The 144179-nt window shown below is 32.7% G+C and overlaps 5 protein-coding genes and 1 long non-coding RNA gene across 7 annotated transcripts; 4 read left to right on the forward strand and 2 right to left on the reverse strand.

The window, feature by feature from the left end:
* Window positions 1–18980: 18980 nt before the first annotated feature.
* LOC129974837 (uncharacterized) lies at window positions 18981–33852 on the forward strand. Its single transcript, XM_056087603.1, has 3 exons — window positions 18981–19094; window positions 27169–27345; window positions 33581–33852. Exons 1-3 carry the CDS (start codon window positions 19062–19064, stop codon window positions 33698–33700), a joined length of 330 nt encoding a protein of 109 aa, XP_055943578.1. The 5' UTR covers window positions 18981–19061; the 3' UTR covers window positions 33701–33852.
* A 6014-nt stretch (window positions 33853–39866) lies between these two features.
* Window positions 39867–49969, forward strand: LOC129976702 (uncharacterized). Its single transcript, XR_008785171.1, has 3 exons — window positions 39867–39986; window positions 46340–46507; window positions 49663–49969. It is a non-coding gene; the product is annotated as an uncharacterized LOC129976702 (long non-coding RNA).
* Window positions 49970–60956: 10987 nt separating this feature from the next.
* On the reverse strand, window positions 60957–90973 carry LOC129976393 (uncharacterized). Its single transcript, XM_056089929.1, has 8 exons — window positions 90846–90973; window positions 86121–86210; window positions 84819–84908; window positions 79610–79702; window positions 74694–74891; window positions 68914–69141; window positions 67354–67548; window positions 60957–61165 (listed from the first exon to the last, which is right to left on the reverse strand). Exons 1-8 carry the CDS (start codon window positions 90876–90878, stop codon window positions 61142–61144), a joined length of 951 nt encoding a protein of 316 aa, XP_055945904.1. The 5' UTR covers window positions 90879–90973; the 3' UTR covers window positions 60957–61141.
* A 4705-nt stretch (window positions 90974–95678) lies between these two features.
* LOC129976533 (uncharacterized) lies at window positions 95679–101502 on the reverse strand. Its single transcript, XM_056090154.1, has 3 exons — window positions 101289–101502; window positions 99656–99838; window positions 95679–96091 (listed from the first exon to the last, which is right to left on the reverse strand). Exons 1-3 carry the CDS (start codon window positions 101319–101321, stop codon window positions 96005–96007), a joined length of 303 nt encoding a protein of 100 aa, XP_055946129.1. The 5' UTR covers window positions 101322–101502; the 3' UTR covers window positions 95679–96004.
* A 17871-nt stretch (window positions 101503–119373) lies between these two features.
* LOC129976518 (uncharacterized) lies at window positions 119374–125425 on the forward strand. 2 transcript variants are annotated; one of them, XM_056090124.1, is made up of 3 exons: window positions 119374–119528; window positions 123288–123446; window positions 125148–125425. In XM_056090124.1, exons 1-3 carry the CDS (start codon window positions 119436–119438, stop codon window positions 125337–125339), a joined length of 444 nt encoding a protein of 147 aa, XP_055946099.1. In that variant the 5' UTR covers window positions 119374–119435; the 3' UTR covers window positions 125340–125425. The 2 variants fall into 2 exon arrangements, with proteins under 2 accessions (XP_055946099.1, XP_055946100.1); XM_056090125.1 differs by lacking the exon at window positions 119374–119528 and adding an exon at window positions 119775–119884.
* A 6627-nt stretch (window positions 125426–132052) lies between these two features.
* On the forward strand, window positions 132053–138946 carry LOC129976369 (uncharacterized). The gene is made up of 3 exons (XM_056089904.1): window positions 132053–132246; window positions 134667–134783; window positions 138551–138946. Exons 1-3 carry the CDS (start codon window positions 132130–132132, stop codon window positions 138851–138853), a joined length of 537 nt encoding a protein of 178 aa, XP_055945879.1. The 5' UTR covers window positions 132053–132129; the 3' UTR covers window positions 138854–138946.
* The last annotated feature ends 5233 nt before the right edge of the window (window positions 138947–144179 follow it).

The raw sequence follows: 144179 nt of genomic DNA on the forward strand, positions 1-144179 counted from the left end.
GCATCGAAATATTGAATTTTTAGTTTTAAATCTGCAATTAAGTGAAAATATTAAATCATTTAAATTCCAAAAAACACATAAACGCTTCAATAATTCAAATGCCCATATATTATTATAGGAATTAAACTAACAATAAATGTCTCAAATAGGAGGTGTTGTTTTTAAGATGTTAATTAAATTCATAACTCTAGAGATTAAATTATCATGGTTTTCAAAAGTTAATTTTACGGATTTTTTTAATGTCCAAATTGTTTTTTTTATTATTATTATTTTTTTTTTATTTTGAACACCTTTTCTCAGATTAATATTTTTAGAATTCAGTATAAAAAAACTGGTATTTCAACTCTGACCATTACTCAGTCAATTCAACAATTTAACCAATGGAATTGTTGTTATATATTTTTCGCGTATCATAGATAATTCGATTACCTTAATTATTTTTTATGTAAAATTAATTTTTTATATAAAATTTAATTTTAAAAATATTATATATTAAAACATTTTTCATCTTAGTGAAAACAAATGCTACAGCATTCATGCCCTATTACGTGCCTTTCTTGCAAGCTAAATTTCATTCATTCGTTTATTATATCAGGGCCGCTGTGACCTGGTGATACGGTCTCGGCTTCGAAGCCGGAAGGCTCCGAGACTCGATTCCACCAAAGAACCATTGTTGAAAGAGGGTCTGGTGCACTGTAAATCCGTCGGGGAGAAATGTAATCCAGCTGGTATAGTGCGGAAGTTTGGAGAGGGGTTCCAGATCAAGCTCCATCCACGCCATCTCAGCATGATTCAAAATTACGAGCTCCGTACGAAAATAGCCCTAGGGTTGCTTTAAAGCGGACGTTAATAAACTAAACATTTATTATCAATTATTTATATCATTATTATTATAATTATTTATATCATTATTATTATAATTATTTATATCATCATTATTATTATCAATTATTATTATTTATATCATTATTATTATTATCAATTATTATTATTATCAATTATTATTATTTATATCATTATTATTATAATTATTTATATCATTATTATTATAATTATTTATATCATTATTATTATTATCAATTATTATTATTTATATCATTATTATTATAATTATTTATATCATTATTATTATAATTATTTATATCATTATTATTATTATCAATTATTATTATTTATATCATTCAATTTATAAGTAAGAAACTCGTAAGTATTTTTAATAATACAACAAGGGTTCTTGTTTTTTTTTCCAACTTTTGAATCAAATTAATGAGAATAATTTAATATATATATAATTCTAAAATAATTTTTATTTTAGAATTCATTGTATTATAATAAAACATAAATATATTATTTAAATATTATTGTTAATAGATAATAATGTATAATTGGTCACTTTCTACATTGGTCACTTGCTCAACCATCATATGAATAAAATTAATTTAATCATATCAGCCGATTTGATCGAGCCATATTATAGCACAACAAATGAAAAAAAATATTTAAAATTATCCTTACATAATAAAAGTAAAGCCTCCTGATAAGGTAATTATTTTTACAGATAAATTGGCGAAATCAGTCCAGTTATTGAAGCTGAGGCTTTATGAGAATTTTTTTAGATGTCTCTAGAGAAGAAAAAAAGATGGAAATCGGGGGCTGGAGATTATTGAGAGCCTATGTAAGGATGAGAACTTTCATATGAAATAGAAATTCATAAAATATCCAGTGTAGATGTGGTTTGGAGCCCCAAGTAGCCAAATTGAGCAGAAAGAATGTCCTGTTCTTCACTGGACACGGCCCATTCCTGACATACCTACACAGAATTCCATCTGGCCAACTCTCCTTGCTATATCTGTTTGGAAGATATGATCCTCAATTCATTATGCTACCAATTGCTTGCTAACTTTGTCATGGCACATGAGAAATCCAGAAACAAGTCTCAAGAATGAACTGTATGCAAGCAATACCTCGACCAAAATGCTGTTTGCAATGCAAGTTTTTACCATGCTGTAAACTTGATGGGGCCGTTGAAAAGTAACTCCACCTATCGCGAAGAAACAAACGACATTTGATGATATTGAACACTTGCAAACAACAAAGGACAACGCATATTGGTCTTTTTACAATAGGAGAGATCTACATACAAAAAAAAATCACAGAAATGTTCTTAATAGAAGATTTAATTCCCCGGGGGCACCTCGATATGAGGATGAGATTTTTTTGGCCTGGTGGTTGGTTCTCGCCACCCTCAAGGGTACACGGAAAGGTGAGGGTCTGACTCCTTCCATTGATGAAGGGACGTGCTTCCTTAGGGTAGGGTTGTAACTTGGCCAGTAATGACCCTTAGGATTCAACCGCAGTTCCCGCTTCCCCACCTACTTAAAAAGGTTCAATTTAGCAGACGAACCTTACTGCACCTGCGGCGAAGTGGGGTCACCACTCCACTACGCAACAGAATGCATTTTAACTACATCTTATCACCTAACGAAACCATCAGCTAACCCTCAACAGGTCTGGTTCTCCAGGGTAGCAGATAACTCTCTCAGCAGGGCCAAGATCAGAAAAATGGTTCAATTCCTGCATGAAGAGTCACAGCTGCTCAGATACTGACCACCACTCCTATAACATCGGAAAACCCATTTCACCACCTGCACGACAAGACTTCCACCCAGGCCCGGAAACTCCAACCACCAACGCAGCGCATCCTCAAGCTCAGACAACTCCATTCAGTCCTGCATAGCCCATGACATCCCTGCTCCAACCCAACCTAAAACCAACCATTCCTGCTCTAACCCAGCCAAATCAGCTCCTCACCAGTCTAACCGAATTCAGCTCGCCTACTCCAATGCAACCTAAAAATCTTTAACCCAGCCAACTACAACTCTGCCAACATCAGCTTCACATCATCAGCCCAATCACCATTACCTCCACATCATTAGCTTAGCCATCGGCAACTCTCACTCTCCATGTCCACTCAACTGTTTAAATAATCGTTAAGATTATAGTCGCAGGGGCATGGAGAGGTGTTAAGTGTTAAGTTATTTTATCCGTGTGTCTTCAGGCGGGTCAGAGAGTTAGTGATATGACTAAATAGAAGATATAATGACTAGAATTTTTAAGAGCTTTTTGGCGTTCAGAGACATCCAATTTCTTGGGCATCTGGGTTTATGTTCTCACCATAGTGCACAGGCTCGTAAGAAAGAATGGTATAGTAGAGTTACATCGAATACCTTTAATCGCGACAAGATCCACACCATAGTAAATCATATTCACAAATGCTAAGATCTCTTCAAAACCACTCAATAGCCCTTCTGCCATTCGTCAAAATAAGCCTAAATTATTTCCCCGCAACTGTAATATCCTACAGAAAGATCCGATTGCATCGAAGAATCCTCGTGCAAGCCGGTTTGGTGCACGTTAAATCCGTCGGGGCCAAACGTCCTCCCGCTGGTGTGACGTGGAGGTTTGGACAAGGGGTGCGAGCTCAGGTGTCGTCTTCGTCATCTGACCGTGGTGTCAAAAGTTCAAGGTCCATCTCAAAATAGCCCTAGTGTTGTTTTAAAATGGGGCGTATTTATAAATACACTAAACTATACACTCTTATTTTTCCATCTTGTTGTTATTCATCTGGTTAGATAATTCAGTGTTATAGGTACCGGGGCACAGGATGGCGTTATATTGTGTGGCTTGGTGATTGGCTTTATGGCTTTCCCAAATATTTTAACCCTTTGCACTCGGAGAAATAATTCGATGCGTAATTATTCCCCTAATACAAAAATTTGCTTATTGTTCTGAAAAATAAATACGCATAATTGTTTTATGTCGAAATTCTCTGAAAAATTAATCTACATCTTTTTAACATTCCGTAGGCATTTTTAACAATCAAAATTGGGAAAAAAAAAAAAAAAAAAAAAAACGTTCAAAGTAATGCTCCATCTGGAACGGTGAGTAAGAGGCACCATCCGAGTGCAAATATTTAAATTCACACCTTATATAGATTAAGTATAGTTACGAATTAAAAAAAAAGTCGACAGATCTATATGGTAACCAGTTCCGATATGCCAAATATTTCATTAATTCTGAGCAAAAATCAGGTTCAAGTTGAGTTCTTTTGTAACTCATCTAAAAGATTTCATTCTTAAGAAATAATTAAGTTTTTCTCTTTCTTGAAGTGAATCCTAAAATAGAAAACAGATTTCTTAAGAAAAAATTTCAATTAATTTAGAATTAAGTTTCAATTAAATTTTCAATTAAGTAGGAAGGAAGTTTCAATTAAATTTTCAATTAAGTAGGAATGAAGTTTCAATTAAATTTTCAATTAAGTAGGAATGAAGTTTCAATTAAATTTTCGATTAAGTAGGAAAATGAAGTTTCAATTAAATTTTCGATTAAGTAGGAAAATGAAGTTTCAATTAAATTTTCGATTAAGTAGGGATGGAGCTTCAATTAAATTTTCGATTAATAAGGAATGAAGCTTCAATTAAATTTTCGATTAATAAGGAATGAAGCTTCAATTAAATTTTCGATTAAGTAGGAATGAAGTTTCAATTAAATTTCCAATTAAATAGGAAAGAAATTTATTGATAACGGTGCAATGTTTTTCTGTATCTTTAATTTATTGATTTGTCAAAGATTATTTTCCAAGTAGAACTCTTTCAATTTTGACAATGAAGTATTTTTTGCATTTCACACAATTTTTATCGATATTAACCACTTAACCGATACATTTTCTTTTTTATCGACTTAGACTATCTTTCCGTTTCGGAAAGTGATGTCCTATAGATTAATTTAAGAATCCATAGAACATAAGACTTGCTTATGAATTCCGTATAATTTTTGGATCTAATTATGGTTTCTTTGAATGATTTAATTTTTGCCTATAAGTTTGAGAAATACTATGCCTATTTATTTTACTGATAAGAGGCTTAAGGGGTTAATTCTAGAGCCATAATTATCACATGGCCAAAGTGATCATCTTCTTGTACGTCACTTTAAGGATGACTTCCAGTAAGAGATATTATATCTCAACATTAAAGCTTGAAGTAAAATGTTAAAATGAGAACCATTTCTGTATAATTATTGTATAAAATGGTATAATTATTATAAATATTTTTTGTGTAAATATTTAATTTCCAAAAGCAATACAAGCTACCGTTAGTGGTAGGTAAACAACATATTGAGAATCCTCTTTGTAAAAACTATTGGGTCAATAGGAAAACGCGTTTCCCAATCAGAAGTTATCAGCTCGATAAGCTAAGAAAACTAAGGGATTCATTTATAAGCATTTAAAAAAAAATACCAATCAAGGAAGGTTGAATAAGAAATAATTTTGAATTTTCTATTCCAGGAATTCTTAATGCCCCAAATTCTACCTTTTGCATTCTATATTCTGCATCTACTTGCTAAGCATTTTGAAATAGTGAAAATACTTGATAATTATGTGCAAAGAATTGACATTTACTACTTCACCGGTGCAATTCCGTTTTTAGCTGGTGTCAAGTTAGCCTACTTTTTCGTAAGTATCGGTTTAATTAGTTAGCGAAAATTTATCTGTTAAAGAACATGATGCTTTTAAAGACGATATTCTTTATTCGCTTTACTTTGTTTATTTACTACCTACATTTCTGCTGTTTGGTGAACACTTATTTAGAACTTTGGATAAAGGAAGGTATTCAATATTTTGAAGAATTATTGGAGAATTTCTGTTAGTCTGTCTGTCTGTGGCAAATACGGTCCATTCCCGACATACCTACACAGATTCCATCTGGCCAACTCTCCTTACTGTAGCTGTGGGGAGATAGGATCCCCAATTCACTATGCCACCGAATGCCTACTGACTCTGTCATGGCACATGAGAAAGCCAGAAACAAGTCTCGAAGAAGAATGGTACAAGAGAGTTGCATCGAATACCCTTTCACGTGGCAAGATCCACTCCATAGTAAACCATATTCACAAATACCAAGACCTATTCAAGACTACACATTAGCTGAGACCAAAATGCCACATGTCAAAATCAGCCGAAATTATAACTTCAAAAGTGCAGTTCTCGCGAAGGAAATCAAAACCACAGGATTCAGACGGGCGCCACAGATTTCTGACTCTTTAGTGATTACTTATATGCTAATATATGTCATACAGATATTCTCAATGTAATTTATCAATTTTTCAGTTAGTAATCTCATTTCCCTGTAAGTTCAACTCAAAGTCACCATTTGTTTAAGTATTATTTTCCCCTCTATCCAGTTATTACATCACCAAAAAATTGAATATAGTCATGTAGGATTTGACACCAATGTGATTCTCTCTGGAGAACCCTGGATGGTCTGTCGTCTCTTTCTTTTTATCTTCTTTCTTTTTTTTTCTTTTTTTTCCCCTCCATCTTGTGCTCATCCAACTGGTTAGATAACTTAGTGTTATAGGCACCGGGGGCACAGGATGGCGTTATGTTATGTCTGTGGCAAATATAAATCAGAAGCACTTTGAGCTAGACGGTTGAAAAACAACAAACAACTTTACAACACATTTGACGATTTCTATCAAATTTTGAGTAAAATCTGTTCAGAGGAAGTCCGTCTGTCCAACTATTCTAATATGAACTAACATGATAAAAACAAAACCAAGAACGCTAGATAGATAAAATTCGGAGCACAGATTTAAGATCTATATTGCAGATACCTGCCAAATTTTGAACCAGGTTTTTTGATGGCCTGAACGCCTTCCGGTCTGCACTTTCAGTGTTGGAGTTTTTCTCAACAAAAATAGCAGAGTATAAGGAAGACGAGGCATTTAGATTAAAATCAAATTCTTTTAATGAAAATCTAAAAGGTCTGCATCTTGCAGAGTATACAGCTACGGTATATACACACAGGCGGTGTCTGTTCTTTTTACTTAAAAAGAATAAACATCCAACGACAGTTCATCCGGAAATACAACGTACTTCGGGTTACAAAATGATTATCCAATAATGTTGCTCCTCTGGGACCGACCTCTGCTTGATTTGAATATGCAACATTCAAAAACATTTTAAGGTGATAACTCAAAAATGCCTTGACTTAAATGTATCGAATTTAATATAGCATTTTTTTTTTTTTTTTACTACTAGTACATTTTTTGTGTGAAATCTTGGTTCAGCTGGTTGAGAAAAACGTACCTAAAACGCAAATTCGATTTTTGGATACTATTAACGCATGCCAGTTATTAACTACCTAATAACTCGCAATGGATGGCATGACAGATTCAATGAAAATGTTAAATTCAAGCCAAAGATTAATATTTCTTAACCATTGTACTTCAATGCCATGTAAAGTGTTCTCTGGCATTACTACAAAATTATTAAAAAGCGCGTGCCTCAGACAACCCCTTGCGCGTCAATTGCAACGAAGACAACGACATTTCCCACATCTTATTAAAATGTTTAAAATATACAGTCTACAGAGACGCGCTAGGGAAAAATCTTAACATCGCACAGCTGAGCATTTCTTTTGCCTCAAGCTCTCATCTAAGCATCTTGATTCAAGCCTTCGAGCATTTTGATATCCATTAACTGTAACTTTTTTGCTCTTATGGGATAATTATCTTTGTCGCTATATCCCTCCCTGTTTGTGTTGAAGTTTAAGTTCAACAGAGAGCACGCGAGAAAGATTAAGGGGAGCGCTCCCTCTGTTTTTTTAGTTTTTTTTTTTTTTCAAATAAATTGCTAGAAAAGATTCTCAACCAAGATCCTCTGCCAATTTTTAAAAACGTGTTCGTATAAAGATTTTCAAATATTTGTAAAAATTGTTTATTTCTTTATTTAACAGAATGTGTTCTCCCCAGTGCAATATACAGAAATATCTTTTCTTTGCAGCTCCGGTGGTATGAAACTTCGCACGATGTAACATTTCTAATAGTTCCTGAATCGATAATTGAAGACAGTAACGATAATGAGTTAGATGATGGGAATGAAGAAGTTTGGCACATTATCAACTTAGAAAACCCAGAGTTTCATCATATCATTATTAATCCAATAAAGGCCAATTGATAGATTTCTATTCTATCTTAAACACAAAAATTTCAGAATTTTTAATATTTTTTTTAACAGTAGAAGCTATTGTTATTTTATAGTTAATATTTGTTTATGAAATATCTTGACATGCTTGATTAATGTTAAATAAAAATTGCCCTTCTTTATTCGCTTTAGTCATTTTGGAATTTTTATGTATTTTCAATGTCACACGTTACGTGTCACGTAATTATCGACGACCCACTCTGAACATTCCGTTCCGGTCGCCAGAGTCAGTAGTAAAAAACCACACATTTAATCCACCCCGTCTACATAAAGGCCTTTGGATTAAAGTTGAATGACTGGACCGCCGTGACAGCAATGTTTGAGTCCTAAGGCCCATCACCGACCATGGTACTCTTTCTGAGGGAAGTAGGTCCCGTCATAGATAATAAGTAGCCGACCCCCTCCATTTCTGTATCCCCCAGATTGGCAAAAACCAACTACCATACCGTAAGCTTTATTTCTGAAGTACCCTCTGTAATGTCTTGATCCTGGTCTATAAATAAGAAATTAGTGTAACAAAAAATTCCTTTATTTACAGCCTTATATATACAGACAAAAACAACTTATTTACAACCTTATATATACATACAAAAACAACTTATTTACAACCTTATATATACAGACAAAAACAACTTATTTACAGCCTTATATATACAGACAAAAACAACTTATTTACAGCCTTATATATACAGACAAAAACAACTTATTTACAGCCTTATATATACAGACAAAAACAACTTATTTACAGCCTTATATATACAGACAAAAACAACTTATTTACAACCTTATATATATATAGACAAAAACAACTTATTTACAGCCTTATATATACAGACAAAAACAGCTTATTTACAGCCTTATATAAGCAGACAAAAACCACTTGTTCTCATCTAAGTTAATATTATTTAATAAATTCACACAACAATTGAAAGTTAATCATGTTACTGTTTTTAGCGCAATAAACACCAAAGAAAAACCGCTAACAAGCTGTAAGCTCAAACGGCAGCACCAGGGATATCTCCAGAAATCCACCGATCTTTATTGGATGGACCTTAACACTGAAATCCGAATCACAAAATAAGGAACACCTTCTTCGAACACTCGTCTCTCCGATTCACTGCTCTTCTCTGTCAAAAAAATACGGCATTTTATTTCCTCCAGATTTCTCCCTCTGATTTTCTCATTGGTGCACTTGAGCTCCTTATCATCCAATAGCTGTTCAGAAATGCTTCTTCAATGGTCTTCAGTCAATCGTGGAAATGTCTATTAACCCTTAACTGGGGAGGTGAAATTTTAGGACTTAACTGGGGAGGTGCGGTCTAAGAGACGGCATTTCATTTAGACTCAAATTAAATTTTCTAATGAATGTATTAGTATGAAAAACTGCCAATATATTTTGCAGATATTTTTTTTTTTGATATATAGATATGTTTTGGAAATTTTTCAAAATGTATTGTCATTGAAAAAAGTAAATGCGTTGGAGCATACATTTTCTTTTCAAATTACATGTTACAATAAATAATATTCTTGAAAAAACATATTACTTTTTACTTTTTAAATCATATTTATTTTTGCAGTATATGAAGGTATATAGAAGACAATATAATGTAAAATTCAACAATTATATGAAAAATAAAAAAAAATGACAATGGGTAAAATTGGCCCTTTTTTTATCGGCTTGTGTGACTCATAGCACAGTTTTCTAGGGCATTTTAAATATACAGGTTAAGAACTAGTATAAAAATCAATCTAAAAATTCTGTATATACATCTCTTGGTATATTAATACATTTCATAAATTTTTCAAAACAAATTATCACTAGAAAAATTGATTATGTTTGAACATATATATCAAAATCAGTTCAATGCAAACTTTCATCGAAAAACTCTTTTGTACAATTATCCTTATCACTAAAATCACTTTCTGATTCATTTAAAAGTGTCTGGAGCACTGCTTCATAATAGGATCAGTAAACTGGATGATATTTCGGGCCCCAAGTTTTAGCGCTATCTGCTAAGCCTTGTTTATCACTGGGACACTAACAGGGAGATGCGGTCTTAGAGACCGCGCCCAAAGAAATAACTGAATTATTTTAAAAAGCATCCGCTGAAATCGGTTGAAAAAGTGCACGTGTATTGAAGGTCACAAAAAAGGAAGCTACAGTGTCAATCCATTCAATTGAGCTAAAAATAGAATACGGGTGATAGAAAATTCATCGCTAGCGGTCTCACAGACCGCACGTCCCCAGTTAAGGGTTAATGATTCATCTTTGTAACTGACCCTTCCCGAACATATGCTAATTATATTCAATTCACAGCTAACACCGGCTAAACTCCACCTGACTTCGACACTTCATGACAACGGTTTCTTTCTTTCTGCCGCCACGGAATATCCCTGAACTTGGCATCTCTAAGATTCCCTGTCGGTTAAAGAGATATACGTGGAAATATTTATTTAAAAAAATTAAATTTACATACGGTACACAGAAAAAGTAACTATATACAATTACTAACTATATTCAACAAATGACCAGACACAATGATATGATTCCACTGGCGAAAAATATCGCCATATGGCTGTCCGGAGTCACTTAACGATCTATGGGTTTGGTTTGGTTTAATTATATTAACGTCCCGTTTGAAGCAACACTAGGGCTATTTTGGGACATACCTCGTAATTTTGAACTGAGGTCAGATGACGAGGACGACACCTGAGTTGGCACCCCTCTCCACACCACACCAGCGGGAGGACGTTTGGTTAGGATGGATTTAACGTGCAACAGACCCCCTTACACGACGGTTCTTCGGTGGAATCGGGTTTCGAACCTGGAACCCTCCGATCCCGAAGCCGAGACTTTACCACCAGGCCACCGCGGCCTAACGATCTGTGGGAGAGCAGGTGATATTACATCTGGCGGGAATGTCCATTATGTCAGGGAAACAGGAAAACATTACACCTTCGGTAGAAGTCACCTGCCAATAACGTTAAATTTTCCGCACAGACGGTGACAATCGTCAGGGACAGACACTATAAAGTATAATATAAAACAATAATTGGATTCTCTTAATCAATAAATAAATATACCTTACTTTCCCTTATCAAAATATTTTGATAGATTTCATTAAAACACTGTAACATCTAGCTTGTAAGAGGAATCGAAACATCGAGATCACGGTGGAGAGAATGGGCCAAATGGAAAGATCAGAAATGTTGCGTTAAATTCTGTTATATGTTAACACTGCGTTTTAAAACAACACTAGGGTTATTAGGGCTTTCTCTACTACAATAATTTTGAACCGCAGTTAAATGATGAGGGCTACATTTGATCTTGCATATCCTCTCTGGCTAGAGGGACTATGTTTGGTTCTGACGTATTTACTGTGCTCTAGTTCCTCTAACAGGATGGTTTTTAAATGGAATCGGGTCTCCAAACTGAAACCCTCCAGTTCCGAAGCCGAGAATTTACCCCAGGCCACCGTAACCGCCCAAATGGAAAGCAGACAATATTGTCGTAGCTTGTAACATGTTGGCTGCATTTTGAATCGCCTGTGAATCATTTCCACTTTCTAATTAGATGATACTTTAGTAAGATGATAGTATTCGATAATACTACTACAGTAAAGAAAAAACAAATTACGAGTCATTTAGTTTGATGGCTCGAATCACAGGAGTTACTCGAGGCAAAGAAAAAGTTAAGAAATGTCAAAATGCGTAACTCGAATGAATGTGTTTTATAAAAATATCAAAAGTACAGTAAAATATCAAATAATCGCATATAAACTGAAAAAAATAAAGAGGAAAATATCAGCATTGGCAGCATATCTGAGATTTCATAATTGTTTAAATTTCAACGATATATTTATTATTTACAACCACATTTAATGCAACGAACAAAGAATTTTGGAAAAAAATTATGTGTACCTATTACAATGAATTTTTAAAATATATTTTTAGTATTAAAAAATACTTCATAAAAAAATTCGAATTTTAATAACTTGTTTCGTTTCAGTCTTTCTTGAGTTCCAAAAACTCATTTTTAGAATTATGTCCATATGTGAAAGTGCTAACTTAAAGTTGATTTGACCTAGGGGAATGAATATCTTATCAAGATCTTTGAATTATCAAGATTATCATGAATATCTTATACCTTATTGCCAGGTTCTCCGCTGAACACTCTCAATGGGTCCCCTCGTATGTTGGTTTAAATGGTAATGAGATAGCGGATAACTTGGCTAAGACTGCCTCAGCTGACATATTTCATGGTGATGCAACACTAACTTATTCTGAAATCTCCTCAATCAAAAAGAGGGAGTCGGGTGCACTTTGGAGAGTCCTACCTGCTCACCCTTGGTACTTTGGTAAGAGTCCTGGTTGGTGTCACCGCCTGAATATATATAGAAAACAGAAAATGGCTCTCTCACTTTTTGAGCAGACACACCAAATCCCTCATTTTCCAACACGGACGTAGGATCTTTGCTGAATGTATTTGGTGCAAGGCAGATCGAGCCTCCTCCAATTACATTCTTAAATGTTTAAATTTTACGATGTTTGAGATTTTAAGGGATCCGCTATTGTGTTTGGACTTTTTAGAGAATTTTGGTTTCATGGAGGTGGTATAGAGCAGTTATAACACCTGGGATTAGAAAGAACAACATCTAAAGTATAAATATGTACCAAATTTGGATCCAAATTCTTCAAGGTGTTGGCCGCCTATGGATCTTCAATTTCAAAAGTATGTAAACGGTATAGCTCAAAAGTACAGGGGCTTAAATAAATGGCTTAGTGCAGGGGCTTAGTCAATAAGCTTGTGGTTATAATTGCAATTCTGCGTCAAATTTCAGTTTTAACCAATTAGATCGGTCGGCGTCCCAAATACAAATTTGATTTTTTGCTTTTGTATTAACCACAATCCAGTGGTTAGCCAAAATAAAATTGCCGAAGATCATACGTTATTAGTCTCTTTTAAAAATATTCTTCACCAAAAGCATACGCCGACGTCCTGGCCTAGGGGTAGCGCGTCTTCCCCGTGATCTAGGCGTCCCAGGTTCGAGTTCTGGTTCAGGCATGGTTGGTCTCTTCCTTGTGTCCTTTCTGTGAGGTGCGTGAATGAGTCCACCCCCCTGTAAAAAGGGGTTGTGCAAGCGAGTGTGTGTGTGCTTTCTTCATTTGAGCTAGAAGTCAGACTTCTGCCCTCGGGTGCTCAGGGGTATTTACGCTCAGAAGCTACTGCTTAATATTTGACTTAAATAGTCACAGGACCAAAACAAAAAAAATAATAAATACGGATAATAATAAATATTTTTTAGAGTGTATGTGTGAAAGTTTCGTGGACACCACCCTCGCTGGTTTTCAAAACTATCCTTTCAAAACCGTGATTTACGCAACCATGCTTTGTCTTAAAATAAATTTATTGTAAACAATGCAATAAATGATTAAAATGTAGTTGAAATGAAATAACTGAATATTTAAAATGAAATATTTTTAGAGAGTCTAAGATAAAGTTTCGTAGACACAACTCTTGCTTGTTTTCAAAACTATCCCTTGCATAACCGCGATTTGCATCAATCGTACTTTGTCTTAAATGAATAATTTATTGTAAGCAATGCAATAAATAATTAAAATGAAATTCAAAGCCAAGAGAATTCGAACCCTAAACATTCATAAAAATTAAAACGCATTAAAAGTTTGATTAAAATTCCAATCCCAAAATGTATTATGAATCGGATTAAAATTATTGTTTACTTAGAATGTTTAGTCAGTGTCTAGTGTCTTTACAATTTAGTTATTGACCTTCAGATTTTAGATTAACAAAAATTAGTTATTCAAAAATCTCTGTTAATTTACTTGTATTTAGAAAATAATAAATTATTTGATTTAATAAATGTAAACTTTAACTTAATAAAGTCTTTAATCTATTTAAGGCCTTTATAATAATAATAAACCTTAATTGTTCTCAGTTCCTTTTTCTTATCTTGGTATTCATATAGAGTATTTATTTCAACTTAGAAAATACTGAGTTTGCTGAGTATTTTCTGAGTACTGTTTGTTTCAGTATCTTGAGAGCCACTTTTCGACGATTCTATCTCAGTAAGGGGTGAAATGCGGATGGCTGAGCACAATTCCGAAATTCTTCGGCACTTTGACTTCCACCCTATAAAATACTTTTTAGTTCATTTTTGTCACATGTATTTGAGCATTGTTTCTCACCGCATCATTTTATTTTAATTCAAAATTACGTATTAATTGATTATAGGCCTTGTTCATGTTCAGGTTCAAAATATGCTATTTCATGTAGTATATTTAAAATAATTATATTTAGAATTATTTTAGAATAGGGTTTTAGAATCCGCCGGCAAACAATACTTTCAACTGAGTATTTTCTAACTTAGCTACAGGATCTTGATATTCAACAAACTCTGTCTTCAATTGATGTCCAAAAGTCTCTTTAATTCCCCAGTTGAAACGTAGGAATGCCCAGTTATTTATTTGCTTTGTTGATTTTATAATTTATTCTGGCTTTATCGTAATATACCAACTGTTTTTCCTTAAAAAATCGAAATACGAATGTACACCAAGGAAATATTTTAACATTAAGTTTCATTATTTATATAATTATTTACATTATTAACATTATTTAAGTTATATATTTAACATTAAGTTTATTAAAAAAAACAAAAAAACAATAACATCAAACGAACCTGTATTTGCTATTTAGAAATCATTTTTTTTTATGTCAGAGATGCAGCAAAACTCGACCTAAAAAATATTATTAAAAATGTTGAAAAATAAGTTTCAATTTAACGATATTCAATGATATCATTGCTGTTTGTTTCTTATGGCACTTGCCACTGACAAGCCCACTGTTACGAAGACAGCGATTTAAGCCTGAGGGGGACGTCTCTTATTTTTTATAGCAGCGCCAACTAGGGCCAAGAGTACGACTTTGCCACTCACGCATCACTCATTCGCTTGCACAACCCCTTTTTACAGGAGGGCACATTCACACATCTCACAGATAGAACAGCAGAAGAACAACCATGCCCAAACCGGGACTCGAACCCGGGACGCCCAGATCACGTGGAAGACGCGCTACCCCTATGCCAGGACTCCGGTAATGATATCATTAAAACCAAAAACTATGGCATATGTGAAAGAACTACAACAAAGTCAATACTTTTTAAAACCTTGGCCTTGACTTAAGATTTAGAAAATTAATTAGCCTTATCCTCTGAACCATTCTTATTAAACTGGAAGATACATCCCCTTTGATGGATTCTTATCTTTTTAACATCTTCGACATGATTACCCCAAATTAGCAAACGAAAGTTTTTGTAGAAATTTTATACATATCGGCAAAGTGATTAAGGAATAAAAGAAATACATTATTGGCAATACAATTTTGATATAAATATACAGCAACCTTAAAAGATTTGTTTCCTAGCAGTGGAATCTTTCCTGATAATGCTTACAAACATTAAAACTAATTTGCTGAAATCGATTTGAAACAATTAGAGATCCACTAATAATAATAAAAAAAAATGTAACGTCAAACACAAAATGAAAATAATGCAGAAGAAACATTTGCAATAACTTCCAACTGAAGAGAGAATATTATGAATTAGCAGACCTTATTGACATTTGCTAGAATTCAGCATAAATAAAATGTGATGTTTGCATCTTATAACTATTTTTTTCTCTTTTCTTTGTCTTACCCACTGTCGAGCTATTCACTCTCTTGCTAACCTTCGTTCCTTTGTTTCTTTGGGGTAAAATATTCTCTATACATAATACTCAAGAATAATCGAATTGTAACTAATCATTAAAATCGGAGTATAACAAATATATATAAACTAACAAAATAATGCATTGCAAATGCAAAATAAAGAAAAATCGTGGGGAAAAATAATAGAAATAGCTTCAAGTAGTTCCATGAAATAAAAAGATTATGAATAAAATTATAAAAATTGCAGAACTCGGATTATTGATCTTTGCTATAACCCTATCATCAAAAATTTAAATAACACATGAAAACGATCCTACAACTAATTATTATTTATTATTCGCAAGCATTAAAAAAAGTTGTTGAATTCGAAAACAGAAGTCGGAATTTCACGTCGCAGAGGATGCATTTAAGCTGCGCTCAGCGTTACAGCGTTAACGTTCAGCAACTCTATGTACTTATAACTACAGCGCAGAAATCTGTAGAAGAGGCTCTCATTTTTATTAGTGCTAGATGATATTTCTATGTAAAATTGGATCAACAAATAAACGTCTAGAGCACGAATTATAATTTTAGAGAATCAGGAGTTCAAGATCAGTTGCGCTTGTGTTAGTTGCAAGTTAAATACGATGCCATATATCATTTGAAAGCTTGGAGAATGGACATTTTGCTTGAAAATTATTGATTCTAATTGATAAATAAATCAGTTAAGTTATGTTCCATTTAGGATTACAACAGTCTTATAACGTTTCCCCTTTTTCCTCACATGACAATTAGCATTCCTGCAGGATGTAACGTCACCGTTTTTCCACACATATTTAAATGTGTACGGACCACCAGATGTGGAACCGTTTTATTAATATGGTCATTGTGTCTGGTCATTTTTTTGTATCCAGATATAGGACCCTAGATGTACTTCGTCTTTTCAAGGAAATCAATCCTATTTTCAAGGTAAAAGAAATTCAAAACATCCATATGTTAAACTTTTTCCCATTATGAAAATACTCCTCGAATCTTCGAGAAACGGTCAACCACTGGCAACCGTTGTCATTAAGTGTCAAAGTCAGTTGGACTTAAGCCCTGTGTTAGTTGTGAATTGAATATAATTAACATATGTTCGGGATCAGCTACAAAGATGAATCCTGAACAGACATTCCCATGATCGACTGGATACCATTGTTGAACAGCTATTAGGTAATAAAGAACTCAAGTTCACCAATGGGAAAAATAGGCGGTAATTTTAGAAGTAAGAGGAAGAGAATAGAGGAGAGCAGTAAGAGGCGTGGAAGGAGAAGTTCGGCGAGACGTCCGTATTCGAAGAATGTGTTCCTGATTTTCTGAAAAATTCCATGTGACTCGGGTTTCTGAGTTAGGATCCACCCGATGAAGATCGATGGATTTCTAGAACGCCGCTCCCCTAAAGTAGCCGTTTGAGCTAACAGCTTGTTAGCGTTTTTTTGTGGGGTTTATTTTCTGAATTGGTCGATGAACTATTTCATGATTTACTTTCAACAGTTATGTTAATTTTTATAAATGATATTTACCTAGATGAGAACAAGATTTTTTTTTGTGTGTACGTATATTAAGTTGTAAATAAAAGAATTGTTTGCTATGCTGCTATCTTATTTGATAGATCAGGATGAAGATACTACAATCCTCTTTATATGCATGATTTTGCAAGACTGTATTTCTGAGCTTATTAATTCCTTTGAATTAACGTTATTATTTTTTTAATTTTATTAATTAGAGCCAATTTTTGCCAATACACTGGAGATAAAGAATACAAGAATACTCATATGATATAAACCTAATATTGAACCTTGTTCACATGACCTGCACGGTTAATCTTTAAATTCATTTGTCACACTAAGACTGGAAGTTTGCATCTCGAATTGAGACATATGGTGAACCAGATTTTGATTCTAGAAAAAAAAATCAATGAAGTTTACAATCTACAAACCTATTATATAGAAAAGTAATTCGATCGAATATTTTCAAATTCATGTATCACTAAGATTAAGGTGTTTGCTCTTCGAAATAATGCATATCATACATCAAATTTGGTTCAAAGAAGATATTTAACCTCTAAACTTTTTTTTTGCTCTTTTCATTATCTAATTAGATGAATATTCCATTTAGGGGATATGCAATCTTACTGATTCAGTTTAAAAAAAATCATAGAATATTTGAGGTATGTGGAAATACTACGTAATATTTATAATGAATTAAAAAGTCTTCGATGATTTAATTTCAACCTATAAGTTTGAGAATCTTCACTTCGATAACCTATGATGCTTGGACACAGCTATTAACCGATTGATTGAATACAGTTTGCAATTAATCTTTTATAGAAAATGAAATTCAATCACACACCTATCATAAGATTTTCTTCTGTAAAGCTGGCTTCACAGGAAGTCAGCTATTGAGAGCAATGGAAGAAAGCGTCTACCTCAATAAGATCATGTGACTGCAATGGGACAATGACAAACAGTTGCCCCAATGAGATAACCAATTCGCTTGTCCCGTTTGTGTCACGTGATGTTCGTGAAGTAGGTGTGGCTTTCCATTGCGCGCAATAGTTGACCTCGTGTGAACGACGCTTAAGGAATGAGATCAGCAGAATGCCTTACTTTTCTGGATTCTGAATTATAGGTAGAATTGTTATGGTCAGGATAAAAAAAATGGAATATCAGATTTCGACGAATCTCCACATTTTAATCTTTCTCAAGTTAAAATATATGGCATTTTTCTGGAATTTTGTCTATTTAGGATCATAATTAAAAATTCAAACATAAATATAAATAAACTTCTGTGTATCACCTTGACATGAAAATTGCTTGTATGAAATTGTGGACATATTTAGTTGATTGGTATATTCAGAACTGCATAAACAATTCTCTTCAAGTGCTTTATGTAACAATGCTATATAAGGTATATATGCGAAAAGTAAAAGGGACAACATTTCAAAGGGCTTTCTTCCGTATTATGTTGTCTCAGAAAACTGATTACAAAATCTCAAAATTATTTATTATATATCACAATCTAATAAAGATAATTACTTACAAATTTCAACAAATGTGTTGAAATTCAGCCGAAACTTTGTTGGTTTGTAGCTGATGCGCATTTATTGTTTGATAAATACTCTCAGAAGGATGCGTAAAGCCCTAAAAGTTGTGCTCAGGTAATATGCAACAGTCATGCGCAATAAAATGTGTTATAAGATTTTGGATAAAGACAGAATTTGCTTCGCTTAAATTTTAATACTTGTGTGCATTAAGACAAAGTTAAATTTTTAAAATGGATGCTCGACAAAATAATGATGAAGAAAGGGTAAGAAGAGCTTTACTTTTGGTGTTATATCTGAAAGTTTTTACATCTTTGATGTATTTGTGTTGTATAATTTCAATTCTCTGCAAATTCTATATACTGAATTTGCATGAACTTTTATACTTTATAATGCAAAAATACTGCATAGATTAATATTCTAATACATCACTTGTCAAGAATTGTTTTCTAAAACGCACATTGAGATCAAAAAATTATATCAATAATTTTGGAAATACTTGGCAAGATTTTTTTTTTTTTTGTAAAATTAATTTGTTTGCTAACACTTTATTAGAAAGAAAACTATTTTTTGAAGAATATGATTTAATCTGATAAATAAAATCCTAAATGTTAGATTTTTTTTCAGACTATGTAACAATCATGGCTGTAAAAGTTCTTTTTAGATGAATTTTTAGCATCGTGTATTAGCCTTCTGACCGGAACAATCTTCAAATATCCGTTCATTAATATGTGATTGAGTCGTCGTTATTACCGATATTCCTATCGGATGATTAACATTTTCGCTGTATGAGTCACGCATGTGATTCGGACCATCTTTTGACTTAGATGACTTCTTCATTATTGCCTCTTGAGTGCAGTAAAAAAGTCATCTGATTAAATAGGTGTGATTCACAAGGGCCAATATATTAAAGCTAAAATCTAAACCGATAGCAATTCATTACTGATTTTTAAAAACTTAATTTACATTGATAATGTTGCACCAAAATGGCACAAACGATAAGTGACTTGATTCGGACCATCTTTTGACTTAGATGACTTCTTCATTATTGCCTCTTGAGTGCTGTAAAGAAGTCACCTGATTAAATAGGCGTGATTCACAAGGGCCAATATATTAAAGCTAAAATCTAAACAGATAGCAATTCATTACTGATTTTTAAAAACTTAATTTACATTGATAATGTTGCACCAAAATGGCACAAACGATAAGTGACTTGATTCGGACCATCTTTTGACTTAGATGACTTCTTCATTATTGCCTCTTGAGTGCAGTAAAGAAGTCATCTGATTAAATAGGTGTGATTCACAAGGGCCAATATATTAACTTGTATATATAATTGACTTCTTTTAAAAAAATTTCAGCAAACGGCAACTGCGCTTATTAAATATATTCTTTTTAAGCAATACTTTAATGGTTTTTTAAAGTTTTAATTATTTTAAGTTTTAAATATATATATTAATAGCATAATTGAATTTGGATGCATATTTACATATCTTAATAAATGATTTAAAATTTAAATAATGAAAAAAACGTGGTCAATAGCAAAATATTTTATTCTTGTCTCTTTTTGTTTTCTAATAAATGATTAGAATAAAAGTGACTCAGATGGAAAACAAGTGTAATTTTTAAATAAAAATCGTTGCTTAGAGTAATTCTAACTGTTAAGATACTCCAAGAATTTTGAAAATTCATTCAAATTTATGATACATTTAAATTTTTGATGAATGTTTAAAAATTCTTTCGTTATATTAATTGGAATTCGTGAATGTATTTTTTGTGACATATTGCCTTATTCTGCGAAAGTTCCTTAACGATATTGAGTTCAAACCCAAGAATTAATACATTAAGACAATAGTAAAAATAAACAAAGGGCAAAAGAAAAAACTAATAAAACGCTTAAAGAATAACCAAACTAAATAAACATTAGTTTTAATTTCTACATTGTGTTTTTGTCAATTTTTAAGTCGGTAATAAATTGATTTTAAGATCAATGACTACATTAAAAAAGTCATTTTTTTTTTTTTTTTTTTTGCTAATTTACGAATTTTTTAAATTTAGTATTCTTAATGCTTCAGCAGGTTTCTTTATAAAGTCGTTAGAATTTTGTTTCTAAGTTTGTTTTTTGGGAAGCTACACTGATTTTTATATTTGTATTTGCATACGTTTTAGTGCTATTTTACGTCTTTAGATGCTGCTTTCTAAATATAGAATATGATAGTTTTAATTTATGACGTTTTTTCGAAGAAGAAACGTCATAAATTATAAAACCTAATGAATATTTTTTATCAAATTTAGTATAAAAAATGTATCAATATGTTCTGCAGTTCCTGAACTAAAATAAGTAATTAGGAAATACCATCATTCATTAGGAAATATTTATGGTTATTTTAAGGCTTTACAATTTTTAAAAAATTGCAATTTTTGTTTTATTTATCAGTCGATTGCGTATTTAAAGAAAGGATAAATGCAGCTCATGTCTTAGTTCAGGATCTAAATAATATATTCCTTAAGCTATCTGCAAAATCTTGAGTGAATCATTTGATAAACATCTTAACTAGATCTTTGTTTTATACCTATTTTTAGCAACAAAAAAATGATATTTTTTTTCCAATTTTTAAAAACCCTTTTGGCACTTAACTGATATACTTTAGTTTTTTTTCTAATCTTTTTTTATACAAATATTCAAAAATATAATAGTATACGAAAATTCCTCAAAATATTCATCTCAAAGATAATTACCTTAAAAACTTGTTAATATTGTCTTTTTATTTTATTTTTATCCTGTATTTCATAATTCATCTTAATAAATATTCCGGCATCTAAAAATGTCTTAAATCTACAGATGACGATACTCTTATGGAAATAAATTTATTTAAAATAAACCAATTTACTGTAGTTTGACTTGAAACACTAAAAGAATTTTTGTGTGTGTCATTGTAAATGCTATACGATTGCGTTTTCGGAGCTCTAGTATATCAAAAACTGAATAAAAAAATCAATTAACTTTTTGAACAAGGATTTATTTGAAAAAATCCTTGCGTTTCGAATGGATTAATAATTGTATATAAAGGTTGTATAAGAAGGCAAATTGCATATAAAGGATTGTATATAATTGTATATAAAGGACAAAAATTGCATATAAAGGATTTAGTGTGAGAATTCATTTATTTGAGAGATACGATATACATATAAGTTAAAACATCTGAAAGACCTGGCTTCGTTCGGCAGTTTTTTGTAAATTAATCGTGTTTTTTAGAGGGGAGGATATTTAAATACGAAATCATATACTGATTACATATGAATATTTTCAAATCCTACATATCTTGGTCATTTAAATAAAAAAAAAGTCATGAATACACTTAGTTTAACATATTATTCGAAACAATCTGCCATGTTATAGTATTCATTTTACAGTTAATCTGTTATATTTTTGAACTTGCATTCAGTTTTACCATGATGCAATCGGGCCGGATATGGCGCTAAATGACATTATCAGCATGAGAGCAGATTGAAAAAGGTTCCAAAAGTTTTTTTGTGTGTGTGTGTGTGTAAAATCGCTTTTTCAGAAAAGAAACCTATATAGATAAATTTAAAAAGCGAAATCTTATTTAAATATAAAATTTGTTCCGAGATACACAAAATGAATTATATAAGAATTGCTCGTTTAAAGTTATAAAATTTTAAAGAATGTCCTCTTACAACTGAAACCAATCATATTTGCTATGAAAAAGAATGTACATGTTTAATTTTATATTAATTTCTATGTCATATAAGACTCATCATCCGTAACTTGGGCAAAGCAAATGCATGACGTGTCTCAGTCGTCAAATATACAAAAGGAATTAAAATATTCCATCTTTGTAAACAGGTTAAAATAAAAGAATAAATTGATATAGGACCTTTAAACATTTAATTTTTCGAAATTCTTTTATGATTTCTTTTGATAGCCAAAAACATTCTGTACATTATTTATTGGTATTGAACATGGATGGATGTATGTTAGTTTAAATGGTACAACCAAAAATGTAAAGGCATCCGTTGACTTTTCACTCAGAAACATTACTTTTATACTTTTCACAATATCACATTTTCAGAGCTAGAGCGCAGGATTAAACAAAAATGGTTCATCTTATCAATATGAAATTTTCCAGGTATGCTTATATATACATAACTATCTATTACCCGCGACTTCGTTCGAGTGGAAATTTTGATGTATATGTATAAGAACTGATATAGGTAATGCGCCTCAATCAATATCTAAGCTCCGTTAATGATAGGTCATTGTGAGTGCTATCCAGCCTATGCATGATATCTTCTGATAGTGTCCTTGTATTTATCCCACAGCTGGAGGAAGTTTGATAGTCCGCAAGTGCTCACTAAAATTGCAAACAGGTCATTGTGAGTGCTATCCAGCCTATGCATGATATCTTCTGATCGTGTCCTTGTATTTATCCCACAGCTGGAGGGAGTTTGATAGTCCGCAAGTGCTCACTAAAATTGCAAACAGGTCATTGTGAGTGCTATCCAGCCTATGCATGATATCTTCTGATCGTGTCCTTGTATTTATCCCACAGCTGGAGGGAGTTTGATAGTCCGCAAGCGCTCACTAAAATTGCAAACAGGTCATTGTGAGTGCTATCCAGCCTATGCATGATATCTTCTGATAGTGTCCTTGTATTTATCCCACAGCTGTAGGGGGTTTGATAGTCCGCAAGTGCTCACTAAAATTGCAAACAGGTCATTGTGAGTGCTATCCAGCCTATGCATGATATCTTCTGATAGTGTCCTTGTATTTATCCCACAGCTGGAGGGAGTTTGATAGTCCGCAAGTGCTCACTAAAATTGCAAACAGGTCATTGTGAGTGCTATCCAGCCTATGCATGATATCTTCTGATCGTGTCCTTGTATTTATCCCACAGCTGGAGGGAGTTTGATAGTCCGCAAGTGCTCACTAAAATTGCAAACAGGTCATTGTGAGTGCTATCCAGCCTATGCATGATATCTTCTGATAGTGTCCTTGTATTTATCCCACAGCTGGAGGGAGTTTGATAGTCCGCAAGTGCCCACTAAAATTGCAAACAGGTCATTGTGAGTGCTATCCAGCCTATGCATGATATCTTCTGATAGTGTACTTGTATTTATCCCACAGCTGTAGGGGGTTTGATAGTCCGCAAGTGCTCACTAAAATTGCAAACAGGTCATTGTGAGTGCTATCCAGCCTATGCATGATATCTTCTGATAGTGTCCTTGTATTTATCCCACAGCTGGAGGGAGTTTGATAGTCCGCAAGTGCTCACTAAAATTGCAAACAGGTCATTGTGAGTGCTATCCAGCCTATGCATGATATCTTCTGATAGTGTCCTTGTATTTATCCCACAGCTGGAGGGAGTTTGATAGTCCGCAAGTGCTCACTAAAATTACAAACAGGTCATTGTGAGCAAAGCGACAAAGCCGCCCATCACCGCCTAGTTGCCGAGGATGTCCTGAAGGCTGCGGTTTAACGCCTCTAATGCATGCTTGTGCGATATTGTGCACTCGTTCCATACTATTAACTTGCACTGCTGCGAAAGGATGCCCAGCCGCTGTTTTTTGGTGATGTTGCATGTTGGGGTATCTTTGCTTGCAAGATTAAGTGGCAGTTTGAAAACGGAATGTTTCGTCCGGCCACCGTTAATCAAAGTGGCAGCAATGCCCGAAGAAGCTACAGCCAGAGCTATATTGCGGTCCTTGCGGAGTTGAGCTAGCAGAATATTCAAATCAAGTCCGTATTTTTTTTAAATCAAGTCTATATGATTTATCGATTGAGATAGCTACAACAGTATAATGCACATAATTTTTTTATCTTTTAAGTAAAATGAAAATACAGTTGTCAACAATAAGATCAAACTACGCCTGCGAGAATTTTCAATCCCAATTGGAATAACGCAAATGCGTGAATTTTGTACGTCAGTTGGGGTAACGCAATGTAGATTAGGAATTTTTAATTTCCTTTATTCTATTTCATTTTAATTTAAAAGTACTTCAGAATGAATCCGAAAGATCAATTAATTAACAATGTGTAATTTTAAATGCATCAAACACTAAGGAAATAAACAGAATCATTTGAAATAATTGGTCGAAAAAATGTTAAGCCTATCCTCATTAGCGTGGGGTAAAAAGACTGAAGCCTTACTCAATTGGCTGTGGAAATAAATGAAAAGATTTTTGGTGGGAAAGTTACTTTTTAATTAATAAAAGATTAACCGGAATAAATGGTAGCCTATGTCCTATTCCAGACTATAATCTATCTCTGTGTTAAATTTCATCCAATTCCCTTCTGACTTGACTGACTAACAAACAGAGGTAAAGAAAGAAAGAAATGTATCGCCTATGCATACCACAGCTCTTCGTATTTGCACATGCGCAGTGTGATATTTTCGAAAATTCGCAGAATAATTAAAATTGCAATTATAAAACTGTTTTTTTTTATTTTGATATGACTTTAATGTACTGAAACCTTCCTCAGTAAATGTTCTACAAAATGGTACAAATATCTCCAAAATTAGTTAAGTATTTCTAGAGTTTTTAGGGTTTCAACATGCAGGTGCTTTCAGGAGACTCCATTTTATACTTATAGATATGGAAACTCATGCAAAATGGGAGCATTATTATGCATGCCTCTCTTTCAGTACTTGTTGTGTTGAAAATGATTTTTTAAAAAGAGTTGTTTCAACAACATAAAAAGTAAAATAACTGTAGTAAATCATTTAAAATATTTATCTCTTTACCATGATTATCAAATAATATTCTTTGGGTGTAAACTGGTGTAAAATTTGTTAATATAAGACGCTTATTTCCTGAAAAACTTTGCATTCAAGCAAATTCTGTCTTTGGCAATTTATACTGAACACGTTTTCTTTTTCACATTTCAATTAATAAAAAATATTTTACTGGCTTAAAAATTAATAATTATAAGGAGAAATGTCTTGTAAAAATGTGGTAAAAAATTTATTAAGTTTAAGCATTTTCTATTACTTCAGGGAGAGTCGCATTTGACCAACTTTAGAGGTCTCTTTTAGCTGTTAAATGTCGTATAGCCCCTTAACCCTTAACTGGGGACGTGAGGTCTGCGAGACAGCTAGCGATGGATTTTCCTTCACCCCTGTTCTAGTTTTAGCTCAATTAAATGGATTGACCCTGTAGCTTCCTGTTTTGTGACCTTCAATACACGTGCACTTTTTCAACCGATTTCAGCGGATGCTTTTTAAAATAATTCCGTTATTTCTTTAAGCGCGGTCTCTAAGACCGCACTTCCCTATTAGTATCCCAATGATAAACAAGGCTTAGCAGATGGCGCTAAAACTTGGGCCCCGAAATATCATCCCATTTACTGATCCTATTATGAAGCAGTGCTCCAGACACTTTTAAATGAAGCAGAAAGTGATTTTAGTGATAAGGATAATTGCACAGAATAGTTTTTCGGTGAAAGTTCGCATTCAACTGATTCTGATATGTACGTTCAAACATAATTAATTTTTCTAGTGATAAAGTATTTTGATAAATTTATAAAATATATTAATATACCAAGAGATATATATACAGAATTTATAGGTTGATTTTTATACTAGTTCTTAACCTGTATGTTTAAAACTGTGCTATGAAAGTCACACAAGCCAATAAAAAAGGGCCAATTTTACCCATTGTCAATTTTTATTTTTTATTTTTCATATAATTGTTGAATTTTACATTATATTATCTTCTATATACCTTTATATACTATAAAAATAAGTATGATTTAAAAAATAAAAATAAATATGTTTTTAAAGAGTATTATGTATTGTAACATGCAATTTGAGAAGAAAATGTATGTTCCAATGCATTTACTTTTTTCAATGATAAAATATTTTAAAAAATTTCTAAAACATATCTAGATATCAAGAAAAATATCTGCAAAATATATTGGCAGTTTTTCATACTAATACATTCATTAGAAAATTTAAGTGTAAATGAAATGCGGTCTCGTAGACCGCACCCAACCAGTTAAGTCTTAAAATTTCACCTCCCCAGTTAAGGGTTAATACAGCAGTTGGCCACAACATATCTTTTAGACACTGCCTCATTTAGTGGTGGCGGGGTGGTCGACTGAACACAAGAAGCCCCTTAATACAACAGGAATCCATATAATTCTCAAAGTTTTGTAGATTATTAGATCAATGCGGTGACATATTTCTAAAAGAGCTGGTATCGCCTAATCATATAGCAGTGAAAATTAAGTTTTCGACTCATTAATGAGTATCGAATAAGAATATTAATTAGGAAATAAAGATTCCGATATAATTTATTTTCTTTCATTCTTTTCAGGAACAAAAGATAGCACTCTATGCTTTTATCCTTTACTGTGCAATATTTCTTCTATATTACCTTCATCGCCAGTTTAGACTACTGTATAAAATGTACAGTTATCTATCAATGGTTGACCGTTCCGTGTTAATCGTTGCATCTGCATTTTTGCTTGGATTCGTCCTTGCTCTTATTTCAGTAAGTATAGTTTCAATTAGAATAAGACTATTGATGAACGTAAGGATGTGCTCGCTATCTATAAATTTGCTATTTTATCCCTTATTTACTATAGATATTAGGGCAATATGATTAGTTAGAAAAAATTATTTCTTACTATTTACTATGACATGTTACTTACTATGTGAATTTATACATAACATCTATTTAAGGGAAATTCAAAACAACCATTCAATAATTTGCAAGGAGATGAGGGATACAAACAAAAATTTGCAAGGAGATGAGGGATACAAACAAAAATTTGCAAGGAGATGAGGGATACAAACAAAAATTTGAAAGGAGATGAGGGATACAAACAAAAATTTGAAAGGAGATGAGGGATACAAACAAAAATTTGAAAGGAGATGAGGGATACAAACAAAAATTTGCTAGGAGATGAGGGATACAAACAAAAATTTGCTAGGAGATGAGGGATGGAAACAAAAATAATTTGCTAGGAGATGAGGGATGGAAACAAAAAAATAATTTGCTAGGAGATGAGGGATGGAAACAAAAAAATAATTTGCTAGGAGATGAGGGATGGAAACAAAAAAATAATTTGCTAGGAGATGAGGGATGGAAACAAAAAAATAATTTGCTAGGAGATGAGGGATGGAAACAAAAAAATAATTTGCTAGGAGATCAGGGATGGAAACAAAAAAATAATTTGCTAGGAGATCAGGGATGGAAACAAAAAAATAATTTGCTAGGAGATCAGGGATGGAAACAAAAAAATAATTTGCTAGGAGATCAGGGATGGAAACAAAAAAATAATTTGCTAGGAGATCAGGGATGGAAACAAAAAAATAATTTGCTAGGAGATCAGGGATGGAAACAAGAAAATAATTTGCTAGGAGATCAGGGATATAAAATTGAATTTACAGAATAATAGAAGGTAGCATATACAATTGCTTAAGGACTCTCTGTGACAGTGAAGTGACAGGCGGTAGTTCAGATTGTGTTTCTAATTTATTCCTTATCAATGTCCGATTGTAGTGGATATTCAGGGGATAGGATGGCCAATATGCATAAACTGCACCTATTTCAAGACTGAAAAGCTAAAAGGGTCATTTTCAATGTACGTCTCATTTCAGTATCCAGAGACTAACACTTTTCGACAATTCTATCTCGCTAAAAGCTGAGACACGAAAGGATGAGCCATTTCCGGAATTATTTGTCCTTTTTTACCTTGACTTCAGCCCCATATTTATGTGAGTGTCTTGACGCTTCTGACCATGCTATTATAACTCAAAATTGCATATTGTTATTGCTTATATGGCTAGTTTAAAATGCAAAAAAGCTTTCAGGGTTGACACGTAGAATATTTTTTTTGTCATCAAATATGACTGAAATTATCTACCGTTGTTAATCGTAAACCTTATCAAAAAATACAGTAAGTACTTTAAAAAATTTATTTTGCAAGAAAAAAAAAAGTGAACTCGGCAAATTTTAAGAACATAAATCTTTCATTTATTCTTCGTGATTTAAAGCTTAAACACCTTTCGGTGATAAAAAAAAAAAAAAAAAAAAAAAAAAATTGCTTTAAAGTATTTAATTGCGAATTACTATCTTTTTCTGACGATATTATGAGTCAGCCGTAGTTTTTAAGTCTCTTATGTCCGCGAATAATCCGAGTTCGCCCAACTGTTTCTTCTCGCGCCTATTTTCATTAAATAAACGCATCCTTGCACATGTGCAAAAGTGCAGAGGGTTTTGAATCCAAGAATATGCAATAGTCGGTTTGGCATTGTGAATTGTTCGCTTGCCTCTTGGCAGTTCAATTCCACATAAAATATTCAACATTTTCTTTGGAGGAAGTGCAGCTAGAATTTCATTCCGGCTAGTATTCGCCATAACATGATGCAATGTCGTTTTATTGTCATAGTGACACATGCAAAGGTCGTGTTTCTATATTAAAAATGTTAAAAAAAAATGACGTAGCCAGATTTCCTATTAAATTACCGAGAGATATCCGGAATTATCCTAGCAGTTCCCGCACAACGTTGTCCGTGGCATAACATCCAAGAGAAAACATTAGCTTTAAACTAGTCTTAAGCCTTGCCTTCCCCCGATACGACATGGACATGTCACACAACACCAAATAAACATAAAATATATATATATTTAGAAATCGTCAAAAATTACTAGAAAAAATTTACTCTGTTTCTGTAATTCAGTTGCAATGCGATTTAAAGAGAGACGATTTCTTTGCTCAACAGAAGACTCTCCTTCCCTAAGTGTGGACATTCTTTCTCTGATATTCGGTGACCAAACGTTTCTTTCCTCTATATTTTCATTATAGCCCAACGAACGAAATACTGACATTTAATGTGCTCCGCCCAATTCCTTTTTTGGGTTTTCCTTTTTTTTGGATATCTTTTTTTGGCATAATTGGCAGTCGCTGTTTAAAATCGGATATAAACAAAGAAATGTATCGCATATAAATACCACACCTCTTGATATTTGCCTTTGAAGTTTTTGCACATGCTCGAATAAGTGCAAAACACAAATACTGCTGTTCTACGCATGCGTGAATCGTAGGAGCAAATAATTAAAATTGCAATTGTAAAACTCCTTTTTAATTTTGATCAATGTACTAAAACCTTCACCAAAATTTGCCCTATAAAATGGTACAAATATCTCCAATATCAGTTAAGTATTTCTTGAATTCTTCTTTTCCAAACATACAGACTCTTTCAGGGGACTTCATTTTACACTATGTATAGATATTTCCCAGTTTCAGACATTTTTTTTCATTTTTAAGACCTATAAAAACATTAGCTTTTACACAAGCTCACAAACGAACATTGAAAAGAAACCTCTCACATCTAGCGAACATTGCGATATGCTTACCGTTTATAGAAACGTTTGTATTTTGAAAAAGTAATATGTATCTTGAACGGTTTTTTTAACCCAAAATGAGATTTTCTTGCAACGAAATTAAATCGCGTATATACAGATCCTGTACGTATTAAATCTATCCTAGATCAAACATTAAATCTATCCTAGATCAAACATTAAATCTATCCTAGATCAAACATTAAATCTATCCTAGATCAAACATTAAATCTATCATAGATTAAGCATTATATCTATCATAGATTAAGCATTATATCTATCATAGATTAAGCATTATATCTGTCGTAGATTAAGCATTATATCTGTCGTAGATTAAGCATTATATCTGTCGTAGATTAAGCATTATATCTGTCGTAGATTAAGCATTATATCTGTCGTAGATTAAGCATTATATCTGTCGTAGATTAAGCATTATATCTGTCGTAGATTAAGCATTATATCTGTCGTAGATTAAGCATTATATCTGTCCTAGATCAAGCATTATATCTGTCCTAGATCAAACATTAAATCTGTCCTAGATCAAACATTAAATCTGTCCTAGATCAAACATCATGGTTACGGGTTAACAACATCTGTCTATCAACTAGATCATGGTGACCATGCTGTAAGATTTTGGGTTCAAGATAAGTAGGGACATATTATCAAAGATAGACAAATCTTAGATGACAACTTTTATGGGAAGAGAAAGGGAAGGTCGGAGATTCATTTTGCTTTATATTCGTCTATATTGAATTTTTGCATTTTCACTTAATTTGCTGTGAATTCGAAATCGTACAAATCAAAATCGAGTACCATTTAAATTTTCGAGCGTGATTTTTAATTTTTCTGTTTGAGGTTTTCAAATTTTATTTGCAGAACGGTGTAGTGCACATTTTTCTCGGCTGTCTAACTTGAAAGTCAACAGTTCTTGAGTGCATTGTATTCGAGTAGTAAGATGACGGCAAAAAAATTATAATATTTTTACCATTTTGTTTAATAACAATGTAAATTAAACAGAATCTTATATGTCGAATTCTGCGATCAATTCCCTTGAAGATGATCTACAATTAACGTTTAATGATTTCAATTCATCGTACCATTGGTTATTTAAAAATTGCATGCATAGAGAATTAATTAAATTTCTGGTTTTGGAAATTAGGAGAGGGGAGGGTCGCCTCTCAAATCTTGCATCACTTATAAGCCTATGGAAGGTTGAACCCTACTCTGGAGGCAAGTAGATGCCAGATACTGTGTAAAATTCCACCAAATATCTGTATTAGATATATAATGTCTAATGTTTTGATAACAAGAGATATAGATGGTTATCAAAATAATGGAAATACCTTAGACTTATAGGGAATCCTTTATTAGTATGGTGTAGGACCGCCTTTAGCATATAATACAGCTTGAATTATCCTGGGAATCGATTCATTCCAGTGTTGAATCGTATTTAGAGGAATATTGTGCCATTCTTCTTGGACATATTGTGAAAGTTCTGAGAGAGATACCGGTGGAGGATATCGATTTCGTATCGAACGCTCTAAAATAGTTCATAGCGGTTCCATTATATTGAGGTCAGGTGATTGTGCGAGCTAAGGCAGATGTTAAACTTCATCCTCGTATTCATCAAACCATAATTGGACAGGTCTCGCTGCATGGATAGTTGGATTACTATCCTGGAAAATTCCATCTCTTGCAGAAAACAAAGTTTGAATTATAGCATGGACCTGGTCAGCTAAAATTTCTCTACATTCTCCCCAGTGATCCTACCTTTCAGGGTTACGATTGTTTAAGCAGAAAGCCATGGCATGGCTACCCATACCATGGCAGATCCACCTCCATTCTTGATAGTTGGAAGGCGACAATCACTATCATACGCTTGTGCAAGTGTCCTCCAAACGTGAAACCATTCCGTTGTAGGGAAAAGTGTGAAACACGATTCGTCAGACCATATTACTTTCTTCCACTTATCAATAGACCAGGTCTTGTGAGTGTGACACCGCTGTAGACGACGTTTACTATTAACATCTTTGACAAGTGGCTTAGGAATTGCTGCTCTGCCATAAGTGCTCGGTTTATGAGGGTGCCTTCTAACTATAATCACTGACACTGGAAAATCCAGATGGGTATTGAATTCTAAAGTCACTTTTGCTGCAGTTGTTTGCTTTTTAGACACTACAATCCGCTTCAATACCCCTCGGTCTCTTTCACAGAGCTTATTTTTTCACCCACTATTTTTCTTTGCCTAACTTGTCTTTCCGCGTGTGTTTATGCTGTCATAACACTATACCTGTTTTGACACCGTACCTCCAGAAATGCCTAAAAATTCAGATGTTTCGGTCACACTTGTTCCAGCTAGACGGGATCCTACAATTTGGCCTCTTTGAAAATCTGAGAGGTACGACATTTTATGCTTATGAAGAAAATCCAAGAATTACAGAACTTTAATAAAGTTAGCACATGCTACCAGAATATATGCATTGCTATTTTTTTTAAAAAAATGACGGCTATTGTTATATTTTAATGCTTACGAAGCATATTCAAAAATGTGACTTTTATTCACAGGTGTTTCGGTATTTCCATTATTTTGATAACCAACTGTAAGTGCCCTCAATTTGAATAGCAAGATAGTTTATAATGAAGGTACTGGTCTACAAATCAGTTATCTGTTCTCTCGAAACTTGCATTGCCTATTGACTTATGGAAGTTGAATCCTAATTTGAAGAGAAATAGATGTCAGATACGGTGCAAAATTTTACAAAATATTAGTCTTCTAAGCAATGCCTAATGCTTGTCGACTACTAGGGAGATATAAACGCCCTCCATTAGCGATAATGAGAAAATTTAGGCTTATATGTCAATGGCTATCTGACCTCTCAAAACTTGCACTGCCCATGAAGGATCCTATCCTTGAGACATGCAGATGCCAAACCCGGTGTAAACTCCCAACAAATAGCAATCTTATATTTAAAACCTAATATTTATTGACTCTGATAGCAAAAAATAAGTCCGTTCGCTTAATATACTGAGGCAGTTTTGAATGAGATTGTTTGTTTGCATGTCATTCGTATCTGATCAGGTTGAAAACCACGAACATCATCTCGAAAATTGCCCTCTTGTGATTTTAAGACGTTTCATATATCCAAACAGTACCACATAATCCTCCCATATTGAAGTCTTCTGGTTAGCTGGCATCTTCAAATTGCTGTTTTAATTCAATTTCAATAAATATGAAATTATTGGATGCGTGTTTAATTGCAATGTTTGCTCACTGATGTATAGAAATTCAAATTCATGTAAATGGTTAAACAGTGAATATTCACGAAGGAATACACGTACATTTTAGAAGCATGAATTATAAAATTGTCATCTTTTGCAGTTCCAAGAACGTCCACCTTCTCATAGGGTTCAACGATGGAGACTTATGCCAGAGACAAATGGTGGAAATCGACATGACGATTCTTCAGATGAAGATGATAGTTATTTATATATGCCCTGACGAAAATGATGTATATTTTCCAAATTACATCAGAGTTTTTGCTTTCCGATATTCTTCTTGACATGATACATTTTTATACAGAGCCAATTGAAAGTATGAGCTTAAGTTGAATGAGCAATAATAAGCATTAAATTGAGTTACCATTTAATAGATTTATTTCTTCTTGAAACAAAACTCGTGCAATTTTTATATTTATAGTTAATAAATTACTAATGTTATGTATTTAAGCTATTTTTATAAAGCATGTTCCTGTGCTTGGTTTTTAATAAATAAAAGTACTGAATTTTAATTGTTTGCTTTTATTTAGAGAATTCCTTTATTCATTATAGGAAGTGATATGTTAAGAAATATCTAATTGAATTGTTTAAAGAAAATTAGCCATTGGAATATCAGTGGGAAAAAAAGACAAAAACAACAACAGTAAATTTAAAACTTGTCTTTATCCATCTCATTGTTAAATAATTTGTAGCTTACAGAAAATTTACAAGATGTCTAAATGCAATCACAAAGATTATAATAACCCAAATTTTATAAGTCAACAAAAATGCATTGTCATATTTTTAATTACATTTGGAGCAAAATCCGTTCAGAATTCCGCCTGTCCGAATATATGCTAGCACGTTAACTACAAAATAAAAAGAGATAGATAAATAAAATTCTGTACACAGATTTAACATCTATAGTCTAGATAAATTTCGAACCAAATCCAACAAAGGATTGACCATCTACCCGTCTGTACTTTCAAGAACATTTAAATAGGATAACATAAAAACGCAGTGATTTAAATGCATCAAATTTGATGTGACTTTATAATTACAAGTGTAGTTTTCATTTTATTATGGCAAAAAAAGTTTCGCACAATAACATTTCATAAGGTATTGCAGGAAAACGCAAATCTCCATTAATTTTTTATTAATTAAAATTTTAATTAAAAAAATCACAAAAAAGGGTGTTCAGTTTTTATGATTTACTATTATATTTAAATATATTGCCGTATTGAAAAAGAGACAAATGTATCTCCATGGCTCCATGGTCATAGCACTGGTCTCATAATCGAGAGACCGTGAGTTCGAGTCCGGCTGGAGACAATGAAATTCAAAGTACACTGGTGGACAAAATTAAGAGATGGAAAGCATTTTCGCACATTTTTCTAAAAATACCTGCACAAAACCTGGACAGTTGATTGCCATATATGGTCATTGTAGCGCTATTGGCCCTGAGATAAGTTTACGTATTCTTGTGGGCGTTGCTAAGCCAGCAGGAGGTATAAAAGTCCGCATCGAGCTGTTCATCTCATTCCACTCTTCAACACAGTTGCAGATTTTAGTGCATATTTTGAATAATCGTGTTGTTTCTTGCTGGTTTTTAGGTGAAATGAGTGAACATCATCGTTTAGACGACGGTATGAGGTGGTGAATTGTGGGTATACTTGAGGCAGGCCAGTCCCAAGCTCAGGTTGCTAGGGAATTGGATATAACACCAAGCGTCATTTCCAATTTGTGGAGTCAATTTAAAACTAGTGGGGCAGTATGCAGACGACCAGGACAAGGTCGCCCGAGGGCTACAACGGCCAATGACGACCGGTATTTGTTCGTTTCAGCTAAGCGCCAGAGGACGCTACAGCCACTCAATTGTCTAGGGACCTCGCGGCTGCTACAAGAACATCAATTTCGAGTAAGACAGTTTCCAGAAGACTCCACGAAAGAGGGCTGTATGCCAGGAAGCCCGCTATTTGCATCCCACTCACTCATTCCCACAAAAGAGCGCGTGCAGAATGGTGCAGACAACATCAGAATTGGACACAGCTTCAATGGGCTAATGTTCTCTTCACCGATGAGTCCAGATTCAGTCTACAACCTGATTCTGGACAGTTATTGATATGGAGGGAACCTAGAACCCGATACCATCCCAGCAACACTATCGAAAGGGACCATTATGCTGGTGGAGGACTCGTGGTTTGGGCAGGGATCATGCAAGATACCCGCACACCGCTCCATGTGTTTGACAATGGTTCCGTGAATGCCCAGAGGTACAGGCAGGAGGCTCTAGAGCCCTATGTGCGTCTTTTCAGGGGCGCTGTTGGCAATGAGTTCATTTTTATGGACGACAATGCGCGACCACATAGGGCTCTCATGGTTGATGAGTATCTGGAAAGCGAGGACATTCAACGAATGGACTGGCCAGCCAAATCCCCTGACCTGAATCCTATTGAACATGCTTGGGATGTTCTTGGGAGAGTTACTGCGATGCGCCAACCTCCCCCCAGAACCATTCTAGAGTTAAAAATTGCTCTGGTGGAAGAATGGGAGGATCTTCCACAACCCCTCCTTAACTCCCTTATTAACAGCATGCATACTCGTTGTGCATACTGTCTGTCTGTCAGGGGTGACCATACACTATACTAGAGGCAACACACACTGTACAAGCCTCACTTTTATTGTCATCTTTTATCCTTAAGTTCAGACAACATTGGATTTATCGGCAATAGGTCTTGCCAGTGAATGACACTTTCATTTTTGTTTTGCATACTTTATTATCATGGTATAAGCTATATCCATAAGAAATTTCCTTTATTTAAATTCAGTATCTTTTGAGATATTTGGGAAAATGTCTTCCATCTCTTAATTTTGTCCACCAGTGTATGTGTAAATATTTATTTCCTTGATTTTATGTTTTCCTCTATTTTGTGTTCCAGAAGATACTGGACATTTCTTTAGTTTACCAGACAAGTGTTCTGGACTTTTATTACTGTCTCCAGAAAAGTATTCTGGAACTTTCCCTGCTAGTATAATGCAGAAGATTTGTCAGTCACTGTGTTCTCCGTTCTAAGTTGAGTTAATAAATTGCTTTAGCTCTACTTCTTGTGTGTGTCGTTGCGTTCCACACTAAAATACCTACGTGACAATAATACGTGCTACGTGCTTAAATACATTTCATTATTCTATGTCAAACGATATGTCTTGTTACTAGAGCGCCAATAAAAAATGTGATACATATACAAACGCACATTCTACATTATTAAATAGAAATTATGCTAATAATTGGTTTAGATGTGTAATTATATTTTAAATTGAATTAAGCCATTTGAGAGACCTATAGCACAATGAAACAACCTTATGAGATTTCTAAAATGATACAAGTTAAATGGCTGTGAAAACTTATAGTTTGATAATACTTTGTTGAAGTAAACCATTAGAGCCAATCCTTCTAGATTCGTAAGGTGTATTTTAAAGACTGAATTGAAATTTTTGTTTCGGAATCAACACTTCCAAGAAAATAATTATATCAAAAATGGTTGATTTCGTATATGATAAAGCAAAATGTTTACATTAATACATTATAATTATTGTTTCGGAAAGGATTATAGAATCATCCGAAAGGCATTAATTGGAATTCCCAGAATGGTGTGTGTCATGTTCTGATGACAAGGATGATTCCTGAACTCGTTCCCGGTTCCTTTTAACTCTTTGCACTCGGATGGTGACTCTCACTCGCCATTCAAGACGGAGTATAAATTTGACGTTTTATTTATTCATTTTTTTAATATCTAAAGAATGGTAAGAAGATGTAAATTAACTTTTCTATAAAATACAATTTAAAATTACAATAAATATTTTTTTTCCATAGCAATAAGCAAGTCCTTGTGTTAATTGAATTATTTCGCATCAATTACTTTTACGACTGCAAAGGGTTAATCTTCATATTTTTCAAACTGATTAACAAACATCATACTTCGGAACTAGTCGGTCTATTAGAGAGTGGCCAGAACTTAATAGAGTACATAGAAAATATTAAAAATGAATGAGCTCGCAAATTATTGCATAGTTTAGCAATAAAGGTACTTTAAGAAAATTAACACAGATCAAATAAGGGATTCGAAATATCATCCTTTCATCAATCCTTATATCCCTTCACCATGAAATTCCATATATCCTGACAAAAATCAAAAGGCCGTCTCTTATTGATGTACTGGATATTTTCGACACCATTTTGATTACCATCAAGAGCTAGTGAAGAACGAAAAATGTATGACTGATTCTTGTGTAATGTCAGTAAACATGTTATATCCCAATTTTTTACTTCCTCATATATGAAGTATACAGAAAATATTGTAATCGTCAGAAAAATAATTCGAATTCGAGATATTGACAAATCTTCAGATTTCACTGATTCTTGTGATAACTGATGTATGACTGATTCTTGTGTAATATCAGTAAACATGTTATATCCCAATTTTTTACTTCCTCATATATGAAGTATACAGAAAACATTGTAATCGTCAGAAAAATAATTCGAATTCGAGATATTGACAAATCTTCAGATTTCACTGATTCTTGTGATAACTGATGTGTGACTGATTCTTGTGTAATATCAGTAAACATGTTATATCCCAATTTTTTACTTCATCATATATGAAGTATACAGAAAATATTGTAATCGTCAGAAAAATAATTCGAATTCGAGATATTGACAAATCTTCAGATTTCACTGATTCTTGTGATAACTGATGTGTGACTGATTCTTGTGTAATATCAGTAAACATGTTATATCCCAATTTTTTACTTCCTCATATATGAAGTATACAGAAAATATTGTAATCGTCAGAAAAATAATTCGAATTCGAGATATTGACAAATCTTCAGGTTTCAAACTTCCCAGAATTCGAAAACCACATTTTTGGTATTATGTTTGTCAGTCAATCAGTCTCTCTGTGAACACGATAGCTCATAAGCACTTTAAGTTAAACAGCTGAAATTTTATTTTAACTGATGGAATTACAACCAAATTTGTGGATATCTATTAAAGTTTGGATTCGATAAGTACAAAACCTCAAGTGTCGGAATAGATTTGAACTCAATAACTTCAAAATGCAAAGAGCTTGGTATAAAAATTTAACGTTCAATATATAGATACCAAATTTTGAACTGTATTCCTCAAACAGTTTACGGACCGTCGCTCTGTACTTTTGAATACACGTAAACGCAATAACTCACGAACACAATGAATTAAATCAATGAAGTTTAGTAATTTTTACGAGCGTAGTTTCGTGTCAAATTTTTGTGTTAATAGGCCGCCATAAAAGACACTAAAAATTCATATTCTCTCAATAGATTCAGCAAAAGTGATAAAATCATGTCAAATGAAAACAATCATGTATTTCTTAATTTCTTTTCGATGCCATGGTACTCTTGGCATTTCCGAAGCTCCCCAATTTTATGCAGAGGGAATGAAGATAAGACTTCCTTTGGAAAATATTCGAGAAAGTTTTCGGTAAACAGTATAATATATCGGTCCAATAATTGTATGTCTAGAAAAGAGCAAAAGCCTACAGGCCGGGTTTACACTCGGCCAGTAGGCAGCGCATGCGTAGGAAGGCTAAAAAATGCTCTTCGGTCAATGGCAAGTAAGTATCCCGATGGGACAACAACATACCGGTGTACTGTACTTTTTTATTATTACGCATGCGTTTGTGGAATTTGGCGGGGTTTTTTGGCGTGAAAAGATTGACCATTTATCATAGATTGATTCCGACATATTTTACTCTTTGTTCTTTCTATTGCTAGATTATGTTTCTTTTTTTAAAAAAAAATTTATTTGACATTTTTTTTCTATAGTTTTTCTAATTTAGGTATGTTGACTTTTTTTAACCATGTTTCTTTGTGTGAATATGCATTATTTTAATATGGTTTGGTTTGGTTTGGTTATATTAACGTCCCGTTTGAAGCAACACTAGGGCTATTTTGGGACGGACCTCGTCATTTTGAACCGCGGTCAGATGACGAGGACGACATCTGAGCTGGCACTCCCCTCTCCACACCACACCAGCGGGAGGACGTTTGGTCATGACGGATTTAACGTGCAACTGACCCCCTTACACGATGGTTCTTCGGGGGAATCGGGTCACGAACCTGAAACCCTCCGGTTCCGAAGCCGAGACCTTACCACCAGGCCACCGCGGCCTTTATTTTAATATGATACACAATAAAAAAGAAAAGTTCAGGGACTCCAAAACTGCAATTTATAGTCAAGCATGAAATGCCTGAATCTATCGTATAAAATTGTAGCAAACATAAATTAATCCCTTTCTGCACATGCGCTGCCCGCTGGCAGTCTTATAACTGGCCGAGTGTAAATCCGACGTAAGTAACAGACATGCGCGGAGAATCTATTATACACCACAGGAAAGAATTAAATATCAATGAATAAATAAAGTCAGCGCTGACTTCTTTTAGGATTTTATATCTCTGTTTTTTTAATATAACCTTAGGATTTTAAAATGAGAGAGGTAAGAATTGTTTTTTATTGGTTCATATTATTCATTTTTTTTAAATTAATAACAGTCTCTTTCTTAATTACATTTCATTTAATTTCAAAAACGTTAAATTATTATATATCGTGGTATTATCTTAATGATTATCCTTTTTAAAGGATCATTTTTTTCCTAGTAAAGACATTTTAAAATGTTTATAGAATTGAGATTGACATAGAAAAAGGTATTTCTTTAATATATTATAGAAGCATTTATTAGTTAACATATTTAAATATATCTTTATCATTGGGAAAAATAATCTGAAATTTCTTACCTATTTTTTCGATTAAACAAAAATGTAGAATTTCCATCAATTTTTTTTCTAGCAGGATTGGATGTTGGTGTATTATTTATTAAAATATGATAATACTTGAAATGGGACTGTTAAAGTCGCATTATGTGGTCAATGCATCCCTTGATATTTCTGTGGTTTCAAGACTTAATAGGGAGAGTAACATCAACCAGAAATGGTAAATTGGTTTATCATTAACATTTAAAAACTGAGAATTTGTAGTAAAATATATTTCTCGTGACTTTAGAAGTAATAAAAGCAATAAAAACCTATTTCAGTGTCTCCATCTAAAACGTATATGTCCATTTCGATAAAACTCACATCTGCTAATGAGTTTTGCTTTCATAATGCAAATCTGTTTTCATTGTTTCACCAGATATAAAAAATGAACCATAATTCCATTTCCTTTTAAAACCATTGTAGTGTTCTTATAACATGCTTTATATCTTCTACATTTTCTAATATATATATTTGCGAATTTTGAGGTTTATGTTGAAAGGTTGCAACAAAGATTTTATATACTGCTGGCGAGCTTTTATAGCAAAATCAACAAATTCAATAGTTTAAATTGAAATTTCAGTAAAGTCAAACAACTTAATGTAACAACGAGAGGGAAAAAAACTCAGTTAAATAGTTCTAAATATGACCATTAAACAATCAATGATAACTTAACTTTTAGAGAAATTTTAGTTTGAAGTGCTAGATGCAGATATTCTGTTGAATTAAATAGCATTTTAAATTGAATCTGTTTGATTTTATTCATCATCATCTGTTATTTTATTCATATAAAATTTTTAGATTAATATTAAAACATTCAGTTATAAGGTGGATCTCAAACCTTTTTAGAAAGCAGCAAATTGCACTTCATCAGTTACAGGAGTTTCATCTTGACAGGCAAAAACGCAACTGCCATTGCTTAGAATTGATCTCGTTATTCTGCAACAAATGTCAATTGTGAGAATGGAAAATCTTTTTGCCGTGGAATTTTAAATTCTTTATAATTTAACACATTTTATGTTTGAGATCTTTGTAAGATGTTTGAGTTAATATTTTGGGATAGCAGATTTGAATCTTGTATTCATCAAATATCATTAATTTGCTCGATAAGTATTATAATAATTAATGCGATAAGGATTACAGGAATAGAACCTTGTAAGTTTAATAGCATTCAGAAGGCAAAAGATAAAGGAATATTTCATTCTATATAAATTCAATAAAAAGACATTATTTTTAGTTTCTCCTATGTGAAACATAAAAAAAATATTGTAATCGGGAAAAATTCGAACTCGAGATTTTGACGAACGGTTTCTTTACGATTTAATTTCCTCGAGTCAAGAAAGCACATTTTTTGGGTTTTTGAAATTATATCTATATGTGAATATAACTCAAATACACTTTGCCCAGACGGCTGAAATTTGGTATACCGGATGAGGCCAAATTTATAGATTTCTATCAAATATTGAAAGAAATCCATTCACAGGCAGTGTATCTGTCCAAATGCAAATAAACTCGATAAAAACAAAACGCAATGAGAAATGTATATTTAAATGTGTATTTTCATATACATCTAAAATATAGATACTTACTAAATTTTGAACCAAATTTGACCAACAGTTGACCTTTTGCCGATCTGCAAGCAAATGTAATAAATCATAACGGCAATGATTTCATTAAAGAAATTTGAGATGCTATGATGTGACTATAATCGCAATTAGTGGTTCTGGAGAATAAGAAGTGAGTTGTGTCAAATTTTGATATCAATCGGCCAGTAAAAAAGCATCAAAGTTGGATATTCATCCGATAGATTTATTACAAATGCTAGTTTCATACAAAAGATCAATAATTCGTAATTATCATTCATCGATGTCATACCCCATCTTACCCAAGGTTCATAATTTTATATCGCGGAAATTGGATAAAACCTTTATCAAAGAGTATGCGAAAAATTTTTGAGTGAACCGCTCACACTATGTTTATGTTTAATGGATGATAACTTATAGGCACAGTTCTATGCATGATAATGTATTTAATGTACTTCAGATCTCTCTAGATAGGAGAAAACACACAGAATTCAATTTGATTTATTTAATCTGGATAAGCACCAGCTTCAAAATCGAAACTGGATCGCTAGGCCAGTAACCTAAACATTTTCTTGCCAATTGCTGGCTTCAAACAAACATTTTCAATGTTTAACGAAATAATGTCAAAGATTCACACATGCGCAGAAAGGAAAGAAACTAAAGGTTTCGGCAAATCCTTCGATTATCGTTCATTCAATTAAAACAAAGTCTGTTTATACATTCATTTTTATATCAGATTCAGAGGTTATGAGATTTTAGTGTTGTCTAGCCTATTCTTTTGCAACCAGCTATTATCCCAGTGTAACCTACGGTTTCATTACAATTTATTAAATATTAGATTCAATATATTCTTTGTTTGCAATGTTCAACTAAAAATAACCATTGTTCAAATGTTCTGAGATGGATGCAGGTGACTTCTTGGTCATGGTTCAAATATCCTTGGACAGCATGGGGCTATGGTTCAAACATCTTAACATAGCTGCAAGAATTTCAAGAAATTTTAATTGGTAAAATATAACTGATGTACTTTTACATCTGTTTTATCGGGTATCGCATTTCAAAGGAAAGAATCTGAAGGCTCGATAGTTTAGAGACAGACAAGCATAAGAGGAATCTCAGAGTATTTTTGACTATTGTTAGTATACCATGAAAAGAAATTTAAATACACTAACATTCTATATTAAGAAAATATTCCATTCCCGATCCCCCCCCCAATATGCCATCTAGTCTTAATAGTTTGACCTATAGTATTGCGGGAAAGTAAAATATTCAAATACACTAACATTCTATATTAAGAAAATATTCCATTCCCGATCCCCCCCCCCAATATGCCATCTAGTCTTAATAGTTTGGCCTATAGTATTGCGGGAAAGTAAAATATTCAAATATTAGTATATATTATTATACATTATAAATATTATACTATATTCAATATATTATTTTGAAGTAGAATATCCAAACGTCTGCGGGGGCCTGGTGGTAAGGTCTCGGCTTCGGAACCGAAGGGTTTCAGGTTCTTTACTCGATTCTACCGAAGAACCGTCGTGTAAGTGGGTCTGTTGCGCGTTAAATCCGTCATGACCAAACATCCTCCCACTGGTGTGGTGTGGAGAGGGGGGTGCCAGCTCAGGTGTCGTCTTCGTCATCTGACCGCGGTTCAAAATGACGAGGTCCGTCCCAAAATAGCCCTAGTGTTGCTTCAAACGGGACGTTAATATAACTAAACTAAACCAAACCAAACCAAACGTATGCGGGAGGTAAACTGGTCGATGGCAGTGGCTAGGTGATTGACTACCTGTTCTATTTTTAAATATGCCAAAGAGAGAGTACACAACCTATTACTTTCTCACGTACAATGTACAGAGTAAGTACTTGCAAGCGTCTAAAAATTCGAACTCTAGATTTAGATGAATCGCCACATCTTAGATAATCTCCACGACTATACAGCATGTTTGAATCTCTCTTTAATAGTAAAAACTATGAGTATTAAAATAAGTTAAAATTACTATTTGCGAAATTTGCCGAAATTGTGAAAACTTTGTATTATTTTTTTCATAAATGCTAAGGAATTTGCGCAACCGGAAGATAGTCTCAAGATGCATAAATAATTTTTAACCTTTGTAACATATCCATTGGAAGCTTTTTTGGTTGTAGTATTAAAAAATATATAAACTTCAAACTATAAGAAATTGCTAAGAAACAGTAAAATTCATTTATTCGTATATTTAATTACTTTACGGTATCGAATGAAATTAGGTTTAACTAATTTTCCTTTTGTTATTTATTTAAACGTCCATCGCACCTTTTACGCACTGCAGCTTTTTTAAAACCCAAACCAATAAATTAACATGTTCAAATAATCAATAAACCAATAAATTAACTTTCCCGAAACCATTCAAAACGGGTTTCAGGAACGGCAAGAAGAATTTTCTGTATATCAGTAAATGTGATTGAGAGATTATCTACGGATATTATCTCAAGATATTATCCAACAAATTCAAACCCAAATAAAACAGAAGAGAATAATAATACAAAGAATTATTATATTGTAAAAAAGTAAACTATCCATATTTTAAAAACAGAAATCTTCCATTTATTCATTGCTATTTAATCTTTATGCCATTACGGAAATAAAAATAGCTCTGAAATATTTTATTGAGAATCAGTATCTTTTTTCTGACTGCGAATCATTTTCAATGTCTAAGCCTCATGAGTGCGAGAGTAATCCGAGTTTACTTCAGTATTAAATGTGATCTCCTCCTTTCATCTCTCCTCTCATCCCTATTTTGACGAATTAAACGCATCCTATCGTATGCACAAAAGCGCGGAGGGTTTTAGAATCCGTTGGCAAACAATACTTTCAACTGAGTATTTTGTAACTTCGATGTAGGATTTTGATATTCAACAAAACTCGTCTTCAATTGTTGTCCAAACGCTACTTTAACTCCGCAGTTGAATAGTAATTTAATATACAGGCACCTTGCAGTAAATAAAAATTGCTCTAAAGAATTTTATTATGACAATCATTATTTTTTTCGAGAATAATACGAGTAACCAGCAGTTTCTACGCCTCCTAAATCCACGTAAAATCCGAGATCACTCGACTATTAAATATAAACACCTCTTCCTGTCACCTCTAATTTTACTAAATAAATGCATTCTGACGCATGTGCAAAAGCTCGGGGGGGGGGTTAGAATACGAGAACGAATAATAACAGCTTTTGGATTCTAAGTAGTGACATATATTTAAAAAAAAAAGGTTTTATATCAAAAGTAGATCGTTATAAGAAGCCTAATTGTTTGCTTAGTTCGAACATTTTATTCATATTCACTAACTGTTAATCAGTACTTAAGGGGAATTGATAGTTTTGATTTTTCGTTCTTTTCTATTTATTCCTTCTTTGAGGTTTCATGTACCAATATCTAAAAGTCTAAGGCGACATTTCCTGGATATCGTATTATATTAACAATCACATAAGATATATTTCCTACATGGAATCTATGCAAATATGTGGTGTCAAGTAAGTTTTGAATTTCTGTTACCCTCCTTTCGTTTCCGTTTTTGGTGGTAAGCTTTTCCCCATACATGACCCTGGTTATGTAAAATTCTCTTCGAAAAATCGGGATGGGTTTCAAAATTGTACTTTTTCCTACCCCTAGGTTAACCAAAAACATCGTTTTTTTATGAAGGCATTTTATTTAGCTTTCTGAACAAACGATCTGAATGAGGAAAAATTTTAGTTTAATTTTTATTTATTAGACAACAATAACATCTGCTTTCCCTAATTATTCGTGTTTAAAATCATTCATTTGTTTAAGAAACTTGATGGTTAGTGGCAACCCGGTGGTAAGGTCCAGGCTTCGGAACTGCAAGGTTTCAAGTTCGAGACCCGATTCCAAAAACGAATAATCCTGTAAGCGAATCTAGTGCACGTTAAATCCGTCAGGGCAAATGACCTCCCATTGGAGTGGTGTTGTGTAGAAGTTTGGAGAGGGCTTGAAGCTCAGCTGTCTTCCTCGTCATCTGACCGCAATTCAAAATCACGATGTCCATCCCACAATAGCCCTAGTGTTGCTTTAATACGGGACTGTAAAATAATTAAACTAAAACTTAGAACCTTCACAAATGTTGAAGTAATAATGAAAAAATAACTGCGAAAAATAGCAAAGACTTAATTAGTACATTTCTTTGATGTCCGAGTTTGGCTTGGAGCGACTGTATCTTCTCTCCCCTATTTTAACTGAATAAAAAAAAAACTTGACGTAAGTGTGGAGGGTTTTCGAATCCGACAAAGAGCAATACGCTATTATTTCCTGAAAAAAACCCTTTAATAATTCAAGTTTAATCGTGCAAATCCAATCAATTCGCATGAACTCTTTCTGTTTTTATCCTATTTTATGAAATTTTAAATTAAATTTTTAATTCTTCATGAACGTAATTAAAAGTTGTTTTCCAGGAGGAGTATGATTTCTACGTCACTATACGTCGCTTGTTCCTCTTGGCAGTCATTCAGTATTCGTATTACCAAATATTGCGGTTTCAAGGCCTGACACACGAACAGGTTCTTTGGATTGCCCAGGTTGAAACTTTGACTTTGTTTGTGCTTTGCTGTATTCATTCTTTTGTAAGTATAAATTAAGTTACTAATTCACCGAGTCGCTTTTAGTTTCTCGGATATGCTGCAACTCAGTTTTGAGAATGAAAACATTCCAGTAATTGGTTCTTGCCTTATGCGGGGATACAGAAATGAAGTGAGATCGACCAGCCCCTACCGATGAGAGGATGAACTTCCCACGGAATGGGTTGTAGTAGCCGGTGATGGTCCTTAAGATTCAATCTTAGCTCTTGCCAATGCTGGCACGGCGGGTCCTGTCATTCAAATTGGAGAGGTAGCCTCAAGGTGGGTAGTAATATGTGATTTCTCGTATAACAAGACAAAGTATATACTTTCTGTATACAAAGTATATACTTTCTGTATACAAAGTATATACTTTCTGTATACAAAGTATATACTTTCTGTATACAAAGTATATACTTTCTGTATACAAAGTATATACTTTCTGTATACAAAGTATATACTTTCTGTATACAAAGTATATACTTTCTGTATACAAAGTATATACTTTCTGTATACAAAGTATATACTTTCTGTATACAAAGTATATACTTTCTGTATACAAAGTATATACTTTCTGTATACAAAGTATATACTTTCTGTATACAAAGTATATACTTTCTGTATGCAAAGTATATACTTTCTGTATACACAGAGAATGTATTTTAGCTATCAAAAAATTCATACTGAAGTATTTGTCAAATCATCATGCTTTAAATCTCTGAGTCCGGGAACCCATTTCTGGAAATATGTCCGTCTAAAAAGAGTAACTAACAAAATGAATTGGGCTAGAAAGATGAAGTTTATTAACAGGATCTTAGTATCATATTTAGAGATTTGTCAAATTTTGCACAAACTCCTTCGAAGAAATGTTTGCCTGGCCGCCAAAGTGCGTTTCTTCAGACGAATATGCTAGACAATTGAAATTTAGTACTCACTTTTAACAGAAGAAAAGTCGTCTAAATATGTGTTAAATGTTGGACCAAATACATAAAAGACCTGGTCATTTGCCTGAATATTTATTCTTATAAATACGTGACAGCATCTAAGGGGCAGTGACATATATAAATGAATTTTTCCATGCATCTTGCGAAAAGATTTGCAGATTTATATTAAAGTTTGGATCTAATCTGTAAAAAGGAAAACATCGAAAATGTTAACGTATTTTTCTTTATCTTATGAAGTATAAAAGATAAAATGTTGTAATCTTAAAAAAATTTGAAGGATAGATTTAAAGTCATCTTTGTGTTTTAGATCTCCCGCAGTTCGAAAAAAAAAGCATTTTTGGAATTATGTCTATCAGTGAACACGGGGATTCAAAATGCTCGGAATTAAATGGATGAAATGGTCTTTATCGTAGAATATCAAATTTTGAAAGAAATCCATTCTAAAGATAACTGTCTGTCGGAAGGCAAGAGAACACAATACCTTCAAAACGCAAAGAGCTAGATAGATAAAATTTGGTTCAATCCAAAATTATTCTTTGAAGTAGATTCTTATCCTATGTGGAACAATATCTGTCAAAGACTTTATTTCCGTATGCTTGTAAACGCTATAACTAAAAGTCAATGATTTAAGTAAATGCTACTTGCAGTATGATTTTGTGACTACATTTCTGATTCCACATAATATTTTGGTTTCAAACCAATCTGGGAAAAGATGTCCAAAATAAGAATTTTGTTTTTGGATACTTATATGTTAAAAATATACCAGAGATTAATTACCAAAGGAAATCGTCAAAGTTACATGTTAGATTCAGTAATAACTGATAGATTCACGCCCAACATAAATACTTCATAACTTCGTTCGCGACATTGTCCAATGTTTAATTGAGCTAAAACTCGTGGATAATATGGGAGGGACTACGACAAAAATATTGCAAGACCACTCCTACTGATTTTTCAATATACTGCGAAACATAAAAAATTATATATTCAAAATCCCCATTCGGAATTCGGGGAACATTATTCGCTCACCCCCGGAGTTTCTATTACCTTGGTTGCTTCAAGGTCAGTTTAATTGACTTTGTTTCTTATGTTCTTATTGACTCCTACTTTCTAAACATGTAAAGTTTTAAAAAAAAGTAAAAATACTGTCTTATTAATTTGAAGTTAACTTTTAGAATTTTTTTTCTGCAATAAAATGTTCAATTCGTGAACACATAAATTTGATTCAACGTTTAATTAAGATTCAGATTAAAATTCTTAGTTTCTGTTCAAAAGATATATTTTCTCTTGGTCTAATATTGCAACTACTAAATAAAAACTAATCAATTATTATCGATTATACTTCTAATGTTGTCCTTAAACTCAGCTGGAAGGCTCTACGAAAAGGTGGAGAAATATCCGAATAAATAAGTGGTCTCTTATTTCCCTAATGAAGTTAACAATGTTGTAGTTGTACGGCCGAGTTATAATTTGTCGTGTGGCCTGGATAACCTGGTTGGTAGGTCAGTAGATTCGCGTCCCTTGGGTTGAGAGTTCGAACCCTGCCGGCCGAAGACTCCCCGCGTGTTTGGTGGCTGACGCGCGTTTAAATCTGTCGTGGTCACAAAGTCCTCCATGCTGGGAGTAATACCTCTGGGAGTACTGGATCAGGGGTGATCGTTCTCTGATTTAGGTCTAAATTACGATCTGTGAATGAATGAATGAAATACATGAATGAAGTCCGCCCCATAAAGAGGGTTGTGACGTGTGTGTAGCTAAGTCGTTCTCTTGGCTCTAGATGGCGCTACTGAAAAAAAACAGACGTACTCTTGGCTAAATACCACAAATGGCTTCTTAAGGTCAGGGGGCTTGTCTAGACAAGAGCCATTAGAAACAACAAAAAATTGTCGTTGGATTGGATGTATCTATTACGGAAGAGGCCGTATTATGGCGGATATTAATATTTTTAGACATGGTTCTTCAAACTTAGTTCCCTGCCTCTTACTGATGCTATGATAGTGCTATTACTTCGGGTGCTCAGGTGGGGTTGGAGTCTGTTCCTGTTGTGCTGTGTATTCTTTTAAAATGAAACTTAAATTTAATTTAAAAAATATTAAATTGCATCAATGATAATGAATGCTGAAATATATATATTTCTAATTCGATGAATGAATTGCTATTTTATGTATTTAAGGAATGAAATTTAAAAAATATTCTGCATTAATGATTTTTTTTCAGTTCCTCTGACAGACGCTAATGACACTTATTACAAATTAGATGACGTATTAGTACTTAGAAGACGATGTTGAGAATCTCTTTGCAAAGAAAAAAGAAATGTCGACTGAAAATGTTTATTTTTACAATTTATTCTTCGTCAATTTCCTTATACAAAGATTTTTTTTACCTTTTAAATTCTTGTAGAATTCAATGGTTATCTGAAATTAGTCTTTTAAATATTTCTTCTGTACTAAAATGTATTTTTGCATTTTAGCTTTTTTTTACAAATTGCACACATGTACTTAGTTAATGTTGAATAAAAGAAATGTTTTTACAACCTTATTACACTAATGTGATTTTTGTAAATTGAAAGTTTTCTTACTTTTATTAAGGAGACCCTCGGGGGGGGCAACTCGAAATGAGGATGAGATGCTTCCGGCATGGTGGTTGGATCTCGCCACGCTGGAGGGTACACTAATAGGTGGGGGATCTGGCTCCTCCCATCAATGACGGGACGTACTTCCTTCGGGGAGGGTTGTACAGTGGCCGGTGACGGCCCTTAGGACTCAACCACAGTTCCCGCCAATTGATGTTGCGTCGGTCCGGTCATTCAGTTTTATGGTTTAAATCCGTGTGCCTTAGGGCGGGTCGGAGAGTTAGATGCTTGACTTACTTTTATTAAGGGAAGAGCAGATTAAGGTATTCTACCTTCTGCATTTAGTCCTTAATCACTTTTATTAATTTTAAAGATAGATCAAATACAGAAAATCAAATAATTTTTACAATAGAGCATAGAGACGCAAATATGAAGATATATTGCTACAATTAGCTGTTTTTTATTGAATTAAATAAAGAAAATAGAACTGGCGAATTAAAATAATTCGCAAATACGTTTTTTTAAAAAAGAAACTCCTCTTTGTCCGGTTTTATTTCCATTAACATTATACTAGAAATTCCTACTAGATTCCCTTCGTTGAGCAAAGATGTATCTACCAACATATGAAAGTCGGGTTAAAAAAAATACAAAGACAATAAAAGATAGAAAAGATACTTTAAGTACAAATAAAATTGAAATCTAGATTTAAGAAGTAGATTTAAGACTCATAAAGGGAAATGACTATACCCATTCTAGTTGAACTTGATCTTTTATATAAAACGCAGCTAAATTGTTAACCAATATCGATATTTATTATTAATACTATTCGAAATATCTGGCATTTTTCCGGTTTAAAATTTAACTTAAAAACTATTTTTTTTATAAAATATATATGAAATTCGTGCATTGCTTATTTGTAACTAAAATTAGAATATCATTTGAATCGGATAATTTTTTAAACCATCGATGGTTAATTGCCTTTATATATAATTTTTGTTAGTTACATTGGTATAGCAAATTCTGAAGTAGAATGGTTGATTTGGTTAAACTTTATTTTAAGCATGTTTAAAACTCTTCAATAATAATTAATGCATTGTCAAAAGACTTGCTAAAATAAAAAAGAAATTTTCAAAATAGTAGTAAATTAGTGCAAAGCGTGAAAAAGACATTTTCGTTAATTATTAATTAACTGAGCGTCTAATCAATTTTTGCATTTTTACAAGTTAGAAAGATTCTTTTTCGTGATTTAAGTATGCAAATTAGTTGAATTGGACCCGATTGTTTAGGAGAAGATTTCAAACACGCATATTTATAGTCACAATGACTATTATTATTACATTATAACATTTATATTAACTGACGCCAATCTAATCAAGAAAGAAATATCCATGTTAATGAATGATTCCGTGATAGATAGGAACTAAAATAAAGAATGGAAATGAACCCTTTGCACTCGGAGAAATAATTCGAAGCAAAACTATTCACCTAATACAAGAGCTTGCTTATTGTCCTGAAAAACAAATTATATAATTGTTTCAAGTTGAATTTCCACAAAAAATCAATTTGCATCTTGCTACCATTTTGTTGGTATATTTAATAATCAAAACGATTCACTGTCTTGAACAATGACCATGAGTCACATCTCAAGTTCAAAAGGTGGATTAAGAAACTGAGAATGGCAGCAGCTGTTATATACACTGGTTCAGTAACTAAAGCAAATTCTTTCAAAATTTTTTATACATATAAAATTAAGAATTGTGAAACAGTATAAGTGCTTCATAAAAACAGAATTGGGAACAACTACGTTGTATATTTTAAAACCTTGGACATAAGAATTTAATTTCCTAATTTGCTGACACATCCTATTTTGGACATTTATTGTTATTTTGATGCTTATAATAATATAAAAAGAATTTGAAATTTTATAGCATTTGAAAGTAATTTTTATATTTTTAAATACTTAAATCTGTCGCTTCATTTCAGATTTAAAACCAAAAATTCAGTATTTCGATTCCCATATCAGATATGACATTATAAGCGAAAGGCTTCAAGTATAAAAGAATACAACTTATTATTTTCTCGTATAAAATAGCATTAAGAAATAAATTCAAACTAGATTTGGAGGACTCTCTACATTTCAGTCCTCCCCAAGTCCAAAAAACACATTTTAGGCATTATGTCTGTCTGTCTATGAACACAATAACTAACAAAAGTGCTTTGAAAATATTTGATATATGGAATTACGACAATATTTATACAATTGTGGCGGATTGTGTTGAGCGGGGATAGAACCTGGGACCTATGTAGTTCACAGTCCAGTAACATGACCACAATACAAAAGCAATTGCTCGGGTAGCGTAGCTGTTAACTGGCTTATAAGATATTCACTACAGACTCTCCCTCCAATGAGTCGGAGGTGAGACGAACGATTTGGTTTTTGAGTGGTGATGTATTAGTTGTGGATTCTAATGCGCCTGTATCCATTTGAGTAGCGCCAAGCGTTTTGGCGAGAGTGTGCGGTTGCTGTTGCTGCGTCAAGTGAGTCTGACGACTTTGGTTTGCTGTGGGTAGATGGCGCCACACATTTATGTCGAATTCTACAGGAAATCCATTCACTAGAAATATGTCTATCTGGCTGATCGAGTGCAAGTGAACTAGACAACTACAGAATGCAAAAAAAAATAGCTAAATAAAGTTTGGAACACAGATTTAGCATCCAGTATATAGATACTTTTCAAACTATGAACGGAATTCTCGAACAGTTGAGAGTCTGCACTTTTGTATGCATGCAAGGCAACAACTCATAAACGCGATGTCTTATATCAGTGGAATTCTTTTGTTCTATTGAGGTTATATTTGAAGTTCTTTATTGAATTTTGATGTCAATCGACAAGCAAAAAGATTCTGAAATTCTTATTGCCACGATAGATTAAAAATAATAACAGATGCAAGCCAATTATTTGTATTTCATAACTTTAGTTCATCAATGCCATCAAAATATGAGTGGTCTTATCCAAGGTCCACAATTTTATGCAGAAAAAAAGGGTTAATACCTTTAATAAAGACTATACGTGACTGTTTCGAGGTGACCATTCCTTCTAGTTTATAGAAAAAAGAATACCAAAATAACTTCATCGAAAAATGAAGGAAAGACATTATTCCTTCATGAAAGAACTTGGTTCAGAACTCTGCAGAAGTTCTGATCTATGAGAGACATCTAATATTGAATGTTACTTAAATAAACAAGGGATTTCACTAATAGACATTGACGTCATTGTTGTGATGGTACTAATAATGTTTGGGAAATTGGTGCTATTATTCAATTCGAAATTTATATAGGACGACTACTGTAATAAGTTATATGTTTAATATTTTTCATTGTAATAAGTTATATGTTTAATATTTTTCATTGAGCTACCATTTTCACTATTTGAAAATGCAAAGGAAGTGATCCAAAACCATTTTATGATTAAATCTGAGAGAATCTTTATATGTATGGAATAGTTGCCACTGTACGTTTCTCAAATAAAAAGATTGCTTTAACAAGTAAGACATTTTCAATAAAACTTACAAAAGAAATTATAAACATTGTTAAATTATATTAAGATTAAAAATAATAACAGATTCAAGCCAATTATCTGAATTGTAGTTCATCAATGCCATCGAATAATTCGCGGCCTTATCCAAGGTCCACAATTTTATGCAAAAAAAAGGGTTAATACTATTACTACAGACTACACGTGGCAGTTCTGAGGGGACCATTCTTTTATTTCTTTACTTATTTAATTTTGATTGTTAAAAAGGCTTTCAGAGAAATAGGACGCAAATTAATTGAATGTGAAATTCAACTTAGAGTAATTATATGTATTTGTTTTAGATGGAACAAATAAGTCTTTGCATTAGGCGAATTATTATTTATCGAATTTCTTTTCCGAATGCAAAGGGTTAAACATTAATAGGATTACAGAAATGCAGCCTTGTATTTTTAATAGCATTCAGAAATCAATTAGATAAAGCAATCTAATATCTTCTAATATCAAAATAAAGACATTTTTATTTACTAGTACCGAAGCGTTATCTTCAAAAAATTTAAACTCGAGATTTTGCCGAATTCCCACATTTAAGATCTCCTACTTAAACACGGAGAAGAACGAAAACACAAAATGGATTTCAGAAGTTACCCATAATTAATCGCTACCGAGTCCAAAGAACGCATTTTTACCTTTTTGGCATAATGTCTCCCTGTGAAAATAACTCAAATAAGTTTTGATCAGACGTCTGAAATTTGATATATGGAAGTGTCAAATTTTGAGCGAAATTTGAGTGAAATTTTGAGCGAAATCCATTCACACGAAATATGTCAGTTTAGCTGCCCGAATGCTGGTAAACTCGATAATTACAGAACGCAATGAGGAAGTTATATGAAATTTGGTATATGGACATCTAAAATATTGTTAAAAGCATGTAAAGTTGCTTCTCAGCATGGTTATTTGAATCACTGGAAAGACCGTTTTATGAGTAGCCCTGTGGGTGCTGATCGTTTCCGCGTCAGTGAGATTGGTGATCATTTTGCATCTTAGAGAAAAAATAAATATTGCTGGAAACGTCGAGAATTTTAACGATTCATCCAATAGGAACTGAGATACATCTGACTGGTCCAGAACCTTTTCGGCTCGCCTCCATGGAACTATAAAAGACCGTCAATCTAAAGTTGTAATGAATCGCAGTTGGAATCGTAGTCAGGTATGGAGTCTTCAATGGGATAGTGAAGAATCGGCAGAGTTCCAGCGTTATGTGGAGCCCAGGCTATTGCTGAACTGAGCTTGTGCCGAGTCCTGTTGTCTATTGTGGAAGCAGCATCAAGCTGTGTGTATAGTAGCCATTTGTGTCGGCAGTTGGATCCAGTTAAAGCGAGGAGAAAGTGGAGAAAAGTGAGGACGATGGTGAATCTATACCGATTCCCTCCTTCTGCTGAATTACGTCTGCATTGTGTGCTGTTGTTAATGCTTCCGATTACTAATTGTTGGCTACTGTGTGTTGCCTGTCTTTGTCTCCGCTATACATATTTGGCGACATTGTGTTTGTGTTAAATAAAGATCATTGTTGTTTTTTACTGATGCTTTCTATTGTTTTCACATCATATACCCACTACAAGTGAACCCCGTGATTTTACGGACAATAGTAGTGGATTTAAAGTTAAGAAATCCGTAACAATATAGATATTAAATTTTGAACCAAATTCGGCAGACCGCTGTCCATCTGTCGGTTTGCACTTTCACATGCTTACAAACACAATAAATCATAAAGGCAAGAACTTAAATCAATGAAATTCTATAAGTAATCTTGGGAGTAAAACTTTAGTCAGATGCTCTGGAAAGAGGGGAGTTATGTCGAATTTTGATGGAATCTTCCGGTAAGTCATCCGAAGTGCACATTCCATCTAAAATTTATTAAAAATGTAAGATGCATGCAAAAGATCTAAAATACGTAATTATTGTTCATCAATGTCATGTCCGGTCTTACCCAAAGTCCAGAATTTTATACGGATCAAAGAAAATGAATTTTTATCGGAAAGTATGTGAAAAACTTTTGAGATGAACACTTCAACAAGTTTTAATTTTACTTCCCAAAAGCTTTTACCTATGATGTTACATTTAATGTCTTTTAGATCTCTATATACAGCAGAAGATGTATAGAATATTATTTGATTGCTATAATCTCGATATGCAGCATCTTCAAAAATCGAAAATGTATCACCTAAAGATACAACTTAGCAAACTAAAGATTTTCTTTTAGGGCTTCCAATTATTCAGGGACAATCGCTGGCTGTGGAAGGTCATGTGACTTCAAACCAACATCATCACTGTTTTCGGAAATAAAGTCAATAATCCACCATTTGCGCAGAAAGGAAAGACACTAAAGGTTGTGGCGAGCCAATGTCTAATCTGCATTCGTCCATTCAATTAAAACAAAGTCTGCTTATACATTCATTTTTAAATCACATTGAGAGGTTATGAGACTGTGGTGTTGTGCAGCCGATTCTTTTGCAAACAGCATCCCAATATAATGCCGGATTTACACTCGGTCAGTAATAAGATGGCCAGTAGGCAGCGCCTGTGAAGAAAGGCTGAAAATTGCTGTTCGGTTGATGGCAAGTAATTGTCCCGACGGGACAACTACAAGCCGCAGCATTTTATTTTTTCTTGCTGCGCATGCGTTTGTAGAATTTGCGCTGCCTACTTGCCTTCATATAACTGACCGAGTGTAAACCCGGCATAACCTAAGGCTTCATCACAAATTATTTGCATTAAATATTAGATTCAGAAGTATCTTTATTCACAATGTTCAAATAAATATAACCATTGTTCAAATGTTCTGAGATGGATGCAGGTGACTTCTTGGTCATGGTTCAAACATCCTTGGACAGCATGGAGCTATGGTTCAAACATCCTAACATAGCTGCAAGAATTATCAGTAATATTAATTGGTAACAGACAAAATATGCAACTGCTGTACTTTTACATCTGTTTTATCGGATATCACATTTCAAAGGAAAGAATCTAAAGGCTCGATAGTTTAGAGACAGACAAGCATAAGGAGAATCTCACAGTATTTTTGCCTACTGTTAGTATATCATTAAAAGTAATTTAAATACACTAACATTCTATATTAAGAGAATATTCCAGTCCCAATCTCCCCCCCCCCCACCAATATGCCATCAAGTCTGAATAGTTTGGCCTATAGTATTTCTGGGAAGTAAAATATCCAAATATTTTTAAATATATTTATACATTATAAATATTATTATATTATATTCAATATATTATTTTGAAGTAGAATATTCAAACATCTGCGGGACGCAAACTGGTCGATGGTGGTGGCTAGGTAATTGACTACCTGTTCCATTTTTAATATACAATTTGACCTCCAATGAAGGGATAAGAGACTGAAATCTCAATGGAAGCAAATTTCTTTATCTCAATGAAGTGATGAAGCTGATTTATTGTTTGGTATCTGTTAGATACCATTTACTGTTCGTTTCAGCATTCGAGAATACTACTTTTTGACGATTTTAACTCGTTTAGGGGTGAGATGCAGAAAATTCAGCCATTTCCAGAATTAATCATCTTTTGACCTTAATTTCCACTCCATTAAATATCTTTCGTTCTGTCAACACTGAATGTTGATTATTTAGATAGTTAGTTCAAGTGAGAAAAAAAACTTTCAGGTATGGCAAGAAGAATATTTTATATTTGACAGAAATTTTTCTATCTATGTTCAACTCAAATTTTTTTTAAATCCAATAAAGGACTTTATAAAAATTGTTTATGCAAAAAATTATTTTGCAAAAAAGTTAATTATCAAATTTTAAAAACATAAATTATAATGAATAAATGGGCAGTTTAACATTTAGAACACTTTAATTTAAATAAAAATATATTTTATTACGAATTAGTACATTTTTCCAGCAAATACGCGTTATCCACATTTTTTGCACCTCTCAAATACACGAGATATTCGAGTTCATCCTATTGTTCAATGCAAACATCCACTCCTTTCATATTCCCTTGCACCTCTATTTTGATCAGATAAACGCATCCTGCAGCATGCTTAACCCTTTTAAGGCAGTGGTATATATCTCGCAAACATGTCAGCCCCAAAACTGACCAGAAACGGACAACAGTGTCACGTTCAACATGTAATGCTCCATTGTGTCCATATGTTGTTTCACCAGAAGAATTAACAATAATACATTTGGCAATTTACATTGTATTTGGTTTTTCTACCACTTATTTCACGTGTAATTAATATATTTTAAATAACTAATAATAAATAGCTTTACAAAAATTGTTTAAATTAATTTTGTATGTCGTTAGCATCGACACAGCAATTTGAAACTAGTAGTGGGAGATTTTGCCAAAATTTCAATTCATAAAAAAATCTCGTTAATGCAAGTTTTTTCGTGATATTTTTAGGTCTACTTCCATTTTATGCATTACTTGATTATGTTTTGTGACAGCAGCTTTACAAAACACAAAACTTGCATAGGCCTTTGGGAAGGATTTTCGATTTATGACTACAATTAAGTAAACAATATAGAAAATCGCAATTTTTTATTCAAAACACTTATCTGTAATCTCGTATTACACTGCGTAAAAAAAGTAGAAGGACACTTGATTTTGTAACAATAACCGAAAATGTTTTTATTTTTATTAAAAAATTTTATTAGAAACATTTAACAAATATTTCAAAAATGCAATTTTAACATCACAATTATGATGTTCAAACATAAAATATTAATGGCAACAAAAACAGTTTCTCTCTTTTGAAACTTTGTAAAAAAAGTAGAAAGACAGCATTATAATGAAGGAAAAAATAGTGATTTTAATAAGGAATGGTCTTCCCATTGGCCTTTATAACTTCAAATATTCTGTTTGGAAGTAAATTGTATAGAGTTTGAATTTCAGTTTGACAAAAATTGTCCCACGAGTCATTCAATGCTTCTCGAAGCTGAGTTTGCGAATCAAATTGCCTTCCATCAGCATAAACTCGACGAACTAGCATTGCCCAGATGTTTTCCACTATATTAAGTAAGGTCAGGACTTTTGGCTGGCCATGGTAAAACATCCACATTATTTGTTAGGAACCAATTTTTGACTCCAGTCGCGGTGTGAATGGAAGCTCCGTCTTGCTGAAACTTCCACTCTTCACCCACCCACCCCCTGTCAGAGGCATAAGGAAGAAGCTCGGAATTCAGCACTTGAATGTAGTCTGTATGTTTTTGCCTACCATTTAAGAAAACCAGACTTGTCCTTCCGCCGTATCCAACCAAACCATTAAACTCCCTCCTCCCATTTGTCGTGCTGAATAGTATTCGCCTTCAGTCCCCGGACAATGCCAGTAGTGCTGATATCCGTCTGGACCGTCTATGTTAAATTTCTTTTCATCGGAAAATATCACAGAAGTCCATTCTGTAGTCCAGGACATGTGCTCCTTAGCCAACGCTAAACGGTTATCAATGTGAGCTTGTTTCCACTTAGGATGATGTTTCCGTTTTTTGAAAATGAATTTTTTGGATCTTTTAATATAGTTGTAAACTGTTTGTTTCGTCACATGATTAAGTCCTGCTTGATTTCTTGCCTTTGAAACACTTCCTTTGTTCTTCTTCAGCACACGAGCAAGTTTTCTTTCCTCACGTGGTGTTAACTTCTTCGGTCTACCAGTCTTTTTTTTATTTCCATTTTTATAAGGATTTCTGATAAAGTTTGAAACTGTATTGGGACTCACCTGCAACAATCGAGCAATCTCTCTGACAGCTTTACCACCATTTTGATATGCGGAAATTTTCTCGTTTTGCAAATCGTTCAAATGTATTCCTTTAGGCATTTCTAAGAACGGAGAAACAACGTAACTTTTAAACAAATTAGATTTTTTTGACAGAAAAGGATAAACAAAGTACAAAATCACTATTTAAATAAAGAACAACTCACTAAATTAAATATATTAGCAAGTGTCCTTCTACTTTTCTTACGCATCGGAAATTATATATACTAATTTTCTTAATAATATTAGTGGTAGATGCTTAATTTTTGCCTAAAATGAAAACAAGGGTCATTAAACTAAATCTGCATAAATATCTGGTAGTTAGGAGAAAATAAGAGATTATTAATTGGCAAAAAGACACTGTCCTTCTACTTTTTTTACACAGTGTATTAATACTTTTTGGTAGTAGTCGTGTTCAAATTTATTAGGCATGTTTTAAAGCTTATCCATTAATATCTAATATATTTGTGGCATTTCTCTCGTTTAATTTAGTTATATATAATCGTTCCGTTGTAAAGCAACACTAGGGCTATTTTGGAACGGACCTCATAATTTTGAACCACGGTCAGATGACGAGGACGACACCTGAGCTGGCACCCCCCCTCTCCACGCCACGCCACACCAGCGGAAGGACGTTTGGCATGACGGATTTCACGCGCAACATACCCTGTTACACGACGATTCTTCGGTGGAATCGGGTCTCGAACCTGAAATCCTACGGCTCACCAGCCGAGACCTTACCACCAGGCCACCGCGGCCTGGCATTTCCCTCGTAAAACAAGATGATAGGTGTAGTTGGGGAGGAATGATAGAAATTGGCTACTTTCTGGCTGGTAGCCAATCACCTCGAAGTGGATATCAGTTCAAAGAGTCTGGCAGTTATAGATTAATTATGATAAATACAGCAGCTGGCTACAATAAATATTGTCGATACTGCTTTGTTCAGCGGCGGCGGAGTAGTCTTCTGTACACAACAAGAATCTTATACATTTAAACTTCTTGCAACCATAATGTTTCATTATTCACAAAATTAAATTTGATAATACTATGTAGTAACATTAACAGACAGATAATCTGTAGTAGCAGGCAAGTCAATGAAATAAAATTCCGAAATTTAAATATTTAAGATATTTCAAATGAATGTCTGTAGTGCAGGATTGAAAAAAATGATGGAAATAATGGATTTGAAATCAAATTCGGAAAATCGCTAAAGTAAAAACCCGCTTTTCTAGGAGTAAATAGTGAGTATTTAGGGAGTTGATTGCTTTGACCACACAAGGTGATGAAAACGACACTTTATCAATCCTTTCTCTATAAGAATTTGCAAAGGTACTGCAAGGATTGGCTTTAGTGTCCTTTTAATATGTTCCAAGACCAAATACAGCAAATTTTCATACAGCAATTAGCGACTTTCTAAAAAAATTCTTAATTTTAAAATTATGTAGGAAACATGGTAAAAAGGCGCCTTATTTAAGAAAGGTATACAATTATATTTTATATAGTTGCCAATCGAGTATTATTGTATAATTTGTGATAAAAATGATTTTATTAACTTTCAGCAAATTAGTATGAGAAAAACTTTATTGATATACTTTTCTAAAAATACGATTTTATAAATCCAATATAAACATTTAAAAATAGTGCAGCGATCATCAGCAAATCGAGTGTGATGATGATCGCAGTCTTATAAAACCATCAAAGCTATTGGCAACTAAAAACACTGGTATCTGTCAAAAGTCCAATTTGTGATCCGATTTAGTCTGAAATTTTTCTCCAGATTATGCAGCAGATTCAATATCTTCACCAATCAATATATTGATAGAACTGTAAAGAAAAAAGAATTAACATTTAACCAAGATTAACGTATAAAAAGAACAAATAAAGGTATAATGTATAATCAAACAAAATTTAAAATAATTTTGTAAAAATAATTCAATAACCTTTTCGACATCTAATTTTTTTTAGATTTAAACATTTGCACTTTTCAGCATGATCTAAATATCGATTTGTGTAATCAAACAACAATCAAATCGTACAAGTAGTACACCTGATCTATTATGTACCGATGCTTGTTAGAAAATCTCTCATCGAAAGTACTGAAATGGATTTCATTAGCTGCATCTGAAAGTTTAATTTACAAGTAGATTTCTTCCAATGCATTGTAAGAGCATGCACATATTTTTAGGCTAATTATGAATCAGGAAATATAATGGCATTTTTTATGAAGGTCTCAGCTTCGGAAATGGGTTTCTGGTTCGAGACACGGTTCCACAGAAGACCCGTCGTTAAATCGGGTCTGGAGCAACTTAAATCCTTCGGGACCAAACGTCCTCCCCCTGGTATGGTGTAGAAGTTTAGAGAGGGTGTGCCCGCTCAGATGCGCCCTCGTCATCTAACCAGGGTTCAAAATTACTAGGTCTGTCCCTTAATAGTCATTGTGTTGCTTAAACTATATCTTAAAAATTAAATCATCGGTGGCTATTTGCATATGTACATATGTACATTCATCTCCTTCAAGCCATGAGGTCGGAATAGTTACTTGGAGGTTAAAGGCATGCCACCAGGGAATATTTAGTTTATTTATATTAACGTCCCGTTTTAAAGCACCACTAGAGCTATTTTGGGACGAACCTCGTACTTTTGAACCGCCTCCAGATGACGAGAACGACATCTGAGCTAGCACCCCCTCTCCAAACTTCCACACCACATCAGCGGAAGGAAATTTGACCCCGGCGAATTTAATGGACACCAGACCTTCTTACACGGTGGTTCTTCGGTGGAAGCAAGCCTCGAGCCTGAAGACCTCTGTTTCGAAGCTGTGACCTTACCACCAGGCCACCGCGGCCCCTATGGCAACAGGAAAAAAGTATTTTATCTCTTTCTCATAATATCGGTTCGTAAAGAAAACTTGGTTGTTTTTTTATGTTGTAATAAAAAAAATATGTCTCAGATTGTTCCTTAATGAAAATTCCTACTTTCAAAATTTTCCATTTCTTAAGTCTGATGATCGTTGAGCCACGTGTTCGATAAGATATTTCAGTGAGTGGGTTTTTCATCTTATTTACCAATCGCCTTGGTTATCATAACGGTCGATTTTCCGATCAGGCAAAGAGCCTGATGATAAAGAATCTTTTCCTTTCGACAAATAACTTTGTTAAATTAAATAAGATTTAACAGAATGTATCATTTGGTTATGAAACCTCCAGCAAGCGAAGTTTTTCTTCTTGGACTTTCTCATATGCCTGAAAGCACAATTCATTTTGGGCTGCACCTTTGTATATTGTGAAGAAAATCGAGTGTGAGTTGTAGATCTTTTACTTTTGACCTCCTAAATACAAAATTTGATGCCTATGTACAATCTTTGTTTTAAAACCATATTAATAAATGGCCATTCGGTAAGAACGTTTCAATTTTGAATTCTCATGCAAACAGACACCATCCAACTTAGACATCACATCCAAAACATAGGTGAGATACAATCCAAACTTAGATATGCATGAAACTTCATGCTGTAATTACATGCCGATTTTCATTCGATTTACTGAATTCTGGAAGGTTAAAAAAATGGATATTTCTTCAAAGGATTTTAACGCAGTCTTAATGGTTACAATGCTTTATATTGGTCTATTTTATATTGGTATTAGTATTATATTATATATTATATAAATATTGGTATTAAAAAAATAGTTGTTTTTTTTGGTGGGGGGAAGATTAAACTGCATATTTAAGACCTTTTATTTGGATGTTATTGAAATTGGTATTATTTTATCATTTGTAAAAACATTATCCACGAAAATTAATTTTCGTGGATAATGTTAACAACGAATAGACTTTAATAGGTTTAGTCTAGATTTAATTCGACGAATAGATTAATGTCGATCACGAATAGACTTTATCAAATTTTACTATTCCATTAACGAATTACAACTTATTTGCACACTAAATTACCCTGTTCTTCATACTAGTGCAAATGATTATTATTGCATTTACTTTTAGTAAATTAAAATTTTGCTAAAAAATTTTGCTTTTCAAAATACATGCAATATTCAATTAGTGTGGTGATTTGATGGTGTAAACTAAAAAATCTTTGCACTTCAAGCAGTTGAGCCATGCAAATATTTTAATTTTAATTTAATTAATTAATTAATTTAATTTTAATTTAATCGTTTATTTCATAAAAATAATCTTTGAATATGTCTTAGTATACTATGGATGAAATCAATACTGTTACAAAATTTTTTTCTACAAATACCGCTAATCAATTGTAATAACGCAGCGCACTTAATCGCTAATTCAGCAGCTTGCTTGCTGTCTAATCCTCTAATTCTTTTAACTTGTTAGCGATTCCGACTACTTTCACACATGATTTCCCTGCAGCTTCAGAGTGCCTGTCTTTTATAGTTCCGGGAAGCGGGGCTAGAAACTTCCAGACCAATCAGGGCGCATCTCGGTTCTTAATGGATGGATCGTGAAAGCTCTCGAACTTTCCAGTATTATCCATTTAGTCGCCAAACTCATAAAATTCGTCGCCAAGTTGCCAAATGGTCGCCAAGCTCAGCACGCACAGGACAGATCTTACAACGGTTTTAACGGTTTGTCCCACGATGACACTATTCATGCCGGGTAGCAAAATTACAGATTTGTAACAATACTATGTTCAATTACGTAATTGGTCACAAGTGAAGAGACAATATAAAAGATGCAGAAAACCGAACAATCTACAGTATATATGCGAGATAAGAGTGTATTAGTAAAGCGTACAAAGTATTCACAGAGTTATGCAGTTATGAAAGATGGCTGACAAGGTGATTAATTGCATGCTCTATAGAAACTTTTTACAAATAAAAAAAATACAATACACCACATCTTCAACAAAAATAAACGGATATTTACCATCAAGATCTGGTTAGGAAATTCTTGATATATATGTAGCATATTTTATCTGAACATCTTGCAGGAGATGTGTAATGTGTATTATTTGAGTAGAGATCACAAATTCAGTAATAGGGTTATTCAGTAATCTTAATTTGGCAAGCAGTTTATATGACTTCCATATCATGTTCTAAAGAATAACTTTTAGAACATGATATCTTCTTAGCAGGAATTGTATTTGGTCTGCTGAAGGTTTGCTTGTCCTTTTTATTAATTTCTTGTAATTTCGAAGTATAAAGGTAGTATAATAATCGTCAAAAAATTTTAACTCGGGATTTTGATGAATGTTCACTTTGGAAAATGTCTGTCTGTCTGTGGCAAAGATAACTCAGAAATACTTAGACGGATGAAATTAGGCTTAAAACCAAATTAGCAGATTTCTGTCAAAATTTGAGCCAAATCCGTTCAGAGAAAGTCTATCTGTCCAGCCATTCGAATATATGTTAGCTCAATAAACTACAAAACGAAGGAAGCTAGATAAATAAAATTTGGTGTCCATGTTTAAATCTTTAGTATAAACGCCTACCAAATATTGAGCAAAATCAAACAAGGGGTTGACCATCAATCAGTCTATACTTTCAGAAACATGCAAATGTGATAACTCATAAATGCAATGACAAATATATCAAATTTGGTATGTATTTTTGTGACTAAGTGTGGTTTTATGACAAATCTTTGCTTGAATCTGCACTGTACTTGAATGTATTTCTGCACAGCTTGAGCTTTTGAGACCATAAGCCACCACTTTTACGTTTCCAGGATGAATAAAAATCCGATGCAAAGTTATTTATGAAATTCAGCAAATTTGCTGCAAAGAGATTAGAGGTGATGGATAAAGATGCGGAGATAATTCCATCAGACATACAAAATACAGGGTGGTTATAATTAAAGTTCCACTTTCAAATGCTCATAAAAGGAAAACTGCTGTACCAAATGGCAACTTGGTAATAATTTAAAGAAGGTCACGGGAATTTCTTTTCTGCTCTATCAATGTTGTTTAGCTTAATAGGATAAGAAGATACTGGTTTAAATCGTTTCTGAAACGTGTTACAAAGCATGTTCAATGTGTGTTATCTCAGAAGCACTGTTTAAGCAGATAATCTAAAAAATTTGGCGGAACTGAAAGATGCGATTAACCGGTATCTGTGTAACATTCCTCCTGATATTCTGAGAGCTACTGTTGAGAATGCAGTAATGCGATTTAACTTGCCTTCAGAGAATGACGGACGCCATATTGAACATGCTTTGTAACACGTTTCAGAAACGATTTAAACCTCTATCTTCATGTCCTATTTTGCTAAACAATATTGATACAGTGCCATTTAACCCCTGGTGGTGAGTTACTTGAATTTTTTTGGCGGAAAAGAAATTCCCATCACCTCCTTTAAATTATTACCAAGTTTGATAACATTTGAAACAGTAGTTTTCCTTTATGATCATTTGAAAGTGGAACTTTAACTATAACCACCCTGTATTTCGAATATCAAGCGCATTGGAAGAATTGAAGGTTTTTATCATGGAGATCTAATGTAAATTATAAAAGATGTTGGACATGCTAAGAAAGAAGTGGTAAGAATTAAGGAAACGCAACGATGCAGTAAAAAAAATACTTTGAATGTGAAAACGGACTCTTGTAAGCAAGTAAAGCGGTTTGCGAAGTTCTCAGTTGAAATGTCTGGAATGTTTCTTTTGACTGTGAATGAAGGCAAGGTAAGTCGATTTTAAAAAAAAGATGTTTCGATAGGAAAGGAAAAAGGAACAAATGGGCCTGATTCTTAGACATATGAGGAGATCTAGAATAACTTTAAGCATCAAATTACACCCATATAGCTTTTTGTGTCTTGTACCTATCGGGTTCAACTGGCGAAGGACGCAACACGAAATGGGCAATTTTATATCAAACAAAGCTTCCTAAACCACATATAAAAGACATATCCTTCGGAAAAAAACGACAGAGAAATGGCAAAGATATTAGAGCAATGCCGATGCAGGCAGAAAAGTATTTAATACCCTGTCCTCAGTTAACCTTTATTCCACTAACTGGATCAGAGAGGATATTATTTTCTTCTCACCATACGACCTCAAAATGTTCAATATGTCGGAGAATGATCAGTGCAGTTGTATCAGGATCGGCACGGCATTTCATTATGCTTCGGAATGCATCCTGACAATCTCTTGGTATATGAAAAATGCATCACCAAGCCATGAAGAATGGCTGGAAAGATTCGCTAGCAACTTCCTCTCCAGGCAAAAAGTCCATGGGATAGTTAAATTTATCAGTGACGATGCATATTGTCTTGCTTCCCTAGCTCTCAACATCAAATGTCTTACTCGCGAAGACTAGGGGGGGGGGGAAGCACCTCAGTTTTTTCACATACATTTGCATTCATAAATATCAACTAAGAAGAGTTTTTCTTTGTTACCATTAACCAAATTACTTTTCATTTGATTTTTATAACTGCATCCTTACTTGCTATGTCATGATAACAAATGAACACAGAATGCATGCGTTTTTTCATACATTTTATGTTTCTGTATATTATTCCAAATATTTTTCTTTAATTTTTAGAAGTTGAAAATCCTTGTAAAACTCCTAGATTCATTTTGTTATTAATTCTTATATGTTCGTAAATTCTGTATACACACACACACATATATATATATATTTGATTATTCTACTGTAAATATTTTGGCATTTAATAAAATTTCCTTAACATGTCCATCAAACTGTTTAATAACCATAATAGCATTTTGTTCTGTACCTATTGCGTCCACTTGGACCGAACAGATAAATCAATTGCATTCAGAAATTGACAAAAATTTACTAGTTTTATGTGAAGACTACACACCAAGTTTAAACCATCAAGCAAAAAGCTTGTGTTATCGTGTTCATGGATTGAATAACTGCCAAAATTTCAAAACCTAATTTTTCTCTCTTGGGGAAATCTGAAACATGAAGATTTTTCAAAATCCGAGTTCGAATTTTTTTTACAATTCTTTGTAAACTACTTATAGTAGAAAGTGAAAAATGACATGTAAATGGTTTAAACGTACTTTGTGAGATAATAGCCAATACTCACCAAGGCACAACAGATACATACAACTGTTATTACGATGTAGCACAATCCATTCACAAATTTCCAAAATGTTTCTTCGTATTTGATACCGAAATAGATGTTATCGTAACTACGAGCGACAAATTTCAGTAGATTTATGAAGAAGTAGAACGAGAGCGCATATTTGGTAATGAATTCGTAAAACTCAAGTACTTGCATCTGAAATAAGAGAAAAAGAAGCATTTTCCGGTCATTTCCTGCAAAGTGTAGATTCAAAATGTGGAAAAACAAAATATTCATTTGAATTTTTCATATCAAACACTACAAAGTATAGATCTAAAATATTCAGCTGAAATGCTTACTGCATTCTTTTATTTTACTTGACTTGTGCTATGTTAAGAGTTTTGAAATTGATTTCACTCGCTTCCTGCTTCAAAGAGCTTTCAAAGTTTGTGCACTTACGTGTTTTTTTTATGACAAATCATTACTAATATTTTCAAAATTTAATTATCATTGCACAATTGAATAATTTAGCTAGTGTGATATTTTTCTTCCAAAAAATCCGAACACATTTTATTGTCTTTTTATGCTTTGTCTAAAAAATAAATACGATCCTCTAAGCATCTAAACAATTTTCCATTTTCATAAAGTATCTATTAGCCAGATTTTAAAGTCCAAACATTATTATTTTAAAATTTATCTTTGGATTTTTTTTACATTAAATTTATTTCTGAGACAAAGGAATTTTAAGCTTTATTTTTATACCTTTCAATACTTTAAAATTCTTCAATATTTATTTATAAATAAGATTTTCATAATGTTTCTGATCAATTTTATTACGAGTTTTTTTCTAAATTTAATATTAAAAGCCAGAAAGTCCCTGTATACTTTTGTTCATATTGTATATGTGTTGTTACGTATTTGTAATATTACTTCCCGAAGCAGTTAGTTTAAAGGCAAAGAGGACAATTTTGCAAATTTTAAATGCCGAAATATCACGGATTTCTTGAACTCAAGGCTATTCAATTCCGGGCATAATTGAACAGGGGAATGGCATGGTAATGAGATTACTTAGTAAGTGGTTATTTTAATGGTTACAGGATATCACGATAACGAAATCTGGCTTTGGACGCAAACTTAGTGACAAAAACGATGAATCCCGAATATTCGAGAATCTCTGATATCTACTTTCGGACTCGAGTTCTAGCTTTTCTTCTAATAATTCGATCCCTTCGCTTTGCTGTGTTGCGATTGTTCAAAGGGAATTTGCTGCTTGTGTACTGTCGTTTACGGCAAGAATTCTTTTTGTTCTGGCTGTAGGCGATGTGCGAGGATAGAACCTGGGACCTTGTGGTTCGCAAGACATGACCATGATACCAAATCAATTGCTCGGGTAGCAGGGCTGTTAACTGGCTTATATGCTATACACCATATTGTCTGTTTCGGCTGTATTTTGTTATTCGTGTTATCGTGACGAATAAAATATCGGTATTTGTTTTTAAGTTTATTGGACTTTCCACCGTGCACCGATTTCCCCTTAACACTAAATTTATGGCTAAAAAAACTTAAAAACTTTTTTTTTACCTTTAAATTGAACGTATCTCTCATTAATAAAAAAGTGAGTGCCATGCTTGTAACTGATGTCACCCATATGGTGCATATCCAGCACGCTATCTTCACACATGCTTCGTCAGAGGTGATAAGATACAAGTTGATTCTAAAAAGAATATTGGCCGTGAAAGCAACAATAACGAAGAAGTTGATTACGCTTGCACATCTAAAGATATACTCTAGAAAGTCAGGCAATTTTATCTGAAAAAGAACAAAACAAAATTCAATTTTTTTTGTAACGTTTTGATATGCAAGGTATGCTATTAAATGTCAGAAATACTCAGAGGGTTGTTCAGGCAACTAGATGAAGGAAAACAGCAATGCAACATGGTATTGATGGAGGAGAGGGAAAATCACGAAAAAACGCATGCAGGTTCCGAGTCCAGAATGGTTTGTGAACAAACATAATGCACACATGTGGGTGGTTGATGATCCTCATGCCAGTGTTCGTGGAAATTTCCACAGAGGTGATGTCAGCGTGTGATAAGAAATCGTCTGTAACTATCTCTAAGATCGTACTTGTTGCTCAAACACCTGAAGCGAATCTTGTTCTTCTGCAAATTATTCTCCCAGAAATGTTGCAAAAAGTGTCAGTGACGGTGTAGTGATAATGCAATGTTACATACGCAAGTAGATATGCCAGGCCAATACGACAGATTTATTTTTATAACATTTCTTTGTTCTCAACTTCTGATGGGGCATCAATAGTATAAATGCTGTGTGGGTTTAGCAGTTGTGAATCACCCAAACAGTTTATGTTACCCCATCTAACTGTGGTAAACTATATCGCACTGCCTATATCAGGGCCAATGCATACACTCCCACTATCCATCAGTCTATCTGAGTTGGGTGTAAGGCACAGAAGACTACCCTGGTACAGAATCACCAAGGCAACCGGAAGGCCATCTGATCAGCCCAATCTCCCAGACGATTTTATAGAACATAAAATAAGAATTTGCAGACATTGCACATGGCACAGGCAGTAATTATTTATATTAAAAAAGCGGCATTTTCTTTCTACTTCTCTTGACATTGGCTCGACCTATCAAAAGCGATTAAGAGATAGAAAGCAATGAAAACAATATAGATAAGAGGACGCATATATAACCCTTCTGTGACAGGGGTGTCATATGCATCATGAGCAAAGGTCTCTCACAGCCGAGCAGCGTACCAACCCTACATTTCTAGGAATTGAACTCATGGGACGGTGATGCATATATGCATTCTAAACTGGAACAATTTTTAAACGTTCTCTGTGTCCATTACTTTTGAAATAAATGTAGTTTTAGTATCCTGACCTTCAGTTTTCTCCTATTCAGTCTTTGGTATTTTACTCATCAGCTGTTGTGGGGGAGGGAGTAATGTAAATAAACAAAGCTGGGTTGGGTAACTTTTCACTTGATATAATCTTTCGCGTTTCTGATCTCTCATCGAATCTTTTTTTTTTTTTTTTTTGCTATTGCTGTATAACCGTAAATAGTCTTTTTGGATTTTATCGCCAGTTCTGTTTATTTTGCTTAGCTTTCGGATACATTTTGCGTACTTCTCTTTTTATTACGGAAAGCCTTGGTTTCGGTTTATAATGACAAGAAAAGGCAATTTGGGCTGGAAGAATGTCTTCAATTAGGAATGAACTAATATCATTTAGTAAAGATCTAAAATTAATCTTTAATAATCTAAAAAGGTAGAAAAATGTTAAAAATGAAAAAAACGTTAGGACACACTTTATTTTTTGTAATTTTGTTTTGAAAGTTATGCTTAACGATGCAAAACCCCTGTCCTGTGGGATGATTCCTTTCACGCTCGCTCCATCTCATGTGTGCGTCTAGTAGAGGCCTCCCGTCTCGAAAGGGATAAAAACAACAATGACAAAAACCAGCTAACGCTTCTGATTGCGGCGGGCTATTGGAGATTATGGCAAACTCACCGTAAGAAGTGTGACTAACTGCTCTTAGTTAAATCTTAGCTATTTACATTTAGCTAATAGAGCCAATGCATGTGAAATTTTTTGGATTATCATCAATAATTGGAAGGCTAATTGATAGTAATTATGAATTACTATCAACCCTTAGAAGGCTGTTGTGATTTGGAAATACTTGATATGCTAGGATGATCCCATTCCCCTGCTCTTTTTCTCAGGTTTGCACCCAACTCCGATCAACTGTAGGATCGAAAGTATCTATACTAAAAGATAGAAATTAGATGCGCGGGGCATATTGTTTAACCTCCATATTCACCGGAATTGAATTCCACTTAACTTTTTCCCCCTCTAACATCATAAATCACTCATTTATAAGGTTCTTACTGACACAACGAAAAATCTCATGGCGCTTTGATGTCGTCGCTGCTGCAATCATCAAAAGGAAATTTGGCATCTTGAAGCAGCACTGTAAGACGTGTAAGGACGCCAGCTATCGTCACTTCGAACCATATTTGTAATAATTAATCAAACTGTTTATGTTATCCTTAATGTTCCTTTTGCCCTTTAAGCATAATATCGAAATATATGTGCGTTTTTCACGATTTTCCTTCTCTTAACGTGGTTTGGTGGCACCATGTTTTTCCCATGATGTCTGCTAACAAACTTTTGAGTTTGTCAGTCGATTATAGAGCACCCTGCTTAACTGAAATACTATCAAGCAATAAAAATACTCGCATATTTATTTTCCTTCTTTAATATTTTAATGCCATTTACGAAACATTAATTCAAATATTAATAATATATTAAGATTATCTGAAGTTCGCGTTCATGAAATTTAATGTTTCCTTAATTAGGTTTAATTACATCATAATTTGGTTTAGTTTCCTTATATTATATATTAACATCCCGTTCCCTTCTATTGTATATTAACATCCCGTTCCCTTCTATTGTATATTAACATCCCGTTCCCTTCTATTGTATATTAACATCGCGTTCCCTTCTATTGTATATTAACATCGCGTTCCCTTCTATTGTATATTAACATCGCGTTCCCTTCTATTGTATATTAACATCCCGTTCCCTTCTATTGTATATTAACATCCCGTTCCCTTCTATTGTATATTAACATCCCGTTCCCTTCTATTGTATATTAACATCCCGTTCCCTTCTATTGTATATTAACATCCCGTTCCCTTCTATTGTATATTAACATCCCGTTCCCTTCTATTGTATATTAACATCCCGTTCCCTTCTATTGTATATTAACATCCCGTTCCCTTCTATTGTATATTAACATCCCGTTCCCTTCTATTGTATATTAACATCCCGTTCCCTTCTATTGTATATTAACATCCCGTTCCCTTCTATTGTATATTAACATCCCGTTCCCTTCTATTGTATATTAACATCCCGTTTCCTTCTATTGTATATTAACATCCCGTTTCCTTCTATTGTATATTAACATCCCGTTTCCTTCTATTGTATATTAACATCCCGTTTCCTTCTATTGTATATTAACATCCCGTTTCCTTCTATTGTATATTAACATCCCGTTTCCTTCTATTGTATATTAACATCCCGTTTCCTTCTATTGTATATTAACATCCCGTTTCCTTCTATTGTATATTAACATCCCGTTTCCTTCTATTGTATATTAACATCCCGTTTCCTTCTATTGTATATTAACATCCCGTTTCCTTCTATTGTATATTAACATCCCGTTTCCTTCTATTGTATATTAACATCCCGTTTCCTTATATTGTATATTAACATCCCGTTTCCTTATATTATATATTAACATCCCGTTTCAAAGCAAATCTAGGGCTATATTTGGACGAACCTAGTAATTTGGAATCGTTGTCAGATGACGAGGACGATACCCGAGCTGTTATCCCCTCTCCAAAGTTCCACACCACACCAGAGGCAGGACGTTTGGACCCGAAGGATTCAACGTACACCATACCCACTTACACAATGGTTCTTCAGTGGGATAGATTCTCGAACCTGAAACATTCCGGTTCCGAAATGGAGATCTTACCACCAGGCCATCGCGGCCCGCCGTTTACACCACGTCACACAATTAGAGTTGCAAATGAAAATCATGTCTTAACTAATCAGAAATGCTTCATGCAAAGCATCAGCACAAGTTTTCATTTTAACACGGAAATTAAAAAAGCGGGAAAAAATCAATTTAAAAAATAATAAAATTTTAATTTTGAAAATCAGACTATTTATTTTTATCTCCATTACTAATAAAGATGAATGTGTATGCATGTTGGCACATAAAAGGCCAAACCATTTGATCAAAATGTACCAAACTTGGTACATACATGCTTCGACGAATGGAAATGTGGCTCTTGTAACCACTTTGAAGAAATTTGTACTAGAATTTTAATTAAATTGAAAAATAAATGAATTTTTGGAAGCATTTTAAGATTTTAACCCATAAAAAACCGAAGAGGGAATTTGTTTATCCGCGATAACTTGCGAATATGCATTAATTGCACACACAAAAGTTATTTTTTAAGACATTTAATCATTTGTTCTTTTTAGAGACTTCAGTTCAATTGATATGCAATATCTTTTGAAATTCAAAATATTCCTGAAGATTTAATATTATTTTTTGCATATTTTTTTTTAAAAAAATGGCTTCATTTCTAAAATGAAACTTAGATTAGTTCCATTGGTTGATCCAATATTTAAAAGTTGATTTTCTTTCATTATTTTAAACTCGGGGGGGGGGGGGGAAAGAATCCCCTGATTATTTAAACAGTTTAAATGAGGGATCTGAAAATGAAATTACATTATTCCACAGGGCATGTGCAATTTAAATTAAATATTCAAACATTTAAGTTATGAATGGCACTATAATATCACGAGATCCTCGTTATGAAGCAGAGCTCTAGAGACCTTTAAATGAAGCAGAAAATGATTTATAGTAATTAGGATAATTTAACAGGAGATTTTTTCGATGAAAGTTCGCTTTCGATTAATTCTGATACGTATGTTCAAATATAATTAATATTTCTAGTGATAATGTATTTCGAAAAATTTATAATATATATAAATATACCAAAAGAAATATCTAGATAATTTACAAGCTGAATTTTACACTAGTACTTAACCTGAATGCTTGAAATGTTTTCGAAAACCTTACAACGAATACTCAAATTTCTGCATAGAAATGTCGATAAAAAATAGGGACAACTTTAGCCATTGTCATTTTTTTTAAACTTTTAATATAATTGTGGAATTGTCCATTATATTGTTTTCTATATAACTTTGAAAGATGGAAAAATAAATTTAAAAAGTAATATGTTTTTTCAAGAATATTATTTATTGTAACATGCAATTTGAGAAGAAAATGTATATTCAAACGTAATTGCTTTTTTGAATGACAACATATTTTGAAAAATTTCTAAAACATATTTATATGTCAAGAAAAATATCTGCAGAATATATTGGCTGATTTTCATATTTATACTTTCATTAGAAAGTCTCATTTGAGCGTAAAGAAAACGCGGTCTCGTAGACCTCACCTCCCTAATTAAGTCCTAAAATTTCCCCTTCCCAGTTAAAGGTTAATGGTGGGTCAAAAAAATAGTTTGTAATTATTATCATGTTCAAGATCTTCAATTTTTATGTGGGAACAAGGAGAAAAATATGCGAGAAAGTTTCGAGTAGACTGTTCCTACTGCTTCACAGCATTTCTATCAAAGTTAATGGTTGACAGAATCTCCATCTGCACCAGTAATTCCGAGGTCAACAGAAAAAGGGGGGGGGACCCCGAGTTAAAATTTCATATACTTTGAAATATATAATTTGCACTCACCATGGCAAGCAAGGTACTTGCAACTGTCATTAAAAACACTATGCATAAGATAATCCCAATTGTCCACCTAGTTTCACCGAAATCAATGCTGAGCAAGCCGTCTGTCGTTACCATAATGACAATGTGTATTGCGGCAATGAGGCATATCATTGCCCAAAGACTGTGCAAGATGAAACTAAGAATATCGTGTTCTTCTCCCTGAAATAAAAAGTGGAAAAATATCACAACATATATATATATAATGTAAACATAATTTTTAAAAACAGAACGCAGGTTCGATGATAGAGAAAACACTTTACATTTTTAAGTTCGTTTTATTATCTTTAATCCATCCAGGAAAGGTATAATTTATTTACAAGAGGAGACGCGGACAAGGCACATCCGTTCACAGCAACAGATGAGACAAGAAGCGAGGTAATAAGAGAGAAACAAATTATCCCTATCTTATATAACATGAGATCGCGATATGGATTTTTGACATGTATCGATTCTCACAGGAACTTCTCACACGTGTCGACATTGACAAGGAAAACAGAGGGATCCTTTAGAAGAATCTGTTTATATCAGCGATTCTCTATCCTTTCACTCGGCACGTGGGAATCGCCGATGCAAACATTTTTGCAAAGCTTCAGTTGAATTATTAAAAGCGGAAAGGGATCAGGAAATAAGAAAACATTTTAGAATGACTTTGACATGGGTTGAATTACGATAAACTTTAGAATAATTAAAATTGAAATTAGAGTTCAAAATATCATTACACACACACACTAGGGGGCTCCTTCGCCTGCTCGCTTTCGTTCACTAACCCAAATAGTGTACACGAAGTTCATCAGTTCCGGTAAGCAAGTTTTTAAACTCCACTAATCATTTGTCCAATGTTAGAAGTATAATGTTTCCATGATGAAATCATACATTATCTATTCAGCTTACTTACGATTCAAGTTTAGTTTAGTTATATTAACGCCCGTTGTAAAGCAACACTAGGGCTATTTTGGGATGGACCTCGTCATTTTGAACCGCGGTCAGATGACGAGGACGACACCCGAGCTGTCAGCCCCTCCCCACTCCACTCCACACCACACCACACCACACCAGCGGGAGGACGTTTGGCATGACGGATTTAACGTGCAACAGATCCCCTTACACGACGGTTCTTTGGTAGAATCGGGTCTCGAACCTGAAACCCTACGGCTCACAAGCCGAGACCTTACCACCAGGCCACCGCGGCCTACTTACGATTCAAAAGCCTCATAATGAGAACATTCTTTGCTTATATCTCTAATATTTATGAATTAAATCAATTCTTCACATTTTCCGCACCAACTTAGAAGCTTCACGATCGGTTTTTCTTTCCAAATTGCCAGACTCTCAATTGATTTTCTCTTCCCATTTTTTTTTCTTCATTTGGTATAGCTGGACACCCCATTACTATTAAAAAACAATGTAGGATTTCCTCGTCTATTACTTAGGTATTCAGATGATTGTTATCCAAGAGAAGAAAAACTTTCGTTACTCGAAAAATTAAGCAAACCAAAAATGGTGTCTAAGAGTAGAAATAACAAATAATATTGTTTTAAACTCCTTTGCTGTTAATTTGCATTAATTAAAGCTTTACTTTTCCTTTACATACTTGTTATGATGTAGTAATAATTTTTATTGAATAAGTTCAGGTCCATATATTAAGGGTAATGCCAGCTCCCGGAAATAAAGGTTCAGAAACAAGACAAATGTGACTTATTCATAAAGACCATTTTTTAAACAAAAGATAAAGGAAGAAAAGGATTGTGCATGTGCGATACCATTCCTAAAATGCTATTCATAGTTTGGGAGCCTATCTGTCTTAGGGCAAATCCGACGTCTAATCAATACAATGCCAGGCCATGTTGCCGCAAGTATTGCAACAGGAGCTGATCACATCTGTATTATTGTGATTATTATATTTTATTTCAATCGGATGTTCCTTTCTTATTACGCTGTTTTTAATCTACTTGTGTCTATTTCAATGCACCTCGAAGAGTTGATGTTACTTACAGTCCTACAGTTTAATATTTTATTTCAGTTTTTCACTAAGTTGATAATACTACGAACCAGGTCAATATCTAAATAAAAAGAAAATATACACTCCAAAACGCAATTGTAAGTTTTGACTTGGTTATGATTAAAAATAGAGAATTATGGGGTGCTTTGAATTTTGTCACCATATACGTTTCTTAAAATTTATTATGACTGAGCAAAATTTATGATATTTTATAATATATGATATGATATTTTATATCGGTTTTTAATGTTCAATATGGGATAGGATCGTATATGCGTCATACTTTGCAATGCATTTTTTTGAATATAATAAAATATTTAATTTTTTTTAACTTACGAAGAGTTATAACTTTTATTACTGGTTGCAAAAAGGTCTTGTGTTCTTTAGATTTGGTATGTCAAGCATGACGATGTAAGAATTGTTATCTAAAATGATATTAAATTATGCTCGGAATGGTAAGACAGGCATGATCTAAATACTATTCAGACAGGCATGATCTAAATACTATTCAGACAGGCATGATCTAAATACTATTCAGACAGGCATGATCTAAATACTATTCAGACAGGCATGATCTAAATACTATTCAGACAGGCATGATCTAAATACTATGCAGGCATGATCTAAATACTATGCAGGCATGATCTAAATACTATGCAGGCATGATTTAAATATAATGCAGACATGATTTAAATAATATTTTAATTATAATATGTTTCTGAATAATATGTTTTTCTCATTTTTAGTTATAATTTATATTAAATAATATAGCATTCATTTCAATTTCTTAACACAAAATTCTGTGTAAGATTTTTTTTTTAAATCATGGCCTTCAAAGAGTGAATGAAATTTTATTTAAATCTCTTTAAACACAAGCAGCTTTTTATAAGATTTACTTATTGTGATACACTCAAGCGATCGTTTATCTTTTCTTGGTATAAATCTAAATTTTGTACCTTTCAACAATGTCATCCGTGTTTGGAGCTCAGGACATGGACCTACAGAATTTCTCAATATTTCTTGATGAAAATATTCTTTCGCATTTATTTTTAGTATGGATATTCTATTCAAAATGTATATAATTGCTCAAATTTTGTACGTTCTTATAAAATAAATATGTATATCTCCTGTAGACTTGAGAATGAAGAATCCTGAGATTCAGCTCTTTATCGATGAGTTTCTTATTGAAATTCACATGTGAATGCGGAATTATTTAAAACAGTTGTATAAACTGTTGCTCTAAATAAGGATTATCCCTAATACTGAATTCAATTGAATTGGCGTTATCTTAACGTTGATCTTAAAATATTAAATAATAACTTTAAAATAATTTCGATGACTAAGTTTTACCATTCATAGATTAAAAAAAAAGAAATTGCAAGACATTTGAGACACGAGAAATTCAGAAAACTAAAGAAAATAAATGATTTGATCAAATATTACCAATTTTCAACTTTTAGCTATCGTATATGAAAAAGAAATGCACATTTTTTTAATACTGAATATTACTATAGTATAAGCTCAATTACCCTATAGCACCATATCCTTACTGCATTACTGGATAGTATAATATTCGTATAAGTTAAGTTGATCTACATAATACTATGACGGCAGTAAAAAGCAAAGAAAACTCATTTGAAAGATGATAGAATGGTTGTTCATTTTTACACAAGAATCAAAATCTGGAACAATGGCATCAAATCATTTTTTGTGTGGCGTGCGACTATATGACTCGTATCATGCTACCATATTTGATCAAATCATAATTTTTTAAAACTAAATTCGACTAACTACAAGGCAATAGCATCGTTATTGCTATGTTCTTCAGTCAAACATTCAATCAAGTTAACTCGGTTCAAACATTCAATCAAGTTAACTCGGTTCAAACATTCAATCAAGTTAACTCGGTTCAAACATTCAATCAAGTTAACTCGGTTCAAACATTCAATCAAGTTAACTCGGTTCAAACATTCAATCAAGTTAACTCGGTTCAAACATTCAATCAAGTTAACTCGGTTCAAACATTCAATCAAGTTAACTCGGATCAAACATTCAATCAAGTTAACTCTGATCAAACATTCAATCAAGTTAACTCTGATCAAACATTCAATCAAGTTAACTCTGATCAAACATTCAATCAAGTTAACTCTGATCAAACATTCAATCAAGTTAACTCTGATCAAACATTCAATCAAGTTAACTCTGATCAAACATTCAATCAAGTTAACTCTGATCAAACATTCAATCAAGTTAACTCTGATCAAACATTCAATCAAGTTAACTCGGATCAAACATTCAATCAAGTTAACTCGGATCAAACATTCAATCAAGTTAACTCGGATCAAACATTCAATCAAGTTAACTCTGATCAAACATTCAATCAAGTTAACTCTGATCAAACATTCAATCAAGTTAACTCTGATCAAACATTCAATCAAGTTAACTCTGATCAAACATTCAATCAAGTTAACTCTGATCAAACATTCAATCAAGTTAACTCTGATCAAACATTCAATCAAGTTAACTCTGATCAAACATTCAATCAAGTTAACTCGGTTCAAACATTCAATCAAGTTAACTCGGTTCAAACATTCAATCAAGTTAACTCGGTTCAAACATTCAATCAAGTTAACTCGGTTCAAACATTCATCATATCACATACTTACATTTGCCACAAAATATTGGATCAAGCTTTTGATCGACGTATCATGTAAAGTTGATTTTAGACGAATTTAACAACCAACCAGTAAATACTAAAACATTTATTTATTTTGATCAATTGTCCGAAAAACAAAAGTTGTCTTAGAATTCTGCTATCCTTTTTTGATGGAGTAAAATATGGAGAAAAAAAATTTAGGTTCTGAAATATTCTACTTACATCTATTTCAATTTGACCTTGGTACAGTTTCCTGGGTTCACCTTCTTGCAAAAGAACGATATCCGTTCCCTTTACATTTGATTCCTCTTCTTGCTATATTAAGAATAATAAATTAGTTTGAATCATTTTGAATTTTATAACTTATGTTTTCATAAAGTGAGCAATTTTGTTAATACATTGATTCTCACATTACACGCTTGAGCATTACAGATAATATGAAATTGTACCAAATCATCTATCATATTAGATTGCTCTTAGCTATAGTGGAGAAGAGGCTAAGCAGGGATTATCTAATAATATGGCCTTGAGCATTTTTAAAAGATATTCAAATTTTACATCAGATTTATTTATTTATTAGAATACCATAATTTTTAACACGAAAATTTTCTAACAAATGTTTGGCACAGAATGACCAAATCTGGTCCTTGTACCAAAAAACCAAACTAAACCAAATCATTTGCTTAAAAACATGGAAAAATTCCTTGGATTTATTTCCTTTTTCTTGAAGTCAATACAGTGTTATTCGAAACAATGGCATTGAAAGCATCTTCTTTGCAAACAAAAATCTGGGACCTTCGGTAAAGCTGAAAGTGATTGATATGGCTTTGGAGAAAAATATTTAATCATATAGTTCTTTGGCGTGAATCTAGCAATTTTAGTGAATTTATCGCATGAATCTGTTTTGGATGCCTTTTCTTCCCCAAATGATTGAAATCAAAGTTTGGTACGGAAGTACTGTTGTATTCAGAAGATCATTTACCGAATTTCGCAGGTTTAACCCTTTATAGTTTTCTGGTATATATTCTTACCATCTGTAAAATATTTTTTATGAGGGCTCAAATAATAGTATCATCATATGCGTAAAATTTGATTGAGCTTCCTTAATAGCTTTGAAATACATTAAGCCTATAATTAAATGTATTTCACATGCATTAAGACAATGTTTTCAATCGTTTCGATTCAAAAGTGGTAAATACGCTTACCACTGCCCATTCAAGATGTAAGGATTTTCGTAGCGACATTACGTTCCTGCGTTTGTCATTAAATTTTAACTCCTGAAAAAGTTTTCAGACATGAATTCCACTGTATTGTGTTCCTTATGTCTAAAATATATTTATATTTGATTGCCATTATTTGTTATTGAATTTATTTCAATTCAACATTCATTTTTTAAAAATGAACAAAAACTTTTGATTCTGTTAAAGATTTTATGCATAATTTGACTTCAATTTTGATAAATTGATTATTTGAATACTGTAATTTACGGCATTTTAGTTTATTTCTGAAGCAGAAACGTGGCTAAAATGTTATTAATAAAAATGCAATATATTGCTTTCAAATATATCATGTTGCCTCGAATACCAATTTGCAGAAACCAGAGCGAGTTCAGCTCAGCGCAGCTCGTATTATCACTGGGCTCCGCAGAAGCACGCCATCCAACATCGTACTCTACGAAGCTGACTTACAGCCATTGAAGGATAGATGTATTCCTAATCTTATAAAGTACTTTAGCAAACTTTATAGCTACCGTTCTCAACATCGAACCGCTAATTTCCTGTGTGGTTGGAAGAACACTCAGAGGTTGAAGAGGTATAGTCCTCTTGGACATGCTGAAAAGTTAGAAGAAACAATGGGTTGCAAAACATCTAACTCTCTAAAGCCTATTGCTTCCCCTCTTGACAAATTATCTGGTGTGTACTTCCATACAGAACTATTGACTTACACTAATAAATCTTCTCAACATTCTGAATTTCTAAGACAAGCTGCTCTTGAAGTAATCAATAATATCCCATCTGAAGCTATACTGATTTATACTGACGGTAGTAAAGATGAAAATGGTCACACTGGTAGCGGGGTTGTAATTAAATCCGGCAATGAAGAGACTTTCCTTAGTCAGCGCAACCCTGACTTTAGTTCCGTCTTTGGCTCAGAATTGATAGCCATTGACATGGCTCTGGGCTTTTCTTTAGATCACCAATTAATCGGTGAGATTTGGCTTCTAGTTGATAGTCGTAGCGTCATACAGTACTTAGAAAACTGGAGGAATATTGTAGACCAGAGAGGCATCCGTGTTTTTGAACAATTAAAATTGATACCCAAGTCCTGCGCTATACATTTTCAATGGATACCATCTCATGTAAACCTTAAATATAATGACATTGCCGATAGTCTGGCTAAGAAGGGTTCATCCCTGACTCTGAATTCTGCTGAGCCCTTAACTTTCCAGGAAATGTATTCCAGAAGTAAGGCCCTTGTCAACTCATCTTGGAAACTACTTGGAAACAACTCACTTGGAAACTTGGTACCTTGGCTCTGGCCCTGGTGGTGCTCTGAGCTTTGGCGGTGCTAGACAAGACCAGACGGCTCTGTCTAGATTTAAATCTGGCCACCTCAAGACTCTTCGGTTCTCCGGTGGGAACAAGATCTTCCCCATCTGCACAAAGTGCAATTCAAGCGAGGCCACTGCTGAGCATTTGCTTCGCTGTATTGGCTTTTCCCGGGAGAATCTGCTTCATAGCCCCAATAATGTCCTTGATGGTTTGAAGGCGAATGGTCTCATGGACCTGATCTGATTCCGATCAAGGGATTAGAAAGAAGAAGCAATATATTGCAACAGTTATATTTTCATGCATTGTAGCAGTTTGCCCAACCAGTCTAATAAATGGAACATGAGCTTCAAACTTTATTGTAAGATAGTATTGAATTTGATTTCGACGTGTTTTCTAATTAGAAAAGCTATGTAAATTGACTACAATAGAGTGAAAAGTATGATTACCAATGAACATTCGACGATATTTTTACCCTTAACACTTAGTGGTAAGTACGCATACCACGTACGTTGTTTTCCATGAACGATCTCTGATAAGTATATTTACCACTCCTTATTTCATAACGTAGCCGACTACGTTCGAAGCAATATTTTTGAAAAATTGGATTTTTTAAAAACTATTTATGGTTTTTAGATGTATTGTCAATTATAAACACTATATATACAAAAAAAATTATTTGGAAATATAATATATTTTGAGAAATAGGAAAATTTGTAGTAAATTTTAATGAAATTTAACCTAAACGGCTAACACTACACAAAATTGTAATGCAGCTATCCTATTTTTCTTTGTACACAAGTTATAGAATATAATGATGAATGAAATGAACCAAAATCTAAGAAACATTTTGCGATGCAAAGAAATTATGGGTAAAAATGTACGTATATATACATTTTTTCCATAAATTTACCACTTAATTTTTCTAAAAACACCTATAAATAAAAAAGTATTTCAACAACAATAAAACTTTTGGTTCATTTCATTGCCCATAGTATTTAAAACACACGCTGAAATTTTTATGTAAATACCTCTATTAGTTTTTGAGATATCATGTTAACGGTGGAAATTTTTTATAAAAATTAAAGTTTAAGAAAATTGAAGTTAAAGAAATATTTTAGCTAAAAAATTGTTTAAAATTATCCTGTGTGATAGATCAGACCTTCCTTTTCCTAGAAAAAACTATTTTGGAAAGAGGAAAGCCTGAGCTACAAGAAATAATAATAAAGGAAGAATTCGCCAATGTAGTCGAAAACCAGTGTTTTTAACGTAGTCGGACCCCTTAAAAGGCAAATCAACAAATTTTTGATGTTTTAGTATTTACATATCAGATTATCATGGTATAAACCTAAAAATTTTTATTTGTTAATAACTCTTTATAGGCATAATTCAGAGGCAAGTTAGTGCATTTACGATTTATTTTTGCGTGAAAGCGAATGTACAGACCGACAAACTCAACACATTGACATATATGGTTTCAAAATTCGATAGCCATATAATTCAGAATGTGAATCCTGTAAACCAAATTTTATCAATATAGATCTTTCTGTAGTCATCAAATTTAGTTATATACTGATAACAGAAAGCGATTCCTCTGAATGGATTTCGTTCAAAATTTGATCGAAAGTTCATGTTTCAAATTTTACCCGTCTTATTTAAAACGATTTTGATTTTTCGTGTTCACAAACTTAAAGAAAATTTCTAAAATGGGTTTTACAAACTCGCTGAGTTCTGAAATGGGGAGATTCGTCGAATTCTCGTGTTCAAATTTTTGATGATTACAATATTTTCTCTATGTTTCATGTGTGAGAATGTAAGAACACTGAAAATAATACAGAACATAATTTACACGAATATAAAATAATTTATTTGTATTACGCTTACTTATAACTAAAGATAATACAAAAAAAATTTAAACTTTGTTTGAATATGTAATAATACCCAATGTGAATTTATATTGCTCCTATGGACCGAGTCCATGTGGTAGTACATTTCAATACCTTTTGTTACGAGCGCCTTTGACTAAAAACTAGTTTTAACTTTAATCATACTAGAGCTATAACTTGCTTTCAGAACTCAAAAGTCAGAAGTAATTGCGCGCGAAACCAATGTACGGTTTTGTATATGGCAACTATACAAAGCAAGCAACTAACTATATATATAGCATGTAAATAGAATTGTAGAGGGGAGAGAGAATAAAAGGGAGTCAGATTAACAATGAGTGAATTATTTCACATTATGAACCCACATCTTTGAATCTTATTAGCGGAGAAACGACTGAATGAAATGAAATTCAGGTAGAGTCTCAATACCTTTTAAATAATTCTCAAAAATTCCCAACGGATCATTCATTGTTAGGAAAAAAAATGTACTAAATATACCAGTTATCCAAAAGAAATGAAAATCAAAAAATTAACAGTTCCTCACTCTAACAGTTAGGATCAGTTGCGTGCAGGTTGTCCATAATTATATTGGGTAATTATAAAGAATGAAAACAAGACTTTGAAACCTTTTGTATAACATTCTATTAGTATATTACCATGGTTGTTTACAATGGGAATATAATTTTCACATAATTGGTATAATTGTTTAGACTAAAGAGTAATTCAGAATTACAGATTGTGTAGACTTACATTGCCTTATGTTTCATGGGCTTTGAGTAGACCTATGTGGAGGAACATTGTGGTTTTTGAAGCCATACAGAGCAATTTTAAAGTATGCAAACCAAACAAGTTTTTGAAGCCCTATAGAGCAATCAAGTCTTTGAAACTTTTCGATTGTTTTCTTCCAGTAGTTGCTTACAAATGGAATATGATTTTCTGATAATCGAGTAGTTGTATTTGAATAATAAGCATTTCCAAGTTATAGATTGTATTACTTACAATTGATTCTGTCACATTTGGACTTTGAGGGGACCTTTGCGGAGGAGTAGATTGCAAATTCTCTTGAGTCTTCTTTGATTCCTTTTTGACCTATATGCAGTAAATAAAATATATTGTCTGTGTCAGCTTTATATAATAAAAAGTATTATCTTATTTTCCTTTCAAATTTAATATTATTGGCTATATTAAAATCGAATAAATTAACAAATAATTATGTATTTAAAAAATTTACCACGTTTATAAAACGGGCTAAATTATTTTCTAGCTCCCTTCAGATTGTTAACACAGTCTTGATTTTTCTGTTGAAAAATTTTTTTGTGTGAATTCTGAAAAAATATCGTTTTATTTAAATAATGATTTTCTGCTTTTGTCTTGTGTGTTTGAAATTTTGCAACATAATTTAAATTATTTTTCGATGAGCTAACGGCGTGGTAGGGTACAGTTTGCCGGTAATGAAAGTTTTTAATCGATCCCAAAATTTAGCTTAGATAGACCGATGAGATAGCGATCTAAACCTGTGCACTTGGAAAATTATGCATGAATTAATTTTTCGCTTAATATATGGATTTGTGTATTGCACCAAAAAATGCATATAATTGTTTTAAGTTGAGTTTCCATGAAAAAGGAATTCATCTTTTTACCATTCTGTAGGGGTTTTTACATATTAAAATTGAATAAATAAAACTTCAAAATAATACACCATCTTGAACAACCGAGTGCAAAGGGTTAATATTGCAGTGTCATCTACTTCTAAATAATGTTTGAAGTTTGAAGTTTTTTGATCATGGGGAAGATAATTTACAATCGATTAAAAAAGTATGATGAATTGACAAACAGAGCAGAAAGCAAATTAATAAAAACATGTTCAAAATGCTAATGGATTTTCTATATAATTTGGTCATTATTTGATTTCTGTACTTTCCAGATCTTTTTTCTATTCGGTTTATTGTAAATTCGAATTTTCAATCAAACATCGATGCAAGTCTTGTATGGAAAAATCGTTTCACTGTTCCCCTTGCTACACTAAGGATGCTAAGTCTCCAATGACGACGGCAGACCAAATAGACAATTCTGAAAACAGTTATGGTTACAACTTTCTGCATTAAAATTATGATCTTTTAATGAGTATGCAAACAAAACCACTTTTTGAAACCATATAGAGTAATCAAGTCTTTGAAACTTTTGTACAATATTCGATTGTTTTCTTGCCGTAGTTGCTTACAAATGGAATACGATTTTCTGATAATCGGTCAGTTGTATTTGAATAATAAGCAATTCTTAGCAATCGATTGTATTACTTACATTGGATTCTGTCACATTTGGACTTTGAGGAGACTTTTGCAGAGGAGTAGATTGCAAATTCCCTTGAGTCTTCTTTGATTGCTTTTTGTCCTACATGCAGTAAATAAAAGACATTGTCTATGTCAGCTTTAAATAAAAAGTATTAACTTAATTTCATTTTAAATTTAATATTATTGGTTATACTAAAATCGAATAAATTTTTAGATGTATTTAAAAAAATTCACATTTATAAAACGGGCTATTTTTTTTAACTAAGCTTGTTTTAATTAAGAAGATTTTTTTTTATCTTGAGTCACTATCGCTGCTTGTCTTTACAATTTTGAAATAAAGAACTTTTGCAAACTGGCTGCCCTGGTCTGTTGTGTTGACAAAAAATTTAGAGCATGCGATGCCTTCGGCATCCGAAGGCGGCACCGGGCAGAATTCTTTAAGTATTCTACGGCTTCGCTAGCAGCAGTAGCCGCATCCTAGTAGTTTCGCTAGCACATTAAACATAAAGACTGTTTGGATAATAGAGACAGTAGGTACTTAATAAAAAGAAAAGAAATAAGCTAGAAGCAATCAAACCATTCCCCATACAAAATTAAAACAAGCATCCTTTTCTCAACTTCATCAACTCATAAAAAAATATATTCCACTCACCATTCATTCTTCAGGTTCAAAATATATCCTGCCATCTCATTCACTAGATAATCGTTCTTTAACAATTATCGACATAACGAATTAAGGAAACCGTCAGATCAGAAAAATAATTACGAAAAGTGCAAGGAATTCCATTGCAGAAGATTTTCAAGTTAATAATTCAGACGATTTCAAAAAGCGTATACAGACAGTTAAGAATTGCAAAAGAATAAATATTTTCTATTCGTATTCAATATTAAAAATAACATCACAGTGTCTTATTAGCTATAAAAAACTTAATTATAATACAAAACTAAATAAAAATTTTTAATCTTATTTTTAATTTAACATTTTTCATAAAACAGTTGCAGTTCATGTACAACTCAATGTAAAAAGTAGTAAACAAAACAGCATTAGGGTTGCTAGAAGATCGTTCGTTGGGTTACCATATTGGCGACAAACTCGGGGGCACACTAAAGTACAATTCAGCCGTTTTGTACTTCGACAAATGAAACTGCCGATTTTATTCTACAGCAACATTTCATTCCTAAACAATATTTCGCTGCTTCAAATCTCATGAGCCCTAAAAGTTTTATTATTATTATTTGCACTATTAAGTCAACTCCAAGAAGCGAAGAATGTAAAGAACCTAAATGGACCCCTGCGACTGCAGTATGGACGACTGGTGGGCTAACAAGTCCTGGCAGAAGCTCAGGTCTTCCCAAAGAATTTGAGTATCTAACTTTGACAACAAGGATGTATTTTAGCGTTATCTTCAAGTGGCATCGTTGTCACTTTGAGAGAACTTAATGAGAATTTCGGGGCAAGTACGACTTCCGACTTGTCCGGAAATTCTCGATATCAAAGTTTATTGTGCACGACTTTCTTCTGAACACAAATCAATAGCATAAGGTTGCATGATATATATGTTTTACTTTCTTATGGCACTTGCCATGGACAAGCCCGCTGTTACGAAGACAGCGATTTTAAGTCGGTGGGGGAGCGTCTCTGGTTTTTATAGTAGTGGCATCTAGGGCCAACAGAATGACTTAGCTACACACACGTCACAACCCTTTTTATGGGGCGGACGTCATTCACTCATCCACAGATCGTAATTTGGACCTGAATCGGAGAACGATCATCCCTGATCCTGTACCCCCAGTGGTATTACTCTTGACATGGAGAACTTTGTGACCACGACAGATTTTTACGCGCGTCAGCCACCAAGCACGCGGGGAATCTTCGGCCGGCGGGGTTCGAACTCGCAACCTATCGGATTGCAGTTGACAGTTTTGTGCCAACTACATACTCTTAACCAGTTAACTGTTTATGACGAGTATACTCGTCATGGAAGAAGTACAACATTTTGCGTTATGACGAGTTTATTCGTCAGAAGAAATAAGTAGTGACAATTGGGCGTTTGAATTACAAATTTAGTAAACACTCAAACATATTCATAAGTTTCAAGATATTTAAAATATTTTGAGACAAAGTTGAAATCAAAGGAGCGAATAAATAAAAACTAATTATTATCAAAATTATTACAATATAAATGTATGCACATTGTACTAAAAATAATGTGCGGAAAAAATAGAGATATTGGTGCTTAATTCGCGAAGTTCCATCATGCGTTGCACCATGCTTTGTTCAATACCATTCTCCAATAGGAATTAAAATAATAAAATAATTTTTTTATGTTTATTTTCGTTCATATGCTAAAAATGTAGTTTAGTTTAAGTAAATAAATAAATTATATTATTGAAGTAAAAAAAATAATTTCATTACAACATAATTTCATATTACACATACTCTGTGTTTGACGAATATACTCATAATCGCTAGATTTTTGCTACACAATTTAGATAGTATTTCTAATTACAACACAATTAGATTAGCATTTTCTGAAGAGGTTGGAACTAGGGATTGAAATACCGGTATACCGGGATACCGAATACCGGTATTTTGAGCCATTTGTGCAATTTTGTAATACCGGTATTCACAAGTTTAAATACCGGTTTTTCGGTATTTACTAGAAATTTTTAAAATTGTCTCCACTATATGTTCAGGTATCGCGAACTTAGCAAAATAGTATAAGTTTTTATTTTTATGTCTCCCTAAAGGGCGAAATCAATTAGCTAATTAAGTGCTTAATTAATTGCTTAAATCTAAATTAGCTAAACAAGGATTATCCCTGAAAGAAAATATTGTATCCTTAACGACTGATGGGGCAACAATTACGAAAAAAGTTGGAAAGTTGATTGGTGCAAATCAGCAGTTGTGCTATGCATATGGAATTCAATTAGGATTAATAAATGTATTATACCAAACAAATAAAGAATCCAAATACTGTGGATATAGAAATTTCGCATTCCAACTTTGAAAAGAGTAAGAGTGAGAGTGATGTTGACAATGAAGATAATGACAATGTAGTTCTTGAAGATATTGCTAATGAGGATGAAATATTAACCTATCGCTTCCTATAATTTATAAAGTTCGAAAAATTGTTAAGATATTTAAACGTTCACCTATAAAAAGGATATATTACTAAAATATATACTAACTAAAAATAAAACAGAATATATGTTAATATTAGATTCTAAAACACGTTGGAACAGTTTACTCCTAATGATGGAACGATTTTTGAAACTGAGAAATCCAATCCAAAAGCAATAATCGACTTAAACCTGTAAATTAATTTTTCAGATAGTGACTTCGACTTAATATCCAGAACTGTATCAGCTCTACTTCCAATAAAACTGACTATTGAGGCATTATATCGGAGATATTCTAATTTATGAACAGCTAATGCAACAATAAATTTCATGTTGCAGTCACTGAAAGAACAGCACACATCCCTATTTGAAGATTTATATATTACATTGAAAAATCCCACAGATAGGCATATCGAAATAGAAAATGTCTTATGGTATTTACATAATTATAATGATTTTAAAAATGAAAAAGAAAAGAACCAAATAAAATCTGATTAAGTTTAGAGTAAATTTTCTTAAAATTTTTTACCCACAAACCTATCCACATTCAGAAGAATTCGGTTCAATTATCGAAGATTATGATGTCACTACTGTCGATAGTGAAAAAAAATTTTCTCTTGAACAAAAATTAGAATTATCAATATATAAAAAAATTTCAACGAACCAAAATACAATACAGAAATCAGCTATATCCAAAACTATCTGACTAGAAATCGATTTATGTGAAAAATAGGGATTTAGAGGTAAATTCTTTGAAAAAGTATATCGCTCATTGCTAACAGTACCATCAACTAGCGTAGATGCCGAAAGAGCGTTTTCGACAGCTGGTAATTTTTATACAAAATTACTTTTCAGGCTTAATGACAATACAATTGATGCGTTATATTTAAGATCACATTTCAAAAATTTGTAATAGTACCACAGACTGAATAATGATATTTACTCTTTTTTTTTGTGATTGAAATAAATAAGAAGTTTCTTTACTTTTTTGTGATTATATACTGTTATAATTTATAAGTTACAAATTATTTTTTGTGATATTTACACTCTCTAACAAAACTGGCAAATAAAAACAAAGAAACACCTGTGTTTTCTTTCTTTTTCTAAAATTTCTGATACCGGTATTAAAACCGGTATCCCGGTATTGAGATTTAAAAAATACCGAATACAGGTATTGAAATTTTGATCCGGCATTGCAATCCCTAGTTGGAACCAATGGTTAAGAATCAATCACTTTATTGGAATTATAAATTATCGAGGATTTTTGACTTATTTGTATAGTTGTGTTCAGTTAGAACGAACTTTAGAAAAGATTCTTAAATACCCTTAATTATAAAATTTTTAGTATTTAGCAAAACAATATGAAAAGATGATACTGATTCAAAAACCTTTTATATTGATTTCACGATGTACTATCATTTAATTTTAGATGGTTTGCAAAGAATTTGAAATCAGGTCAAAAGCAAAGAAATGTGTTTAATTATTCGATACGCACATATGCATACTGTGTTAATTCAAATGATTTCACTATATATATATATATATATATTGAAAAGTAACAAATAGAAATTGATTATTGAAGAATAACCATTAAAAGTAAAACATCACTTACTGTATTTCGATTTTTTTTCCGACCTTTGCCCATTTTTCAAAGTTTTCGTTCCTCTAGCAATCTAATGAGGCACAGGTCCTACCTTTAAAACAGACGACACTGGCACTATCTGTTCGTGACAAACTAACTCGTAAGCCAGATAATTCGAATGAGTTTTCTTTGCTGTGATGTCGTAGTCACATGATTGGTTCATGTGATGTCATAGTCACATGCTATATAATCTCATATGATCTAACATTAAACTGCAGGTTACCGTAGTTTGACCAATTACTATGCCACTAGGAGAATCATGAATCCTTTGCCATCTTATCATTTTACTTAAAATGATGAATGTTTATTATGCTTAAGGGGGCGGAGGATTCTTACCATCAAACCAAAAGATAGATTATTTTATTGTTAAGTATAATATTAAATTACACAATGAATACTCTATGAAGTCTAATTTAGTTCTTTATTTTATACCATTTTTGCAGCTGACTTCTCCAAGAACGACTACATCGCAATCTGCTTCTTTGCTGATGACACTGATATCCTTACCCAGAGCAGTGCCATTAACTTTGTCTCCAAAACACTTCAAAAAGGACTCCTGAACATTTAAATCTGGTGCATGAAGTGGCGTATTGCCATCAATGCGGAAAAGACTCATGCCGTCATGTTCGGGAAAGCACAACTAAAGAAACCACTACCTACATCACAGTCTTTGAAGATAATCTTTGAGAAAAAGAAGTAAAATACCTTGAACTGATCCTAGACAATAAACTCATTTTTAAAAGTCATTTCAAAAATGGTGAGAAGAAGTTCTGGGCTAAAGTACACCTCATTATCCCACTCAATGGCAACCCCCCCCTCTTTTACTAAAAAACAAAATGTCATTATACCAACAAGTTTTAAGATCTATGCTCACTTATACTGCTCCAATGTCGGGATTCACTGCTAAAAACAATCGAAACAAGATTGAAGTTTTACAAAATAAAAGAGTTAGCATTGGTACCAATTCTCCTTGGTTAATCGGGAATGGTATTTTACACAGAGCTTAAAATTCCATAGCTCGATAATTTCATCTAAGGGCTTTCAAGAAAATTTTTCAGTCAACTCAAAACTCATGAAAATTCCACAATAAAGGAACAAATTAACTGTGCACACTGCAATGGAAAATATGCCTTTTCTTATTCTGCTACTAAATGAACTTTGTCATTTAAACCACCATAACTTCTTCCAAAATTTAAATTGCATCTAATGAACTGCTTCAGTTTTCACCTTAAATGCTTTTAAGCAATCCTTCATCTACTCAAAAGATGGTATATTACTTCTATTATTATGGTCTATTATTCTATATTACGCGCCATTGGCATATTGCTTCTATTTTTCTTCACCTACTTATTACCTCAAACTCAATAGAAGTGCCTAGGAACTAAGGCTCTCCTTGTATTTAATTCAAGAAAATATGAAGCCTATTTACGAGCCCGAAACCACTGTTGAGACTCCACTACAAGGGAACTAAACTCTCCCTGATCTAATAATATATTTTATATGAATATACCGATAGTATAGAGTGGCTATTCCTTTTAGTATCCCAAGACTATCCCCTTTTGGGACGATTCTACATCGCCAAGGAATGAGACGTGGAAGAATCAGTGCATTTCCGGAATTCTTCTATTGTTGTTGTTGCTTATGGCACTTGTCATAGACAAGCTCGCTGATGAAGTCATAGATTTTAAGCCCAGTTTCAACGTCTCTTGTTTTAGTTGCGCCGTCTAGAGTCAATAATACGTCTTAGCCACTCATACATCGCAGCCTTTTTCAAGGGGCGGACTTTATACATACATTCCATCCACAGATCGTAATTTACACCTGAATATCTCTGATACAGTACCCCTTGTGGTATTGTCCCGACTTGAAGAACTTTGTGGCTAAGATAGATTTATACGTGCACTAGCCACCATGTACACGGAAAGTCTTCGGCTAGCGGGATTCGAACTCACAACCCAAGGGATGCAATGGAATTCTTCCTCTTTCTGAGACCTAGATTTTTATCCCATTAGATGCGTTTTCTTTCAGTTCCCCCGCCCCAGGTGTGTGAGTGTTGTGCTGTTTCTAGTCGTAATGTTTAAACTAAAAATTTCGCATTGATTGCTTATAAGGTTATTCAAGAGGCAAAAAAAGTTTTCAGGAAAGGCATGAAGAATGTTTTCTATGATATCATTAAATGTGATAGAAATTATCTACCGATGTTAATGTCAACATATTATCAAAAGAATTTCAATAACAAATGAAAAAAATGAAGTGTTTTAGCTAAAAGGATTGTAATTATTTTGTAAAAAAGGGAATTTCGTAATTTTAAGAACAGAAATATTCCATCCATTCATCATAGCGTAATGTGTTGGTCGCTCACAGCAAGTGAAAACATCTCTAAAATATTTTATTATAATTAGTGTCATTTCTCTGAAAATATTACGACCTGTTTTTACACTTCCTATGTTCCCATATAATCTGATGTCATATTTTTAAATGTAAACATCCCCTCTTTTCACCCCTATTTCGATAATAAACGCATCTTGATGCATGGCGCGGATGGTTTTAGAATCAGAAAATAAACAGTGGAAGCTTTTGGGTTCGAAGTAGTAGCAGATATAAGAACAATTTTTATTACAAAAATAGATATTTACGAGGAAGTAATTGTTTACTTAATTTGAAAATTTTATTCATATTCATTATTAATTAGCAATTAAATGGAAATAGAATTAATCTCTTTTTTTTCTATCTATTCCTTCTTCGAGGTGGATTGGCCTCAATTTCTTGGCTGAGAGAATTTTTATAAAACATGCCTCAATGGTTCAGATACAATTCTTTTAGATTTTATGTACCAAGATCTGTAAATATAATCTGACAATTTCCTGAAATCGTATTATATATCCTACATGGAACCGAAAAAAATATATCATGTCAAGTGATTTTTTTTTTAATTTTTGTTGTCCTTTCTTTCATTTATGTTTCTTTTTATTTGTTATTTAATTGGTGGTAAACGTTTTCCCATACGTGACTCTGGTTATCTAAAACTCGTTTCGAAAAATCGAAATAGGTTTCAAAGTAATATTCTTTCTTCCCTAACCCTACGGTAACCAAAAATTCCATTTCTTTTTTAATACTTATTTTGAGCTTTCTAAATGTTGGCACTATTGAAAAAAAAATTAAATTGATTTATTACACAAAAATCACATCTAGCAACTTAAGTCATTCTGGTTTAAAACCATTCATTAATTTTATTTAAGAACTTTGATTTTTAAAGTAATAATGGAAAAAAAATCTACCAATCTTTTTGGTTATGAGTTCTTTAGACAACATTAGCTTAATCGTAAAGTATCGGCAGTGGAATGACATAACATATGTATGTAGTTCCGGTGACAATTTTATTTTTAATCGGGATTTAAATGTCTTAATATTCATAGTTTGAGACAATATTATGATTTATTATAACAATCTTCTTACCAAGGTTTGAAGTTTCAATGTTCTCTTCCAATAGGCCTGGCGTAGTTTCAAATGAGAGATAATTGAAATCATTAATTCAATTTATTCAACTGATGAAATCAACCAATTTCAACTTTTTGTTTAATTCCTTAAGGTGTACGTACACACTAGAAGATTATTTTTTTTAAATTTTAACTTTAAAATTCCAGTTTTTTTCACAGTAGGTCATTAATATATGTTTAAACTCATTTGAGTAAGAAAAAAAACCATATTACACTAATTATTAATTAAATAATATTTAATGAGCTAATTAGCATATTTTTTGAAACATGATATCTTAAATTCTAATTTGTACAGACACACAATTCTAGTTGAAAATTATGCCTAATATTGGTCTTCATGTTGTCTGCCTCAATAAAATTATAAATGTATATAGTTTTTTTTTTCAACATTTTTTTCATCAACGATAAATCTAAAAAGCGATATTTTTTCTGTCATTTTAACTTTTAAACAGCTATTAAAAGTTTATTTCTATAAATATAACTTAGATTGAGGCACAAAACATCCGCTATTTCATACAGATTATTTTGATATATAAATAACTGTATTTGGTTCATTTCTTGTTGAGTTATGATTGTTTGAATGAAGCAACATAGTGAAAAAATGTCATTCTTCATAAAATGAGTTTTAAAAAAACTGTAACTAGAGTTTTTAATGAAAGCACCTCAAGAAAAATAATTATAACTCGAGAAATATTTCGAATATTGATTACATCTTGGTATCGTTTGAAAGCTAAAGGATCAGAGAACATCATTAAAAAAAATATTCGATATTTTGAACGAAGTGTCAAGTGTGTACATACACATTACATGAAATCCACATTTAACTTGTAGGAGTTTTATTTCTAAAAAATTCTTCACACTTTTTGGACGCAGTTAAATAACGAAATCTTCAGCTAATACGGCTTGATCTTTCTCGGTGCTTTCACAATACACGAATTTGAGAATGTTTGATCTGTTACTAAATAAACAAGTTTCAGATAAATATGCATGGCACTCTTTTAATAAAAAAATTAAAATACTGTAAATAATATACTAAAATTATTGAAAGGAGTTTGAAATTCAAGAAAATGAAATGGGAAACAGGAAAATAAAATGTATTTAAAAATGGCATTTAGATTGTTTAGAACGAAATTTTACTTACATTTTTCATGGATATTCATTCTTTTAAAATTATATAACGACAGAAGGAATGCATTTAGTTGATGTGATTCAGAATCCAAAGAACTCAGACGCAGAAATAGTTTTAAAAATAATTTTATTCATAAATGAAATAAAAACATGAAAAAACTATTATGCTGATGAATAACTGACGTAACAAAACAACTAAAAGCCAAAAGAGGAAATAATTGAAAAATCGTCTGCAAATTTTTATGAATTAAAATCAATTTCTAATCTACTTTAAAATCATGTTTGATTCAAAGATTTAGAAAAGCCTTGTATGTCTTATGATCACAGAAATTTAGAATTACCTAGAAAAAAATTATAAAAACCTTCAATTAATATCTTATTATAATAGGTAATTAAAACAGTATTACTTATGTGAAACTTATTGCAGCGAAATATAGTCACAATAAATGTATCGTAAAAATTCATTAAGATAAACAAGCTGGTGCGAGGAATTATGCAGTCGTTTTAATTATATTCAGCATTTACATCGTACGAATCTCTGGTCGACCGTCTTTCAAAAATTCTTTGAATGAATCGAAATTTCTTCAATTCCTGCAAAATAAATAATAACTTTAGAAACATATAGAAACTTAACAATTTGATCATTTTAAATGACAGAAACTTCTTTTACAAAACAATTTACAATCTGAAATGTATATACATTTTTTTGAAATACAGAGCAAGAAAACACTTTCAAATTTAATAGAAACATTCCGAAGTTTAAAGGGTTTTCTTTTTCTAAATATTATTGCTTTCGATTTTTTAGAGGTTAAAATAATATTACAGATCTACCTGTATACATATATTAATTTTAAAAAATACTAATGTTCTATTTTGAAACTACGCGAATTATTTTGGGTAAAAATTTCGAAAATTTGGAAGAGTTTGATTTATATTAATGTCACGTTTTTAAAGCACTGCTAAGGCTATTTTAGGACGAACTTCATAATTTTGAATCGAGTTCAAATGATGAGGATGACACCTGAACTAGTACCCTTCTCCAAAGTTCCGCGCCACATCAGCGGGTGAACATTTGGCCCCGACGGATCTAACTAGCACCAGAACCGATTAAACGCTGGTTTTTCGGTAGAATTGTGTTTTGAACCCTCCGTTTATGAAGATGAGACCTTACCACTAGGCCACCACAGCCCTCCAAAGCTTGTGAAATAGAACATTTCTGAAACGAAAGAAGATTTAACCGTTTGCCCTTGGAAAAGTAATTCGATGTATAATTATTCACTTAATACATGGACTTGTTTATTACACTAAAAAATAAACACATGCAATTGTTTTAAGTTGAATTTCCGTGAAAATTGTACATCTTTTTACTATTCTGTACGTATTTTTAACATTTAAAATTTAAAAAATAAATAAAAATGTCGAAATGATGTACTGTTTTCAATGGTGACTGAAAGAAGACATTCGAGGAAAAGGGTTAAGGCGTACGTACACACTAGAAGATTTTTTTTTTAAATTTTAACTTTAAAAATCCAGTTTTTTCACAGTAGGTCATTAATATATGTTTAAACTCATTTCAGTGAAACAAACCATATTACACTAATTATTAATTAATTAAATATTATTTAATGAGCAAATTAGCATATTTTTTGAAACATGATATCTTAAATTTAATTTGTAGAGACACACAATTTTAGGTGGAAATTATGTCTAATATTAGTCTTCATGTTGTCTGCCTCAATCAAGTTATAAAAATATATAGTTTTTTTTAAACAATTTTTATCAACGGTGAATAGAAAAAGCGAGATTTTTTCTGTCATTTTAACTTTTAAATAGCTATTAAAAATCTATTTCTAAACATATAACTGCGATTGAGGCACAAAACATCCGCTGTCTCATACAGATTATTTTCATGTATAAATAATTGTATTTGGTAAATTTCTTGTTGAATTATGATTGTTTGAATGAAGCGACATATTGGAAAAATATCATTCTTCATAAAATGAGTTTTAAAACCCGAAACTAGAGTTTTTAATCAAAGCACCTCAAGAAAAATAATTATAACTCGAGAAATATTACGCATATTGGCAACATCTTGGTATCGTTTGACAGCTAAAGAATCAGAGAACATTATTAAGCAATAAAAAATATTCGATATTTTGAACGATTTTCGTAGTTTCAAGTGTGTGCGTACACCTTAAATACTTCAATTTTATTAAGTTTTGAAAATAATTTATTCATTCGTCAAAATATATCAGATAATGATCAATTCCTCAAAATATGAAGACGATGGTAAATGACTATTGAAGTGCAAGTAGTCTTTCTACATCAAGCAAATGTAAAAACATTTTCCCCCTACTACAAATTTAATGCCCCAAATCTACATCCATTACAATTCTTACAGCCAAAATTGTATCTGCAATTCTTAACCTTTAAAGCCGCTACTATTTTTTAATTGCACTCGACTAGGCATCATTGACACAAAATGCTTAAAGAACAATTAGCGATCTGAAGCACATTGATAGAAGTTGTGTGCGGCATAACTATTACCAGTTCTGCTCCAATTTTCCTCCAGTCTATGGGGGAAATGGTGATCAAAAGTATCACTAATGATTTTTCTCCTACAACTGCGTTATGAGGCATTCGGTATCAATGCCTTGCACTTTGCTGATCAATTCTTCGACATTTTTCTGCTAATTATTTTTCCCGTTAGAAGTGTGCTCTGAGCTCCTTTCAGTACCAAGTAGGATTATTATAAGCAAAAACACACTTTGCCGTAGACTCGAATGACTATTACTCCAATTCAGCCAGATATCTAACTTGGTCTTGTTTATCTAGTATTTCAGTGATTATTTTATGTTAAAAATGATTAGTATAAATATTAGAAAAAAAATTTACTTCTGTAAAATTCCCAACTTTTCCTGAATGCACACACACACAAAATAAATAAATAAAAGCCAATAGCCCTCAAATGATGAAAATTTAATTCATCTTCATTTATGTTATTAAGTTTTGTATTAAATAGGTTTATGTTATATTTATTGGAAATGATCAAATAGCAAAATTTCTCGCATTATTGATACATTGGAATTCCAACCTCCTTCAAGTATTTAATTTAAAGCCGAATTTTTCGGATACATATAGTGGCTATTATAGAGAATGGAGACAAAACTCTTCTTTTTAATTTTTACAGAAATAAAAACAGATCAAAAGGAATTGCAAAAATTGCTATACGTTGCAATGGATTGCAGGAAATTTCCCATAAGTTGTAGTAGATTGCAGGAAATTTCCCATAAGATGCAGTAGATTGCAGGAAATTTCCCATAAGATGCAGTAGATTGCAGGAAATTTCCCATAAGATGCAGTAGATTGCAGGAAATTTCCCATAAGATGCAGTAGATTGCAGGAAATTTCCCATAACTTGAAGCAGATTGCAGGAAATTTCCCATAACTTGAAGCAGATTGCAGGAAATTTCCCATAACTTGCAGCAGATTGCAGGAAATTTCCCATAACTTGAAGCAGATTGCAGGAAATTTCCCATAACTTGAAGCAGATTGCAGGAAATTTCCCATAACTTGCAGCAGATTGCAGGAAATTTCCCATAACTTGCAGCAGATTGCAGGAAATTTCCCATAACTTGCAGCAGATTGCAGGAAATTTCCCATAACTTGCAGCAGATTGCAGGAAATTTCTCATAACTTGCAGCAGATTGCAGGAAATTTTATATTAATTACAATGGATTGCAGGAAATTTTATATTAATCACAATGGATTGCAGGAAATTTTATATTAATCACAATGGATTGCAGGAAATTTTATATTAATTACAATGGATTGCAGGAAATTTTATATTAATTACAATGGATTGCAGGAAATTTTATATTAATTACAATGGATTGCAGGAAATTTTATATTAATTACAATGGATTGCAGGAAATTTTATATTAATTACAATGGATTGCAGGAAATTTTATATCAATTACAATGGATTGCAGGAAATTTTATATCAATTACAATGGATTGTAGGAAATTTTACATAAATAGGTTGCATTCGATTACAAAGAATTTCTATAGGTTAAAATAGATGCTAAAATTCATCAAAAGGTATACAAATACATCCTTAGATTTTCATGCAAAGTAACTGGTTTTCATACTTACATAGAAGCAACTAAAACCTAGAAGTATGAGTATAAAGCCCAACATGACGATATGAAAATTAAGTGCTTTCCAACTCTTGACATCTTCAGCACATATCGCATAAATCCATGTTCCAAAATAACAAAGAGCAGCCAATATTATCACACGACGAAGAACACCAAATGCTGTGGATGTGATATCAGTCTGAAATAAATTTATCAAGTATATCAAAAAAAGTTTTCATTCGGCAAAACTGGGCATAAATTTAAGATTTTTTGTTTTTTGCTCGATTCATTTTTTCTCTAAATTTAAGGATTAAAATTTTAGAGAGTGTCAAATAATAAGCATTGGGATTTTTTTGTGCCTTAGTACGATGTAAATTTTAGAGTCTAATTTCACGGTATGATGAAAAGATTCAAGGAGGCATTTTTAATGGCTTCTTTTTACAACTTATGCGACTACACTCGGAATGAATGTTTTGAAAAATATTCCAAAATAATTGTAATGTTGAGCATTCGCATAAAAAAGAATAAAAAAAGTACCCATGAAATAAAAATATACCCATTAAGTAAAAAAAAAATATCTGCAAACTTTTAAATTTTTTTAAATTTATTTTTGGTTAAAAAAGAAGTATAAAGTGAAAGGCTTGTTTAGTGGTTTATCAAATGATTTGCTTAAAATTTTTCAGATAGCTTAAGGAATATATTATTTAATTCTTGAACTAAAAAATATCGATTCTTTAAATATTCAACTGATAAATAGTACGAAATTGTTTAATTTTTGCATGCTGTGAAGCACTAAAATAATTATAAAAAATTCTAAATGAAATAGACTGCTTATTCTCTTGTCCAGAAATTTTATAGCATATTGTAAAATCGCTAGCCGAAATTGAACGAAAATATGCATTAGAATTTAATTTGAGATTTTCCGTTTGAAAGATTATAAATTGAGAAATAGTATCTAAAGATATAAAATAGTATTAAAATTTAAAACCGATTTTTGTATTTGCATTGACATAGCTTGCCAAAAATAGACTTATAAACAAAATTCAAACGATTTTATAAAGAAACCTGTTTAAACGTAAGAATAGTAAATGAAAAAAATCATATTTGCAAAAAAACCGTCTTTTTTACGTAGTAACCTTTTAACAGATTATCTTCAAATTTTGATACAAGTTTACAGCTTTATTGAAAAGCATACACATTGAATTCGTTAAATCAAATTTGCTTTATTTATGAATAATAATGTTCATGTACCAAAGCACAGAAGTTGCTAGACTGGCTAGGTTGCGAATGATTTGGCAGCTTTTGTCCAGAAACATATATAGACTAAAAGTAATATATCTAGCTTGCTGACCATTTAAAAACTCGCACCATACATATGAATTTTATCATCGCACCATACATACCTAATTTCATGCATTTTTGACTTTTTATGACGTAAGATAGAGGTTAATGATAACAACAATGTATATTTTTGTTTCTGAAATTTCAGAACCATGAGTATTTATCAAAATATGAATTTGAGTATCTTGATCATTGTGATAGTTTTTAGTTTTTTTAATCTGTATTTTCTCTTGTACAAAAAAATAAAACAAATTTGACTACTATTCTAGAAATCAAAAACATACCAGAAACTATAAAACAATGCTTACCGGTTGTTCATCGTGGATTTGTCGATCAACCATTTTAAAAACTAAAACTCAACTATGTAGTAAAAATAAAAACACGAATTTATTTTTAGGTCATGGAACCGATAAATTAGATCATCTATCATGGAATTTTTAGATGCACGCGTATACAAAAATCCTGCACTCAAATTAAATTTTCCTTTAAATCAAAATACCTCCTGACACTGTTGAGAACCACGTGACCCAGAAAGATCATATGATTGTAAATTCCACCAATTAATTGATCATTTTGTTATCTTATTTAATGCAACGTTCAGATGAAACCAACTATTGCGAGCAATAGAAGGTCATGCCTACTTCAGGATAATCACGTGATCACAATTGGACAACGGCAAACAGTTGTCGCAATGAGACAATCATTTGCCATTATCCAGTTGTAGTCACGCGATCTTCCTGAGGTAGGCGAGGCTTTCTACTCCATGCAGTAGTTGGTTCTTCCGAATGCTGCATAATGATAACGACAATAAATGATTTTGGAAAGAATCAGGTGGATTCTTATTACATTCAGCGATTGTCTTAATGGAAACACAACTTGAAAATTTTTTTTCACTTGATGGAGCAGTTTTTGTTTTAACATCTTTCTTTCCTGTTTGAAAGACATATTACTTTTAACAAGATAATGTTTATATAATAGCATGCTATCTGTAAATAATGTGAGACGAAAATCAAGTAAAACCGTTGTTTATATATTCAAAACTTGAGGGACGAAATTCAAGATAATTTTTCTTGGTTGTAAATTCTCAATAAGAAAGGGTTTTCAGAATTTTAATTAAATATTGTCAAAATCCTAATGTTTCTTCTTCAGTTCCATTCGTTCAATCGCTATAAAATGCTATAAAAATTACTATATATTGCTATATTATTCAGTTGCTACAAACTGCTAATTGCAATCAATTAGCATTTTATTGAAAACATAGATTCCTGTGCCACTTCAATCATTCGAAAATATACTTTTCTGTGATTTTGCTATTTATCTACAATTGTTTCTGTTGTTTTAATAAGGCTTCAAAAATATATTTGAATTTATTTTCCAAAAAAAAATCATTCGATGTTTTAATTACTGGATTCTTACACGCGGACAATGCATTGATATTAAAGCATTGTTCATGCGTACATCATTGCTGTTTAGAAATAAAGAATAAATTGTAAAAATAAAGATGGACAAATGTTTCTTGAAACATCATACTGTAAAAATTCAGACTATTTAGCGGTGGGGGTATTTCTTCAAATATTCTCTTGCGTAAATCATCGAAATATATCTTCGGAATTTATTTTGAATCCTATGTAATTCTTGGTTATAAATTTTTTTAATAAATCTAGCGAATCCCCATCATGAATCAAATTCATGCTTTGTTATTCCAATACCTTCAGATCTATCGGCAAATTCTTACGTCATTTATCTAGATGAGTCAATTATTTGGTCAAACATTTCTATATAATCTTTATCGGGCTTATGTATCCATCATCTAAGGATATTCATTTATCACAGAAATAAGTACTATCTTGGGCTTCCAAAACCTTTTAATTAAGTGTAATTCCATCCAATGTATAGATTTTCTTGGATCTATTAATTCTAGTTCATTGGGGTGGTGCGAAAAAAAATCTTTTTTTTTTAATTTTATTTTGGAGTTGCTATAGTGCGGAAAACTTCCGCTTGATGTCTTAATAAATAACGAAAGAAAAATTATATAAAGCTGATGTCATCTGATTTCGTAAAATAACTAAATATTCCAATAAATGATGAATTTTTCGGTTTATTTTTATCAATTCCTTACAGTTTAATGTCTTTATATTTTTAATGCTATGCTGAAAAAATTTTCAAATGGACACTGCTGTAAAAATTTTAAAAAATCACGCATTTAAAAAATACACTCTGATAGTACAAATTCCTTAAAATTTATAAAAAGATACACAATTTTCACAAATTTTGGAAATCGATGGTTTGACATGTTTAATAGTTTGTACAATTAAAGTGAGACTGAGAGATGTTGTACAGATGAAAGATAAGAATATAAAACAATGTTTATAATTTCTTTTGTAAGTTTTATTGAAAATGTCTTTCTGAATGCTATTAAAATTACAAGGCTGCATTTCTATAATACTATTAATGTTTAACCCTTTGCATTCGGAAAAGTAATTCGATAAATAATAATTCGCCTAATGCAAAGACTTATTTGTTCTATCTAAAATAAATACATATAATTACTCTAAGTTAAATTTCCCATTCAATTAATTTGCGTCTTATTTCTCTGAAAGCCTTTTTAACAATCAAAATTAAATAAGTAAAGAAATAAAAGAATGGTCCCCCCCTCAGAACTGCCACGTGTAGTCTGTAGTAATAGTATTAACCCTTTTTTTGCATAAAATTGTGGATCTTGGATAAGGCCGCGAATTATTCGATGGCATTGATGAACTACAATTCAGATAATTGGCTTGAATCTGTTATTATTTTTAATCTTAATATAATTTAACAATGTTTATAATTTCTTTTGTAAGTTTTATTGAAAATGTCTTACTTGCTAAAGCAATCTTTTTATTTGAGAAAAGTACAGTGGCAACTATTCCATACATATAAAGATTCTCTCAGATTTAATCATAAAATGGTTTTGGATTTCTTTTGCATTTTCAAATAGTGAAAATGGTAGCTCAATGAAAAATATTAAACATATAACTTATTACAATGAAAAATATTAAACATATAACTTATTACAATGAAAACTATTAAACATATAACTTATTACAATGAAAAATATTAAACATATAACTTATTACAATGAAAAATATTAAACATATAACTTATTACAATGAAAAATATTAAACATATAACTTATTACAATGAAAAATATTAAACATATAACTTATTACAATGAAAAATATTAAACATATAACTTATTACAATGAAAAATATTAAACATATAACTTATTACAATGAAAAATATTAAACATATAACTTATTACAATGAAAAATATTAAGCATATAACTTATTACAATGAAAACTATTAAACATATAACTTATTACAATGAAAAATATTAAACATATAACTTATTACAGTTGTCGTCCTATATAAATTTCGAATTGAATAATAGCACCAGTTTCCCAAACAGTATTAGTACCGTCACAACAATGACGTCAATGTCTGTTAGTGGAATTCCTTGTTTATTTAAGTAACATTCAATATTAGATGTCTCTCATAGATCAGAACTTTTGCAGAGTTCTGAACCAAGTTCTTTCATGAAGGAATAATGTCTTTCCTTCATTTTTCGATGAAGTTATTTTGGTATTCTTTTTTCTATAAACTAGAAGGAATGGTCACCTCGAAACAGTCACGTATAGTCTTTATTAAAGGTATTAACCCTTTTTTTCTGCATAAAATTGTGGACCTTGGATAAGACCACTCATATTTTGATGGAATTGATGAACTAAAGTTATGAAATACAAATAATTGGCTTGAATCTGTTATTATTTTTAATCTATCGTGGCAATAAGAATTTCAGAATCTTTTTGCTTGTCGATTGACATCAAAATTCAATAAATAACTTCAAAGATAGACTCAATATAACAAAAGAATTCCACTGATATAAGACATCGCGTTTATGAGTTGTTGCCTTGCATGCATACAGAAGTGCAGACTCTCAACTGCTTGAGAATTCCGTTCATAGTTTGAAAAGTATCTATATACTGGATGCTAAATCTGTGGTCCAAACTTTATTTAGCTATTTTTTTGCATTCTGTAGTTGTCTAGTTCACCTGCACTCGATCAGCCAGATAGACATATTTCTAGTGAATGGATTTCCTGTAGAAATGTGTGGCGCCATCTACCCACAGCAAACCAAAGTCGTCAGACTCACTTGACGCAGTAACAGCATCAGCAACCACACACGCTAGCCATAACGTTTGGCGCTACTCAAATGGGTGCAGGCGCATTAGAATCAATAGCTAATACATCACCACTCAACAGTCACATCGTTCGTCTCACCTTCGACTCACTAGAGGGAGAGTCTGTAGTGAATATCTTATAAACCAGTTAACAGCTACGCTACCCGAATAATTGCTTTTGTATTGTGGTCATGTTACTGGACTGAGAACTACAAGGTCCCAGGTTCTATCCCCGCTCAACACAATCCGCCACAAATGTATAAATATTGTTGTAAATCCATATATCAAATTTTAGCCATATTTTTCAAAGCACTTTTGTTAGTTATTATGCTTATAGACAGACAGACATAATACCCAAAATGTGTTTTTTCGACTTGGGGAGGACTGAAACGTAGAGAGTCGTCAAAATCTTGTTCGAATTTCTTTCTTAATGATTATTGCAGTTATGTCGTATACTTTATATATTGTATACGTGAAAATAATAAGTTGTATTCTTTTATACTTGAAGCCTTTCGCTTATAATGACATATCTGATATGCGCATCGAAATACTGAATTTTTCATTTTAAATCTGAAATGAAGTGACATATTTAAGTATTTAAAAAGGCATAAATTACTTACAGATGCTTTAAAATATCATGCTCTTTATATTATTATAAGCATCAAAGTAACAATAAATGTCCCAAATAGGATGTGTCATCTAATTAAAAAATTAAATTTTTATGTCAAAAATTTTCAAAAATACAACGTAGTGGTTTCCAATTCTCTTTTAGAATCACTTTTACTGTTTCACCATTCTTCATTTTATATGTATAAAAAAAATTCTGAAAGTTTGCTTTAGTTACTGAACCAGTGTATATAACAGCTGCTGCCATTCGCAGTTTCTTAATCAGCCCTTTTTTTACTTGAGAGGTGACTCATGGTCTGTATTCAAGACGGACTATGGAACGTTTTGATTATTAAAAGTACCTACAAAATGGTAACAAGGTGCAAATTAATTTTTTGTGGAAATTCAACTTGAAACGATATTTAATTTGTTTTTCGGAACAATAAGCAAGCCCTTGTATTAGGTGAATAGTTTTGCATCGAATTATTTCTCCAAGTGCAAAGGGTTAGTTTCCATTCTTTAGTTTTGTTCTTATCTGTCAAGGAATCATTTATTAACATGGATATTTCTTTCTTGATTAGGTTGGCGGCAGATAATATAAATGTCATAATGTAATAATAATAGTCATTGTGACTATATATATATATGCATGTTCCAAATCTTCTCCTAAACAATTGGGTCGAACTCACTAAGTTGCATACTTAATTCATGAAAAAGAATCTTCCTAACTTGTGAAAATAGAAAAATTAATTTTTAATTAACTGGACGTCTAATTAACAAAAATTCGTCTTTTTCACGCTTTGCACTAATTTACCACTATTTTGAGAATTTCTCTTTTATTTTAACAAGTCTTGAAAATGAAATAATAATTCTTAAAGAGCTTTAAACATGTTTAAAATAAATTTTTACCAAATCAACCATTCTACTTCAGAATTTGCTAAACCAACGTAACTAGCAAAAATAATTTATGAAGACAATTAACCATCAATGGCTTTAAAAATCATCCGATTCAAATGATATTCTAATTTTAGTTACAAACAGGCGATACACGAACTTCATATAATATTATATAAAAAATAATTTTTAAATTAAATTTTAAACCCGTGAAATGCCAGATATTTCGAATAGTATTAATAATCAATATCGATATCGGTTAAGAATTTCGCTGTGTTTTATCTAAAGGATCAAGTTCAGCTAGAACGGGTCTAGTAATTTCCTTTTATGAGTCTTAAAATCTAGTTCTTATTTAAATCTAGATTTCAATTTTATTGTCTTTGTACTTAAAATAGCTTTTCTATCTGTTATTGTCTTTGTATTTTTTTTCTAATCGGACTTTCATCTGGAGGTAGATACATCTTTGCTCAACGAGGGGAATCTAGTAGAAATTTGTAAATAGAAATAAAGCACAGGCAAAGACTGGAGTCTTTTTTAAAAAACGTATTTGCGAACTTTTTTAACTGCCGATTCTATTTTCTTTACTTAATTCATTAAAAAACAGCTAATTATACTCTTCATATTTGTGTTTTTATGCTCTATTGTAAAAATTATTTGATTTTCAGTATTTGATCTATCTTTAAAATTAATAAAAGAGTTTAAGGATTACATACAGAATGCAGAATTGTTTAATGTGTTCTTCCCTTAATGAAAACCAGAAAATTTTCAATTCATTAAAAAAAAATCACACCTTAATGGTAATAAGGTTGTGAAAACATTTTTTATTCAACATTAACTAAGTACATGTGTGCAATTTGTAATAATAAGCTAAAATGCAATAATAGATTTTAGTACAGAAGAAATATTTAAAAGTAATTTCTGATAACCATTAAATTGTACAAGTATTTAAAAGTTAAAAAAATTTTTTGTATAAGGAAATTGACGAAGAATAAATTATAAAAATAAGATTATTTTCAGTCGAAATTTCTTTTTTCCTTGGAAAGAGATTCTCAACATCGTCTTCTAAGTTCTAATACGTCATCTAATTTGTAATAAGTGCCATTAGCGTCTGTCAGAGGAACTGAAAAAAAAAATCATTAATGCAGAATTTTTTTTAATTCCATTCCTTAAATACATAAAATAGCAATTAATTCATCGAATTAGAAATGGATATATTTCAGCATTCATTATCATTGATGCAATTTAATATTTTTAAAATAAAATTTAAGTTTCATTTTAAAAGAATACACAGCACAAAAGGAGCAGACTCCCACCCCACCTGAGCACCCGAAGTAATAGTACTATCATCGCATCAGTAAGAGGCAGGGAGCAAAGTTTAAAGAACCATGTCTAAAAAAAAATATTAATATCCGCCATGACACGGCCTATTCCGTAATAAATACATCCACTCCAAAGGCAAATTGTTATTGTTTTTTGTTTCTAATGGATCTAAAACACAAAGATGACTTTAAATCAATCATTCAAATTTTTTGAAAAATTACAATATTTTATCTTTAATACTTCGTAAGATAAAGAAAAATACGTTAAAATGTTCCATGTTTTCCTTTTTACAGATTAGATCCAAACTTTAATATAAATATGTAAATCTTTTCGCCAGATGCATTGAAAAACTCATTTATATATGTCACTGCCTCTTAGATGCTGCCATGTATTTATAGGAATAAATATTCAGACAAATGGTCAGGTCTTTAATGCATCTGGTCTAACATTTAACACCTTCTCCGACTTTTCTTCTGTTTAAAGTGAATGCTTAATTTCAATTGTATAGGATATTCGTATGAAGAAACGCACTCTGACAGCCAGGCAGACATTTCATCGAAAGACTTTGTGCAAAATTTGACAAATCTCAAAATTTGATACTAAGATCCTGTTAATACATTCCAGCTTCCTAGCCAAATGCATTTTGTTAGTTACTCTTTTTAGACGGACATATTTCCAGAAATGGGTTCTCGGACTCAGAGATTTAAAGCATGATGATTTGACAAATACTTCATTCCGAATTTTTTGATAGCTAAAATACATTCTCTGTGTATATGAAAGGATATTTTGTATACAGAAAGTATATACTTTGTCTTGTTATACGAGAAATCACATATTACTACCCACCTTGAGGCTACCTCTCCCCTTTGAATGACAGGAACGCCGTGCCAGCATTGGCAAGAACTAAGATTGAGTCTTAAGAACCATCACCGGCTACAACAACCCATTCCGTGGGAAGTGCGTGCCGTCATCGGTACGGGCTTGTCGACCCCACATCATTTCTGTATCCCCGCATAAAGCGAGAACCAACTACCATACTGGAATGTTTTCATTCTCAAAACTTAGTTACCCCTGGTTGGCATTATATACGAGAAACTAAAAGTGACTCAGTAAATTAGTAGCTTAATTGATACTTACAAAAGAATGAATATAGCAAACCACAATCAAAGTCAAAGTTTCAACCTGGGCAATCAAGAAAAGTTGTTCGTGTGTCAAGTTTCGATTCCGTAATAATCGGTAATACATATACAGAATGGCTGATATGATTAGCAAGTGACGTATAGAATCGTAGAATTCTTCATTCTCCTGGAAAACAACTTTTAATTACTTTCACGAAGAATTAAAAATTTAATTTAAAATTTTATAAAACAGGATAAAAATAGAAAGATTTCATGCGAATTGATTGGATTTCCATGATTGAACTTTTATTATTAAAGGGTTTTGTTTTTTCCAGGAAATAAATAATAGCATATTGCTCTTTGTTGCATTCGAAAACCCACCACACTTACGTCATGGTTTTGTTTATTCAGTTAAAATAGGGGAGAGGAGATCTGAAAGAAGAAAGGGTTAGCATTGAACATTAAGGTGAACTTCGAAAATTCGCTTACTTGAAAGGCGTAAAAACAGCGAAAAATGCTTAATTATCGGGAAAAGATATCAATTCTCTTATAGAATTCCTTGCAAGAATTTTTATTTTCTGTAAGGATTCTAAAGATTATATTATAATGATATATGCCCGATTTCTGTTCTTAAAATTTTGCACTCTGTTTTGCAAAATAATAATAATTTTGATGCTGAAATACTTTGAGTTTTACTATTGCATTTTTAATACTGTTTTAAGAATGTAAATTATTGATAATATCGGCGACATTTAACAATATTGCACAAGATATTTTTCGAGCTTCTGATAGCTTTTGTCAATTGAAACAACTTTTTAAGTAATCAATACGCAATTTTGAGTTAAAATAGTATAATTATTAATGTCGTGACATTCAAGTACGAATAGAAGAAACTGAACAAAAAGTATCTAATTAGAAGGAAATCAAGGTCAAAGAACGGTGAATCCTTCCGCGTTTCATCCGTTAACGAGGTAGAATCTTCGAAAGGTGGTAGGCTCGGAATACTGGAACGGTTTACAACAAAGATAAAACAATAAATCATCTTCAGTAATTCATCAACATAAAGAAAACTTAAGTCCAGTGAGATTCTAATATGGTATACCTTCTTTGGAGGACTAGTGGCCTATTGAAAAACAGATAATAGTCAGGCACCTCCTTAGACAGTTTTATGTCTGGTACACCACTGTATATTCTGAAAGCCAATGAAACCATGGGCCATTCTATTTTGACACCGACAGAATATTGAGGGGAGGAATATGTTGTGGAATACTATCTTTATATTTAATATTAGTGTATTTTAATAACTTTTTTATGTATTATATTTAGCGTAAGAGAAAATACTCCGAGAGCCACTTATCCTAGCTGGTTTCTAAAATGTCGAGCCTTCAAATTTTCATTTCATTTCAATAAGTTCACATAAGAAGTCTAACTCAGATTAAAAGCAAATAAAATGTATTTAATTATTCGATACACACATACTTACACTGTGTTAATTCAAGTGATTTCACTCTATATATTGAAAAATAACACAGAATTTATTCTTGAAGAATAACCATTAAAAGTAAAATATCACTTACTTTATTTTCATTTTGGTCCCAATCTTTGCTCATTTTTAAAGCTTTAGTTACACTTGTAATCAATTCAGGTACAGGTCCTACCTTTACAACAAATGACACTGGCACTATATGTTCGTGACAACCTCGTAAGGTAATTCCAATGAGTTTTCTTTGCTGTGATGTCATAGTCACATGGTTGGTTCATGTGAAGTCATAGTCACATAACCTTATAATATCATATGATCTAACATTAAACTGCAGGTTACCGTAGTTTGACCAATTACTATGCTATTAGAAGAATCATGAATCCACCTACTAGCCTGCCATTTTATCATTTTTATCTGCATTAAAATGATGAATGCTTATTATGCTTAAGGGAGCGGGAGATTCTTGCCAGCAAATATTAACCCTTTGCAGCCGAAAGATAATTCGATGTATAACTATTGACTCAATACATGGACCTGCTTATTACACCAAAAAATAAATACATGTAACTGCTTTAAGTTGAGTTTCTCTGAAAAATGAATCTAAATCATTTTATTACACTGTAGGTATTTTTACAATTAAATTTAAAATATATATATATATAAAATGTCAAAATGATGCATCTTTAATAGTGGCTGAGAGAAGACATTAGACCGAAAAGGATTAAATTACACGATGAATAATCTATGGAGTCCATTTCAGAGTCCAAACCTTCTGCTGAGACTCCACCGCAAAGGAATTAAACCTTCCCTGATCTAATAATAAATTTTTTGAAATATTCCGGTATATTTATCTATGGTTATTGTGAACATTTCCCCTTTTTCCTCAAATTATAATTGGTATTCGGGCTAGATGAAATGTATAGCGTTTCCCCTTAGTTAAGTGCCTAAGGACCAGCAGATGGGGATTCTCTTCACTATAGTCTGTGTATTTTCTGCAAGAGGTTCAAGGCTACCACGTTATTGTTTGTCTGGTATTAGTAACGCGGTAGAAAGTGTGACCTTGAACCACCTACAGAAAATACACAGACTATAGTAGAGTCATTGTGTGTTGTCATTTGTTGTATCCCGATACACGTGTTCCGTCATTTCAAATAAATCCATCATGTGTTCAAAAGAGAAGAACGTCAAAACATCCAGGTGTTAAACTTTTTTTGTCCATTATGAAGGGACACCTCAAATGTTCTAGAAATGATGAATCACCAGCAATGTTATTCTTATTTGTCGAACTCAGGTGGACTTTAGTCGGTATTGGCGATGAATTGATCATAATTAACATATGTTCGGGAAAGGTCAGCTACAAAGATGTATAATTAACAAACATTTCCACTATCGACTGGAGACCAATAAGGAAGTATTTCTGAGAAACTATTGAGTGATGAGGAACTTTAGTTCAGAATCATCTGACAGAAATAAAATGCGGTATTTTTTGAGAGAAGATACAAAAGCTGTAAGAGGCGTCGAAGGCTTTCTTGATTTGTGAGAATCTTTGGGTGATTCGAAGTTCTGTATTAAGGTACACCCGATGAAGATCGGTGGATTTCTGGAGAGACTTCCTAGAGTAGCTCATTTCATATCTTCATGTTGGGATTTACACTCGTACCTCTAGGTTTTAGTTGCTTCTATGTAAGTATGCATTTGTATACCTTTTGATGAATTTTATCATCGGTTTTAACGTATAGAAATTATTTTTCTAATCCCATGCAATCTACAGAATTTATTTTTCTAATCCCATGCAATCTACAGAATTTTTTTTAGAATTCATTTCAACCTATAGAAACATTTGTAGATACAAGAGCTGTAAGAGGCGTCGAAGGCTTTCTTGATTTGTGAGAATCTTTGGGTGATTCCAGCTTCTGTATTAAGGTAAACCGATGAAGATCGGTGGATTTCTGGAGCGACTCCCTAGAGTAGCCTTATGAGCTAACAGCCTGTTAGCGTCTTTTTAGTGTCTATTCTTCGATTTGATAGAAGGACTATTTCATGATTAAACTTTCAGCTGTTGTTTGAATTTAGTAGATGATATTAACCTACATGAGAACAAGTTGTTGTATACATATATAAGGCTGTAAATAAGAGAATCGTTTAGTTTAGCTGATTTCTTATTTGATCGGTTAGGTTGAAGATATTACAGTATAGATTTACTATTTATTTCATTATTCCGAGATTCTACATCGCTAAGGAGTGAAGCGTGGAAGGAGGAGTGCATTTCCAGAATTTTCTTCATTTTGTGACCAAGAGAAATATCTGCAGAAGTTACAGGCTGATTTTTATAATAGTATTTAACCTGTATGTTTAAAATGCCCTCAAAAACCGTGCTATGAATGTTTACAAGTTTCTGCGTAGAAATGATGGCGATAAAAAAAGGGGTCAGTTTTAGCAGTTGTCAATTTTATTTTTCACATAATAGCTAGATATTCCTTTATATCGCTTTCTATATACCTTTGCTAGTAAATAAAAAATAAATTGAAAAATAAATGTGATTTATAAATATAGTATATTTTTTCAAGAATATTTTTTTGTTGTAACATGTAATTTGAGAAGAAAATATATGTTCAAACGCAATTATTTTTTCAATGATAATATTGTTACGAATCTGTGATGCGGCTTCCCAGCATAGTTGGTTCCATAGGAGGTCCCAGAACTTGGCGACACACTTGGCAACCATTTGGCGACTTGGCGACAAAATAAATTATACCCGAAACATCGAGAATTTTCCTGATCCGTCCAGTACTAACGGAGATACGCCTCGAACGTTCCTGATTGGTTGAGAGGCTTCTAGCCCCGCCTACTCAGACCTATAAAAGGAAGCACCCGCAGCTGCCGGGCAGTGGTGTATCGAGTTGCGAACCAGTGGAGTCGAAGAGTAGTCGGAAGTAAAAGAGTAGTCGTTGTGGTGAACCAGGTCTGAGTTGGAGTCGAAGCTAAAGAACTGGCCTTCCAGAGATAAGCGGAGCAGCGACGGAGTGAAGCTAGTGCTGAACTAAGCTGTGTGCTACTGTCTGCAGTAGAATCTGTTGTATGCTGCACGTCTCGGCTGAAGATAATCGTTTTCTGTGCTGTATATAGTTGTCGTCCTTGTGCTGTCCTGTGTGTCTTCGTGTAAATAAACGTCGTTGTTTTATTCTCTACTGATGCCTGGTGATTGAGCGTTCTCCGCACCATATAACTTCCACTATCCAAACCTACCCGGAAATTTCGCAACAATATATTTCGAAAAATTTCTTAAACATTTTTATGTATCAAAAGAAAAAAATACATGCAGAATATATTGGCTGATTTTCATACTAATACTTTCATTAGAAAATTTAATTTGAGTGTAAAAAAAGGAGGTCTCGTAGACCATACCTCCCCAGTAAAAAGTTAATCCTTATTATACATTTGCCGAAGCATTTTTAAAGAATAGAATTTTGGCCAATAAACTCCACCAAATAAAATCAAAAACACAAAACTGAGATCTCGATTACTACTCTTAATATTCTTCGGATAACGATCTGTCATTTACTAAATCCATCATTGAGAATCAAACTTCCGAACACCAGCATGGACTGGAAATTTCAAGATGGATTCTGTGAATTTATAAATTGTTCTTGTCATCTGACTAGAGTTTGAATTCGCGAGGCATTCCTTTGGAAATCATCACGCTGCTTCAAAAGAGGTGAAATTCTAATAAAAATAAACTAGACATGGTTTCTTTTTAACTTACCAAAAGAAATATTCTTTGACTATATGTTCATTTAACATGTACTTTAGTGGTCAACATTGCTGGTATTCCGATCAGAATTAAAGCTGATTTCAATTCATCATTACACATTTGATTGTACAAATAGTTTGCATATTGACTATTTAGCTTGATTTCAGGTGACTTACTGAAATAAATATTAGTCATTTTTTTTCAAGAATGAGTCGATAAAGATAGAAATAAAAATAGTCGTAATTTGCAATGAAGGATTGTGTTCTTGTTAACTCATTTGAGCTCATAAGATCGCTGCGAATTGCTTCATATAACTAATCGAATTTTCTGAATAAATTCTAAAGGATAAGTCAGCCATCTGACTCTCCGACCCACCACGAAGGCACACGGATTTAAATCATAAAAACTGAATGACCGGACCGCCGCAACAGCAACATTGGCGGGAACTGTGGTTGAGTCCTAAGGGCCATCACCGGCCACCCTCCCCGAAGGAAGTACGTCCCGTTATCGATGGCAGGAGTCAGATCCCCCACCTATTAGTGTGCCCTCCAGGGTGGCGAGATCCAACCACCATGCCGAAAGCATCTCATCCTCAATTCGAGGTTCCCGCCGGGGGGTTAATTCTAAAGGATAAACATGATTCAAAATTAAACAAAAACCCTTCCGAAATTTAACTATTTAAAAGTACCACTAAGCGTTAGTTATCCAACAAATTACCTCAATTTTATACTTAAAATTTAAATTCGATGCAAACATATCAATACCTTAATTGGATAATTTAAATAGGAAGCAACGAGTTTGAAAATATATAACAATAAAGCCTGCTATTCCTTAATTCCAAATAGAGTCACATTTAGTAAATGCCAGGCAACCAGTCCTCCAATTTCATACCCACAAATTCACCAATTCTTGTCACGGTTCACTCTTTAAATCTGTTTCCTTAATTTTAAAAAAAGCAGAAGGGTTTAATTAAATAAATTACTGTAATTTTACAAAATTTAAAATATAAAATTGCCATCTAATTCCTGATTAAACTATTGTGGAAAGAGTTCGGTCCAACGAAATTAACCAATGGAAATAATCTTTTCAAAACTTTCTCCATATTTTTTAAATAATTGTATAATATTAAGAGATTACAAGCACAATATCAATGTAGAACAGTAGTTACGGACTAGAATATCACCATGAGATCTTTGAAGATTAATCCCTGGAATTCTATTAATACACAAATACAAGAGAATCGAATGTATTTTGGACGCATTTCACAAGTCTATTAAAACCGAGATTTGACTCAAATATAAAATTGTGATATCAAAATCACGGCCGAATGTCATATATTTAAGTCATAACGTTTTTGATTTATTGTATTTATATTTTTATTCTTATGAAAGTACAGTTCGACAAATGGTCGACCCCTTTACAGATTTGATTTTAACTTTCCTAAACGTCTACATTTTAAATCTGTGTACCAAATCTTATTTATCTAATTCTCCAAGTTTTGTAGTTATGTTAACTTATATTCGGATAGCCGGACAAACAATCTCTCTCTGCTTGTATTATTTCACTCAAAATTTGATAGAAACCTACAAATTTGATGCATACATTTGATTTTACTCAAAATTTGATAGAAATCTACAAATTTGATGCATACATTTGATTTCACTCAAAATTTGATAGAAATCTACAAATTTGATGCATACATTTGATTTCACTCAAAATTTGATAGAAATCTACAAATTTGATGCATACATTTGATTTCACTCAAAATTTGATAGAAATCTACAAATTTGATGCATACATTTGATTTCACTCAAAATTTGATAGAAATCTACAAATTTGATGCAGACATTTGATTTCACTCAAAATTTGATAGAAATCTACAAATTTGATACATTTGATGCATACATTTGATTTCACTCAAAATTTGATAGAAATCTACAAATTTGATACATTTGATGCATACATTTGATTTCACTCAAAATTTGATAGAAATCTACAAATTTGATACATTTGATGCATACATTTGATTTCACTCAAAATTTGATAGAAATCTACAAATTTGATACATTTGATGCATACATTTGATTTCACTCAAAATTTGATAGAAATCTACAAATTTGATACATTTGATGCATACATTTGATTTCACTCAAAATTTGATAGAAATCTACAAATTTGATACATTTGATGCACGCATTTGATTTCACTCAAAATTTGATAGAAATCTACAAATTTGATACATTTGATGCATACATTTGATTTCACTCAAAATTTGATAGAAATCTACAAATTTGATACATTTGATGCATACATTTGATTTCACTCAAAATTTGATAGAAATCTACAAATTTGATACATTTGATGCATACATTTGATTTCACTCAAAATTTGATAGAAATCTACAAATTTGATACATTTGATGCATACATTTGATTTCACTCAAAATTTGATAGAAATCTACAAATTTGATGTAAAGCTCATATACCATATTTAATCATACTAGCTTGGAGAAATTATTGAATGATTGTGTTCACAAATCGGCAGACAATTATTCTTAAACTATGTTTTTTGGCTTAGAGAAGTCTAAAACAAGGAAAGTCGTCAAAATTTCGAGTTTGATTATTTTTTTTCGACGATTACATTCATTTTCATTTTTTATACTTTGCATACGAGAAAAAGAAAAATAACCTTATGCTATACAGCTTTTATTTTATTTTCACACATTTGAGTGAAGGAATAATATTTCTTTTACTTAATCATTTCAAGTAATCCATAAACTATAGACTTGAATCATAAGGAAAACTCGTTATGACTACAATCCTTGAAAGTACAACAAAATTGGACTGTCAAAGCTAGTCTAAGATAAGAATGAATTATAATCTCTTAGAGTGACTTATCTAGAATTTAATACAAACTAGCGATAGTGATCTCCCCTAAACTTTCTCGCATAAACATTAGTAAAATGTTATCCAACAGAATGAATTGCATACTATTGATGTACAAAAATTTGGAAATACTAACTTTTTAGGTGATTTTCCCGTTTTTTCTGAAATTTTGGCAAGGTTACCTTTGAAGATTATTCTCGGGCTTACGGTTAGTCAGCCATCTAACTCTCCCACCCGCCACGAAGGCACACGGATTTAAACCATAAAAACTGAATGACCGGACCGCCGCAACAGCAACATTGGTGGGAACTGTGGTTGAGTCCTAAAAGCCGTCACCGGCCACGGTACAACCCTCCCCGAAGGAAGTACGTCCCGTCATCGATGGGAGGAGTCAGATCCCCCACCTATTAGTGTACCCTCCAGGGTGGCGAAATCCAACCACCATGCCGGAAGCATCTCATCCTCATTTCGAGGTGCCACCCGGGGGGGGGAGGTCAGGCTTACGGTTAATAGTATACGAAAATCAAATTTATGCTTTGAAAGCGTTTTTCCCAACCGATTGAAAGAAATATTTCAGCAACATAATTACTTTTAGAAACATAACATGTTTAGCAACATTTAGCTCTATACTTATAGCAACATAATTATATATCAAATTTGATGTATTTAAACCATTGCGTTTTTGAGCTATTGCATTTACACGTTTCTGAAAGTTTCAGACCGAAAGTCAATCAACCCATTGTTAGATTTGTCTCAAAATTTGCAGTTGTATACACTATAAATGTTCATTTTATGTACCAAATTTTATCTATCTAACTGTTTTCGTTTTGTAGTTAGGTTAACTTTTATTAGGACATCCGAATAGATTTTGCTCAAAATTTGACAGAAATCTACAAGTTTGATTTGAAGACCGTATACCAAATTCATCCATCTAGCTCAAAACGTTTTTGATTTACCTTTGTCACAGACAGACACACATTTTTCAAAAATGTGGTTTTTGAATTCAGATAGGTTCTAAAGTAGAGATTCGTCAAAATCTGGTACTCTAATTTTTAGAGGTTTACTGTATTTTCTTTGTATTTCATATACGAGAAAATAACAGTGAAAATAAACTGATTAATGCTTTCTTAAAAGTCAATTTCTATTGTTGTTGTTACCTGCGGCATTCGCCATAGACAAACCCGCTGACCAAGTCAGCGATTTCAAGCCGAGTTTGTGCTGTAGCTTCTATGGGTAAAGGCCCATGAAGGCAGGTCTGACTTATAGCTCATATGATGATGACACTCACACGCTCAACCCAATTTCAGAGGGGTGGCTCTTTCACACACCTCAAAGATAGAGCACAGGGAAGAACAATGATGCCTGAACTAGTACTCGAACCCGGGGCGCCCGGATCACAGAGAAGGCATGCTAACCTTAGACCAAGACGCCGGCGTTAATTTCGATTAGCAAAATAAATTAATCACTAAGCAAACTCGAAATATTTGAAATTTTTATTACGAAGAATGCTCGAAATTGGCGATACTGGTACTCATGCTGTTGTTGTTTCTTATGGCACTTGCCACGGACAAGCCCGCTGTTCAAAGACAGTCGATTTAAGCCTAAGGGGGAGCGCCTCTTGTTTTTATCGTAAAGCCAACTTGGGCCAAGAGTACGACTTGACTATTCACGCATCACTCATTCTCTTGCACAACCCCTTTTTACAAGAGGGCACATTCACACATCTCACATATAGAAGAGGAAGAACAACCACGCCCAAACCGGGGCTCGAACCCGGGACGCCCATATCAGAACCCCTAGATCAGGACGCCGGCGTAAATTTCGATCAGTAAAATAAATTAATCACTAAGCTAACTCGAAATATTTGGAATTTTTATTACGAAGCATGCTTGAAATTGGCGAGAATGGTCCTCATTCAAGCTGTATTCATACGAGGCCAAGTATTTCGCGCAACGGAATGCCACGCCTACCTCAGTAACATCACATGACCTCAAGGGGACAATAGCAAATAGTTGTCTCATCGAAGCAACTAACTGCATTTGTTCCATTTCGATCACGTGATCTTCCTGAAGTAAGCATGACTTTCTATTGCTCACAATAGTTGGCCTCTTGGGAACACTGCTTTAGCTAGTGTATAAAATGATCGCATTTCCAAGAGCGATTATTGGTTGCCAAAATGAGTTGTTTATGTCCACTAAAATTACAACGCAGTAGATTATTTAGAAGTAATAGACCTCGAATTGGGCAGGAATCAATTGATGACGACAGCGTAAGTATTTTTATCGAAACGTTTCATCATTTAAAAATGAGATTACTTCGAATCAAAATAATAATTTGGATGTTTGGTATGTATGATTATTTTAACTTGTATGTAAACACGTTTGTAAATGTAAATGATTTGGCATTCATATTTATTACAGTTGATATGCATATGATAACATTCAAATTTATATATTTTATTATGATGCAATCATTTTTAATTGCTTTAGTTTTTAAATGTATAATGCATTCTGAAGTAATAACTAAATAGTACATTGAACATGTTTTGTCTTCTTTTTTCTATACTTAAAAACTTGCATTGGATAATATAGCAGAAATTAGAATTGAAATCGCATGCATTCTGAAGTAATAATTATATTGTGCATTGAATATATTTTGCTTTTTTTATATATATTTTAAAATTCGCAATAGATGATATAGCATAAATTATAATTTAAACCATTTCATAACGTCTGTAGTCAATAGATTTCGTAACTCATCAAAACGTGTACTGTCATTGAATGTAAATAAATTGTTAAACAATTAGCATCTAGACAAAATGTAAGTGTAATGGAGACTAAATATTAATTTTCCAAGAAAAATTTTTTCTTAATACTATGTTGCTTAATTGCAAATGCACAGAATAATTGTAAAGACTTTTGCTGATTATAAAAAAGTGTTGTAGTTAAAAAAAATATTATAATTTGGTATATGGTTGTTCCAATATATTATAAACGTATTCATAAAGTTTCTAATAAAATTACTTGCGTGAGCAAATGTCAATATAAGTATTCTTTAAAACTCGAAGAATATGAAGGAGGTATTCCAACTATCACCAAGCATTGTCCAACATTTCGGCTGTAGCACTAGACTCAGAATTTGTTATAATTGTCAATATCTTCAACTACCCAAAATGCTCTATTATTTATGTAACTAGAAAAGAATAGTTAAGATACTAGTAAGTTACATAAAGAATAGTTAAGTTACAAAAATAAAATAAAAAAACTAGTAGAGTAATATTGGATAAGCGTGGACGTCTTTGGCCCTATTTTCACCATGCCTTCGTTGACGCTATTTTGATAACAATCAAATATAAAATCTGTATTTCTAAATTAATTGCACCATCTATCATACTAAAAACAATTTAACATAACTATGGCATAATAAAAAAAAATTACTGTATTATATTCAATTGTTTATTTTTTTTTTTTTTTGGTAATTAAGGAAAAACATTGAGAGCACTTTGTATTCTTAGTACCATTGCGAGAAACATTAATTTTTTTTTTATAGAATGGAGACAGGGACATTTATAGTAGAATTTGACATAAGCCTTTTAAACATAACGGAAAAAATGGTGGAGCATCTCTTGTTAAAATGCGGATCTTCCAATTCATTCCTATTTATAGCATCGTCTATATTGATTTTTAAGCACAGCCATCTTATCTATCTTAATTTTTGAAAAAATTTAAGGAAAATATAACATTATATTTTTTAAATCGGAGCGCTCTAACAGAATGATTTCATATTGAGAGCCTCAATCATTTCATCACTATATAAATTAGTGAACAGATGATTAAAAATTATTTTAAGTATCATAACTTTTTAGCACTCATTTTTCAACTTTTTTAAATTTAGTTAAAATGAAAAGAAAAACTAAAAAAAAAAAAAATACTGCTATATAGATGATTGCAATAGAAATATAAATTAAAATATCCAATTCAAATATTGCTCTAAAGTATCGGAATAATGAAAATCCATACATGTTCTGCTAAATAAATTTGAAAAAGACTTAATATGTGTATCTGAATACTTAAAAAGTATTATTGGACTAAGTGCTGTAATTATCATTAATCGAAGCTTAATTATTTAAAAGGTGGAATTTACTAATTTTTAAAATAAGCTTGCAAGATATTATAAACAAAATATTATAACAAAAAGGACTGCATTAAAAAATGCATCTATTAAATCATAGGCTTAAAGTGATTAGCTTATCGAATTTTAAACCAATATCCAATAATTCATGATGCATTATCGGATAATGGATTAAAAATTTTTCCGTTAATTCATATTTGTCGTTCAAATAGTCGCATGATTGAATCATTTTGACAAAATACTCAACCACTCAAAGAAATAAATGCTTTGGTTATTGATTTTACATTTTATATAAAGATTAAGTTTACTTGTAATAATTGCCATGATTAAAAATTGATAATTATTTTTTTTCCAGGCCGATTATTTTGAATTCATAGATTAAAATCGTTTATCTTCTATTTTCTTGAAAAGTTACTTAACTCCGAGAATTACAAACAACATATTAAAACACCATAGCTTTATTTTCAGACTCTACAATAAAGATATCTCGATACTTTTTCTGAAATAAAAAACTAATTTCTTTAATAAAAGGCACTGATGAAATAATTCTAAACAAACCATAATATCTGCGTGTTAGTGAATATTTATAATCTTCCTTTAAAGCGTTTTCATGCCCTTTCATTTAAAAATAAAAAATATATAATGCTTAGAAACATGAGTGTAAAATTCGAATTCACCGAACTTTAGTTATTCGAATATTCTACAAGAAGAAACATATGCGGTAACGAATTTTCCTGGTGAAAACGGGAACAATCTGACTTGGTTATCCTGGAACAGTGATACTTCAGATACGGAAAATGTAAATGTTATTCTCATCGTTATTAAGTAATTCGTTAAAAATAAATATCATTATTTTTCGAATAAATCATTGTAATCATTTATAAAATTTTCTTTTGTTTGTACGGATCATGTCTGGTTCTAATTAATCTAGATATATAGGAAATTTACCATATCCAGCACTAATAATATCGCGATTGTTGCATTGTCTTTTTAAGGTAAATGACAATTCAATACTAGAGTTTTGGCGAAAATATGAATTTTTTTATCAATATTTTTAATTTTTGGAGAATTCAAAACCGTTTGGAACTTGTTTAATCTTTTTTTATTTTTATCTTTGCATCTTATACGTTTTAATGATATTTTACAACTACCACTGCTATTTTCTCAAATTCTAAAGTTCTGTAAAATCTACCAAAGAAGATTCATAAATTATAAACTAATGCATTCTTGTTTGTTTAGAATAATAGTTTCTCTATTCTGCAATTCTTGAATATTAGAATAAGCAATTTTTTCATTAAAACAAATATGGTTATTTTGGTGTTAAATAATGAAAATAAACTCTAAAATAATTTATCAATTGAAAAACAATATTCAAAGATAAGATTAAACTAACTTTTTTCTTAGCTCAGAAATTAGATAATATAAATTATAATAATATTTATGTTTATTCTTGCTTTGTAACCTTTTTTAGACTTCAGCCCTGTTTACGTGGTTTAGTTCTGTGGTAAAGAAGCGACTGTCTTTAATTTTTTAAATGCCTTCTTAGTCAAAAAAAAGCACCATTTTTTAAAAAAAAGTTATTTAATTAAATTTTAAATTACCCTTTCCGCTTCTAATTTAATCGTTTTTATATTTCGTAGGAGTTTTTATTTTCTTCTTCAAAATTTCAAAAATATACTTATTTTATAAGAATTTTTTAAAATTTATTTCGAACTCAGTCACATTTGTACAGTGTATTTAGTGGACACTAAATTCTGTCTTGTAACCAATGAGTGCTAAATGATTTGGATGAAACTTATATTTATGCAACTATTTATCAAGTTAAATATAAGTAGATTTTTAACTTTTTTTTATTTCTATATATAAAATGTAGTTTTATATGAATTTTTCTTTTCAGACAGATAACATTTGTCTTGTGAGAGTTTCGACAATAGTGGGTTTCCTTTTCCTTGTAAGCGGCCTAATCATGGTGGTATCTTCATACATTAAAAATAGCAGTTATGATATGGAAATTGCTCTGGCCTTCATTGTCGGCACCTGCCTTGTTTTCTCAATTGTTAGTATATCTGTCTTTAGGTGTCATTTTGATTTAAATATTTATATACGTATAATCTCGATTATGTGAAACTCCTTTAAGCAGTGGTATCTTTCAACCAAAGTCAAATTAATTTTCATTTTTACTTTCTCGTATATACAGTATAAAGTGTGGTTCGCAGCAGAGTAACAAGACTACAAGAGAAAAGTAATTACTCGTGTCCCGTAGCTTTCACCACAAAAGAAAGTATTGTAATCGTTAGAATATTCGAACTCGAGATTTTGACGAATCTCCGCGTTTTAAACCTTACTAAGTACGAAAAACACATGATTGGAAAATATTTGTCTGTCTGTGAAAAAAATAATTTAAAACTGCTTTGACCTGGATGGTTGAAATTTGATATACGGTCTTTATATCAAATTTGTAGGTTTCTATCAATTTTCGAGCAAAATCTATTAAAAGAAAATCTGTCAAACTGTTTGAACATAAACTAACTCGATAATTACGAAATAACGAGTTATATATCTAAACCAACGATGTCTTGATCATTTTTCAATCGGTACTTTCAGAAGTATGTAAATATGATAAATCAAATACTCTGACTTAAATATATCAAATCTGATATGGGATTTCGTAACTACAACTATATTATGTCAAATTTCGGTTTCAGTTATATGAGAAGATTGCGTATAAACACAAACCGCATTCCAAAGATTACTCGCCAAAAAATTCGCCAAGGATCACACGATAGATTCTGTAAAAGGCTAATTCAAGCCAAAAGGTTAATAATTCGTTCCTATTTAACGCTGTCTTGCAAGACGTTCTCTTGCCATACTCAAGGTTCGTTGTTTTTTTTTGTTTTTTTGGATGGATAAAAACTTTAATAAAGATTATAAGAAAATGTTTTGGGGAAACATTGATTTGTAATTGCTTTCATTTTCAACCTGGCTATTCTAATTTAACAATGTTTATCTGCTTGTATATTATCTTCAAATTCCAGCATTATGTGAGAAGCTGCATACATAACGAGAAATTCGTTTAAATCGTTAGATAGTTAAGTATTGGATCGTGATTTTTATTAAGACTTTTAATTAAATATGATTAAAACTTATTGAGGAAATTATTTTCATTGTCTTTGGAGCATATTATTTCACAGAAACCATTTTTAAATATTGTGAAATTTTATAAATAAGACCTTCAATGGTTTTTCTTGCATCTATTACTTTACTTTTAATAAATTTTTAGAAATGTTTTAAAGCCTTTTTTACATTCTTTCTAATACTGTAACTATGCGATTTATACTCATGGCTTTGGGACAATTCTAAAAACATTTTTTGACATCATTGCTGCTATGTGATTAAAAGGAGATTTTAGAAATAAATATTTGACATGTTTATTTTTACGGTCACAACGAAAAATTGCTAAGGAATGAAAATCGCCAACATGGCGATTGCCATCTCGGCGGCGTAATCGGAAATTCGCTATTTAAATCCATTACCTTGAGGTTCTTTACGTAACCTGAAAAACGTAAACACGGGGCTGTAAAAATATACAAGTAACCAAGTTACAAACAAAATATTATGCTATGACGTTTTTGATCAGAGGTTCGAGTCACCTTTCAATGGCTTGCAGGGTTTTTTGATTATTCAGAAAAGACGCAAATCCTTTGCTATTGTCCTTGTTGTTTCACTTTTCCTGCTTAATTTTGTTTTCCTCCCACAGGTCTTAGGCTATATTTTCCGTTTTTGGTGGAAAATGAGAACTCGAAGGAAAGAAGCTCCTGATGAAGAATTCGACACGGTTGGTGATTATTTTAGGGACATCTTTTGCCTTCCACCAAATTTTCGAGGAGAGCGGACGGAGCCAGAAGGCAGCTCTGAAGAAGTTGCCCCAGATATAGTGACTTCCTGTTGAAGATAGTTTTTAATACTTTTAAGCTTTGTTTTATCTGACTGATAAATTATTCAGACTTGCAATGTTTTTTAAACTGAGAATAAAGAAATTTTAATGATTCTTAAATGCAATGCATTCCTTTTTCATTCAAAGATACATTTCTTAGAAATTCGAGCTTTTAGACCGAAGAAGCGTGATAGTGTTTCAAGTTTACTTTTAAATATTGCTCTAATTATGAACATTGATAATGTGCACACAAACTGCATTAAATATCGTCAAAACTCTTATTTTTATTTTTTCCTCCCACAGGTCTTAAGGAAGAGACTTGTGGGAAGAAAAAATAAAAATAAGCAGGAAAATAAAGTCTGTCAATCTCAATAACAGGCAACGGTACTTTATCCTACAAGAAATAATGAAGGACAAGCGGCAAAACATAGTAGAAACACTTGTAGAATCAACAGTACATGCGCAAACAGCAAATCGTAAAAAGATAAATCTCCAAACTGAGAATTCCATCCACTACTTTCCGCCTTAAATCTCTCTCGGTTTTATCGTATCTATGAAACGGTAATGAATATTCTAGAAGAAACGCTAGATCTCGAGTCTTAATGGAGATCTCAATCTTCCTGTCATTCGGAAACTTCCTTTCATTGTTCCAAGTTACAAAACTCTTCACCAATTTGGTGCCTTGACCGCTAGTTATTGATGCCCTATCCATACCACAGCTATTAGGATAACTGTACAGGTCTCTTCCTTGCTATGAGAGTAACCTCTCCGAGAAGCAACATCACAGATTCTTAACAGAAGTTGCTCTTAAACTATCCATGCATGCAGGAGAGGAGTTTGAAAGTTCTATTAATATTTTCGCAGGAAACATTTATTCTATTCAGACAAGTTGGCTCAGTATGGCCAGATATGGCTTTTGTGCCATAAAACGCCACAAAACCAAAAATCTATTCAGACAAGCGTAAGAGTACTTGGAAAATTTTAAGGGGTGTTACTTTTATTGTATTCGTTCTGGGTGGCCCCATCTGAAGTTTGGCATTCATTCAGAAGAATCAGACTAAAGATATAACTAAAACATGTAAAGAACTAGATATTAAACATATTCACTAAATGTGAACTAAAATGTAAACTTATGATATATTCGGAAAATCAAAGGGGTCAGAAGATTATCTGTTGGATTGTATTTTTATATGGAGGCAAATGGAATGACTTAAATAAATGAAATTCGGTACGAAGCTCTTGTGAATACAGTTTCGACTTTATCTTAAGTTCCGAATTGAATCAGTCGAAAATACATTTTCAATTTTCTAGTTTCTGTTTATTAGTATCTGATACGCATTTTAATGTTCAATAACACCCAAAAAATCACCAGTGACCGCATGCTACATTTGGGGAAAATGTATAAATTCAAAGAAAGATCGATGTCTCTTAACTACTGTTTTTCAATATCATGCAATTAAATATATGTTAAAACATGAATGCATTTTTTATTATATAATAAAGCACACAATTCGCATATGTGGGAATCTGAAAATAAAAATACGAGCAACCATCGCATTCTCAATCTGATCTTAGGTCTATATTTTTATGTGGAGAAAAGGGGGTGATGGGGATATCATCTTTATTAAAGAGCATGCGAAAAAGTTTTGGAGACATCCCTTCCACTAGTTTCATCGTATCCATCAACAAGTTAAATAATTTATTCATTTGCACAGGATGGTATTTTGCTATGTGCCTATACTGTTCGTTTCAGTATCGTAAGATTACCAGATTTCGATGATTGTACTTCGCTAAGGGGTGAAATGCGAAAGGAGGTGCGGAGCGCATTTTGAGAATTCTTCGACCTTAATTTCTGTTTCATTAGATATTTTTTCATTCAGTGTTTTTCCCACATGTATGTGATCATCGTATTGTTCCTCTGTGCTGTTTTAACTTAAAATTGCGTATTGAATGCTTTATGGTTATTCAAGTGACAAACTTTCAGGAGTGGCCGAAGAATAGTTTATATGATATCATTAAATGTGATCGAGATTATCTATTGATGTTAATCCCAAAATGTTATTTAAAAAATTCAATAACAAATGAAAAAAGGTTTTAATCTAAAAAATTATTATTTTGTAAAAAAAAAGTGAATTAGCAAATTTTAAAAACATAAATTGCCCATTTTTTTCATCATAATTTAATGTTATTGCCCATTAAAGTAAATAAAAATTTATCTAAAAATTTTTGTTGATAATCAATATATTTAGCGGAAATATTACTGGTTATCCGCAGTTTTTACGCCTCGCAAGTTTGCGGACAATCAGAGTTCACTTTATTGTTATATGTAAACATCTCCTCCTTTTATCTTTCCTCTTATTACTATTTTTGATTAAATAAACACATTCTGACACATACGAAAAAGCTCTGAGGATTTTCGAATCCGAAAACGAACAGTAAATATGCTTTGTGAAGAAGCGAATTATTGTAAAATATTGTGCTCTATAGTAACATCCTTTGGGTAACCCTCAACTGGAGAAGTGCGGTCTACGAGACCGCATTTCATTTACACTCAAATTAAATTTTCTAATGAATGTATTAGTATGAAAAACTGCCAATATATTTTGCAGATATTTTTCTTGATATAAAGATATGTTTTAGAAACTTTTCAAAATATATTATCATTGAAAAACGTAAATGCGTTGGAAGAAACATTTTCTTCTCAAATTACATGTTACAATAAATAATATTCTTCAAAAATCATATTACTTTTTACTTTTTAAATCATATTTATTTTTACAGTATATGAAGGTATATAGAAGACAATATAATGTAAAATTCAACAATTATATGAAAAATTTAAAAAAATGACAATGAGTAAAATTGGCCCTTTTTTTTATCGGCTTGTGTGACTTTCATAGCACGGTTTTCTAGGGCATTTTAAACATTCAAACAGGTTAAGAACTAGTATAAAAATCAACCTATAAATTCTGTATATATTTATCTCTTGGTATGTTAATATATTTTATAATTTTATCAAAATACATTATCACTAGAAAAATTGATTATGTTTGAACATACATATCAGAATCAGTTGAATGCGAACTTTCATCGAAAATCTCTTCTGTAAAATTATCCGTATCACTAAAACCACTTTCTGCTTCATTTAAAAGTGTCTAGAACACTGCTTCATAATAGGATCAGTAAATTGGATGATATTTCGGGGCCCAAGTTTTAGCGCCATCTGCTAAGCCTTGTTTATCACTGGGGCACTAGCAGGGAGGTGCGGTCTTAGAGACCGCGCTTAAAGAAATAACTGAATTATTTTAAAAGACATCAGATGAAATTGGTTGAAGAAGTGAACGTGTATTGAAGATCACAAAACAAGAAGCTACGGGGTCAATCCATTCAATTGAGCTAAAAATAGAATAGGGGTTACTTAAATACATCGATAGCGGTTTCACAGACCGCACGTCCCCAGTTAAGGGTTAAATTGTATTAAATCGTTGAGCTAACATTATCATACTGTACCAGACATTTGTTCCGATTTCAAAATACATGAAGAATGGTAGAAAATAACCGAGACCAAATGACTAAAATTAATGACTAAACGACGAAAATGATATTTCAACAAGCATTACCGGCAAACATGATTTTGACTAATGACGTTATTATTAGCATTTATAAAACACTTATATGGGACGAATATTCAGTGAAATAGAGGTCATAATTCTCATGCATGATTAAATAAATATAATGATAATTCAATATGCCCTTCTCTGTAAATATGATTTTAATCCAAGATATTAGTATTAGCATTGAAAAAATTTAAATATGAAACGAATATTCAGTTTAATAGGACTGTAATTCTAGAGTATTATGAAATATCCAACACCTAAACCGAATCTATACCTAAACAAGCCTCCCCCATATTAGCTGGCGCAAGCGCATTTTAATTAAAATGATCATCAATTTTAACACGCATATGACTCAAATAACCCTAAACATTCGAAATCTGGTTCTCAATGGGTATTAAGGATCAAAATGAAGATGAATTTAATTTACTTCGATCAACACTCCGTTTTGAAATGATATATTCGAATAGACATTGCAATTTGAAACCAAGGTTTGATGATGAAGATGTCACTTGAGCTGACAATTCCTTCCCTCAAGCTTTATTTCCCACTCTAGTAGAAGGATGATTGACCCTCCAGAACTTTAAACCTCATCAAATTGGTATATATAGTAAATATTTCAGCGAATTGCATCTCGAATATTTGAATCTACGGTCTTCAAGCCAATATTGTTTCGGGGCAATCATTGCTTTAATAAATTGGCGAGTTTCATAATGGGCATGAAATATCAAAGTAAATATGAGTTTAATTTATTTCGATTAATACTCCATTTTAAAGGGTATTTTGGAACTAAACAAGCAGATTGAAACTATGGTAGGATGATGAAGATGTCATATGAGCTAACAATTCCTTCGGTCAACCTTTACTTCCCATACTAGTAGAAAGATTTTTGATCTTTTATATCAAATTTAAATCGCATCATGTTCGTATATACAGCAAATATTACATCGAATTGTATCTCGAATATTTGAACCTTCTGTCCTTAAGACAAAATTGCTCCGTGGTAATCACAGCTTTCATAAAATGAAGAGGTTCGTAAGTGAATTCGTAATGGGTGTGAAAGATCAAAATAGGAAAGAGAATAGAATACTTTCGATTAACGTTCAGTTTTGAAGAATTATTTTAAAACAGCAATTTTAAACCATGATTAGTTAATGAAAATGACACGTTAAAACTGACTATTCCTTTCTTCAGATTACCTCTTTATATACTTAAAAGGACGTTTGCTCCTTGATATAATATTTAACCTTCATTAAGCCCGTATATATGGCAGATCTTTCCTCGAATAAGATCTCGAATCCTTGACTTCCGGTCTTCAAGCTGATATTATCTCAAGGAAATGGCTGTCCTAATTAAAGAATGAGATTCATATTTGAATAAATATTTCCTCGGATTACCTCTCTACACTCATAAAAGGATATTTGATCCTTAATATAAGATTTAATCTTCATGAAGCCCGTATACACGATGGATCTTTTGTCGAAGGGGCTTTTGAATCATGGACTTTCCAGTCTTGAAACTGGTATTATCTATGGAAATGGCTGATGATGATGTCGTGTCCGCGTTACCACGGAAAGGGATTGAAGCAGCTTCTGAGGGCAAAGACCCCTAAGCACCCTAGGAAGTCTGACTTCTAGCTCATATGAAGATGAAACGCACACACATTCGCTTGCACAACCTCGTTTTACAGGGGGGCACATTCACACCCCTCACAGATAGAACACAGAACAACCATGCCAGAACTGGGACTCGAACCCAGGACGCCCACATCACGAGGAAGACGCGCTACCCCTATGCCAGGACGCCGGCATGGAAATGGCTGTCCTAATATAATGATGAGATTCGGGCCTGAATAATTCTTTCCTCAGATTTACTCTCTACTCACAAAGATGACATTTGATTCTCAATATAAGATTTAACCTTCATGAAGCCCGTATACACGGCGGATCTTTCGTCAAATGGGCTCTCGAATCATGGACCTTCCAGTCTTCAAGCCGATATTATCCATGGAAATGGCTGCCCTAATATAATGATGAGATTCAGGCCTGAATAAATCTTTCCTCAGATTTACTCGCTACACCTTAAGATGACATTTGATTCTCAATATAAGATTTAACTTTCATGAAGCCCATATACACGGCGGATCTTTCGTCAAATGGGCTCCCGAATCATGGACCTTCCAGTCTTCAAACCGATATTATCCATGGAAATGGCTGCCCTAATATAATGATGAGATTCAGGCCTGAATAAATCTTTCCTCAGATTTACTCGCTACACCTTATGATGACATTTGATTCTCAATATAAGATTTAACTTTCATCAAGCCCATATACACGGCGAATCTTTCGTCGAATGGGCTATCGCATCGTTGATTTTCGGGTCTTCAAGCCCATATTATCGTATGAAAATTGCTGTACTATTAAAATAATGAGATTTATACTTCAATAAATCCTACTACTTGCAAAAAAAGTCATTTGACAAAAATATCAGTTTTAATATAAAACACTCTCATGTACCGAAAACGATGGCCAGAACGATATTATCAGTATTCTCTTTCTGATACGATGGACGGCCTTGTGGTCTCCTTTATTGAAACATGAAAAATATTAATTATGCAAGCCATTTTGTTCTTATTTATTTAAACATGAAAAATACTAAAGATTCAAGTAATTGTGAAGTCATTAATTGAAACATGGATTCAAGAGTTTTTCCTACCGATATCAAGTTATTTTGGTCTCAGTTGTTTGAACATAAATAGAAATTAGAGATTCAAGATATCTACTCAGAAGCTATTGTTGTCTCATTTATTTAAATATGAAATTAATAATGTAGATTCAAGAGTTTGGTCTAATACCTCCGAAACATTGTGAGGACCTTTATCTAAACATGCATAAAAAGACAGTAATTCAAAAATTCAATCTACTAATACTTAGAAGCTATGCTATCTGATATATTTAAAGATGAAAAATATTAAAGAATAAATAAATTTTTCTTCTACCACCAAATCAATGAGATCTTTCTCTCAAACATGGTTAGACAATAGATATTCAAATAAGACTTTTACTAATGGCAACATATCAAGAATTTTCCCTCAATAAAAGTCTCACCGGATTAACGAAAATTGCATTTGTTAATTCCTTGGCATTCTTAATTCTTTTATTTTAAGTTTTTATTTCATATCGGACAGGAATATGAATAGAGCTGCAGAATTCATGAACAGTTTGGTCGTACCTCGCTCGCTCAGAGGGGCTATTAGAAACTATATTATACATCGACGATCGGGTTATCAAGAAATCGGAGCAGAACCCGTAAGTACTACTTCATCAATAGTTTTATATTTTTGTTATTTGAAACACTGATGGTTGAGCGTTAATTTAGTTTCCATAGGTTCTATTCAAAATTCTCGACTTTCTCGTAAACAAAGTGTGAAAGTCGAGCACGAGACCTTAACAAAACTGCCATGTTTTCAGACTCCTCGCTTCCTAAAGTAATACATTTTTGGTATTTTGTCTACCTATGAACACTAACCCAAAACCGCTTTGAACGAGATGTTTGAAATTTGATATAGAACTACTACCATATTTGTATATTTTATATCGAATTTTAAAGGAAATCCATTCACAGGAAATATGTCTATATGGATAGGTAAAAAACGCGAAGGGACAGATGAAACTTGTTACCCTCTAAAATGTGGATACTAATCAAATTTTGTACCAAATCTGGCAGATGGTTAAGTCTATATGTTTATACTCGCTCCATGTAAACACAATAATAGGGAAGATATGGCCATAAGGCTATTAAATTATGCGCATTATCCTGCGACAACTGTACTTTCATACCGAATTTTGGTGTTAATCGGCCACCAAAAAGCATTCAAAAACATCTTCGCTGAGAGATTCTGCAAAAATGCTATATTCACGTCAACGATCGGTATTTAGCAATTACTCTTCTCCAATGCCATGAGAAGTAATCACGGCCTTGCCCGAGGTCCACAATTTTAAGGGGAGGAAAATGGATGAGGCCTTTACGACATAATATGCAAGAAAACTTTGGAATGAACATTCCTGCTTTGTTTTTCGTATTCTCGTGTAAGAAAATCTTATTGTTATCTGAAAGTATTAGCGACCAGATTTCCTTGTATCTTTATATTAATGTTTATCCAGTGTGGGTAAGTTGTATTCTGGTAACAGTATACATACTATCTTAACGACTGGACTAAACAACTGAATAGATCTTGGTGCCTAAATTATCACTCAATACCAATGTTTTAGTCAAATCTCTCAATATATTGCGTAAGCTCATATTTACGTGAAGAAATTAACTCCAAAATATAGAGCTATATAAATGAAACTTAATGATGGGATCCTATCCTTAGGACGAGACTTATTTTTAAACTTACTAACCAGTCGGTTAATGGAAGGATCCATGATACTTCTCGGTTCCTTTCATTATTTGTTGACTGCAACTAACAGCCTAAAAGCAAGGGGAAATGCTTCTAGTTGTAGTCCAGTGTTTTCTGCATTGAGCTCTTAAGCTTCATCAATCTACTTGTTTCCAGGTAGGTTATGTTATTCGAAATATTGCACACGTGGTACTCCTTTTATTTATAAGTATTTTGTGCTGTGCATAAGCAACTTGGCGTAAATAAACTCCAATATTTAGACGTAGCAGCAAGAAGCAACATGGCGTCTTTGATTTATGCATACTGAATGTCTTCTAAACAATGTTCTTCTCCGGTGGGTTAAATACTCGGTCTTAATTTTTAAAAATGGATTTCAGTTTCAATGAACTGGAAGCTTTATACTTTAATTTTACCCTTATGCGAACTCGTCTTTGACAACTCGTTATCTTCAAACACTCATCGCTTTCCATTAAAAAATATACTCCAAAACTGCGGTTTTCAAATGTATCGAGATGGTGAAATCGAATATTTGACAACTCCAGTATTTCTTTATTGTCTAATAACGATAGATTTCGTGACCTTGAAAATCAATCGCGTGTTAGCATTTTGATTTATTAAACTTAATCTTTTTTTTTCTGAATACGCGTGTCAATGAAATTTTGTATTCTGAAAAACGGCGTTACGAAAAATACTACTAACGGTTTTGATACAAATACACTAATTTCAGTCGCCAAACTCGTTGCATTTTTAAGTTGTATATGTATACGAAGAAGCATTCAAAATTTTATTCCTCTCGGTGAAAACCCATACATAAATATTCAACCGGTTCAAGAGGTGTAGTCCTCTTGTACTCTAATTGTTCTCTCTACGAACAGCAAAAAACGAGCGAATCGTATAAAACGCATTCAGTCTAGTTTAATTTAACTTGTAGTTTCCGAAATTCATCAGTTTTATATAACAGCATGCGAAAGTTGTACTGCAAATATGCAGGTTGTATAGAATTCAAATACTTGTCATCATATGATGTGGGAAAAACATGAAGTGAACTGGTGGTCCAATAGTGCTTTGCATAATTTTAAATACGATCTGTATAACTGCTTAAGAAAAAAAAATTGAAGTTTGCAAAATAGAAGCGACTTAAAGGAAGCATTCAAAATTTGTGAATATAAAATTGTTTTTTCACCCCCGTTGTATTTAATTTCCACGATGAAGTAGTATTCCATATGCCATCTATATCATACTGAAATTGAGTTAAATTGCATATCTCCACTTCTTAATCAAGACAGAATCTTGTATCAATCTAATAATAAAACCTCTTTATTTCAGGATGCTAGTATTTGGATAAAACTCGTCATTTATCTGGGAACTGCAGTTGTCATTGCATTGTCAATAGTCTCCTTCTGCAACGGTTATGTGGTCATCCCTGCTATAACGATGTCGGTGGTAAGTATATGCCAGATTTTGCAAGGAATAATTGCTTCGATAAAGCATTAATCGCTTTAAAAAAAACTAGGCTTAAACAAACTTTAAAACAATGTGACGTATTGTATTCAAATATGTCGCTTATAGCCTTGTTAAGTACAACTAAATGATACAGATGACCATTTGAAAACGTTGTATTAATAAAATTCCTCGAAGATACATGACCTAACCTGAGATTTCCCGTTGATCTTTGGCATAATTTATTTTCTTGGTTTTTACTTTCTTGTACGTCTAGTATAAAGTACAGTGGTCGTCAAACATTCGAACTCCAGATTTTTACCAATTTCCTCGTTTTAAATCTTTTCCCCGAGTTCGAAAAATGCTTTTTTGGAAAAATGTCAGTTTATCTGTGACAAAGATAAATCAAAACTGTTTTGAGCTAGACGATTTAAATTTATTACACTGCATTTACATCAAACTTGCACACTTCTATCAAATTCTGAGCAAAATCGGTTCTTATGTCTGTCTTCCCGGCTGTTGGAATATAAGTTAACACAACTCCGAAACCAAGAGAGCTAGATCGATAAAATTCAGCACTCGCATTTAGTGTTGACACTTACGAAATTTTGAGCCAATCCAAAACAGAGTACTGTCTATCGGTTATTATTTTCAGAAACATCTAAACGCGATAATTCAAAACGCATTGACTTAAATGTATAGAATTAACCATGGGATTTTGTAATTACAAGTGCACTTTAGTATTTTCGTTTCGATCAATATTAACGAGTCCAAAATATAAATTCGACTTTTGTATATTGCTATTAACCCATACTAGTGCTTAATCGCCAAATAACTCGCCATAGATTCTATGAAAGGGCTAAATTTCGCATTAAAGTGGAATATTTCGTAACTATCGTACGAAAGCGCCATGAAAGGCGTTGTCTGCTACAACACAATTATTAGGAGTATGCCAACCCAACTATTCCCGTTGGATTTGCATTATATACTATCGGCATGTGAAACGCGATTTATTGGCTTGATTTCCTAGTTATTCCGAGCCCTTCAGTAACTTTAAGATAAAATCTTAGCAATGAAAAAAGACCATAGTTTATCGTGTGTACTCTGCCATAGAGAATTTCATGTAAAATAACTAAGGCTTATGATTTAAATCGTCTGAGGTACCTTATCAAATCATAGGCCATGTAGCAGGCGTAAGCGGAATGTTTAGTCCATTGGGAGATAATTTGAAGTTTACATCTAAATGCCCTCTTGAAGCGTATAATTCCGGAAATGTAAAGTTACTTTGAATTGTTCATTGTAAAAGCAGAAGCTTCTCCTTGATGGTCATTGATGCCAAGCCTTTCATGTGAAATCTTCATAGCAACACTGTTTTTAAAGCGCAAATTATCTGGCTTCTCACAAATGGTAACAAAAAGCTCTTGTTAAACCTTCATGTGAAATTGAATCTTATCAGCTGATCACCAATAATTCAGTAGGGTTCAAGGATATTAAATAAGGGATCAAGTGCAATTCTACGAGTACAGTAATAAAATTTCTTAATCCGAAAATGTTATTTCTGTCGGTATCCGTTGGTTGTGATACTTATTTCTATACTTGAGTAATGCTCTTGTTAAGAATCTTCATGACTACAGTGTTCATGCTCTTACCCTGTTAATCTATCCGTTACCTCTTCACTTTCTCGTATGTGCTATAGAGAAATTATAGCAGTCGTCAAGAAATTGGGTTTCAGATTTTGATGAATCCTTTAGATCTCCATTATCTAAAACACAATTCTTGAAAATATTCGTCCGTCTGTCTGTGGCAAAGATAACTCGGACGATTTGAGCTAGATCGAAATTCGGTATGATCTATTTACAATTTCCAGATTTCCATCAAATTTTGAGTAAAATCTGTTCAGTGGAAGTCCTTCTATATAATAAGTTGACACAATAATTATCAAAACGAATTGTGCTAGATAAGATTCGGCATGCAGATTTAACGTCTTTAGTGTTGATCCTTATCAAATTATCTACCATACCCGACTACGGGCTGACTATCAGTCTACTTTCAGGAATATGTTAACTCGATAATTCAAAAGCGCAGTAACTTAAAGAAATCAAATTTGGTATGAAAATTGCGACTATGAATGAGAATTGCGACTATAAATGCAGTTTTGCGTCAAATTTGTTTTAATTGGCTGAGAAAAACGTGTGTAAAATAGAAATTCATTTTTGGATACTATTGATCTGTGTAACTTCTGTAGGCGTTTCAAGGACGCTCGTTTTCCCTACTCCTCACTCTTTCTCCTTCTCCGTTGCCATGGTTTCGACAAAGCTTGTTTTCTTCCAAACCAGTACGCTTCGAGAATACCTTACCTTCGGAATATCTTAACAGCTGCGTAAAGAAATGACACTGTTATCTGCCTCAGCGTTGCGAGGCAGGCAACCAGTAATAACGAGGTAGAAAATGAGACCTTGAACCGTTTATAGAAAATATAGACCATATTAGCATGCCAGTGATTTATCGCCATTAAACTCGATAATGATCATGCGATATATTCGGTAAAAATGCTTAATTCACTCAAGGTAATGTTTTGTAACTATTGTTTACCAATGCCATGCAAGGCATTCTTTGGCACGACAAATTTATTGGAGAGTATGCGAGAAAGTTCCATGGACTGAGTGTTTTCCAGAACACGATTTACAGCAGCAACCTTGGTTCGAAGATTAATTCATTTAGAACATGTCAATCTTTCCGCTTTCTGTAAGGTATCGGATACTTTGACTTCCTTGCGAGTTACAGTGGACTGTTTTGGCAAACGCGCCTGTTCTTTTAAGGTAGATTCCTATAGCAAGGCTATCTATGCGATGGTTCTCATAAGCAGAATTCGAGAATTTCTTCGCCGATCATGGCAGATGGAACCCAAAACCACCCTTCATTCAAAAGTGTATGCATGTGCGTAAAACGCTTTGACCATGTTATCTTGTAACTAGGATAATTAGAATAACTTTGTTCGTATTTTAACTGGCTTGTAATAAGTTGTATGTGGCTCATCTAGCTCAAAGAGGTCGAGATGATGGAGCGGTTTGTGATTATTTTCTATCTTTCTTAATATTAAAGATAGAAAAATCCAATTATCTAAATTAGCGCTTTATTAAGACCAACTTTTGCATTTAAGGTTCTTCGATAACTGCCATATCTTGGAACTTAAGAGTTGTAAACACATTACTGTTTCTAACATCAAATTTATGGTGCCTGATAGTAACTTGGATATAAACGAATCTATTTTTGCCTACCAACTTGGAGAGAGAAATTTTTTTAGGTAGTTTCACATCAACCCAGTGCCGTGCATTAGGTACAGCATACTCTTGAAAAATATCGCTTACTCTGGTATAGGCTCTGATTTAGGTTCTGTTTAAATATTTACCTCATCAGTTCATTTATCAATTGTTTCATATTGCAATTCCAGATGGAAAAAGTAGAAAACGATTTTAATGTTACTTCATTTCGTATAGTCTTCAAAATTGTTATTTAACCCTCTGCACTCGACTGTCTTCTATCGTTTACCATGCACTTCAGACGGTACATCATTTTGACATCTTACTTATTCTTAATTGTTTAAAATGCATACAGAATGTTACTTGTATATTCCTTTACACAGGCAAACTGAAAAAACGGATCCATGCATTAAGTGAATAATTATGCATCGAATCCCTTTTTCAAGTGAAGAGGGTTAATTTATGCGAATTTAACTTCGTTTTTAAACTTTGCATCTCTTCTCCTAACAGGTAGTGGCTTGTGCAGCATTGTTTTGGTTCCGCAACAGCGCAATATGGGCAACACTAATCGAATGCTCAAGAAGAACCTTCTGCTTTCCTTGTAATTATTTTGCGAGACCACCTCCTCCAGATGTGGAAGTCAGATACGAAAGACGATTGCAGAAGACGCTGTCCGAAAGGTCCACTGGAGATCGAGCTGATGCAGAGGTACAGACCGAACTTCACATCTCATCGGACGCATCCTCCGTATATGAAGATTGTGTCACATTCGATACAAATTCCACAAAAATGTCAAACAGCTTGCAAAGTTAATTTGTTTATCTTGAACTTTTACATTTTACATTGTTTAGGACGATTTTAAGTAAATTGATGCGACTATTGTAGTAGTTTTAATAAAACATTTTATACAAGAGAATTGTTGCAGTAAGTTTTTAAGTTCTCTCCAGGACTGTTTTGTATTGATGTCGCCTCTTCCACAAGATGAAAGCTATGTTGTACTGTATAGTAGCTGGTACAAATTTGGAATAATGAATTATGTTAGCACTTCACCGTCTCTATACAAATTAATCAGTCCTCGATGCAGTTTTGTTCCAACTCCCTCTTCTTGGAGAATATCCATTATCTTCTTGGAGAATATCCATTATCTTCTTGGAGAATATCCATTATCTTCTTGGAGAATATCCATTATCTTCTTGGAGAATATCCATTATCTTCTTGGAGAATATCCATTATCTTCTTGGAGAATATCCATTATCTTCTTGGAGAAGATCCATTATCTTCTTGGAGAATATCCATTATCTTCTTGGAGAAGATCCATTATCTTCTTGGAGAATATCCATTATCTTCTTGGAGAATATCCATTATCTTCTTGGAGAATATCCATTATCTTCTTGGAGAATATCCATTATCTTCTTGGAGAAGATCCATTATCTTCTTGGAGAAGATCCATTATCTTCTTGGAGAAGATCCATTATCTTCTTGGAGAAGATCCATTATCTTCTTGGAGAAGATCCATTATCTTCTTGGAGAAGATCCATTATCTTCTTGGAGAAGATCCATTATCTTCTTGGAGAAGATCCATTATCTTCTTGGAGAAGATCCATTATCTTCTTGGAGAAGATCCATTATCTTCTTGGAGAAGATCCATTATCTTCTTGGAGAAGATCCATTATCTTCTTGGAGAAGATCCATTATCTTCTTGGAGAAGATCCATTATCTTCTTGGAGAAGATCCATTATCTTCTTGGAGAAGATCCATTATCTTCTTGGAGAAGATCCATTATCTTCTTGGAGAAGATCCATTATCTTCTTGGAGAAGATCCATTATCTTCTTGGAGAAGATCCATTATCTTCTTGGAGAAGATCCATTATCTTCTTGGAGAAGATCCATTATCTTCTTGGAGAAGATCCATTATCTTCTTGGAGAAGATCCATTATCTTCTTGGAGAAGATCCATTATCTTCTTGGAGAAGATCCATTATCTTCTTGGAGAAGATCCATTATCTTCTTGGAGAAGATCCATTATCTTCTTGGAGAAGATCCATTATCTTCTTGGAGAAGATCCATTATCTTCTTGGAGAAGATCCATTATCTTCTTGGAGAAGATCCATTATCTTCTTGGAGAAGATCCATTATCTTCTTGGAGAAGATCCATTATCTTCTTGGAGAAGATCCATTATCTTCTTGGAGAAGATCCATTATCTTCTTGGAGAAGATCCATTATCTTCTTGGAGAAGATCCATTATCTTCTTGGAGAAGATCCATTATCTTCTTGGAGAAGATCCATTATCTTCTTGGAGAAGATCCATTATCTTCTTGGAGAAGATCCATTATCTTCTTGGAGAAGATCCATTATCTTCTTGGAGAAGATCCATTATCTTCTTGGAGAAGATCCATTATCTTCTTGGAGAAGATCCATTATCTTCTTGGAGAAGATCCATTATCTTCTTGGAGAAGATCCATTATCTTCTTGGAGAAGATCCATTATCTTCTTGGAGAAGATCCATTATCTTCTTGGAGAAGATCCATTATCTTCTTGGAGAAGATCCATTATCTTCTTGGAGAAGATCCATTATCTTCTTGGAGAAGATCCATTATCTTCTTGGAGAAGATCCATTATCTTCTTGGAGAAGATCCATTATCTTCTTGGAGAAGATCCATTATCTTCTTGGAGAAGATCCATTATCTTCTTGGAGAAGATCCATTATCTTCTTGGAGAAGATCCATTATCTTCTTGGAGAAGATCCATTATCTTCTTGGAGAAGATCCATTATCTTCTTGGAGAAGATCCATTATCTTCTTGGAGAAGATCCATTATCTTCTTGGAGAAGATCCATTATCTTCTTGGAGAAGATCCATTATCTTCTTGGAGAAGATCCATTATCTTCTTGGAGAAGATCCATTATCTTCTTGGAGAAGATCCATTATCTTCTTGGAGAAGATCCATTATCTTCTTGGAGAAGATCCATTATCTTCTTGGAGAAGATCCATTATCTTCTTGGAGAAGATCCATTATCTTCTTGGAGAAGATCCATTATCTTCTTGGAGAAGATCCATTATCTTCTTGGAGAAGATCCATTATCTTCTTGGAGAAGATCCATTATCTTCTTGGAGAAGATCCATTATCTTCTTGGAGAAGATCCATTATCTTCTTGGAGAAGATCCATTATCTTCTTGGAGAAGATCCATTATCTTCTTGGAGAAGATCCATTATCTTCTTGGAGAAGATCCATTATCTTCTTGGAGAAGATCCATTATCTTCTTGGAGAAGATCCATTATCTTCTTGGAGAAGATCCATTATCTTCTTGGAGAAGATCCATTATCTTCTTGGAGAAGATCCATTATCTTCTTGGAGAAGATCCATTATCTTCTTGGAGAAGATCCATTATCTTCTTGGAGAAGATCCATTATCTTCTTGGAGAAGATCCATTATCTTCTTGGAGAAGATCCATTATCTTCTTGGAGAAGATCCATTATCTTCTTGGAGAAGATCCATTATCTTCTTGGAGAAGATCCATTATCTTCTTGGAGAAGATCCATTATCTTCTTGGAGAAGATCCATTATCTTCTTGGAGAAGATCCATTATCTTCTTGGAGAAGATCCATTATCTTCTTGGAGAAGATCCATTATCTTCTTGGAGAAGATCCATTATCTTCTTGGAGAAGATCCATTATCTTCTTGGAGAAGATCCATTATCTTCTTGGAGAAGATCCATTATCTTCTTGGAGAAGATCCATTATCTTCTTGGAGAAGATCCATTATCTTCTTGGAGAAGATCCATTATCTTCTTGGAGAAGATCCATTATCTTCTTGGAGAAGATCCATTATCTTCTTGGAGAAGATCCATTATCTTCTTGGAGAAGATCCATTATCTTCTTGGAGAAGATCCATTATCTTCTTGGAGAAGATCCATTATCTTCTTGGAGAAGATCCATTATCTTCTTGGAGAAGATCCATTATCTTCTTGGAGAAGATCCATTATCTTCTTGGAGAAGATCCATTATCTTCTTGGAGAAGATCCATTATCTTCTTGGAGAAGATCCATTATCTTCTTGGAGAAGATCCATTATCTTCTTGGAGAAGATCCATTATCTTCTTGGAGAAGATCCATTATCTTCTTGGAGAAGATCCATTATCTTCTTGGAGAAGATCCATTATCTTCTTGGAGAAGATCCATTATCTTCTTGGAGAAGATCCATTATCTTCTTGGAGAAGATCCATTATCTTCTTGGAGAAGATCCATTATCTTCTTGGAGAAGATCCATTATCTTCTTGGAGAAGATCCATTATCTTCTTGGAGAAGATCCATTATCTTCTTGGAGAAGATCCATTATCTTCTTGGAGAAGATCCATTATCTTCTTGGAGAAGATCCATTATCTTCTTGGAGAAGATCCATTATCTTCTTGGAGAAGATCCATTATCTTCTTGGAGAAGATCCATTATCTTCTTGGAGAAGATCCATTATCTTCTTGGAGAAGATCCATTATCTTCTTGGAGAAGATCCATTATCTTCTTGGAGAAGATCCATTATCTTCTTGGAGAAGATCCATTATCTTCTTGGAGAAGATCCATTATCTTCTTGGAGAAGATCCATTATCTTCTTGGAGAAGATCCATTATCTTCTTGGAGAAGATCCATTATCTTCTTGGAGAAGATCCATTATCTTCTTGGAGAAGATCCATTATCTTCTTGGAGAAGATCCATTATCTTCTTGGAGAAGATCCATTATCTTCTTGGAGAAGATCCATTATCTTCTTGGAGAAGATCCATTATCTTCTTGGAGAAGATCCATTATCTTCTTGGAGAAGATCCATTATCTTCTTGGAGAAGATCCATTATCTTCTTGGAGAAGATCCATTATCTTCTTGGAGAAGATCCATTATCTTCTTGGAGAAGATCCATTATCTTCTTGGAGAAGATCCATTATCTTCTTGGAGAAGATCCATTATCTTCTTGGAGAAGATCCATTATCTTCTTGGAGAAGATCCATTATCTTCTTGGAGAAGATCCATTATCTTCTTGGAGAAGATCCATTATCTTCTTGGAGAAGATCCATTATCTTCTTGGAGAAGATCCATTATCTTCTTGGAGAAGATCCATTATCTTCTTGGAGAAGATCCATTATCTTCTTGGAGAAGATCCATTATCTTCTTGGAGAAGATCCATTATCTTCTTGGAGAAGATCCATTATCTTCTTGGAGAAGATCCATTATCTTCTTGGAGAAGATCCATTATCTTCTTGGAGAAGATCCATTATCTTCTTGGAGAAGATCCATTATCTTCTTGGAGAAGATCCATTATCTTCTTGGAGAAGATCCATTATCTTCTTGGAGAAGATCCATTATCTTCTTGGAGAAGATCCATTATCTTCTTGGAGAAGATCCATTATCTTCTTGGAGAAGATCCATTATCTTCTTGGAGAAGATCCATTATCTTCTTGGAGAAGATCCATTATCTTCTTGGAGAAGATCCATTATCTTCTTGGAGAAGATCCATTATCTTCTTGGAGAAGATCCATTATCTTCTTGGAGAAGATCCATTATCTTCTTGGAGAAGATCCATTATCTTCTTGGAGAAGATCCATTATCTTCTTGGAGAAGATCCATTATCTTCTTGGAGAAGATCCATTATCTTCTTGGAGAAGATCCATTATCTTCTTGGAGAAGATCCATTATCTTCTTGGAGAAGATCCATTATCTTCTTGGAGAAGATCCATTATCTTCTTGGAGAAGATCCATTATCTTCTTGGAGAAGATCCATTATCTTCTTGGAGAAGATCCATTATCTTCTTGGAGAAGATCCATTATCTTCTTGGAGAAGATCCATTATCTTCTTGGAGAAGATCCATTATCTTCTTGGAGAAGATCCATTATCTTCTTGGAGAAGATCCATTATCTTCTTGGAGAAGATCCATTATCTTCTTGGAGAAGATCCATTATCTTCTTGGAGAAGATCCATTATCTTCTTGGAGAAGATCCATTATCTTCTTGGAGAAGATCCATTATCTTCTTGGAGAAGATCCATTATCTTCTTGGAGAAGATCCATTATCTTCTTGGAGAAGATCCATTATCTTCTTGGAGAAGATCCATTATCTTCTTGGAGAAGATCCATTATCTTCTTGGAGAAGATCCATTAT

The sequence above is a fragment of the Argiope bruennichi genome, chromosome 7 (genome assembly GCF_947563725.1).
Source record: "Argiope bruennichi chromosome 7, qqArgBrue1.1, whole genome shotgun sequence".
NCBI lineage: Eukaryota > Metazoa > Arthropoda > Arachnida > Araneae > Araneidae > Argiope > Argiope bruennichi.

Excerpts from the sequence above, each read along its gene's own strand:
- LOC129976393 (XM_056089929.1), bottom strand. The coding sequence starts at position 90,878 with ATGGGCAAAGGTCGGAAAAAAAATCGAAATACA. Across the intron at positions 69,142-74,693 it reads CAAGTACCTTGCTTGCCATG|ATAAAATTGCCTGACTTTCT; the intron begins GTGAGTGCAAAT and ends GTTCTTTTTCAG. Across the intron at positions 67,549-68,913 it reads GAGATACGTTCAATTTAAAG|ATGCAAGTACTTGAGTTTTA; the intron begins GTAAAAAAAAAG and ends CTCTTATTTCAG.
- LOC129976369 (XM_056089904.1), top strand. The coding sequence starts at position 132,130 with ATGAATAGAGCTGCAGAATTCATGAACAGTTTGGTCGTACCTCGCTCG. Across the intron at positions 132,247-134,666 it reads AAGAAATCGGAGCAGAACCC|GATGCTAGTATTTGGATAAA; the intron begins GTAAGTACTACT and ends TCTTTATTTCAG. Across the intron at positions 134,784-138,550 it reads CTGCTATAACGATGTCGGTG|GTAGTGGCTTGTGCAGCATT; the intron begins GTAAGTATATGC and ends TTCTCCTAACAG.
- LOC129976533 (XM_056090154.1), bottom strand. The coding sequence starts at position 101,321 with ATGGTTGATCGACAAATCCACGATGAACAACCG. Across the intron at positions 99,839-101,288 it reads AAATCCACGATGAACAACCG|ACTGATATCACATCCACAGC; the intron begins GTAAGCATTGTT and ends AATTTATTTCAG. Across the intron at positions 96,092-99,655 it reads TAGGTTTTAGTTGCTTCTAT|GAATTGAAGAAATTTCGATT; the intron begins GTAAGTATGAAA and ends TTTATTTTGCAG.
- LOC129974837 (XM_056087603.1), top strand. The coding sequence starts at position 19,062 with ATGGATGCTCGACAAAATAATGATGAAGAAAGG. Across the intron at positions 19,095-27,168 it reads AAAATAATGATGAAGAAAGG|GAACAAAAGATAGCACTCTA; the intron begins GTAAGAAGAGCT and ends CATTCTTTTCAG. Across the intron at positions 27,346-33,580 it reads TCGTCCTTGCTCTTATTTCA|TTCCAAGAACGTCCACCTTC; the intron begins GTAAGTATAGTT and ends CATCTTTTGCAG.
- LOC129976518 (XM_056090124.1), top strand. The coding sequence starts at position 119,436 with ATGAGTTGTTTATGTCCACTAAAATTACAACGCAGTAGATTATTTAGA. Across the intron at positions 119,529-123,287 it reads AATCAATTGATGACGACAGC|ACAGATAACATTTGTCTTGT; the intron begins GTAAGTATTTTT and ends TTTTCTTTTCAG. Across the intron at positions 123,447-125,147 it reads CCTGCCTTGTTTTCTCAATT|GTCTTAGGCTATATTTTCCG; the intron begins GTTAGTATATCT and ends TTCCTCCCACAG.